The sequence below is a fragment of the Schistocerca gregaria genome, chromosome 8, assembly GCF_023897955.1.
Source record: "Schistocerca gregaria isolate iqSchGreg1 chromosome 8, iqSchGreg1.2, whole genome shotgun sequence".
Lineage (NCBI taxonomy): Eukaryota > Metazoa > Arthropoda > Insecta > Orthoptera > Acrididae > Schistocerca > Schistocerca gregaria.
Window position 1 is genome coordinate 389,085,239 of NC_064927.1, and position 144,179 is coordinate 389,229,417.

A 144,179-nucleotide genomic window follows, 5' to 3' on the forward strand; every position below is an offset into this window, starting at 1 on the left:
CTCGTGCAGTTGGCGAGTCTACTTGGCATTGAGACGGCACCAGCGCTGTTTCTTTCGTCTGTTCCCTCAGTTTGCTGTTGACATTCTACACAGAATTGATGATGATGCCCATTTTTTTAAAAAAATTCTATTTACTAATGAGGCTACATTTCATGTCAGTGTAACAGTTAATCGTCATAACTGCAGAATTCAGCAGGCAGAGCATCCACATGAAGTTATTCAGCATCAAAGTGACTCTTTGATGGAAGATTGTTTGATTGATCCTTTCATTTTTGTAGAAGAAAAATGAAGGGGGACGTTTACTGTGACCTGTTGACAGAGTACGTCTTTCCCTAAACGGACGATATTGAGGCGGAAAATGGGCTTGTGTTTTTCCAACAAGCTGGTACCCCACCTCATTACAGTAACCACGTGCGTGCGGCTCTAGACACACGCTTTCCGGGAAGGTGGACAGGCAAGGCTGGCACAATACCTTTGCCATCACGAAGCCCAGACTTAACCCCACTGGACGTTTCCTTTTGGGGCCGCATAAAAAAATGTTGTTCCCAGTGAAAAGATCAGAGACATCAATCATTTACGGGAAAGAATCGTCGCGGTGGTTGGGACAGTTACTCCTGAAATGTTGGTGAATACGTGGCGACAAGTGGAATATCATCTCGACGTGTGCAGGGCAACAAATGGATCCCACGTTGAAGTCTACTAACATTAAACTAAACTTAGTACTCACTGATGTGATTTTTCATTAATTTCCCCATTAAATTTATACTTAAAACTAGGGAGTTATTTTTCAAACACCCCGTACATAAATGATGTAGTAGAATGAGTCGGAGGCTTGTTACATCTACATGGATACTCTGCAAATCACATTTAATTGCCTGGCAGAAGGTTCATCGAACCACCTTCACAATTCTCTATTATTGCAATCTCGTTTTGCGCGCGGAAAGATGAACACCTATATCTTTACGTACGGGCTCCGATTTCCCTAATTTTATCTTGGTGATCGTTCCTCCCTATGTAGGTCGGTGTCAACAAAATATTTTCGCATTCGGAGGAGAAAGTTGGTGATTGGAATTTAGTCAGAATGTTCCGTCGCAACGAAACGTGCCTTTCTTTTAATGATGTCCAGCCCAAATCCTGCATCATTTCTGTGACACTCTCTCCCATATTTCGCGATAATACAATACGTGCTGCCCTTCTTTGAACGTTTTCGATGTACTCCGTCAGTCCTATCTGGTAAAGATCCCACACAGCGCAGCAGCATTCTAAAAGAGAACGGACAAGCGTAGTGTAGGCAGTCTCCTTAGTAGTCCTGTTACATTTTCTAAGTGCCCTGCCAATAAAACGCAGTCTTTGGTTAGCCTTCCCCAGAACATTTCCTATGTGTTCCTTCCAATTTAAGTTGTTCGTAATTGTAATACCTAGGTATTTAGTTGAATTTACGGCTTTTATATTACACTGATTTATCGTCTAACGAAGTTTAACGAATTCCTTTTAGCACTCATGTGGATGACCTCACACTTTTCGTTTTTTAGGGCCAACTGCCAATTTTTTGCTCCATTCAGATATTTTTTCTAAATCGTTTTGCAGTTTGTTTTGATCGTCAGATAACTTTATTAGTCGATAAACGTCAGCGTCATCTGCAAACAACCGAAGATAGCTGCTGCGATTGTCTCCCAAATCGTTTATATAGGTAATGAACAGCAAAGGGCCCATAACACTACCTTGGGGAACGCCTGAAATCACTTCTGTTTTACTCGATGACTTTCCGTCAATTACTACGAACTGTGACCTCTCTGACAGGAAATCGCAAACCCAGTCACATAACTGAGACGATATTCCATAAGCACGCAATTTCACTATCAGCCGCTTGTGAGGTACAGAGTCAAAAGTCTTCCGGAAATCCAAAAATACGGAATCAATTTGAAATCTCTTGGCGATAGCACTTTAAGGCTGCTCGCAAATGATGCGTTTGCCTATAAGAAGGTAGCAACGCCAGAAGACATTAACGATTTGCACCATGACCTACGCAGAATTGATCAGTGGTGTAGGGTGTTACGGCGTAAAGTCAAGTGCCGAAATGCCAATCGGAAACGATAGTACAGAGAGGGCTGTGAAGAAGACGTCAGCCAAAAGCACGCTGACCGACCCCTCTCTAGGACAACAACGCAACAACACCGGCCTCTAGGCGAAGACAACATAAGCCCACTCCCAATTGGTCGAGCCCAGTTCTACAGAAGCGTCAAGACCAGCGGCCTGGACAGAAGCATCTGCTGTATTACTTACTTCGCTTGTAATGGAATCGTTATCCTGAAGGACATTGATTATATTGCATCTTGCCCTTTGCTTGCGACACAACTACGTATTTCTCGAAGTTAAGTATTGTCATTGATTCCTTTCGTAATAAAGCTCTTTAATACGATTTGCTTGGATTTTTCTCTAGTGATCCGGGAGGCAGGCTACCTAGACACCCCATATTTGACATCTAGGCAGCATACAACTAAGGGATTGGTAGTTAACGCTCAACTTAAATACACTACTGGCCATTACAATTGCTACACCACGAAGAAATGCAGATGATAAACGGGTATTCATTGGACAAATATATTATACTAGAACTGACATGTGATTACATTTTCATGCAATATGAGTGCATAGATCCTGAGCAATCAGTACCCAGAACAACCACCTCTGGCCGAAATAACGGCCTTGATACGCCTGGGCATTGAGTCAAACAGAGCTTGAATGGCGTGTACAGGTACAGCTGCCCATGCAGCTTCAACACGATACCACAGTTCATCAAGAGTAGTGACTGGCGTATTGCGACGAGCCAGTTGCTAGGCCACCATTGACCAGACGTTTTCAATTGGTGAGAAATCTGGAAAATGTGCTCGCCAGGGCAGCAGTCGAACATTTTCTGTGTCCAAAAAGTCCCGTACAGGACCTGCGACATTCGGTCGTGCGTTATGCTGCTGAAATGTAGGGTTTCGCAGGGATCGAATGAAGGGTAGAGCCACGGGTCGTAACACATCTGAAATGTAATGTCCACTGTTCAAAGTGCCGTCAATGCGAACAAGAGGTGATCGAGACGTGTAACCAATGGCACCTCAAACCATCAAGCCGGGTGATACACCAGTATGGCGATGGGAATACACGCTTCCAATGTGCGTTCGCCCCGATGTCGCCAAACACGGATGCGACCATCATGATGCTGGAAACGAACCTGGATTCATCCGAAAAAATGATGTTTCGTGTTTCGTGCACCCAGGTTGGTCGTTGAGTACACCATCGCAGGCGCTCCTGTCTGTGATGCAGCGTTAAGGGTAACCGCAGCCAAGGTCTCCGAGCTGATAGTCCATGCTGCTGCAAACGTCGGCAGACTGCAGATGGTTGTTGTCTTACAAACGTCCCCATCTGTTGACTCAGGGATCGAGACGTGGCTGCACCATCTGTTACAGCCATGCGGATAAGATACCTGTCATCTTGACTGCTACAGATACGAGGCCGTTGGGATCCAGCACGGCGTTCCGTATTACCCTCCTGAACCCAACGATTCCATATTCTGCTAACAGCGATACGATAAACCGCAATCGCGATAGGCTACAATTTGACCTTTATCAAAGTCGGAAACGCGGTGGAATGCATTTCTCCTCCTTATCCGAGGCATCACAACAACGTTTCACCAGGTAACGCCGGTCAACTGCTGTTTGTATATGAGAAATAAGTTGGAAATTTTCCAATGTCAGCACGTTGTAGGAGACGCCACCGGCGCCAATCTTGTGTGAATGCTCTGAAAAGCTAATCATTTGCATATCACATCTTCTTCCTGTCAGTAAAATTTCGCGTCTGTAGCACGTCATCTTCGTGGTGTAGCAATTTTAGTGGCCAGTAGTGTAAATGTAACGTGTTGGTCACAAATATGAAAATAAACCCATTTCTGTGCTGTCCGTAGCTAAGTGACAACGCCAGAAGAGAGTAACGATCTTCAGAAGACCTACAGAGGACTGATGTATGGAGCATGGACAGGTTGCTGACCTTGAACGTAAAAAAATTCAACATATTGCGCAAATACTGTATAGAAAAAGAAAACCCCTATTGTACAACTCTACTATTGATGTGAAACTGCTGGAAAGAGCGTCGACCGTAAAATATATAGGAGTAACTATCCAGCGCGACCTTAAGAAGAATGACAACATAAAACAAATAGTAGGAGAAGGAGATGTCAAACTGAGATTCTTTGGAAGAATCTTGAAGGAATGTAACGCATCCAGGAAGGAAGTAGGATACAAGGAGCTTGTTTTACCGATTCTTGAGTATCGTTTATCAGTCTGGGACCCTTATCAGGTAGGACCGATAAAAGAGATAGATAAGGTCCAACGAAGGGAGTCCCGTTTCGTCATGTGATGGTTTAGTCAGCGCGAGAGGATTACGGTGATGCTCGACAAACTCCGGTGGCAGACGCTACAAGAGAGGTTTTGTGCATCACAGGGAGGTTTACAATTGAAATTTCGAAAGAGTAAATTCCAGGAAGAGTCGAACAATTTATTACATCTTCCCTTACATGCCTACAATGAGAAAACTCGAGGAATTACAGCTAATAAAGAGGTTTACCAAGCATCATCCATTGTATACGCCATTCGTGAAATAACAAGGAAGGGGAATCATTTAGTGGTACCAGATGTCCCTTCGCCACAACCGCCATGTGACTTACGGAGTATTGATGGAGGTTAATGGTAGTCAATCTTTTTATTCTACCTCCCATTTTTGTACCTCTGTAAGCAGTAAAATGTTATAACCACACATCGGTTTCACAGTACTGGTGATTTACAAAGTGGAGAAGTAACTTTAGTTTATAAAATTTATAAAGCAGAATTACAGCACGTTAAGGCATGGTAATAATAACTACACTACTGGCCATTAAAATTGCTACACCACGAAGTGGTCGTGCTACACACGCGAAATTTAACGGACAGGAAGAAGATGCTGTGATATGCAAATGATTAGCTTTTCAGAGCATTGACACAAGGTTGGCGCCGGTGGCGCCACCTACAACGTGCTAACATGAGGAAAGTTTCCAACCGATATCTCATACACAAACAGCAATTGACCGGCGTTGCCTGGTGAAACGTTGTTGTGGTGCCTCGTGTAAGGAGGAGAAATGCGTACCATAACGTTACCGACTTTGATAAACGTCGAATTCTAGTCTACCGCGATTGCGGTTTATCGTATCGCGACATTTGCTGCTCGCGTTGGTCGAGATCCAATGCCTGTTAGCAGAATATGGAATCTGTGGGTTCATGAGGGTAATACGGAACGCCGTGCTGGATCCCAACGACCTCGTATCACTAGCAGTCGAGACGACAGGCATCTTATCCGTATAGCTGTAACGCATCGTGCAGCCACGTCTCGATCCATGAGTCAAGAGATGGGGACGTTTGCAAGACAACAACCATCTGCACAAACAGTTCGACGACGTTTATAGCAGCATGGACAATCAGCTCGGAGGCAGTGGCTGCGGTTACCCTTGATGCTGCATCACAGACAGGAGCGCCTATTATGGTGTCCTCAACTACGAACCTGGCTGCACGAAACGCAAAACGTCATTTTTTAGCATGAATCCAGGTTCTGTTTACAGCATCATGATGGTCGCATCCGTGTTTCGAGACATCGCGGCGAACGCACATTGGAAGAGTGTATTCGCCATCGCCATACTGGCGTATCACCCGGCGTGATGGTTTGAGGTGCCATTGGTTACGCGTCTCGGTGACCTCTTGTTCGCATGGACGGCACTTTGAACAGTGGACGTTACATTTTAGATCTGTTACGACCCGTGGCTCTACTCTTCATTCGATCCCTGCGAAACCCTACATTTCAGCAGCATAACGCACGACCGAATGTCGCAGGTCCTGTACGGGCCTTTTTGGAGGCAGAAAATGTTCGACTGCTGCCCTGGCGATCACATTTTCCAGATTTCTCACCAATTGAAAACGTGTGGTCAATGGTGGCCTAGCAACTGGCTCGTCGCAATACGCCAGTCACTACTCTTGATGAACTGTGGTATTGTTGAAGCTGCATCGGCAGCTGTACCTGTACACGCCATCCAAGCTCTGTTTAACTCAATGCCCAAGCCTATCACGGCCGTCATTACGGCCAGAGGTGGTTGTTCTGGGTACTGATTTCTCAGGATCTATGCACCCAAATTGGGTGAAAATGTAATCACATGTCAGTTCTAGTATAATATATGTGTCCAATGAACACCCGTTTATAATCTTCATTTCTTCTTGGTGTAGCAAATTTAATGGCCGCTTGTTCTGCAAAGAGTCGTGAATGTCCAATAATTTAACATGTAGTGGTAGTTTCACTGTCCTCCTACCTACTTTACGTCAGAATTTCAAGCAGACATAAAGAAAATGTTTTTATAAACCCAACCGGCCACCGTGAAAGCTGGATCGCTGGGCGGTAGGGATCAGGTTGACTGATGTAGAATATGTACACTGAGGAGCCAAAACGTTATGGGCACCTGCCTAATAGCTTGTACGTCCGTCTTTGGACCAAATTGCGTGCCTGATTCCGCGTACCAGGGATCCGACAGTGTGTTGTGAGGTTTGTTGAGGTGTGTGACATCATATGTGTACGCACATATCACGCACTTCGCGTAAATAACGGGCCGCTGATTTGCGTGCGCGGTGATAGCGTGGGATATCGACCCAGATGGGTTCCACAGGATTTTCATCAGGAGAATTTGGTCACCGATACATCAACGTGAGTTCACCATAATGCTCCTCAAACCACTGTAGCACGGTTCTGGGTTCGAGACATGTACTATTATACTGCTGAAAGATGACATCGCCATCGGGAAAGACGTCAAGCAAATAGGGATGCAGGTGGTTTTTATTTTTAAATCTGTATCGAAACGACTTTGATCATTAGTTTCATTCAGTTAAGCGGTTTAGATGTAATTTTTATTTCTACAAAAGACGAAATAATCTATCTGTATCGACTCTACAATGGTGTCCAAAATGTATTTGTCTTTAAAAGATGCGCATTTTTTGGATATTAATACAAACATTTAAAACATAGACTAAATACCTGTTGCACTATAGACAATGTAAGGCAGATGAAAATTTAAACTAAAGAAGAAATTAAATCGAAATTAAAATATAAAATTAATTAAAATTACGTGAACAAAGATTTCAAGCCGAAAAGCATGCTAGAAAAAAAACGAGAGCAAGTTCTAAAAAATGGTTCAAATGGGTCTGAGCACTATAGGAATTAACATCTGAGGTCATCAGTGCCCTAGAACTTTTTTTTTTTCCCCCATCAGTCTACTGACTGGTTTGATGCGGCCCGCCACGAATTCCTTTCCTGTGCTAACCTCTTCATCTCAGAGTAGCACTTGCAACCTACGTCCTCAATTATTTGCTTGACGTATTCTAATCTCTGTTTTCCTCTACAGTTTTTGCCCTCTACAGTTCCCTCTAGTACCATGGAAGTCATTCCCTCATGTCTTAGCAGATGTCCTATCGTCCTGTCCCTTCTCCTTATCAGTGTTTTCCACATATTCCTTTCCTCTCCGATTCTGCATAGAACCTCCTCGTTCCTTACCTTATCAGTCCATCTAATTTTCAACATTCGTCTATAGCACCACATCTCAAATGCTTCGATTCTCTTCTGTTCCGGTTTTCCCACAGTCCATGTTTCACTACCATACAATGCTGTACTCCAGACGTACATCCTCAGAAATTTCTTCCTCAGAATATTAGTAGACTTCTCTTGGCCAGAAATGCCTGTTTTGCCGTAGCGAGTCTGCTTTTGATGTCTTCCTTGCTCCGTCCGTCATTGGTTATTTTACTGCCTAGGTAGCAGAATTCCTTAACTTCATTGACTTCGTGACCATCAATCCTGATGATAAGTTTCTCGCTGTTCTCATTTCTACTACTTCTCATTACCTTCGTCTTCCTCCGATTTACTCTCAAACCATACTGTGTACTCATTAGACTGTTCATTCCGTTCAGCAGATCATTTAATTCTTCTTCACTTTCACTCAGGATAGCAATGTCATCAGCGAATCATATCATTGATATCCTTTCACCTTTTATTTTAATTCCACTCCTGAACTTTCCTTTTATTTTCATCATTGCTTCCTCGATGTACAGATTGAAGAGTAGGGGCGAAAGGCTGCAGCCTTGTCTTACACCCTTCTTAATACGAGCACTTCGTTCTTGATCGTTCCCTCTTGGTTGTTGTACATATTGTATATGACCCGTCTCTCCCTATAGCTTACCCCTACTTTTTTCAGTATCTCGAACAGCTTGCACCATTTCATATTGTCGAACGCTTTTTCCATGTCGACAAATCGTATGAACGTGTCTTGATTTTTCTTTAGCCTTGCTTCCATTATTAGCCGTAACGTCAGAATTGCCTCTCTCATGCCTTTACTTTTCCTAAAGCCAAACTGATCGTCACCTAGCGCATTCTCAATTTTCTTTTCCATTCTTCTGTATATTATTCTCGTAAGCAGCTTCGATGCATGAGCTGTTAAGCTGATTGTGCGATAATTCTCGCACTTGTCAGCTCTTGCCGTCTTCGGAATTGTGTGGATGATGCTTTTCCGAAAGTCAGATGGTATGTCGCCAGACTCATATATTCTACACACCAACGTGAATAGTCGTTTTGTTGCCACTTCCCCTAATGATTTTAGAAATTCTGATGGAATGTTATCTATCCCTTCTATCCCGTAAGTCCTCCAAATCTCTTTTAAATTCCGACTCTAATACTGGATCCCCCATCTCTTCTAAATCGACTCCTGTTTCTTCTTCTATCACATCAGACAAATCTTCGCTCTCATAGAGGCTTTCAATGTATTCTTTCCATCTATCTGCTCTCTCCTCTGCATTTAACAGTGGAATTCCCGTTGCACTCTTATTGTTACCACCGTTGCTTTTAATGTCACCAAAGGTTGTTTTGACTTCCCTGTATGCTCAGTCTGTCCTTCCGACAATCATATCTTTTTAGATGTCTTCACATTTTTTCTGCAGCCATTTCGTCTTAGCTTCCTTGCACTTCCTATTTATTTCATTCCTCAGCGACTTGTATTTATGTATTCCTGATTTTCCCGGAACATGTTTGCACTTCCTCCTTTCATCAATCAACTATAGTATTTCTTCTTTTACCCATGGTTTCTTCACAGCTACCTTCTTTGTACCTATGTTTTCCTTCCCAACTTCTGTGATGGCCCTTTTTAGAGATGTCCATTCCTCTTCAACTGTACTGCTTACTGCGCTATTCCTTATTGCTGTATCTATAGAGTTATAGAACTTCAAACGTATCTCGTCATTCCTTAGAACTTCCGTATCCCACTTCTTTGCGTATTGATTCTTCCTGACTAATGTCTTGAACTTCAGCCTACTCTTCATCACTACTATATTGTGATCTGGGTCTATATCTGCTCCTGGGTACGCCTTACAATCCAGTATCTGATTTCGGAATCTCTATCTGACCATGATGTAATCTAATTGAAATCTTCCCGTATCTCCCGGCCTTTTCCAAGTATACCTCCTCCTCTTGTGATTCTTGAACAGGGTATTCGCTATTACTAGCTGAAACTTGTTACAGAACTCAATTAGTCTTTCTCCTCTTTCATTCCTTGTCCCAAGCCCATATACTCCTGTAACCTTTTCTTCTACTCCTTCCTCTACAACTGCATTCCAGTCGCCCACGACTATTAGATTTTCGTCCCCCTTTACACACTGCATTACCCTTTCAGTATCCTCATGCACTTTCTCTATCTGTTCATCTTCAGCTTGCGACGTCGGCATGTATACCTGAACTATCGTTGTCGGTGTTGGTCTGCTGTCGATTCTGATTAGAACAACCCGGTCACTGAACTGTTCACAGTAACACACCCTCTGCCCTACCTTCCTATTCATAACGAATCCTACACCTGTTATACCATTTCCTGCTGCGGTTGATATTACCCGATACTCATCTGACCAGAAATCCTTGCTTCCTTCCACTTCACTTCACTGACCCCTACTATATCTAGATTGAGCCTTTGCATTTCCCTTTTCAGATGTTCTAGTTTCCCTAGCACGTTCAAGCTTCTGACATTCCACGCCCCGACTCGTAGAACGTTATCCTTTCGTTGATTATTCAATCTTTTTCTCATGGTAACCTCCCCCTTGGTAGTCCCCTCCCAGAGATCCGAATGGGGGACTATTCCAGAATCTTTTGCCAATGGAAAGATCATCATGACACTTCTTCAACTATAGGCCACATGTCCTGTGAACTTAGAACTACTTAAACCTAACTGAACTAAGGACATCACACACATCAATGCCCGAGGCAGCATTCGAACCTGCGACTGTAGCGGTCGCGCTGTTCCAGACTGAAGCTCCTAGAACCACTCGGCCACAGCGGCCGGCGAGAGCAAGTGAAAAAGTTGATATGATGATTAAAATGATGTGGCAAAGGGACAGAAATATAAAATTACCACTTAATTCAAGAGAACTATTGATCAAAGTCATTGCGATAAAGGTTGAAGAATAAAAAAAATTGAAATCGGCGGATAAGGTTTGAACCCACGACCTTCTGTGCATGTATGTAGTACTCCGTCCATTACATTTCGGAAGCAGTCAACACATAACTACTTTTCTTGACACTGTTAAACACCATGCAAACGATTCTTTTTTTTTTTTTTTCAATTACTTGCCGACGAGGTTCCTCCAGGGTAAAACGACTGCAGGGTGCTAAACCTGGGATATTAACCTACAACACCGTATAGATGGTTTAAAAAAGTCGATCGCACCGGTGGTGACCTCCCCTTATAAGTGACAGAGGATGATCCCCCGACCAGACTGAGCATCGCAGGAACACGGTAGTACGTAAACTCACATTGTAGTGCCCAGTTGCGTGTAAGATGTCGGGAATAAGAAATACCGCCAAGTGCGAGCCAAGTGCTGTTACCAGCTCCCTTCTCGCCGAAGGAATAACATCAACCGAAATTTTTTCACGAATCACAACAGTTTACGGTGAAGGTATTATGAACAGAACTAATAAGTTTAAGTGGTGTAGGGAGTATGGTGGAAGCTGAACAAATGTTCATGACCAACAGAGTAGTGTAAGACCTTCCATTCTGATTAATGAGTTGGTGCAAAAAAATCGAGGAAACTGTTCGTGATGACCGCAGTTCTGGGATGTTTCTGCAACGCTGCAGAGCTCTCTTATACGAGACACTCACAGAAACGCTGGGAGAGTGGAAACTGTGAGCAAGATCGGTATTAAAACAGTTGATAGAGCAGCAGAAGAGAAATGAAGTCTGTAGCGCCCGCGAGTTTCTTCAGCGATTTGAATTGGGAGGTGAAGATTTTGTGAGCTCTATTGCGATTGTCGATGCAACGTGGATGGCTCATTGCACTACTGAGACAAAAAGATAATCATCACATTGGTGTTATACCAACCCCTCACACGCCAAAAATGAAAGCCACAATTTCGGGCGAAAAAAAAGCATGGTTTCAGTGCATTTGGACGGAAAACGGATCATCTTCGTCGAATTTCAGCCTCAGAGGGAGACCATCAATGCACAACAATATTGTGAGCCTCGAAAAAACTCAAAATGAGCATTCAACACAAAAGGATAGGAATGTTAACGAGACGCCCGTTCTCATACAGTGTCAACTACCAAGGCGCTCTTGGACTTATTTTGTTGGGATTTTTGAACCATCACCCGTATTCCTCCTTCAGATTATCATATTTTGACCTCCACAAAAGCACACATGAGGGGAATTCAATCGTCAACCGACGAGCAGAAGCAGAAAGACGTTCTGGGGGGAGCGGTGGACATGTAAAAAAGATGTAAAATGAGAAAGAGGTTCAGAAGTGCGCGAAAGAACTGGAGAGAGAGTTCTTTGAGGAGGGCATAAAGCAACTTCTGCCGCGGCTGACCATATGCATCGAATGGGATGGCTATTATGTAGAAAAACAACCAACATGTGTGTCAACAGTATCCTGTAAATTTTTCAAATCCACCTTTTCTAAAAAAAAATATAAAAATCCAGTACACTTACTTACTGAACATACCTCATAAATGGGCAAGGAATTACGTAAAATTTTCAATACTGGAAGGGACAAAAGACAGAGATGGAAAATCTGGCACAAGGTAGGAAGATGTGAAGGAAGACATCGAATGATACCAATACTGATGATAATAAATCATGAAAATGGAATAATGTAATTGACGCTTCTTAAACTTTGCAGCCAAACTTCTCACCAAAAAGGGTTTGAAAATGTTATTAATAAAGGCCATGTTCGCAGGTTTTCCATGGTTTCATCCTTGTTGCCACGTAGCATATCAAAACGAGATTGAAAACCACACACTGAGCGTCTCTTTTAGAACAAATACTGACTATTCTTGCAAGAATTTTACGACAATAATCAACATATCAAATATTACTGTACTCCTTTCTCAAGAGCCAAGAGATAAATATTTTTAAAAATGTCTGTTCTTCCGCTTTGAAGCTTGCGATGTTACACACCTCTCCATAGGAGTGATGTATATCCCTATGTTTTACTTTCGACAATTGATACTCGCAAATGAAAACCTTAAATTAATTTATCATAGAGGAGAGCACAAATCTTGTGCAGATCTTTTATTTTATTTGTACGCCGAAATTTCTGCTGAGGGGCGACACGTGTCTTTAAGATACGACGGCGGCAGCTGTAGCTTCGCGGGGGAGAGTAACTGCACGAGCATCGCCGACCTGCCGGCATTGAACAAATACGAGGGTTGTCCAGAAAGTAAGTTACGATCCGTCGCTAAATGGAAACCACAGTGAAAATCAGAAACACTTTATTTGTAAGAGTTATCTACACTTTGCAGATACTTCTCTAAATTCAGGGTGGCGCACGAAGTGTGTTACCAATTGTTTCTTTCACAATTTACGATGCAAATTAAATATCCCACTGGGATCTCTACAGCAGTACCAGCAGAGCTTGGAAAAACAAATGAGTTACGAAATGACGTGTAATTCACAATACTCCCGCTAGGAGACTAGTAAGCAGCAATGGCTGACAATGGAAGACTGGCGACACAGCAACGGTCGGCAGTTGTGTTACTTTTTCATGTTGTGACTCAGAGGCGTTTTCGACAACAGTTTAACACACGATGGGTCCCTTGCAAGAAGACCATCCACAGGTTGTACGATAAATTTGTACAGGAAGGAATAGTATTGGAAGCGAAGCGACTTCGACCTAAGCCTGTTTGTTCGCCGGGGAATATTGAAGCGGTTCGAGTTGCTGTACAGAGTGTTAGGTGTCAGGCAAATCTAACACATTCCATGAAAACTCTGACATGATAAGCAAATCCAGTAGTATGTCACATAGCCCCGAATAAATCGTGACATTAAATTAACCAAAGTAATACGAGTAACGAGTGAGCAAATGGAATACAACAGCCTAACACAAGAATGCCTAAATGCATGTCCTACCTTCCCACCGTGAGACAGCGCAGTTCCGAGGGGAGAAACGAGAACAGAAGCCGAGAGCAGAACCGTGTTAAGCTAGAAGGCCCTACGATAAGGGACGGACACCCACGTCTCCAGATAACCACCAGGACCACCCCCCAGCCCATGTTAAAAGACAGAGCCCTCCAGAAGAACAGTATAGATTTTACGATAACACTAAAAGGGCCACACCAGCCACAAGTTTCAGCGTGAGACTTTTTCGCGTCTTTGTTACTTTGCAAATTTTAAAAACATTGCCCCACCACGAAAGGTATAACGTTTCTCATTGGATAGACAGAATTTTTGTAGGCGGAGCTTAAGGTTAACATTGAGACCCTGATTGGTCAGATGAAAACACAGCCAGATAGTTTTTTTTTAACCAACTTCGGTAAATTGTAGTAAGGAGAAGTTAGGAGAGAGTTGCTTCAGAGTCGGCGAGGTGCGTGGGGCTGTGCCGACCGACGCTCCCTGACACTGCCTAACCAATGACAACGCAATGAACGCACGCGATGCCGCATAACAGCGCATAAGGCTTCACTCAGAACTGCAGAAGTCTCATCTGTTACACCCCCGTTTTGCGTAATACTAGTGTCGATTGTCAATTAAAGCTCATGGTATTCACATTTTCTACGTAAGTTAAAATCTGAAACGCGATGATTTTTCTGTTATATATTTATTGAGAAGCCACATCAGCCACTGTAATTTACCACAAGCTTGATAAGTAATTAAAGATAATTGAGGGTCACTGTAGACCATTTTGATAGTGTTCTCCTCTGTGAAACTTACTTTAAACCTAGATTATAGATGTGATATGGCATAGGTCATCCTTTGATCCATTGTAGAACTTGAAACCCATTTAGGGAATATTCGTTCACATTTTTGTTGAACGCAGTTGGTTTTTATCATCCTGTATTAAAACATTACCTTTTATCAATAGTGCAATTTATAAACAATGTTTTGTGAGTAGAATAAAATTTCCAGTGGTAAACTTAACTGCTTTTTCGACGTTATTTTACCAGCTAACTAAAAACAGGAAAGCCTTGAACCCCTTCCACTAAATTTAGTTAGTATTAAGATCCTTTTACAGGGAGTGCAGTGGAGCTGACGCTGAGATCATTTAGTATTTGGTTATATCATCGCTAGTCTCACTGAACTCTTCTGAATTCTACATGTCATGTGTGGTCTGGTGTCTCCTTACCATCAACAGGTCCCATGTTCAGACTAGTAAATTCCCCAAAAAACACGCTCAGAGCGTCGTTGCGCGAAAGTGGTAGGGAGACACGACATAGAACAACAGACACCACGCAGAATGTTAGAAGAGAAGTCCCAGGAAATCGTGTAGAAAGGCAGCAGTGCAACTGGGAATATGCAGACGCTTCTTTCAAAAATGGTTAAAATGGCTTTGAGCACTATGGGACTTAACATCTGTGGTCACCAGTCCCCTAGAACTTAGAACTACTTAAACCTAACCAACCTAAGGACATCACACACATCCATGCCCGAGGCAGGATTCGAACCTGCGACCGTATCAGTCGCGCGGTTCCGGACTGCTCGCCTGGAACCGCTTCTTTCAACGCATTCTTAAAAGTGACCTCCATATGTACCCGTACAAGATGACCTGTGCACACAAGCTCACTGAAGAACCCAAGCAGCAGAGACTACTGTTTGCTCAGTGGGCAGAGGATAGGGAAGAAACTCTCAACAACTTTTGGTTTTCAGACGAGGCCCATTTTCATTTAGACGGTGTGGTTAACAAACAAAATGTACGCTTTTGGGCTACTGAAAACCCACAAGTGCTTCATGAACGACAAAATTATGCTCCGAGGATTACAGCGTGGGCAACAATTTCCAGTCACGGACTTATTGGACGCCTTTTTCTTTGAAGAAACTGTGAACAGCGAGCGTTATTTGAGTATGCTTCGCAATAGCTTCATTCCACAGCTTCTTGCTACGGCCTTGCCCTTCAACACGCAGTGGTTCATGCAAGATGGAGCAAGGCCATATACTGCAAACACTGTATTGGAGTTTTTACCCGAGCATTTCGACATGCAGATTATTTCACTCATGTTTCCAGGTCGCTTCAATGACGGACAAAATTGGGCCCCCAATAGTCCAGACCTCAATCCATGTGACTTTTTTCTTTGGGGGTAGCTAAAGGAAAAAATTTTCCCGAAACGTCCACGTGATTTAATGGAGGTCAGAAGATTTATTCTTCAAGCTTGCAGTGAAATTACGAGGACATGTGCCGTAGGGTAATCACTAACTTCAGTGTTCGTTTGAAGGAAGTTAAGAAACGAAATGGTGGACATATTGAGCATGTGCTGAGTTAGAACAAATCTCCATGGACGGCTCTTCATTGTAGTATATGTTCCTTTCAGATTGTATAGACAATAAAGTTTATATTCAGAAACAAAATGGTAACACATTTCGTGCATCACCCTGTAGTCGCCGCTCCGACTTAGGCATTTGTCGGAGCGTTATACCAAATTTCCAACACCATCTTCGTAGAAGGCAGTTGCCTGTGCTTCCTGATAATTATCTGCGCTGGTCTACAGCGTGTAGCCTGCGCCCAAATGTTGTCTTCGCATCCAGCGTTTCATGTGAACAGAGATGATATTCAAGGCGAGCAAATTAGGGCTGTGTTGTGGGTGATCGAACACTTCCCATCGAAAAGGCTGCAGGAGCGTCTTCACTGAACCTGCAGAATGCGGCTAAGAAATGCCACGAAGAAGTAAGTGCGCGGCAGTTGTGTTATGTGAGCTGCATTCATTAAGGCGAAGCCTCTCAGCGGGCTCTCCTACTTGGCGGGAGACATCGTTGTTCTAGGCACCTCTACTCGCTCTCAGCGCGCTCACAACTGAAAAGAGCGTCTAGATGCGATCGACTGTCATACTAGAGACACTGTCCAACACATCTGTGCAAAGCTTCATCAGGTTTTCACTGTGGTGTCCATTTCGCGACCTATCGGAACTTACTTCATGGACAATCCTCATGTATGGAGACATTGCAACAAATGCATTCTTGAAAATAAATCCAGATGCTAGGCAATCCTGAAGGTGGCTATGATGTATCTGACCACGAACAGCACCGGTGTGATGGCCTCAACAGGTTGCACGTGTCATTCATGGTTAGAACAGTGCCCTGTGTAGTTGTGAGTGCGTTACGTTGGATCTACGTGAATTCCAATACGGGCAAATAGTTGGTGCTCGTATGGTCAGTGTTTTTATAACCTATGAAGACGAAGTGTTTGGTGTCTCAAAAGGCAATGCATCGAAGACTTTTACTATAGACAGAGAGAGTGGAAAAACATCATCTGCTAAGTCATGATGCGAACTGTAGTCTGTGGTGAGTGATCGTGTTGGACGGTCATTGAAGAGGACTGTGACGAGAGAAAAAGGGATGACACCTGCAAAGGACGCAGCAGACCTGGAAGTCGCACTCGCGAACCCTGTCAACACCAAAATGACACGAAGGGAGCTCCATAACCAGGGAAGTGCAGGGTGAGTTGGAATTCCAAAACTACCCATCAGTCATGCAAAACGCCCGTAACAGAAAAACGTTGTGCCGAAGCCATCAGAACTAGACTATGGAGCAATGGAAGAAAGCTTTTTGGTCAAGTGAGTCTTGCTTCACCCTGTTTCCACCTTGTGGCCGAGTTTACGTCCCAAAAGTGAAAAACGACGGGGGTTCGGTGATGAAATGGGCACTCATATCGTGATATTCCATGAGCTCCATGGTTACTCTGCATACTCGTATTAGTGCCAAGGAATATGTGATCAAGTCCATACCATGCTGTACTGTTCATTCCCCAGTAGCGATGTTGTGTTTCAAGATGACATAGCACCCGTCCACATAGCTCGCATTGTCCTGTACTGGTTTTGTGAACACGCGGATTAACTGTCATATCTCCCTGGCCACCAGTCACCTGATCGCAATATTATTGAGCCTTTTTGATCTACTATGGCGAGAAGGGTGTCACCATTGTTCGGGAATAATGGTCTCTTGAAAACCGTACAGGACCTGTACTGATCCACTCCGAGACGACTGGAAGCTGTTTTGAATGCCTACACCGTATTAGGCATAGTAACGTGTTTTAGTGTTTCCCCATTTTTGTCTACCCTCTGTATTTTGAAGAAGCGCCAAGTCCTCAGAGAATATGCAATGTGCACAGTAGTTTCAATGTTGATTAAGATAAGTAAATATAATATTCAGATTAATTCGTTTTGTGTAGAGATTTTACTTTTACACTTGATGTTCATAGAAATTTCATATTCTCCAGTTAATAGTGCATATGTTTATGGGCGATATATGGGATATAAAAACACTACTGGTTATTAAAATTGCTACACCACGAAGAAATGCAGATGATAAACCGGTATTCATTGGACAAATATATTCTGCTAAAACTGACATGTGATTACATCTTCACGCAATTTGGGTGCATAGATCCTGAGAAATCAGTACCCAGAACAACCACCTCTGGCCTTAATAACGGCCTTGATGCGCCTGGGCACTGAGTCAAACAGAGCTTGGATGGCGTGTACAGGTACAGCTGCCCATGCAGCTTCAACACGATACCACAGTTCATCAAGAGTAGTGTCTGGTGTATTGTAACGAGCCAGTTGCTCGGCCAACATTGACCAGACGTTTTCAATTGGTGAGAGATCTGGAGAATGTGCTGGCCAGGGCAGCAGTCGAACATTTTCTGTATCCAGAAATGCCCGTACAGGACCTGCAACATGCGGTCCTGAATTATCCTGCTGAAATGTTGGGTTTCGCAGGGATCGAATGAAGGGTAGAGCCACGGGTCGTAATACATCTAAAATGTAACGTCCACGGTTCAAAGTGCCGTCAATACGAACAAGGGGTGAGCGAGACGTGTAACCAGTGGCACTCCATACCATCATGTCAGGTGATACGCCAGTATGGCGATGACGAATGCACGCTTCCAATGTGTGTTCACAGCGATGTCGCCAAACATGGATGCGACCATCATGATGCTGTAAACAGAACCTGGATTCATCCGAAAAAATGACGTTTTGCCATTCGTGCACCCAGGTTCGTCGTTGAGTACACCATCGCAGGCGCTCCTGTCTGTGTGGCAGCCTCAAAAGTAACCGCAGCCATGGTCTCCCAGTTGATAGTCCATGCTGCTGCAAACGTCGTCGTAGTGTTCGTGGAGGTGGTTGTTGTCTTGCAAAAGTACCCATCTGTTGACTCAGGGATCGAGACGTGGCTGCACGATCCGTTACAGCCATGCGGATAAGATGCCTGTCATCTCGACTGCTAGTGATACGAGGCCTTTGGGATCCAGCACTGCGTTCCGTATTACCCTCCTGAACCCACCGAGTCCATATTCTGCTAACAGTCATTGGATCTCGACCAACGCGAGCAGCAGTGTCACGATACGATAAACCGCAACCGCGATAGGCTACAATCTGACCTTTACCAAAGTCCGAAACGTGATGGTACGCATTTCTTCTCCTTGCACGAGGCATCACAGCAACGTTTCCCCAGGCATCGCCGGTCAACTGCTGTTTGTGTATGAGAAATCGGTTGGAAACTTTCCTCATGTCAGAACGTTGTAGGTGGCGCACCCGGCGTCAACCTTGTGTGAATGCTCTGAAAAGCTAATCATTTGCATATCACAGCATCTTCTTCCTGTCGGTTAAATTTCGCGTCTGTAGCACGTCATCTTCGTGGTGTAGCAATTTTAATGGCCAGTAATGTACAAGTGTAAGTCGAAGCAAGGCTGGCAAGCATCTCGTTAAGAGCACTAACGGTAATGGGCAGTCATGTGACACCAGTTACCACACCATCACACCAGAATGGCGGGAGCCGGCCGCGGTGGCCGTGCGGTTCTGGCGCTGCAGTCCGGAACCGCGGAACTGCTACAGTCGCAGGTTCGAATCCTGCCTCGGGCACGGGTGTGTGTGGTGTCCTTAGGTTAGTTAGGTTTAGGTAGTTCTAAGTTCTAGGGGACTTATGACCTAAGATGTTGAGTCCCACAGTGCTCAGAGACATTTGAACCAAGAATGGCGGGACGTGTCATAGGAGACCAACACATCGCTCGTCGAGGCGCTCTACACCTCCAGACAGAGATTCGACAGTTGTTGCCTGCAACATAAAGGCGGGACTCGTCACTAAGGATGACCCACTGCCAGTCTGCAGGCGTCGTAACGGTTGGGTGCGGCGGGTCCTGCTTCATGCAACCTACTGCCAATGGTACTAACAGTTATGGGATGCTTCATAGAAGGCAGAATAGCCCACAATATGGTCAGACACTCTGTGACCAAAATGGCACTGAAACAGAGGATGACAGACTAAGGGCCGAAATACGAAATGTCTTTTTCCGAAGATGTTTCACTGTAGTTCCTTTTCTATATTGTCGCACAGATGACAAAATGGTAGATATCGAAATAGACGACAGAGGGATAGAGAAACAATTAAATCGCTCAAAAGAGCAAAGGCCGCTGGACCTGATGGGATACCAGTTCGATTTTATACAGAGTACGCGCAGGAACTTGCCCCCCCCCCCCCCCCCCCGCCCTTCTTGCAGTGGTATACAGTGGGTCTCCAGAAGAGCGTAGCGTTCCAAACGATTGGAAAAGGGCACATGTCATCCCCGTTTTCAAGAAGGGACGTCGAACAGATGTGCAGAACTATAGACCTATATCTCTAACGTCTACCAGTTATAGAATTTTGGAACACGTATTATGTTCGAGTATAATGACTTTTCTGAAGACTAGAAATCTACTCTGTAGGAATCAGCGTGTGTTTCGAAAATGACGGTCGTCTGAAACCCAGCTCGCGCTATTAGTCCACGAGACTCAGAGGGCCATAGACACTGGTTTCCAGGTAGATGCCGTGTTTCTTGACTTCCGCAAGGCGTTCGATACAGTTCCCCACGGTCGTTTAATGAACAAAGTAAGAGCATATAGACTATCAGACCAATTGTGTGATTGGATCGAAGAGTTCCTAGGTAACAGAACGCACCATGTCATTCTCAATGGAGAGAAGTCTTCCGAAGTAAGAGTGATTTCAAGTGTGCCGCAAGGCAGTGTCATAGGACCGATGCTATTCACAATATACATAAATGACCTGGTGGATAACATCAGAAGTTCACTGAGGCTTTTTCCGGGTGATGCTGTGGTATATCAAGAGGTTGTAACAATGGAAAATTGTAGTGAAATGCAGGAGGATCTGCAACGAATTGACGCATGGTGCAGGGAATGTCAATTGAACCTCAATGTAGACAAGTGTAATGTGCTGCGAATACATAGAAAGAAAGATCCCTAATCATTTAGCTACAATATAGCAGATCAGCAATTGGAAGCAGTTAATTCCATAAACTATCTGGGAGTACGCATTAGAAGTGATTAAAAATGGAATGATCATATAAAGTTGATCGTCGGTAAAGCAGATGCCAGACTGAGATTCATTGGAAGAATCCTAAGGAAATGCAATCCGAAAACAAAGGAAGTAGGTTACAGTACGCTTGTTCGCCCACTGCTCGAATGCTGCTCAGCAGTGTGGGATCCGTACCAGATAGGGTTGATAGAAGAGATAGAGAATATCCAACGGAGAGCAGCGCGCTTCGTTGCAGGATCATTTAGTAATCGCAAAAGTGTTACGGAGATGATAGATAAACTGCAGCGGAAGACTCTGCAGGAGAGACGCTCAGTAGCTCGGTACGGGCTTTTGTTAATGTTTCGAGAACATGTCTTCACCGAGGAGTCAAGCAGTGTATTGCTCCCTCCCACGTATATCTCGGGAAGAGACCATGAGGATAAAATCAGAGAGATTAGAGCCCACACAGAGGCATACCGTCAATCCTTCTTTCCAGGAACAATACGAGACTGGAATAGAAGGGAGAACCGATAGAGGTACTCAAGGTATCCTCCGCCACACACCGTCAGATGGCTTGCGTTGTATGGATGTAGATGTAGATGTAGAATCATTGCCGCTGGATCTGTCCGCGACATATCCTACCTGTTGCGAGTGTTGGTCTTTCTGTATCCACTGCCGCCAAAAATGGGTAGTGTTGGTGTCTGTAAGATCAGTGTGCTGCGTAGTGCGACGACTGGACCATCCACACTCCCGCAGCCCCACGAAATGGCCCTTTTCGAACTCTTCTAGTTGGACAAACTGCTAACGGACGTGGCGCCAGAGCAAAGTACACGTTCAGTTGACGCTCTAGTGACTTTAAAAAGAAAAGGTACTGGTCGGCACGGCGGCCAGAGTCTATTTTACATTAACCGACGAGCGCGACGTCACCGCCCCTCCACCGTTCCCCCAGTACGCGACCTACCATTCAAAGGTATTCATTGACGCAGTTGATGGTGTGCAACATACCCACCCAGTTTGCAGTGGATCGGTCGGATCCTCCTGATTGCAGCTCTTTCTCTGACGATCAGCATGTTTTAAGATTACTGGGCTTGTTGACTTATCATTTTGAGAAAGTTAGTCAGCAAAAATGTGCACACGCCAGTATAGCTAGAAAATAGTGACAAGTTACAAGGGAAGTGTGGAGGATAAGATTTGTAAAGACAGTAAGCAGGTTCAAAAAGTGTGAAGGGTGCAGTGGTTAATCAGAGATGAAGGAGCTTGCATAGGATAGACTAACGTGAAAGACTGCATCAAACCACACGGAGGACTACAACTGAGAGGCATAATCTTCAGTGCATAATATATCCCTTCTATATCGCCCCTACCAGTCAACTTTGTTTGGCAATGTGTAACAGAAAAGTTTCGTGACTGTAACTAGAGAAATTTCATAACTTAGTGTTTCTCACTGACGTGCCAAGTTCATGTCTTAATTTAAGTTAATGTCTTAATAGCCTACATATTCGTCCCGAGAGAATCAGCAACTATATTGATATTTAAAGTAGTTCTCATTTATTCTTATCTCAGCTGTATTTTTTTAAGGAAAGGAAAAAACTGTGCAACTTCACAGAAGAATAATGAGAATTTTTCAAAATCTTATCTTGAGTTTTGCTGATACTGCAGTCAATAACTAGTTTAAAACATTGATCTGACAGAAATTCCCATGGAAGCCACACTCCAGCGTCTACTTCTTCATAGATAAGTCATGTAAAGTACATGTATATCAAGTAGAGACGGGCTGAGGACATCGCCAAGTCGAAGAGAACAAACTAAAAGGAATAGAGCTTTAAATGTGCTGCGAATAAAAGTGGGTTCACTCGCTAAAATAGCATAGTTTATTACACCCTACGCGCAATTCGAAACAAATGCTCTATCAATTCTGATATTAGCTGTCACAGAATATTCTGGGTGATTTTGCAGCTGCTAGAGACAGTATTACTGTGAGATTATTAGGTGAGCACGTATTTATCAAAAGGACAGGGAGTATTTTAATCACGAAAATCCTTCTGGGTGTACAGCCTTGTCATCTTAGAAGACACTTAAAATGTTAAAATTCAAAATACTCAAATAACCAACGTCTCGGCTGTGTTGCAGTGATCTTCCTCCGGGAATAGAGTATGTACTGTGGAATATCTGGGGATTACAATTACAAACAGTTTAAACTGAAATCATCAAACAGAAAATGCGGGGAAGACGAACCAAAGATTGCCTTTTATTGTCAGAATCCGCCCTCGGTAGCTGAGTGTCTGCCGCCACGGTTACTCAGTGTGTTCGGTCAGAGGGTTAGCTGCCCTCTGTAATAATAAAAAAAAAAAAAAAAAACAGAGTTAATGGATCAACGACGAACTGAAACGGATGTCTTGCGACGTCCGCCCCGATCAGATACAACGAACAAAAACGAACAGAATTAGATGAATAAAAAATAAATAGAAAAATAAAAATAAAAAGTAGTCAGCGCAACAGAATGTCAATCCTAAGGGCCCGGGTTCGATTCTCGTCTGGGTCGGAGATTTTCTCCACTCAGGGACTGGGTGTTATGTTGTCCTAATCATCATCATTTCATCCCCATCAACTTGAAACTCGCTGAAATGGCGTCAAATCCAAAGACTTGCACCCGGCGATCGGTCTACCCGACGGGAGGCCCTAGTCACGCGACATTTACATTTTATTTTATTGTCAGAACACTTGGAAGATGTAACAACTGTACAAAAAGAAACTGCTTACACTACGATTGTTCGTTCTCCTCTGAAGTAATTCTTATATCTTTCTCTAGATCTAATTTACGGAAAACGTCAAAAACTTTCAAAGAAGTGCAAATTCATAGATATAACAAGCGAATTGGGGTAGCAATCACTGATAGAAAGACGTTTTTCGTATTGGCGATAACTTTTCACGACTTAAGTCACCATTTTACTCCTCCGAACGTCAAAACATTATCTATATTTACACCTATATAGGAGAAATGACCACCGTGACAAAATAAGAAAAATCAGATTACGCTCGGAAAGACTGGCGTTAAATTTTTCCAACATGCTATTCGGGATTGGGGCGGTGGGAAAGTAGTCGGAAAGTGGTTCAATGAACCCCTTTGCCAAAAATCTTAATTTAAATTGCAGATTAATCATGCAGATGTAGCTGTAGATGACATACAGACATCGAAAAGAGTTTTAATGGGTGACAGTGGCTGCGGAAGTCCACCCAAGACTGTGTTTTCATTTAAATTTCTGTTTTCTTGCTTTATGCAGGTTCTAGTATTTGACGCCTGACATTCCAGTAGGAAGTTCTTCTAAAATAAATAGGCTCCACAATTCAGATGAAATTTCTGTATGCTTTAATATGTTGTCGTATTTTACATTGATAACCGACAAAGGTTAGAGTAAACGTTCAAAAGAAATTCCGATATGGCATTACGAAAAATCCGAACATTAACAACTAACCGAAGTGAACAAAACAAAGGTCTACTTCCGAAATGAAAACGAAGAATAAAGGCGTTCGTTTATACATGAGGTATCGCCGTAGTGTGCACAAAAAAAAATCTCTCACAGCATTCTAAAAAAATCATACTTCCCCAATTGATGTACGACTTTATAATACACCCAAAGACTGCTACAACTCCCAAGGAACTTGTCTTAGTAAAGTGCGTAACGTTTAACAATCGAAAATGCAAGAGATTAAATTACGATTGAGCACGCAACTGGCCCAATTAAACAAAGAAACGAAATTGTAATAAAAAGTTGTACTTACAACATTTGGTGTACTAATAAGTTATTGTGCTTCTTCTGTAATTGTATTGGCATCATACAAGTAATTTACTGCCAAGTTGCCACTAAACTGCATCTTAGGGACCATTTATTCATTCATAGAATGAAACACATCTACACCATAATCTGTTTTTAAACACTTTCAGTGGATCATATAGCGGACGACATTGCAACACTTTGCGCTACACGTTTTGTGTGAATGGAATAAATCACGAGCTCTGAGGGAGTAAACAAAGCTATTTATACAAACTTACTAAACAAAACAAGAATACAAAGGAACTGGGCGGGCAATAGGACCTTGACCAATAATTAAATTTCGGGGACCTGTTCGTTAAGCACTTTCCGGACTTTTAGCAGAAAGCAGAAGCATCCTGTAGGAAAACAACCTGACTGTATTATTCCCCTATTTGTGGAGAAGTAAACAACTACTCTGTTTATAGTTAGATGACACTCGTAACGGTTTTTTTATGCGAACAGAAAGTGTTCCAAACGACGTTTGCATTTTGGGTGAATAACAGATAAAAATCAACTATCTCGATCGGTTACTTCGAACCCAAAACTGCGGCACTTGTGCATATTTTTGTGGACTCTTTCGAAGTGAAAAGCTGCCTTGTATATGAAACTCACATGTCTTACGAACGTTTCATCGTCGTCCCTCTGCTACACATAACACTTGTGTAAATTCGACAGGTGTGGGACGACCAGTCTCTCTGATTCTGTGACGAAGTTGAACTTCAAACGTCCATAACAGTCTCTTTCTCACAAGCTACAGCTATCGAGCATGACGAATTTTTTTCTTCGAATGCGTGACTGATGAATGCTATCAACATAATCTTCACTGATGTGTTTGTTGTCTTTCGCACTATTTACTTCTTTTCAACAAGTCTGTTTTTCATATACTTCCCTAACAATGTTTCGCTAAACGTTTAAAGAGTATCGGCAACATGTAAATTATACAACCCATAAAACATACCAATGTTCTCTCAGCCAGAAAACGGCGTACATCATTGTTACCCTATTGTTCAAAAGTTATGTATTATTGAAAAAAGAGGAAAACGGGAGAAGTAATAACCGTCCTCACTTACCTACAAACAAGTATTGTTATATCTATATGTGAAGAAAATACTCTTTGCTTCAGACAGTACGTTATTCAAATATAATTAACAGAATTACATTAGATGAACATCTAGGTCATGTTTGCACTTTGGTTTAAATGGAAGTAGTGCCTACAACCATAATATTTTGAGCCCGAGTTCCTCAGTTGTTAGTTCAGGGCTGTCTGTCTAGTAGATGAGAATATTAATCGTCTTTTGTGACACAATTTTACTTTTAATTTTTAGCCATACATGTTTTACCCAATGGTATGTAGCATCTTCGGTGGTCTATAAGAGGCGATCAAAAGGTTGGCGTTTAAGGGCGTTTCTGCAGCGTGCTATGCAACATAGAGCGACTCCGGTGTGGGTATATAAGCACCGACGTGTAGGCGAGGGATTAGTGTGGCATTATTGTCTGGCCGACGTGCTTGCTGTAAATGCGGAACCGTTAACTATGGCAACGTTATTACTCAATCCGTCCAAACGGGACCAACTTGCATTTATTGTTTTCTTGGCTACCGAAGGACAAAAGACGATAAGACACACATTGGAGAATGAAGAATGTGTATGAGGCAGCGTGTCGCCTGATAAACAAAATAAGAGCCTATGGAATATCAGACCAGCTGTGTGGCTGGATTGAAGAGTTTTTAGCAAACAGAAAACAGCATGTTGTTCTCAGTGGAAAGACGTCTACAGGCGTTAAAGTAACCTCTGGCGTACCACAGAGGAATGTTATGGGACCATTGCTTTTCACAATATATATAAATGACCTAGTAGGTAGTGTCGGAAGTTCCATGCAGCTTTTCGCGGATGATGCTGTAGTATACAGAGAAGTTGGAGCATTAGAAAATTGCAGCGAAATGCAGGAAGATCTGCAGCGGATAGGCACTTGGTACAGGGAGTGGCAACTAACACTTAACATAGACAAATTTAATGTATTGTGAATACATAGAAAGAAGGATCCTTTATTGTATGATTATATGATAGCGGAACAAACACTGGTAGCAGTTACTTCTGTAAAATATCTGGGAGTATGCGTACGGAACGATTTGAAGTGGAATGATCATATAAAATTAATTGTTGGTAAGGCGGACGCCAGGTTGAGATTCATTGGGAGAGTCCTTAGAAAATGTAGTCCATCAACAAAGGAGGTGGCTTACAAAACACTCGTTCGACCTATACTTGAGTATTGCTCATCAGTGTGGGATCCAGGTCGGGTTGTCAGAGGAGATAGAGAAGGTCCAAAGAAGAGCGGCGCGTTTCGTCACAGGGTTATATGGTAAGCGTGATAGCGTTACGGAGATGTTTAGCAAACTTAACTCTGCAAGAGAGGCGCTCTGCATCGCGGTGTAGCTTGCTGCACAGGTTTCGAGAGAGTGCGTTTCTAGATGAGGTATCGAATATATTGCTTCCCCCTACTTATTTCCCGAGGAGATCACGAATGTAAAATTAAAGAGATTCGAGAGCCCACGGAGGCTTTCCGGCAGTCGTTCTTCCCGCGAATGGTACGCGACTGGAACAGGAAAGGGAGGTAATGATAGTGGCACGTAAAGTGCCCTCCGCCACACACCGTTGGGTGGCTTGCGGAGTGTAAATGTAGATGTAGATGTATATGTAGATGTAAGACCAGCGTATTGGAATGGCAGTCCAAGTCCCGTGCACGGGGCGCTGCTGCTCCATGATAACACACGTCCCCATATCGCAATTGTCGTAGCCCAGAAGATACGTCAACTCATGTTGGAGTCACTCGAACGCTGATCTCTCGCCATACGATTATCACGCTTTTGGTCTCTTAAAACAGGCCCTGAAGGGTCGCCGACTCCTGTGAGACGAGGATCTGCAGTAGGTTACAGACTTCTTCACGCAGCAGGACACGTGTTTTACCAAACGTGTATCTTGAATTTGGTGCTTACGGCGATTTTGCCTGATTGGTATACCGAATTGGACTGCACGGCCTTCCAGCGGAAACTTTTTGATCGCCCCTGATTATTATAATAATTATTTGTTTAACTATAATAAAGACACTCTAAGACAAAGTGACGCACTACGAAGGAATCATCCGAATGGGACGAAAATCGGGAGACCTGATGTTCATGTACGGGCAAACAGATGACTACAATTTCAGAAAAAGTGGATGATTCATTCAAGAGAAAGTGCTTCACAAATCGAATACCTCAATGACGCGTTGGTCCACCTCTGGCCCTCATACACGTAGCTATTCGGCTTGGCAGAACTGTTGGTCGGCCTCCTAAGGAAAATAGTGCCAAATTCTGCCTAACAGGAACGTTAGATAGTGAAAATCAGGATATGGTTGGAATGCTTTGCCCATAATGCTCCACGTGTTCTCAGTTGGGGAGAGATCCGGCGACCTTGCTGGCCGAGGTAGAGTTTATCAAGGACGAAGACAAGCAATAGAAACTCTCACCGTGTGTTGGTGGACATTATCTTGCTGAATTGTAAACCCGGAATGGATTATATACAGTCAACGTACCACTGTGCTATAACGACAGCGCGGATGACAACAAAGGAGTCCTGCTGTGAAAAGAAATGGCTCCCCAGACCTTTACTTCTGGTTGTTTGGTTATATCGCAGGCGATATTCAGATTGGTACGCAACTACTGTCCAAGGCGTCTCCAGACACCTCTTCCACCTGGAATCACATTGATTGAGAAGAATGAACCCCGATGACCATCAAAGAGCTTCTGGAGACGCCCTGGACTGCAGTGGGACACTAACATCACTGTCCCCTACCATATGGCCCAATAACCAGGAGTGATGCTCTGGGGTACCATTTCTTTTCATAGCGGAACCCCCTTTGTTTGTCATCCTCAGCACCCTTGTGAGGTGGCTATAATTTCGCACCTTACAAGCACTCATCCACATACTTTGCCATGGTCTACAAACACAATTAGGTATCATGTGATAAGTTGTACATCGTATATATGAATATATAAAGGAGACTGACATTGTCACGTACGCATTGTAAATAATTGTTAACGCTCATTGCTTGAAAAGTGACAGAGTGTCTATATTATCAGGACGGCGTAATTAAAGATTGCCTATACTATAAGAGGTTGGATCGACAGTGAAAATGAAATGGCAGGTGGAACTCAAGCCATGGATGGAAGGCCCACACAGGTGTGGTGGTCCAGCTCCACACAGGAAGTGCCAAAACGGACAGCCTGGACATCTGAGCGCGGAGACACAATACAGGGGCGGCCGGCCGATATTGTAGTAGGGCCGGAAGGATAACCGGATAATACTTCCGAACTCTGGAGAGCCTGGACGCAGCTGAGAGGAACGAAAAAGTGTCACCACGGAAACCACGGAGGATGGGTTATTTCCAAGGATTTTACTCAGAAGTGTACCATCGTACGAGTATAGGAATTTCCTCGCAAACTTTCCGCGCTGGACGACAAAAGACTAAAATCTGGTTGGTCGGAGTATGGAAGATTCTGTAGAGAGGGAGAATATTCCGTGGTTTCTGGAATATGATTCGTTTTCGGAATTACGAGGGTGGCGAGCCGACCCTTGCTGGGAAGCCAGTGGTGGAGAGACGTGGTCTTCCGTTGTGAGCAGCTGTATCTGACGGTCACTCGGTATCAGCTTTGCTGGTACAGACGGACTTGCTGTCTTTGTTCTCAGGAGATTTTAGTTAGAACAATTAGGCACTGTACTGTTGCGAACCTATACGATTCTGGACTTCACCTCCTGGTTGGAAGTCGTCGTTGAGTAAACAGTGTTCAGTAATTGAGAGCACTTCTTCTGCCCATACTTACATTGAGACGTTATCTGAACTCCGTCCTTGCGGCTGGGAGTTCGCGTTCCTCGTCTGTAGAACACAGAGAGGAGAAGACAGTATTAGAGTATATTAGTCAGAGGACCGCCTTCTGCCGTCCTAATGTTTGAAACAGTTTATTTGTGGCTGGAGTTCTTCCATCGTCGCAGATGAGTACGAGATCCATCACTTCGACGCAGCGGACGCAGTACATACGGTGATGTCGCAGATTGCTTCGTCTTATTAGGGCTGTAAAGCTAAACATCTGTGATCACGTTAGTTTTTCTACTGAGGTTCCACACCACCGTAGATCATCTTTGAAAGTAGTGTCTTTTACTGTTTGGTACGTAGATGATGTCAGTCTTTTCGCGTTATTGATATTCGATCGCGCAGTCATACTAAGGGGCAGATTTGGGCAATTGATTAATAATTTTAGTTAGTAAATGTAGACAATTGTACTTAAAGTGTTGATTTTAATCTATAATAAAAATATATTGAACCAAAACGTTTATCATTTAGTAGTATTACTTGCCTTCATCATACATTTGTGTGTAGATTGTAATTTATATATAAAAAGAGAATGAAGAGATCCTAAGATCTGCTTCAGGGGGTAGACAGAAAGGGCTAAATCATCATTTTAGCGTTTATTATTTTCAGTTGCATACATTCATTTTACACCCGCCTGGAATAGCATCTTGGACCCTTACAGCACAGCGGAACGTCGATGATACTCTACATCCCGTTTTGTTCCATTCCTGTCAAGCCATTCTGGGCTTACATTTCAGCAAGATAATGCCCGAACGCACATGGAAACAGTTTCTACTGCTTTTCTTCGTGCTTGCTAAACCCTACATCGGCCAGCAAGGTTGTCGAATCTCTCCCCAGTTTAGAACGTTTGGACATCATGGACAGGGGCCGCACCCATCTCAGGATTTTAACGATCCAACGCACCTGTTGTTGTTGTGGTCTTCAGTCCTGAGACTGGTTTGATGCAGCTCTCCATGCTACTCTCTCCTGTGCAAGCTTCTTCATCTCCCAGTACCTACTGCAGCCTACGTCCTTCTGAATCTCCTTAGTGTATTCATCTCTTGGTCTCCGTCTACGATTTTTACCCTCCACGCTGCCCTCCAATACTAAATTGGTGATCCCTTGATGCCTCAGAACATGTCCTACCAACCGATCCCTTCTTCTAGTCAAGTTGTGCCACAAACTCCTCTTCTCCTCAATTCTATTCAATACCTCCTCATTAGTTATATGATCTGCCTATCTTCAGCATTCTTCTGTAGCACCACATTTCGAAAGCTTCTATTCTCTTCTTGCCTAAACTATTTATCGTCCATGTTTCACTTCCATACATGGCTACATTCTATACAAATACTTTCAGAAACCACTTCCTGACACTTAAATCAATACTCGATGTTTACAAATTTCTCTTCTTCAGGAACGCTTTCCTTGCCATTGTCAGTCTACATTTTATATCCTCTCTACTCCGACCATCATCAGTTATTTTGCTCCCCAAATAGCAAACTCCTTTACTACTTTTAAGTGTCTCAGTTCCTAATCTAATTCCCTCAGCATCACCAGAGTTAATTCCATTATCCTCGTTTTGCTTTTGTTGATGTTCATCTTATGTCCTCCTTTCAAGACACTGTCCATTCCGTTCAACTGCTCTTCCAAGTCCTTTGCTGTCTCTGACAGAATTACAATGTCATTGGCGAACCTCAAAGTTTTTATTTCTTCTCCATGGATTTTAATACATTCTCCGATCTTTTCTTTTGTTTCCTTTACTGCTTGCTCAATATACAGATTGAATAGCATCGGGGAGAGGCTACAACCCTTTCTCACTCCCTTCCCAACCACTGCTTCCCTTTCATGCCCTTCGACTCTTATAACTGCCATCTGGTTTCTTTACAAATTGTAAATAGCCTTTCGCTCCCTGTATTTTACCCCTCCCACCTTCAGAATTTGAAAGTGAGTATTCCAGTCATCTTTGTCAAAAGTTTTCTCTAAGTCTACGAATGCTAGAAACGTAGGTTTGTCTTTACTTAATCTTTCTTCTAAGATTCAGAAAAGGCAAACCTACGTTTCTAGCACCTATTGGACGGAATTTGGCACGAAATCTCTCAGGACGACACGCGACTCTGTCAGTCAATGCCAACCCGAATAACTGCTTGTATAAGGGCCCGAGGTGAACCAATGCATTACTGACTTGCTCAGTTTGAGAATCTCTTTCTATTGAGTTAATAATCCGACTTTTCCGAAATTGTATGCCTTTGTCTGTCTGTACATATACATAACACTTACCGATTTCCTTCGCATTCGGATAATTCTTTCGTGTTGAGCTTTTATTTTTTTATTTAATTTTTTTGTTAGAGTGTATTTTGCGTGAGTTGTGGATTTATATGTGCATGCAGAGTTTCATAGCAGAACTAGACAGGAAGTTAGTGACTCTCAGTAGACACCACGCTAATAGCATGTAACACAGCCTCTGTTGCTATGCTCTTCAATCCGAAGACTGGTTCGACGCAGCTCTCCATACAACTCTATTTTGTGCTCTCCTCCATCTCCGAATAGCTACTACAACCTACATGAGCCGTGTTGCGGCTCACGTTGGTGCCGTTGTTAGGTTGGCATCGTGCAATATGGATAGTGGCGTCTCGTTTTCTTCTCGTGTTTATTGGCGCTACTACATTTGCTAGCGTTGTCTGTCCGCGAGTGGCAGCAGCAGCGGTTATCGATATCTAGTACGGTGGTACTATCTTTGGAAGGACGTCAAGTGTTTTCCGGGTGAGAGTTTGTCGGGGAGTTCGGTTGGGATGGATCGGCAGTGAGGTTCGGCAGCGCGCCGACATGCCTGGACCGCTGGTGGCACTACCAGATCGAGGGGCTGTAGTTGCGAGGGCCACAACCTCGTTGTCCGCCGGACCCAGGACGTTGGAGTTCAGTGAACATTAACCTAGTGGTGAAACCTCCACTGTTTTGAGATCACGCCGTTTGTTCGTGCGTTGCTGCTCGCAGAGTCGCTGAGACGAAGAGCAACTACCGGAGTGATTTGAGTTGGCGAAATTAATTAGCCGCCCTCCACATATTATTATTCCTTGTGTTATTATTCGTGAAGCTCAACCAGTGGTATTGTTCTGCCTAGTGGCCGCTAACGCCCCAGTTACCTGCCCTGGAGGTTAGCGTATTTTCGCGGCAGTGTACCTTGCCGCTGCTGTCCGGTAAGGCGTGTAGTTCGACAGCCTCCTTGATTGTGGTTCGGATATTTTGTTTCTTTTGGACTACCTTGGTCGTAGTGGTTCCTTCTGCTTCTGGATGTTCTAAACACCGGATGCTGAAGACGCAGTGCTGTCCGCCGGTTCCGCCTTGCCTGGGTTATTCCATCGTTGTATTGGTTATCAGACGTTAGGCAGATGCTGCAGGAGTGTTGGTCTGCGTTTAAACTGCCACTAGTTTGAGTTACCATCCAGTTAAGTGAATACAACTCCTGGCTGTCTGTCTCATCGTTTACGAAGTTGAGCGACTTTCCCAGGTCCTTGGAGTACTGTATGAGGCCCACTTCTCTCTTAATTTGGTCAGATTGCTTTTTTTAAAGAAAATATTTTAATTTTGGATTATTACTGCTTGGGCCTTCAGCCGACAAAGAGTTTGAATTTCTTGTTAATAAGCCCTTCAACCGTGAGTCTAACTTGTCTTAAGAAATTGTAATTAGACAAAATATCTTAACACTGAAATGTTGATGATTGTTCTTTAAATATCTCTCGAAGAAGTTTAATTGCTTCTCAAAAATTTGCTATCCAGGCCTTCAGCTGTCCAACCGTTTTGTTGAGTTATTACGAGGGTGAGTCAAATGAAAACCTTAAATATTTTTTAAAATATTATTTATTGCACAGAAGTGGTAGAAAGCTGTATCACTTTTCAATGTAATCTACGCCACGCTCAATGCAAGTCCTCCAGTGCTTACAAAGTGCATAAATTCCTTTAGAAAAAAATTCTTTTAGTAGTCCGCGCAACCACTCATGCACCGCGTGGCGTACCTCCTCATCAGAACGGAACTTCTTTGCTCCCATTGCGTCTTTGAGTAGTCCAAACATATGAAAATCACTTGGGACAAGATCTGGTGAGTATGGTGGATGAGGAAGACTCTTTGTTTCCGGTTGGTGGAGGTGAACGCAGCCGGCCGCGGTGGTCTAGCGGTTCTAGGCGCGCCGTCCGGAACCGCGCGACTGCTACGGTCGCAGGTTCGAATCCTGCCTCGGACATGGACGTGTGTGATGTCCTTAGGTTAGTTAGGTTTAAGTAGTTCTACGTTCTAGGGGACTGATGACCATAGATGTTAAGTCCCATAGTGCTCAGAGCCATTTGAACCATTTTTTGAGGTGAACGAAGGTTTCGTCCCCCGTGACGATTCTTGCAACCTTCTCGTTCAAAGCGCCGAAGAAGTTCTTCACAAATATCAACACGTCGTTCTCTCATGTCAGGAGTCAGCTGCCATGGCATCCATCCTGCAGACACTTTGTGAAACTGGAGCACATCATGCACAATGTGGTGTGCTGACCCATGACTAATCTGTAAACGTGCTACAATGTCATTCAGTGTCACTCGGCGGTATTCCTTCACTATGGCTTCAACTGTTGCAACGTTCTGTGGAGTCACAAGTCGTTGTGCTTGACCTGGACGAGGAGCATCTTCCACTAAGTCACACCAATTGCGAACTTCCTACTCCATTCGTAGACTTGCTGCTGTGACGAACGTGCATCACCGTACTGAACCTTCATTCGTAGATGAATTTCAGTAGGTTTCGCACCTTCACTACGCAAAAACCGAATAACAGAATGCTGTTCTTCCCTGGTGCAAGTCGCAGGTGGGGCGGCCATCTTTATACTTACAATGCGACGGTATGTGTGAATCTGCACTATACTGCCACCAACAAGCCATTCTGCACGCTATATGTAGTACGCTTACCAACTTACAGGATAACGGAGCGAAATTTCGATTTATTAGAAATTTAAGGTTTTCATTTGACTCACCCTCGTACTATTGGAGCCTTCAGCCGACAAATAATTTGAATTTCTTATCAAGAAGGCCTTCAGCCGTGAACGCAATTGGTCTTAAGAATTTTTAATTAGATGTTGTTGTTGTTGTTGTCCTCAGTCCTGAGACTGGTTTGATGCAGCTCTCCATGCTACTCTATCCTGTGCAAGCTGCTTCATCTCCCAGTACCTACTGCAACCTACATCCTTCTGAATCTGCTTAGTGTACTCATCTCTCGGTCTCCCTCTACGATTTTTACCCTCCACGCTGCCCTCCAATGCTAAATTTGTGATCCCTTGATGCTTCAAAACATGTCCTACCAACCGATCCCTTCTTCTAGTCAAGTTGTGCCACAAACTTCTCTTCTCCCCAATCCTATTCAATACCTCCTCATTAGTTATGTGATCTATCCACCTTATCTTCAGTATTCTTCTGTAGCACCACATTTCGAAAGCTTCTATTCTCTTCTTGTCCAAACTAGTTATCGTCCATGTTTCACTTCCATACATGGCTACACTCCAAACAAATACTTTCAGAAACGACTTCCTGATACATAAATCTATATTCGATGTTAACAAATTTCTCTTCTTCAGAAACGCTTTCCTTGCCATTGCCAGTCTACATTTTATATCCTCTCTACTTCGACCATCATCAGTTATTTTACTTCCTAAATAGCAAAACTCCTTTACTACTTTAAGTGTCTCATTTCCTAATCTAATTCCCTCAGCATCACCCGATTTAATTTGACTACATTCCATTATCCTCGTTTTGCTTTTGTTAATGTTCATCTTATATCCTCCTTTCAAGACACTGTCCATTCCGTTCAACTGCTCTTCCAAGTCCTTTGCCGTCTCTGACAGAATTACAATGTCATCGGCGAACCTCAAAGTTTTTACTTCGTCTCCATGAATTTTAATACCTACTCCAAATTTTTCTTTTGTTTCCTTTACTGCTTGCTCAATATACAGATTGAATAACATCGGGGAGAGGCTACAACCCTGTCTCACTCCTTTCCCAACCACTGCTTCCCTTTCATGCCCCTCGACTCTTATTACTGCCATCTGGTTTCTGTACAAATTATAAATAGCCTTTCGCTCCCTGTATTTTACCCCTGCCACCTTTAGAATTTGAAAAAGAGTATTCCAGTCAACATTGTCAAAAGCTTTCTCTAAGTCTACAAATGCTAGAAACGTAGGTTTGCCTTTTCTTAATCTTTCTTCTAAGATAAGTCGTAAGGTCAGTATTGCCTCACGTGTTCCAACATTTCTACAAAATCCAAACTGATCCTCCCCGAGGTCTGCATCTACCAGTTTTTCCATTCGTCTGTAAAGAATTCGCGTTAGTATTTTGCAGCCGTGGCTTATTAAACTGATAGTTCGGTAATTTTCACATCTGTCAGCACCTGCTTTCTTTGGGATTGGAATTATTATATTCTTCTTGAAGTCTGAGGGTATTTCGCCTGTCTCATACATCTTGCTCACCAGCTGGTAGAGTTTTGTCATGACTGGCTCTCCCAAGGCCGTCAGTAGTTCCAATGGAATGTTGTCTACTCCGGGGGCCTTGTTTCGACTCAGGTCTTTCAGTGCTCTGTCAAACTCTTCACGCAGTATCGTATCTCCCATTTCGTCTTCATCTACATCCTCTTCTATTTCCATAATATTGTCCTCAAGTACATCGCCCTTGTATAAACCTTCTATATACTCCTTCCACCTTTCTGCTTTCCCTTCTTTGCTTAGAACTGGGCTGCCATCTGAGCTCTTGATATTCATACACGTGGTTCTCTTCTCTCCAAAGGTCTCTTTAATTTTCCTGTAGGCAGTATCTATCTTACCCCTAGTGAGATAAGCTTCTACATCCTTACATTTGTCCTCTAGCCATCCCTGTTTAGCCATTTTGCACTTCCTGTCGATCTCATTTTTGAGACGTTTGTATTCCTTTTTGCCTGCTTCATTTACTGCATTTTTATATTTTCTCCTTTCATCAATTAAATGCAATATTTCTTCTGTTACCCAAGGATTTCTAGCAGCCCTCGTCTTTGTACCTACTTTATCCTCTGCTGCCTTCACTACTACATCCCTCAGAGCTACCCATTCTTCTTCTACTGTATTTCTTTCCCCTATTCCTGTCAATTGTTCCCTTATGCTCTCTCTGAAACTCTGTACAACCTCTGGTTCTTTCAGTTTATCCAGGTCCCATCTCCTTAATTTCCCACATTTTTGCAGTTTCTTCAGTTTTAATCTACAGGTCATAACCAATAGATTGTGGTCAGAGTCCACATCTGCCCCTGGAAATGTCTTACAACTTAAAACCTGGTTCCTAAATCTCTGTTTTACCATTATATAATCTATCTGATACCTTTTAGTATCTCCAGGGTTCTTCCACGTATACAACCTTCTTTCATGATTCTTAAACCAAGTGTTAGCTATGATTAAGTTGTGCTCTGTGCAAAATTCTACTAGGCGGCTTCCTCTTTCATTTCTTAGCCCCAATCCATATTCACCTACTATGTTTCCTTCTCTCCCTTTTCCTACACTCGAATTCCAGTCACCCATTACTATTAAATTTTTGTCTCCCTTCACTATCTGAACAATTTCTTTTATTTCATCGTACATTTCTTCAATTTCTTCATCATCTGCAGAGTTAGTTGGCATATAAACTTGTACTACTGTAGTAGGTGTGGGCTTCGTATCTATCTTGGCCACAATAATGCGTTCACTATGCTGTTTGTAGTAGCTTACCCGCATTCCTATTTTCCTATTCATTATTAAACCTACTCCTGCATTACCCCTAGATTAATTAGATATTGCCTCTTAATAGTGAAATTTTGATAATTGTCTTTTTTTAAATATTTTTGTATCTTTTGTAGATGTTTAACTGATTACGGCCCCGTCCACACCATATCCTGCCTTTCCCTAAGAACCAGGTCTCACTACATCTTTCTGAATCTGCTTACTGTATTGATCTCTTGGTCTTCCTCGAGAATTTTTATCGCCCACACTTACCTCTAGTACTAAATTTGTGATCCCTTGATATCTCAGAATTTGTCCTATCAACCGACCCCTTCTCTTGGACAACTTGTGCCGCAGGGTCCATGTCTGCCTAGATCCGTTCAGTACCTCCTCATTAGTTACGTGGTCGAACCATTTAACCTTCAGCGTTCTTCTGTGGCACCGCATTTCAAAAGATTCTAAGTCTTTTTATCTAAACAGTCTGTCGTCCATGTTTCACTTCCATACATGGCTACACTATAGACAAATACCTTCAGAAAAGACTTCCAAACAACTAAGTCTATATTCCATGTTAACTAATTTCTCTTTTTCAGAAAGTCTACATTTTATATTCTCTCTCCTTAAGCCATCATCAGTTATTTTGCTGCACAAATAGAAAACCTCATCTACTACTTTAAGTGTCTCGTTTCCTAATCTAATTCCCTTAGTATCCCCTGATTTAATTCCACTACATTCCATGCTCCTTATTTTGTTTTTCCTGATGTTCCACTTATATTCTCTCCTTTCAAGACATTGTCCATTCCGTTCAACTGCTCTTGCAAGTCCTTTGTTGTCTCTGACAGAATTACAATGTCCTCGGCAAACCTCAAAGTTTTTAATTATACTCCCCGCACTTTAATTCTTACTCCATATTTTTTCTTTTGTTTTCTTTACTGCTTGATTAATGGGCATATTGGATAACATAGAGGATAAGCTGTCATCGTGTCTCGTTCTTTTCTCAACCACTGCTTCCCTTTCATGCCGCTCTACTCTTATAACTGTACAAACTATAAATAGCCTTTCGCTGCCTGTATTTTACCCCTGCTACCTTCAGGATTTCAAAGAGATTATGCCAGTCAACATTGTTAAAAGCTTTCCCTAAGTCTACAAATGCTAGAAACGTTGGTCTGTGATTTGTTAACCTATCTTCTAAGATAAGTTGCACAGTTAGTACGCTTCACATGTTCTTACATTTTTCGGGAATCCAAACTGATCTTTCCCGAGGTCAGCTTTTCCCAGTTGTTCCATTCATCTGTAAAGAATTCGTGTTAATATTTTGCAATCATGACCGATTAAACTAATAGTTCGGTAATTTTCACATCTGCCAGCAATTGCCTTCTTTGGAACTGGAATTATTACGTTCTTCTTGAAGTCTGAGGATATTTCACCTGTCTCATACATCATGCACACTAAATGGAAGAGTTTCGTCATGGCTGGCTCTCCCAAGATTTTCAGTAGTTCTAAATGTTGTCTACTCCCGGGGCCTTGTTTTGACTTAGGTCTTTCAGTGCTTTCTCAAATTTTTCGCGCAGTATCATATCTTCATCTACGTCCTCTTACATTTCCATAATATTGCCCTCAAGTACATCGCCCTTGTATAGACCCTCTATACAATCCTTCCGCCTTTCTGCTTTCGCTTCTCTGCTACCCCACGCGGTTTAAGGCGTCCTGTCATTCGTGAGGCTCCTCCCGTCGGAGGTTTGAGTCCTCCCTCGGGCATGGGTGTGTGTGGTGTCCTAAGCGTAAGTTAGTTTAAGTTCAATTAAGTAGTATGTAAGCTTAGGGACCGATGACCTCAGCAGTTTGGTCCCATAAGCTCTTACCGCAGACTTCCATAAGTTTCCTTCTTTGTATAGGACTGGTTTTCCTTCTCAGCTCTTGATATTCATATAGGTGGTTCTCTCTTCTCAAAAGGTGTCTTTCATTTTCCTGTAAGCTGCATCAGTCTTCCTCCTAGTAAAGTTTTCTTCTGAATTGTTACATTTGTCCTCTAGCCGTTCCTGCTTAGCAATTTTGCACTTCCTGCCAATCTGATTTTTTAAACGTTTGTATTCCCTTTCCCCTGCTTCATTTGCTACTTTTTTATATTTCCTCCTTTCATCAGCTAAATTCAATTCTCTTGTGCTGTCCAAGGAGTCCTACTAGCTTATCTTAAAAAGCTACACTTTCCTTTTCTACTGTATTCCTTTTCCCTGTTCTAGTCAACCGTTGTATAATGGTCCCTCTGAAGCTGTCAACAACCTCTGGTTCTTTCAAGTCATCCCGGTCCCATCTCCTTTTTTCCTACATTTTCCCAATTCCTTCAGTTTTACTCTACAGTTTATAACCAATAAATTGTGATCAGTGTAGACATCTGCCCCCCGAAATATCTGACAATTTAAAATCCGGATCCTAAACCTTTGTTTAACCGTTGTATAATCAATCTGAAACCTTCTGGTGTCTTCAGATCTCTTCCACGTATACAATCTTCTGTCATGATTCTTATACTAAGTGTTAGCGATGGTTAAATTATGCTCTGTGCAAAATTCTACCAGGCCGCTTGTTCTTTCATTCCTTTCCCCCAGTCCATATTCACCTACTATTTTACCTTTTCTTCCTTTTCCTGCTATCAAATTCCAATGCCTCTCCTTCAACTATATGAACTTTTTTTTTTATCTCATCATAAATTTCTACAATCTACTCATCATCTGCGGAGCTAGTTGGCATGTAAACTTGTACTGCTGTGATAAGGTGTGGGCTTCGTGTCTGTCTTGTCTACGATAATGCGTTCACTATGCTGTTCATAGTAGGTTACCCGCATTCCAATTTTCTTATTCATTATCAAGCCTACTTCTGCATTACCCCTATTTTATTTTGTATTTATAACCCTATAATCATTTGACCAGAAGTCCTGTTCCTCCTGCCACCGAACTTCTCTAATTCCCACTATATCTGACATCAACCTATCCAGTTCCCTTTTCAAATTTTCTAATCTACCTGTTCGATTAAGGGCTCTAACATTTCACGCTCCGGCCCGTGAAACGCCAGTTTTATTTCTCCTGATGACAATATCCTCCTGAGTAGTCCTCGCCCGGAGATCGGAATAGGGGACAATTTTACTTCTGGAATATTTTACCCAAGAGGATGCCATCCTCATTTAACCATACAGGAGAGCTGCATGTCCCTGCGCAAAGTTACGGCTGTAGTTTCCCCTTGCTTTCAGCTGTTCTCAGTACCAGCACAGCAAAGCCATTGTAGTTGACGTTACAAGGCCAGATCTGTCAATCATCCAAACCGTTGCCCCTGCAACTACTGACAAGGTTACTGCCACTGTGCAGGAATCACACGTTTGCCTGACCTCTCAGCAAATACTCCTTCGTCGTGGTTGTACGTACAGTTGGCTCATTGTATGGCTGAGGCATGTAGGCCAATCCACCCCACCGACGGTTAGGTCCATGATTGAAGGAGCAGTGGGGGAAGGGGAGGGGGGATGAGGGGGCGAGGAGGGGGCGAAAACACGGCATAACACTTAGCCTTGCTAATGGAGACAAATCAGTGACGAATAGAGTAAATAATTTTTTTTAACTATGATAGAACCAGCTGAAACCACTCATTGATGGATGGATCCTGGAGGGATGCCAAATTGCAGAGATGGCGATTGTGAAGCTTAATCTACTGTTCCAAGTAGTACCAACATTTCATGGCATTAAGATCGAATGTTTTTGTGGACCAGTGAGGTGTAATAATACCTGAATATTCATCAAACCAGAAGCGTGAGCTCACCACTTGCACCACAGTCGACAGGATCGATTGCGGAGCTTTGCTATACAGCCGAGTGGAGGCTCTGAATCAGAGGCTGCAGATGACTCGACTTGCGCCATTGGGTAGTTGCGTTTCGGGTTCCGCTGAAAAGGTCAGGAGTCCACTGGACGCAGGAGGCGGCTACATGAGTAGCAGGGGCTGTGTGGTGTGGACTGGGTTTGGGTTCGAGGGTCTCAGAAAAACACAAAGAGGGCTTCAGACACAAAAGGGTGCAGGCCGAACACAGGAAGAACGTGGATACAGGAACTGTCGGTGCAACAGTAGTAAATTGCCGTAGCTGTGTGGGGAAACTACCAGAGCTCCAAGCGCTAATAGCCAGCGCTGAAGCTCAAATCGTTGTAGGCCCTGAAAGCTGGCTGAAGCCGGAGATAAGTTCAACCGAAATTTTTGCTTAGAATCTAACGGTGTTCCGAAAGGAAACGCTAAACACAGTTGGCAGTGGCTCGTTTGCTGCTGTTAGAAGTGTTGTAGTTTGTCCCGAAATTGAAGTAGTGCGTTAATATTTTATATGAAAAATGTATTTCATTTATAAGATATGAAAATTAACGAACTATCAGTTTAATAAGCCACGGCTGCAAAATACTAACACGAATTCTTTACAGACGAATGGAAAAACTGGTAGAAGCCGACCTCTGGGAAGATCAGTTTGGATTCCGCAGAAGTGTTGGGACACGTGAGGCAATACTGACCCTACGACTTATCTTAGAAAATAGATTAAGGAAAGGCAAACCTACGTTTATAGCATTTGTAGACTTAGAGAAAGCTTTTGACAATGCTGAGTGGAATACTCTCTTTCAAATTCTGAAGGTGGCAGGGGTAAATAACAGGGAGCGAAAGGCTATTTACAATTTGTACAGAAACCAGATGGCAGTTATAAGGGCTAGAGGGGCATGAAAGGGAAGCAGTGGTTGGGACGGAAGTGAGACAGGGCTGTAGCCTATCCCCTATGTTATTCAGTCTGTATATTGAGCAAGCAGTGAAGGAAACAAAAGAAAAATTCGGAGTAGGTATTAAAATCCAGGGAGAAGAAATAAAAACTTTGAGGTTCGCCGATGGCATTGTAATTCTGTCAGAGACAGAAAAGGACTTGAAAGAGCAGTTGAACGGAATGGATAGTGTCTTGAAAGGAGGATATAAGATGAACATCAACAAAAGCAAAACGAGAATAATGGAATGTAGTCGAAATGAGTCGGGTGATGCTGAGGGAATTAGATTAGGAAATGAGACACTTAAAGTAGTAAAGGAGTTTTGCTATTTGGGGAGCAAAATAACTGATAATGGTCGAAGTAGAGAGGATATAAAATGTAGACTGGCAATGGCAAGGAAAGCGTTTCTGAAGAAGAGGAATTTGTTAACATCGAGTATTGATTTAAGTGTCAGGAAGTGGTTTCTGAAAGTATTTGTATGGAGTGTAGCCATGCATGGAAGTGAAACGTGGACGATAAATAGTTTAGATAAGAAGAGAATAGAAGCTTTTGAAAACTGGTGCTACAGAAGAATGATGAAGATTAGATGGTAGATCACATAACTAATGACGAGGTATTGAATATAATTGGAGAAAAGAGAAATTTGTGGCACAACTTGACTAGAAGAAGGGATCGGTTGGTAGGGCATATTCTAAGGCATCAAAGGATCAGCAATTTAGTATTGGAGGGCAGCGTGGAGGGTAAAAATCGTAGAGGGAGACCAAGAGATGAATACACTAAACAGATTCAGAAGGATGTAGATTGCAGTAGGTACTGGGAGATGAAGAAGCTTGCACAGGATAGAGTAGCATGGAGAGCTGCATCAAACCATTCTCTGGACTGAAGACCACAACAACAACAATATAGGCAGAGGTCGTTCTTGACAACCGGAATAAAAGAATAATTGGATCCTTTTACCGACCTCACAATTCAGATGATACAATTGCTGAAAGGTTCAAAGAAAACTTGAGTTTGATTCCAAACACGTACCCGACTCATACAATTATAGTTGATGGTGACTTTAATTTACCCTCGATATATTGGCGAAAATACATGTTTACTTCCGGAGGTGCGCAAAAAACATCATCCGAAACAGTGCTAAACGCATTCTCTGAAAATTATTTCGAGCGGTTAGTTTATAAGCCCACGCAAATGGTAAAAGGTTGTGAAAACACACTTGACCTCTTAGAAGCAAATAATTCTGAGCCATTAACGAGCAGCAAAACGGATACATGCTTTAGTGAACATAGAGGTGTTGTAGCGATGTTGAATATTGTAACACCGACACCTTCACAAAAAAAAAAAAAAATGAAAAATATACCAATTCAAAAAAGCAGATAAAAATTCAATTGACGCCTTCCTAAGAGACAATCGTCACTCCTTCCAGATTAACAATGTAAGTGTAGACTAGATGTGGCTTGAATTCAAAGAAATGGTATCGGCAACAATTGAGGATTTATAGTAAATTAACAAACAACGGAGCTGATCTTGCTTGGCACATATAACGGGTCAAAACACTAATGCAGAAACAACGAAAAACACATACCACATTTAAAAGGACTCAAAATCTCCAAGATTGGTGATCTTTTACAGAAGCTCGAAATTTAGCGCGAACGTCAATGCGAGGCGCTTATAATAGATTCCACAACGAAACTTTAAATACTAAACACAGCCTTCCGAAATTCTTCCACCAAACAAGACGAAGTAAATATTCTAGAATTCGAATCAAGAGCAGCTGCCAAAGTGAATAACGTAAAAGTAGATATCCTCGGAGTAGTGCAGCAACTTAATCACTTAATAAAACCGCCGGCCGGTGTGGCCGAGCGGTTCTAGGCGCTTCAATCTGGAACCGCGCGACCGCTACGGTCGCAGGTTCGAATCCTGCCTCGGGCATGGATGTGTGTGATGCCCTTAGGTTAGTTAGGTTTAAGTAGTTCTAAGTTCTAGGGGACTGATAACCTCAGATGTTCACTCCCATAGTGCTCAGAGCCGTTTTATTCTTCTTCATGTGAGGAAGAAATTTCTGAGATGTATGTTTGCAGTGGAGCATTGTATGGAAGTGAATCGTGGATGATAGGAGAACCGGAAAAGAATCGAAGCATGTAAGATGTGGTGTCAGAACATAGTGAAAATTAGGTGGACTGATACAACATACGAGGAGGTTCTGCACAGGTTCGGCGATTAAACACGTGGAAAAAATTGACAAGAAGAAGGAACAGGACAATCCGACGTGAATTCAGATATCAAGGCATAATTTCCGTGGTACTGTACTTGTGAAAGCTGTATAGGGGAAAAGCTGCAGGGGGGGGGGGGGGGGGATATACACTCCTAGAAATTGAAATAAGAACACCGTGAATTCATTGTCCCAGGAAGGGGAAACTTTATTGACCCATTCCTGGGGTCAGATACATCACATGATCACACTGACAGAACCACAGGCACATAGACACAGGCAACAGAGCATGCACAATGTCGGCACTAGTACAGTGTATATCCACCTTTCGCAGCAATGCAGGCTGCTATTCTCCCATGGAGACGATCGTAGAGATGCTGGATGTAGTCCTGTGGAACGGCTTGCCATGCCATTTCCACCTGGCGCCTCAGTTGGACCAGCGTTCGTGCTGGACGTGCAGAGCGCGTGAGACGACGCTTCATCCAGTCCCAAACATGCTCAATGGGGGACAGATCCGGAGATTTTGCTGGCCAGGGTAGTTGACTTACACCTTCTAGAGCACGTTGGGTGGCATGGGATACATGCGGACGTGCATTGTCCTGTTGGAACAGCAAGTTCCCTTGCCGGTCTAGGAATGGTAGAACGTCGGGTTCGATGACGGTTTGGATGTAGCGTGCACTATTCAGTGTCCCCTCGACGATCGCCAGAGGTGTACGGCCAGTGTAGGAGATCGCTCCCCACACCATGATGACGGGTGTTGGCCCTGTGTGCCTCGGTCGTATGCAGTCCTGTTTGTGGCGCTCACCTGCACGGCGCCAAACACGCATACGACCATCATTGGCACCAAGGCAGAAGCGACTCTCATCGCTGAAGACGACACGTCTCCATTCGTCCCTCCATTCACGCCTGTCGCGACACAACGGGAGGCGAGCTGCACGATGTTGGGGCATGAGCGGAAGACGGCCTAACGGTGTGCGGGACCGTAGCCCAGCTTCATGGAGACGGTTGCGTATGGTCCTCGCCGGTACCCCAGGAGCAACAGTGTCCCTAATTTGCTGGGAAGTGGCGGTGCGGTCCCCTACGGCACTGTGTAGGATCCTACGGTCTTGGCGTGCATCCGTGCATCGCTGCGGTCAGATCCCAGGTCGACGGGCACGTGCACCTTCCGCCGACCACTGGCGACAACATCGATGTACTGTGGAGACCTCACGCCCCACGTGTTGAGCAATTCGGCGGTACGTCCACCCGGCCTCCCGCATGCCCACTATACGCCCTCGATCAAAGTCCGTCAACTGCGCATACGGTTCACGTCCACGCTGTCGCGGCATGCTACCAGTGTTAAAGACTGCGATGGAGCTCCGTATGCCACGGCAAACTGGCTGACACAGACGGCGGCGGTGCACAAATGCTGCGCAGCTAGCGCAATTCGACGGCCAACACCGCGGTTCCTGGTGTGTCCGCTGTGCCGTGCGTGTGATCATTGCTTGTACAGCCCTCTCGCAGTATCCGGAGCAAGTATGGTGGGTCTGACACACCGGTGTCAATGTGTTCTTTTTTCCATTTCCAGGAGTGTAGATTGGAATACATCCAGCAAACAGAAACCTTTGATTGCTAGTACTATTCTGAGAAAGGTTGGCACAGCAGCAGTAGCAGTTCGTGAGTATAAATTTTTGATATTCAGAATTTTTTTTTATTCTTATGAACTCTAAAGTGTGAAACAGCAACTGCTGTATAATGGTTATGATTACGAACAAATTTATAGACAACAGTTGCAGCCACTGCTAATAATACTAATAATAGTACAATGACGTAACAATGATGTCCGACCTAATTTTATAATATAGTGAGTGAACTCACATATCTGACCGAGCGAGGTGGCGCAGTGGTAGCACACTGGACTCGCATTCAGAAGGACGACGGTTCAATCCCGCGTCCGGCCACCCTGATTTAGGTTTTCCGTGATTTCCCTAAATCACTCCAGGCAAATGCCGGGATGGTTCCTCTGAAAGGGCACGACCAGATTCCTTCCCTGATCCGACGAGACCGATAACCTCGCAGTTTGGTCTCTTCCCACAAACAACTCAACCCCAACTCACATATCTGAGGCGTGTGCTGCCATCTAACGGACATTATGCCAACAGCCAAACGAACGAAGATCATCATCTTCCGCAGTGTGCTACCACCTAGCGGCATAGATTTAACTTGTAGTTGAGTAATAAGGCGTAGCTGCACACTACGCAAACGGTTCACATTGTTAATTAAATCCTTATGTATTTGACCCATCACGTCACGCTAGCTGCTCATGCGCGGAAGCTCCTTAAAACGTGTACAACTGAATATGTGCTCGTGATACTATTGCCTAGTTTCACGGAGTCTAGAGAAGCAGTAGTGCGGTAGATTTAAGAGCCGTCTATTTCGGATTACCTCATCTATGTTATAAGTAACATCATTCAAAGAAAAATAACCCATAAATCCGCCAGGTGTCAAAAGTTACGGTGTTCATGTGCTCTGACACAGCAGCCGCCATTGCACAGGAGAAGAATTCGTGCCGGGGACACATCAAACCAATGAGATTACTGATGGGAATTGGGGGGGGGGGGGGGGGGACGGAATGCCAACTGATAATTATTGGGGAAGGGAAGGCGCGCAAACGATGCAACACTTGTGTGGAAATAGCTGGCCCTGGTGCTGCTGAGGCAAGAAACGTGTTACTTACTTGATTTCGTTTGATAACAACAAGGGAAAATTAAAGAAATTTCGGAATATACAAATGGGTACCGATAATTTTTCTTCCCGCGTAACATCTGCGAAGGCAGAAATGATTCTGGTATATCTTGTACCCTCCTTCACACACTCACAGACGCCTGCGGCGTAAAGATGTTTTGTATGACGGGTGAAAAATTATTGTATGCTACCGTGGTGACTACACCTTCGGCACTTCGGTGATTCTTCTTATATCGTTTGAAAGCAGTAAGTTGCACCACAAATCAACACCCTCTGCTCCCCGAGATGGGCTAGATCTGTTTCCAAACGAGATGGAATGCCGCTTGGCGTCATCGGATCAACCGCTTCGGCTGGTACAACGCATCCCCTCCCCACTCCTAGGCGCTAGGCTCGCTTGCCGCAGGACTGAGGCGACGCCAACTGTAGTTGCCTAGCGTCAGTCGGGCGCGGGAGTTCGTCTGCGGCGGAGCACGAGAGCAACTTCGGACAGTAAGAAACATTCCGTATTACGACGAGTTTACGCACTGATCAAATCGCACAACAAGTAGAGCCGGTCGCTTATGAGCTTGTATTAAATCTTGTCGTTTTACTCCTTAATGACAGGACCGTCTTCAAAACAATTGTTGTGATTTTCTGTATAGTTCATTATTTAATGTGTAATATATTTTATATAAGTTCGATAGCTTTTCATCACATTCCCACTGAAATAATTCATCTTGTTTTAGTTCTAAATCTAACATTAACAGAGTCTGTCAACTTTGTAAACAAACTGGTATACTTTCTAGATGATATATATATATATATATATATATATATATATATATATATAGTTTTTTCAGTATGCACTACTCAGTTTGTCTCTGCTTGGTGTGTCAAAACAATTTACTTTTTTGCTTTTGAAAAAGTATCAGTTTAATGATAACTTTCTTGTCTGTAAGGAAGAAATACCTAAACAACATATTTTAACTATGAACCCACGGAACTCATTGTTTTACTTGTATTTTAATTCGAACTTCCATTGTGTGCTACAGTCAAACCACTCTTACTAGAGAGACATCAATGAAAAGCTTCCTTATCTCCATGAAATCTGTACAGTGTAATAAAAATACAAAATAGCTGGTATCTTGAAGTAAGCTCTTGCTTTCCTTTTACGCTGTCTACAGTTTTCCTGCTTGTACCTTATCAGTGTATTACCCACTGGGAACATGGTCTACTATACGCAGAGAACCTTATTTTAGAAAATCATTTCTTGTGGAACTGGCATGATTCTGCATGGGAATTCCCAATCAGCTGCTTTATGTCTGTGGCAGCTTGCAGATGTAGATCTTCACTGTGCACTGTCAGTATCGTACTGATTGTATGTGGTACTTCAAAATTGTTTTCCAGAAGTGGGCTTGAACCCAGATAGCTGAGTTTCATAGGCAGGGCATTACCAATTTGCTATATGAGAGTTCCTCAGAGACCAACTCGAAAGCTCCACCAGGCTTTTTCATACTCCTTCCAAATACAGCAGATGCCCTCCCACAAGCATACAGGCTCACATTAAGCTGGAGCTTTCCCACTCTTTGATGTATGCTCAGGTAGCAGAATGTCTCCAGCTTGTGGTCTACTGGTTCGTAGTACTGCCATTAGGTCATGGGGTCTTGGGTTCCATTTCCAGCCAAGCTAGAGAGGTTTTTCACTTGGGTTCTGAGAGTTTGCATTGTATTAATCATTTCATATCATCTTCATTAACACACTGATTGCCAAAGTGGCGCCAATTGAAAGACTTGCACCAGACAGCCAAACAACCCCAGATAGGGTCTGCCAGCCAATGCTACATATCTGTTTCAGATAGCGTAATACTCTGTAGTGCAGTGGCCATGAATTTCTGAGTTACAACCTGATGTTTAGTGTTCTTAAACAAAGAACAGAACATTAGGAACAGTGTCCTTGGCCTACCAAGCCACCTTGAGACATACTTTTGTGATGAAAGTAAGTTGAAATGGCTTCTTGGCAACTTATCAATGTTTTACATCATTTTCATTTATCCATGTGTGCATAGAAATCCTTCAAGTTTTACTTACTGGGTGCTCGTTGTTATGTAGTTCTGAGATACAGGACTCATTGTCATTTATTTGGCATCACACGATTTTTGTATTATATTCACTCAAATTACTTATGAATGAACTGACTATATGTCCACTATTCTATATTGTGATTGATATCATTTAGTTCTGTCCATTTGTGTGTATTCTCTCCTCATTGGTAAAAATCTCCATTCTTGAAAAACACATCAACACATATAGTGAATCATTTATACAGTGCAACAAGAGGAGGAGGCTACATATTAAAAGTATAGGAACACATAATTACATGTTTTCTTCTTCTTAATTTAGTTTTAAAAACCCAAATGTAGTTTGCAAATGTGGAAAGTTAGAACGAAAGCATCCAACCACAGCAAGATAAGAATTTACTTTCATTTATCTTAACTTTGAAATTGTGATGAGATGCTGTTATTTAACAAAGAAACTATCTTGAAACAATGGAAATTAATAAACATATGTCCATTTGCCCAAGCTTAGTACTGAATAATCAGACACAGGTCCCTTACTCACCACTTTTAATTGCAGATATTACTCATAATCCCAGCCAGACCATGCTCTAAATAGACCATCCTACTCACATGCCCCATTTTTTCTTTATTTCAGCTGCTATATTTTCACTTGCCTTGTTAAAAAGCTTTTTACATTTTATAATCTCAGCTACTTCACTTACCTGCTTAATCTTTTATGTTTGTGATGTTGAACTCATTAAAACAAAATTATTTTGTGCAGCCACCCTTGGAACATGACACCAAAGTTTACTGTCCAATTTATTTTCTTTTCAAAACAATTGTTGTGATTTTCTGTATAGTTCATTATCTAATGTGTAATATATTTTATATAAGTTCGATAGCTTTTCATCACATTCCCACTGAAATAATTCATCTTGTTTTAGTTCTAAATCTAACATTAACAGAGTCTGTCAACTTTTTAAACAAACTGGTATACTTTCTAGATGCACTAGTTTAAAATCTTTGCTCCTACAAAATTACACAGCCACACATTTTTATCATGGTACCTGATGATGGCGTGACAGCCAACAACCAGCCTGCAAAGGGAAAGAACAAATATTGCAGAATATTGCACTAGTGCTGTACATGTTTTTGCTCATAGTCATTTCTGTGCTTTTTACAGGTTGTAAAAATGAGAGCAAAACATTTATTGAATTGAAATTGATACAATTTTTATTTTCAATGCAATATGTATTGAAAGCAATGTACCACATATTTCATAGTAGTATCGATAGGCTGTGAGGGAGAGCCTGCAACAAGCTACAGCTTTGAATCAATCTGTGTTGTGTAACTTTAAAGCAAATTTGGTAGCACACTCCCCTTGTAAGGCAGACATCAGACTTTGAATTCCAGACCAACAAACAGTTTTAATTTGTCACATACAATCAACTTGGAATTTCTTCCTCATCTTCTTCTTTTGTTTTGGCCATCTTAGGGCCACATTAATTTGCTTCTGTTTCATTTCTTCTGATCTTTCTTCTTTCCCAATATTCTTTCCGTCTCTTACTTGGCAACCTTCTTCATTCTTCTTTCCAAGATGATTTTGTTCTGGGTCTTGTTCTGTCCCTGAAAGCTTTGAAGGCCTGGATGTTTGAATTAAAGATCACTCTGTTGTTTATCTCTGGGTCCTGTATTCTTGTTTCTTCCAGCTCTCTTTGTATCTCTTGGATCCATCATACTTTGGTTTTCTTGTTCATCAGAAACTGTGTGATTTGCCATGTTAACCTCCTCATGTCTATTCTGAGGATGTGTCCGAAGAACGTGCTGCTTCTTTTCCTGATGACATCAGAAATTTTTTCTATCTTGGTACACAGTTCCTGGTTCGCTTGGTTTCTAAATTGACAATCTTCTGTTCTTTGATGTCCTAATATTCTCCTGAGAATCTTTCATTCTATCAGTTCTAGCCTCTTGATCACTCTGGTTCTTGCTAACTTGAGAGTTTCTGCTGCATATAGATCTTCATGGTGGATCACTGTTCGGTAATGTTTCAATTTTCCATTTATTGAAATAGTTTTCTTGTTGTAGGTGTTGATAGTTAGTGTATATGCTAAGTTCATTTTGTTTATTCATGCTCCCATTGCTTCTTTTTCAGTCAGTCTAATGTCTATCCATTCTCCAAGGTATTTGAATCTCTCCACCTTCTGAATTTTCTCTCCTTCTATTATCATCCATCTAGGAGCTGTCGTGATGTTTATCATATATTGTGTCTTCTCGATAGAGATCTGTAGGCCTTCTTTAGCTGCCTGTCTCTGCAGTTCTGTGGTTTGGTTAACTGCCTCTTTTAGTGATTCGGACAAGATCACAATGTCATCTGTGAATGCTAGACAATATATCAATACTACTTTGTTCTTACACCCCAGTCATATTCCATCCAGTCCTTTCATTCCTTGTCGCCACTCTCTGATCACCATATTGAGGGCACAATTAAAGAGCAAAGGGGAGAGTCCATCTCCCTGTCTCACCCTGGTTTTAGTCTTAAAGACCTTTACTGTAAAAAAAGTATAATAATAATAATAATGCTTATTCAACATCAGGTAGTGTCACTCAGTCCCTAAAATAAAGTTGAGGACAGTAGACAGATTTTTCTCTTGAATTCTGTTCAGAACTGTAAGCCTACGGGTGACACAAGTATATTAATGTTGTTATTGTTGTTGTTGTTGTTGTTGTTGTTGTTGTCATTGTGGTCTTCAGACTGAAAATTGGATTGATGCAGCTCTCCATACTGCATCCTGTGGAAACCTCTTCATCTCTGAGGAACTATTGCAACCTACACCCTGAGTCTGCTTACTGTATTCATCTCTTGGTCTCCTTCTATGATTTTTACACCCCCCTCCCCCACAAATTTCCCTCCAATACTAAACTAAATAGGTGATCCCTTGATTTCTCAGAGTGTATCCCATCAAGTGACCCCTTCTTCTAGGCAGGCTGTGCTATGGATTTCTTTTCTCCCCAGTTCTGTTCAGTACCTCCTCACTAGTTATTTGATCAACACATTAATATTCAGCATTCTTCTGTAGCACCACATTTCAAAAGCTTTCATTCTCTTCTTATTTAAACTAAAAATCCACGTTTCAGTTCCATACATGGCTGCACTCCGGACAAACACCTTTGGAAAAGACTTCCTAATATGTAAGTCTATATTCATTGTTAACAAATTACTCTTCTTCAGAAATGCTTTTCTGGCCATTGCCATCATCAGTTATTTTGCTGATCAAATAGAAAACTCATCTACTACTTAGAAAGTCTCATTTCCTATGCTCATTCCCTCAACATCACTTGATTTAATTTTGACTACATTCCATTATCCTTGTTTTGCTTTTGTTGATGCTCATCTTATATCCTCCTTTCAAGACACTGTCTATTCCATTCAACTGTTGTTCCAAGTCCTTTGCTGTCTCTGACAGAATTACTATGTCATAGGCAAACTTTGAAGTTTGTATTTCTTCTCCCTGAACTTTAATTCCTATTTCAAATATTTCATTGGTTTCCTTTACTGCTTGTTCGATGTACTGAGACTGAGACTCGAACTTGGGACCTTTGCCTTCCGCGGGCAAGTGCTCTACCAACTGAGCTACCCAAGAACGACTCAAGCCCCGTCCTCACAGCTTTAAGTCCACCAGTACCTCGTCTTCTACCTTCCAGACTTCACAGAAGTTCTCCTGCGAACATTCCAGTCAACATTGTCAAAAGCTTTCTCTAAATCTATTCTAAGATAAGTTGTAGGAGCAGTATTGCCCTGCGTGTTTCTACACTTCTCCAAAATCCAAACTGCTCTTCCCAGAGGTCAGCTTCTACATGTTTTTCCATTCTTCTGCAGAGAATTTGTGTTAGTATTTTGCAACTGTAACTTATTATATTGATAATTCAGTAAATTTCACACCTGTCAGCTACTGCTTTCTTTGGAATTGGAACTATTAACTTCTTGAAGACTGAGGGTATTTCACCTATCTCATAGATCTTGTACATCACATAGAACAGTTTTGTAGTGCCTGGCTCTTGCAAGGCTGTCAGTAGTTCTGATGTACTGTCATCTATTCCTGAGGCTTTGTTTTGACTTAGGTCTTTCAGTGCTCTGTCAAATTCTTTTCGCAGTGTCATGTCTCCCATCTCATCTTCATGCACGTCATCTTCTTATATAGACCCTCTACATATTCATTCCATCCATACAGTAGAGCTGCAGGCCCTGGAAAAAATTGTGGCTGTAGTTTCCCCTCACTTTCAGTCATTCGCAGTACCAGTACAGCAAGGCCGTTTTGGTTGATGTTACAAGGCCAGATCAAACATCCAGACTGTTGCCCTTGCAACTACTGGAATGACTGCTGCCTCTGTTCCAAAACCACATGTTTGTCTGACCTCTCAATGGATACACTCCTCCATTGTGGTCCCACCTACAGTGGGGCTCTCTCTATCACTTAGGAACGCATGCCACCTCACAGATGGCAAAGTTCACAGTTGTTGGGAGGGGGAGGGGGGGGCAGGCATATATTAAATTTACTATATTAATATACTTTTAAATTAATATACATTTTCAACTGTACCAGAAACAACCAAGCTGATACTTGAGCAGGACTACAGTTGGTTTACAGCAAACATTTCATCTTAATCCCACAGAGACTTATATTATACAGTTTTATGTGAATAAATGGGTGACTGGAACTAGGTAGGAGTAAAAGGGAGAGGAGGAAATGAAGTAGGTGAATATCAATTGGGGGTACGAAATGAAAGAGGAAGCCACCGGGTAGAATTTTGCACAGAGCACAACTTAATCATAGCTAACACTTGGTTCAAGAATCATAAAAGAAGGCTGTATACATGGAAGAAGCCTGGAGATACTGACAGGTTTCAGATAGATTATATAATGGTAAGACAGAGATTTAGGAACCAGGTTTTAAATTGTAAGACATTTCCAGGGGCAGATGTGGACTCTGACCACAATCTATTGGTTATGACCTGTAGATTAAAACTGAAGAAACAGCAAAAAGGTGGGAATTTAAGGAGATGGTACCTGGATAAACTGACTAAACCAGAGGTTGTACAGAGTTTCAGGGAGAGCATAAGGGAGCAATTGACAGAAATGGGAGAAAGAAATACAGTAGGAGAAGAATGGGTAGCTTTGAGGGATGAAGTAGCAAAGGCAGCAGAGGGTCAAGTAGGTAAAAAGGCGAGGGCTAGTAGAAATCCTTGGGTAACAGAAGAAATATTGAATTTAATTGATGAAAGGAGAAAATATAAAAAATACAGACATCTCAAAAATGAGATCGACAATGTAAGGATGTAGAGGCTTATCTCACTAGGGGTAAGATAGATACTGCCTACAGGAAAATTAAAGAGACATTTGGAGATAAGAGAACCACTTGTATGAACAGCAAGAGCTCAGATGGAAACCCAGTTGTAAGCAAAGAAGGGAAAGCAGAAAGGTGGAAGGAGTTTTATAGAGGGCCTTTACAAGGGCGATGTACTTGAGGAAAATATTATGGAAATGGAAGAGGATGTAGATGAAGATGAAATGGGAGATACGATACTGCACGAAGAGTTTGACAGAGCACTGAAAGATCTGAGTCGAAACAAGGCCCCCGGAGTAGACAACATTCCATTGGAACTACCGATGGCCTTGGGAGAGCCAGTCCTGACAAAACTCTACCATCTGGCGAGCAAGATGTATGAGACAGGTGAAATACCCTCAGACTTCAAGAAGAATATAATAATTCCAATCCCAAAGAAAGCAGGTGTTGACAGATGTGAAAATTACCGAACTATCAGTTTAATAAGTCACAGCTGCAAAATACTAACGCGAATTCTTTACAGACGAATGGAAAAACTAGTAGAAGCCGACCTCAGGAAAGATCAGTTTGGATTCCGTAGAAATGTTGGAACACGTGAGGCAATACTGACCCTACATCTTATCTTAGAAGCTAGATTAAGGAAGGGCAAACCTACGTTTTTAGCATTTGTAGACTTAGAGAAAGCTTTTGACAGTGTTGACTGGAATACTCTCTTTCAAATTCTGAAGGTGGCAGGGATAAAATACAGGGAGCGAAAGGCTATTTACAATTTGTATAGAAACCAGATGGCAGTTATTAGAGTCGAGGGACATGAAAAGGAGGCAGTGGTTGGGAAGGGAGTGAGACGGGGTTGTAGTCTCTCCCCGATGTTATCCAATCTGTTTATTGAGCAAGCAGTAAAGGAAACAAAAGAAAAATTCGGAGTATGTATTAAAATCCATGAAGAAGAAATAAAAACTTTGAGGTTCGCCGATGATATCGTAATTCTGTCAGAGACAGCAAAGGACTTGGAAGAGCAGTTGAACGGAATGGATAGTGTCTTGAAAGGAGGATATAAGATGAACATCAACAAAAGAAAAACAAGGATAATGGAATGTGATGCTGAGAGAATTAGGTTAGGAAATGAGACACTTAAAGTAGTAAACGAGTTTTGCTATTTGGGGAGCAAAATAACTGATGATGGTCAAAGTAGAGAGGATATAAAATGTAGACTGGCAATGGCAAGGTAAGCGTTTCTGAAGATGAGAAATTTGTTAACTTCGAGTATAGATTTAAGTGTCAGGAAGTTATTTCTGAAAGTATTTGTATGGAGTGTAGCCATGTATGGAAGCGAGACATGGACAATAAATAGTTTGGACAAGAAGAGAATAGAAGCTTTCGAAATGTGGTGCTACAGAAAAATGCTGAAGATTAGATGGGTAGATCACATAACTAATGAGGAAGTATTGAATCAGATTGGGGAGAAAAGAAGCTTGTGGCACAACTTGACCAGAAGAAGGGATCGGCTGGTAGGACATGTTCTGAGGCATCAAGGGATCACCAATTTAGTATTGGAGGGCAGTGTGGAGGGTAAAAATCATAGAGGAAGACCAAGAGATGAATACATTAAGCAGATTCAGAAGGATGTAGGTTGCAGTAGTTACTGGGAGATGAAGAAGCTCGCACAGGATAGAGTAGCATGGAGAGCTGCATCAAACCAGTCTCAGGACTGAAGACCACAACAACAACAACAACAACAACAACATGTGAATAAAGGTTGTGTGTAGATGTCATAGACTGATATTAATGGCCATACACATGACATAACAATGTGTGTTAAATTCCTTGATGCACTGTGAAGTGTACTTTGTTCCACAGCCAATTATCCTCTTTCTGCTCCACTCACTAATGAAATGACAAAAGGAAGACCTCAGACATGACCATGTGATTTGGCTCATATTTGGCAGGTTGTTTGAGCACAACCTTAAATGAAAGACCAAAGACCATAAGATGCTTTGGCTCAATAACCCCTGTTTATGAGAAAACTACCCCTGAAGTTCATGACTCACAATCAATTCAGGATTAATGGGTGCGATAGATAATTGGAAACTGAGCATTTGTCATCTACATACATGAGCTTCACTTATGCATATTTTCTTAGAAATCAAGGGCAGATACTTTTTCAACTGCCACTTATGTACCCATAAGGTAAGAGCTGTTCAACAAAAGTGCCAGTGGTGTGGCAACCAAGGCATCTGTCTGTGGAGCACAGAATCTGTGTTGGACTCCTAGTTATATTCTGCAGTTTTCTCTAATTTTCATTTTTCTGTTTCGAAATTGGTAGGTCGAGGATAATTAAAAGGCAAGTAAATCAATAGGGAAAAATTACAAGGTAGGCAAATAAATTTCTCAAATGACGACAACAATTTTCCAGATACTAGGATGGAATATTGTGCTGTCTAGATATGTGTTATTTTATGTACACTACCTACTGTGACAAGGGTTTTTTCTTCCTTCTGCAATGACAGGCACTGAATGCCTATTTTTGCAGCAATCTTATTTGTAATTGTTTTCATTCAATGAGGCTTAAAAATTTTAATTCTTTGCTAATCCAAGTCATTTGAGAAATTTCTTTTCCTACTTTTTCGTTATTCCTTACTGATGTACTTACCTTATTAGCCTTCCTATTCCTACCAGTTTTGAGGCACAAATAAATGCAAATAAAAAAAGACCTGCAGACTGCATTTGGGAATCGAAGACAGATTCTCTGCTTCCCTTCCAGATGCCTTGGTTGTATACCAGCAGCAATTTTGTATAATAACACCCATCTTATGGGTACATAAACTGGAGGCAAAAAAGTTTCTTCCCTCAATTTCTAAGAAAATTTTCTTTTGTGGACCCCATCTTTGTTGATGAAAAATGCTGTTTTCAGTTATGTATTGATCCCATCAGTTCCGAATTGAATGCACAGCACGGACTTTTGCAGTAGTTTTCTTAAACGAGGGAGGGGGGGGGGGGGGGCAAAGCATCTTACAGAGTATTTCATTTTAGGTTGTGCATGAGCCTAATTGGTTGGCCATGTCTGTGTCTGAGGCCTGAGGGTGAAATTATTGTTTGTGTGGTTCTGTACAAGCCCTAATTATGCTTATATTCATTCATTTGCAGGAGTGTCACTGTCTGACCCTTTTGCCTCTAAAATTTCCTTGTTGATTAATCATATGTGAACTAATCTAGCAAGGTAAAGTAAGCATTCTTATCCTTGTCATACTTTTGTAACCACACTGCATCTAATTAAAGCTGCTTATTTAATCCCAAGGTACAATGGTGAATCAGACAATGGAAGCATTGCAGTTCAACTCCAAAACACAAACACTTTCACTAGTAACAGAGAAAGTACCATCAGTCAAAGAAAATGAAGTACTAGTCAAAGTTGCATATTCAGGTGTTTGTGGAACAGACCTACATATTGTAGAGGTAAGTCTTCAGATTTATTTCTCAGTTTGTTAATGCGCAGAGAGAGAAAGAGATAGTGAGAGAGAGAGAGAGAGGGGGGGGGGGGGGGGGAAGCATACAATAAAGGGTGTCTCAGGAGGAATGGTCAGTGGTCAGTGTTTGGGAATATGACAGGAATGATAATTTGAAGCAAAGAACTTCATATGGACATATGCCCTATTGCAAATGGTTTCCGAGATAGAACACATTTAATGCAAATTGTTATTTATTTTCTGTATTATTCAGTAACATAGTTTTACAAAGTATCTGTTGAAAAATACATATTTTTAACACATTCACCTCTACGCATTATTGTATACATCACATTACAGGTTTTGTACAGTTTGCAATAAATATTTGAATATCCCACTGTCAACTTCACTCTTGGGAGAGCATGTGTTGCTTGCCTGAGAGCCTCTGCACATTCCCTAATGATGGCAACAGCGTCCATGATGTGACCAATCAGTTCATCTCACATATTCACCTTCTGTTTGTACACCTCAAATTTCATCTAACCCCATAAACAAAAATCTAGCAGTGTAAGGTCTGGCAATATTGGTGGCCAGTTAACTGTACTGCTATGACCAATCTAGTTGGTAGAGTAAGTATGGTTGAAATGTTCTCTCACATGTCTGGTAAAATGTGGAGTGGCTCCATCATGCTGTAAGTATATTGCAGTCTGTGGGATAAAGAAACATCCTCAATGCCAATCAACAGACAAATTTTCTAAAAAATGATGAGAAATGAAGTTGGAAATTGGTTTTCACTGTAGCACATGGATTTTCCTGTGACCATCAATGATTATTATGTGTTTTGTTTATTCCACTCCTTGTAAATGTAGCTTCATCAAGGAATAGCATTAATGGAAGCAAATGATGATTGTCATTCAACCAGCAACAATGTGAAGATTTTTGAGATACTGCATGTGAAATGAGTACAAGTTTTCTCCATTTAATATTCACCATACATGTGTTCATTGTACATTGGTACCTGCAGAAAGTCTTCATGTGCAAGTAGTAGGGCTACACTGCATCATTTCAAAAATGTGTTTCTGTTCCTGCACAGGTTACTGAATTACACATTTGGATGAAAAATGGGTACTTGGAAGAATACCTGCTTCATGTGATGTGCTGAGAACTCTAGTAAACATACTACAATCAGTAATTCTTTGACAGCAGCAGGAGCACTACCATCTCATAAGTTGTAAACATTTACCATGTCTGGATATTCTTCATTGGTGTATACATGTGGCATTTTAGACAACTCATGTACAAACACAGTTAACTAATGCTTTTCTTGGATACACTCTCAGTCCCTGTCACTACTTCACTAACAACGCACCATGGACAACTGCAGGTTCAGCAGTCTAGTTTAATGGCAAAAAAGACACTCTGAGCAAAGAGGTTGAAAACAATGAGGTAGGTTGAGCTAGAATAAAATGTGACAGATTTGTGGTGAGAAAGACACATGTGTGTGTGCTATTAGCCTGAAAGTAAATGTACATTAAAAATATTCTACGTCAAAACCCATTTAGAATAGGTCATATGTCCATACCAACTCTTTTGCTTCAAATTAGCATTCCTGTAATATCCCTGAATATTTACTGTTCCTCCTGGGACACACAGTATTAAAATGAAGCATTGAAGGATGGAATCGCCCATATATGGAAAGTGAGCCAGTGCAGCCTACATGTTGAAAAATGTATCAATACCTAATACACAGTTCTCTCACATTTTGACACTTCAAACCTTCCTATTTCAGCCTATAGGACAACAGTTTTGGGTTTTCTTTCTTTCTTATTCCCTCCCCCCCTCTCCACCCATACCACTTCAATGTGTGTGTTGTTATGGGCAAATAAGAACCTCATTTTTTTCTGAAAAGTTGAAGGAATGTCATTGAACCCAAAGGCTAGAGTTGTTCTACTATTCAGCCATTATATTTGTAGAAATCCTGTAACATCTCTGACTCAAGATCCTAATCTTGCTTATTAAGAAATTCTTCATGCTAGTTTCATCTCATCTCATTCAGAGAAACATGCTGGTATCAAACATAGGCTATCATTTGAGGAAGAAACTCTTGAGAATGCACATTTGGAGCACAGCAAGAAGAGCATCAAAACATTTGAGGTGTGGTGCTACAGAAGAATGTTGGAACTTAAGTGGACTTATGAGGTAATGAGTGGGAATGTTCTCTGCAGAATTGGTAAGGAAAGGAATATACAGAAAACACTGACAAGAAAAAGGGACAGGATAAGAGGACATCTGACAAGAAATAGACACAGGATAATAGCAGGTTTGTTAAGACATCAGGGAATAGCTTCTGTGGTACAAGAGGGAGTTGTAGAGGGTAAAAACTGCAGAGGAAGACAGAGATTGGAATACAACCAGCAAATAATAATGATTTAGAATGAGATTTTCACTCTGCAGCGGAGAGTGTGCTGATATGAAACTTCCTGGCAGATTAAAACTGTGTGCCAGACCGAGACTCTAACTCGGTACCTTTGCCTTTTGCCTGGCAAGTGCTCTACCATTCGAGCTACCCAAGCATGACTCACGCCCTGTCCTCACAGCTTCACTTCTGCCAGTATCTCATCTCCTACCATCCAAACTTTACAGAAGCTCTCCTGCGAACCTTGCAGAACTAGCACTCGTGAAAGAAAGGCTATTGCAGAGACATGGCTTAGCCACAGCCTGGAGGATGTTTCCAGAATGAGATTTTCATTGTGCAGTGGAGTGTGCGCTGATATGAAACTTCCTGGCAGATTAAAACTGTGTGCCGGACCGAGACTCGAACTTGGGACCTTTGCCTTTTGCAGGCAAGTGCTCTAGAGCAGAGGAAATGAATTCATGGCAGACTGCATCAAAGTGGTCAAAAGACAGATGATGTAAAAAGAAGTCTTTCAACTGATTGCTCTTGTAGTTGAAGATAAGTAATTAATATTTAAAGTTAGTTGTATGAGATACCTTACAAGGGAACTTCACCAACTTGACACCTTATTTTAAGCAGAGAAAGGCACATTTGCAAGGTTCAAGCCCCAGATATCAGTCCTGTATCAAAATTAGGGGCATGATTCTGACAGGACACAGCTATGATCCTCCAAATATACAGATTTTAAATGTTTGTGATTGTCACTCACTCACTTTCTCACTTTTTCATTCCTGCCTATTGTACCAATGAAGCTGTTCAACAAATATGGTATGGTGAAAGGGCAACCTCATTATCATCATCATCATGTACAGAAACATCAGACATCAGTCCTATATCTTGTTCTATATCAAGCACCTCTTCATTAGTGAAGATGCCTGTGTAATTTCTGCAATGAAATTGAAAGGTACAAATAATAGCAGAAAGAGAGTCCCATACACTTTTGTTTGCCTTTTTACAACAGTTAGTCGAAAACTGCATGTAATGATGGTTACCAGTGGTGACTTATGGGAGATCTCATTCTTTGGCATTTAAATGCTGTAATTTGACCATCATTCCATACCACTCCTAGAAGTGCCACACTATCACTCATTGGTTTGCTGACTTAATGAACACATACTTTGTACTCACTCTTACTCACACATGCACAACCACTGTCTCTGGCCACTGAGTCTGCTCTCAGCAGCCAGAGATAGTCATCATGTGTATGTGATTTGTGTTAGTGTAAATATGTGTGTGTGTCCTACTTTAGAAGAAAGCCTTGTGGCCAAAATCTCAAATGTATAGCAGGTTTTTTGTTGTGCCTGTCTGCAACTCAACATTTCCTCTACATGGTGGGTAGCAATCTATAGTTTCCATAATATTGTTGTGACACCTTTTATCAGTTGATAAGAGACAAAACTGTGGCCCATCGGACCACACTGCTGCCTCCACTTATATAGTTTCCAGTGCTTGTATTCTTTGACCTATTTAAAATGTGTAGATTTATGTGCCTTTCTGAGAAATGGCCTTTTGTGAGATATCTGACTTAAAAGTGTTCTTTGCATATGGTCCTCTTTGTAATCTTCACTCATTGTTGGTTGAGATGAAACTGCAATCACTGACAGCAACAAATCCTGTTGGGTTGGAAACTAATTGTTATTGAAAAGGCATGAGTCTTGTCCCCTGTCCCTGTTCCTGCTAATTGGGATGCTAACAGCCACTGTTCTTATATCATGCAAGTATTCCTTGTAGGTGTAGGCAGTTCATATTTATAAAACAGATCAGCTAACTTTATTCATAGTGTCATCATATGTATGTCCAAACATGGTACCTCCTTTCTGCCATTCTGAAACATCTCCACACCAACCCTTGTTAGAGGCCTGATGGGGTACAGCCATGATTTACACCAGAGTTGGAGGGTCACATGACTGCCTCGTAGCAGCTCTTCTCCAAAGTGGCTATTATGCTCTTTTAAGGGGATGAATAATATTTTGCCTCATTAGCTTAGTTACTTTGAATTTTAGAGAAGACTCCATTAAGTTTGATGTGCCTATTTCAGTACTAATCATTTCACAATTAAAACCATTTACATATCTCTTTCTAATAACAATAAGTAAAGAGACTTTCCTGCATTTTTCTGCTGAACAACCCATATTTTTATTGACAAAGTTGTTTTGAAGATGTACTAGTGTCAGTTAAGATAATACCAAATATATATTTTTAAAACAATTATAAACAATTGTATTCTCCACAGGGTTCCTTCCCATGCACTGATCAACCAGTGATCCTCGGTCATGAGTTTAGTGGAACAGTCACAGCAGTTGGATCTAAAGTAACTAATGTGAAAGTGGGAGACAAAGTAGCTGTTGATCCAAACAGGTAAGATCTACTAATATTAAAACTGAAGTCGCCTTCACATATTCAGCTATCATTAATAACTTTTCTCCATAAACTAACTAAAACACATATGTGTCACTGAGTTTGCATGTTTGCAACACTTTGCAGTTAAAAAGTGAAATCCAAAAGCTACTGTAATTGAGCATAGAAACAAATTATTGTGTTATGTATGGTCTCCCAGGGAAAGATGAAGTAAACAGCCTGCTATTTTTCTCTTTATAGGAAAGTTAATGGAATGATAACAGTAAATTTGTAAATACCTTGAACTCCTAAATAGTCATACAATTATCAGTTATTATTACAGTTATAAATAAATATGTGAGGAGTTCTTGCAAGAAGAGTATAAAAGCAACCAGTATTAGAAGTGATAATAATAGAAGGTCTTGAAAAGTGTATAATATTATATCGTAATTAAGCTATGTCATTTGGAGAAATGGAATCGTATCTGTCAAGAAAGATGCTGAATGCATTCCTGATGGGAAGTCAAATTAGCCAGAATGGTAGCCAAAAGACATCCGATGAATCCAGTGTCCATACAGGTGCTACACGAACTCTGTATGAATTTCCACTCTATTATTTAATTCTCCTTCTTCCTGTGTGTCAAACTCTTCTTTACCAACTCACTTTCTTTGCACTTTTTCTCCATTTATTTCTTTACCTACCCTCTCTCCACCTCTCTTTCTCTTTACCCATAACCTTTTCTCCATCTTTCTCAATCTGTCTCTCTATTATTCCTTCATCTTACCTTTTCAACAGTCCCTAACAATGATATGTTGCTCCCTTCTTCTAATTCTGTTCCTTTCTTTGTACTCCTCCTCCCATCTGTACATATTTCTTTAGTTTATTCCCTGATGTAAAGATGCCTGCCATCCTGCATGACATTGGACATTATACTAAGATGTTTTCTTCATTCTGTCACTCTTGCTTTTCTATAGATAACTTAACCATTATACATCCTGTTTGTGGTCTTATTTTGAATTTTAGTCTAATTTTTGGAAAATTGGGGAATTATATTAGATTTTAAATTGTGCACAATCACATTCTCAAATTTATTCTTGGTTTTAACAACTTAACTCAGTTATATGTTTCGTATTGTTCAAATCTATTACTTGTATTTTATGCATTTATTATCTCTTAAGCTTGTCTTTATACTTTGAACTAGCTTAAAAATTTAAAAAATCATAGCATCTAATAACACAGTAAGCCACATTATTGTAACTGTAAAAATTGTAATATTATCATCACTTTCTGGACTTCCTGTGCTACAGTTTTTAAAGAAACTTTTTTTTCCAGTGGTTGTAACACCTGTGGCCCATGCTCTGGGGGACAGTACCATTACTGCAGCACTGGAGGCATCAACTCAACAATAGGCATATACTGTAATGGTGGATGGGCACAGTACTGTACAGCTCCTGATACACAGGTGTACAAATTGCCAGATAACATTGCCCTAGAACAAGGTGAGAGCATGAATTTGTACGTTATATGGAGAAGAATATGTGCTTGAAGGCAGAAATTGACAACTCGAGCAATAAAGTAAAAACTATCTGGAAATTTGTAAAGAAGGAAACGGGGAAAAATGCAGTTTGTAGTGAAAATATCCAAATCCAAAGTGAGGATAATCTTGTTAGCGATCCAAAAACAGTTGCAGACACATTCAACAACATTTTTTTTAACAGTAACAGAAAAAATAGGTTTAAAAGGGTCCATGAAACAAGCCATCAATCTTTTGAAAGCTAGAGTACCTGGTTCAGTACAACACATGAAGCTAAAAACAGTCACTGTTCAAGAAATTGAAAGAGTTATTAAATCCCTGAAAAGTAAAAACCCTGCTGGAATTGACAACATTTCTAACAAATTATTAAAATACTGCTCCAGCCATGTAAGTAAAGTCCTTTGCCACATTTTTTATGTGTCACTTAAGCAAGGAATAGTTCCTGAGAGGCTTAAGTATGCAGTTGTAAAACCGCTGTATAAGAAGGGGGATAAGACGGATACTGCTAACTATAGGCCAATATCACTACTGACAAGCTTTTCAGAGGTTTTAGGGAAACTAATGCATGCTAGGATAGTTAAGCATCTCAGTGAACACGATAGTTTCAGCAAAAGTCAGTTTGGATTTCAGAAAGGTTTGTCAACAGAAGATGCAACATTTACATTTACTGGCAAAATCTTGGAATCTATCAACAAAAAACTGAAAGTGATTGGCATATTTTGTGACTTAACAAAAGCATTTGACTGTGTAAATCACCAAATTCTTTTACAAAAAGCTGCACATCTCGGTATAAGTGGTGCAGCTGGGAAATGGCTCGACTCATAGCTGTCAAACAGGAAACAAGAAGTGCCCCAGTATCTTCAGAATGGGGTACCATCACATGTGGAGTGCCACTGGGCTCAGTTCTGGGCCCCCTTCTTATTATTATATTTATAAATGATCTTCCTCTCTCTACAGAACATTGTAGATTCACCATTTTTGTGGATGACACTACACTACTTATTGATAATTCAGTAGATAAGCTTGAGGTAACGGCAAATAAGGTTTTAAATGAAACGGTGAACTGGTTCAACACTAATGGTCTTATTTTTATTACTGTGAAACAAACTACATTCAGTTCCGCAAAACATCCAAAGATGAGGAAATATTTGTAAAGGTAGGTGAGCAGACAATAACCAGGGTAGATTCCTCAAAATACCTAGGCTTGCATATTGATAGCAAACTGAATTGGTCAAACCACATTGTGGATCTGTGCAAAAGACTAAGTTCAGTGACATACGCATTGTTTCTTCTTATAGAAATATGGAAACCATGAAGTCAGCGTATTATGGTTACTTTCATGCAATTGTGACATTTGGAATTATATTTTGGGGAAATCAGCCACTGGCTAAAAAAGTACTGTGTGTACAAAAAAGAGCTGTAAGGATCATGTGTGGAGTCCATCCTAGAGCCACATGCAAGAATCTTTTTAAGAAGCTTGAAATACTTACATCCACTGCGCAATATATATTCTCGTTGATGTGCTTCATAAGAAAAGAAAAATCCATCTTTAAGCTGAATAGTGCATATCACAGTCACAATACTAGAAGGAAACATGATATCCACTATGAACAGCCAAATCTAAGTATGGTGCAGAAAGGAGTCCATTTCAGTGGCTGTAAGATTTTTAATGCCCTCCCTTCAAGAGTTAAGTGCTTAGTAGATGATGATCTCTTGTTTAAAATAACCTTAAGGCAGTTCCTATTGCAAGGATCATTTTATACATTAGAAGAGTTCCTGAACTACAGTGTTTAACATCTCTTGTATTGTAAATTGCAAATGTATGCCCAAATTTGTAGTTGTAATACCGAATATTTTGATTGTAAACATATATTTTGCAATATTTATTTCTCTGTAACACTTATTATTTTGTAATCTTTATCTCTCTCTAAAATGTATTTTTATAGTGGGACCTAAGTTACTGTTTACTGTTTTTAGGTTTGTAATCTCTATCTATATCTAAAATGTATTTTTTGTAGTGGGACCTAAGTTACTGTTTACTGTTTTTGTTTTGTTTTATGTATTACCATAAATTCTGGCCAAAAGCTTGTAAAATTGACACGTTCCATATCCTGTGATAGTGTCACAACATGGATCACTGGAACAAAAGATAAATAAATAAATAAAGAAGAGTGGATTTAACAAATTTAAGCTGAGGGTGAGCAGTGAAAAGCAAATAGTGAATAAGTTAAAAGGTTTTGCTGCAGTGACATTCTAATATTGCATCTGTTGTGTACAACTTTTGTTGTCACAGTGGAATTGTTGCAACTACAATCACTATTTGTGTCTTGCTGATTTTTTTAGAGTTATGGTCAAGCATTATAAAATCATACAAGCAACCCTCATTGGTCAGTATTTTCAGCCGGTTGCTGTCCACCATCAATAAACCTGGAGCTCTAAGTTATTTATAATGGTTCAGGCATGATCACAGATTTTCTTCCCAGACTACAGTGATATGATTTTCTCTCCAGGAAACTACAATTAAATTGTCTTAAGAAAATTAATCTAAAGTCTATTTTTCTCACAACTTTGATCTTTCTTGATGAAGCTATTGTAATTTTTGTTACTTTTCTGACTACAAAGAAATGTCAATTCCTCATCAAAGTGAGAAATTGTGTCTTGAAAAATTTTACTCTGTGGCTTAAGCTGTTCAGTTAAAACTCAGTTACAGCCTATTAATGCATTTCTCACAACCTGCAAATATATTTGCTCTATGATCTTGAAGTAGATCTTTTATTTGTTTTGAGAGAAACCATTACACAGTCTGCACAAGAAATTGTGTAATATATTGATTTGAATAAATCTCATTTGCATTTGATTGATCCGAGCTGTTCACAGACAGTGCCAACCTGTGTGTAATTTTTTTCCATATTGCACTTTCATAATACATAACAAACTCTATCTATCATCCTAGGAACATATGCCACAAAATTCAACCAGTGTATTATGGTTGTACGTACTATTCTATGAAATAGAAGGCTCTGCAGTGGTTTAGTGAACTTTGTGTAGTACTCATTCATTCTAAGAAAAGAGGCAATTTGTTGAATATTATATTTTAAATGTATCTTGCATATTTTTGTTATGTGTGTTGTGAGAAACCCATCTGTGCATTGCACCCCTCTTCTCCCTTCTTTCTCACTTGTTCATTCCACCCAGACAGCAGATATCAATCTGTGTGGATCAGTTTTCAATATGTCCATAAAAAGGTGTTTTTATTGCCATACCTCATGACCAGATCATCCAGAGAGGTATTAATAATTATCTATCTACAATGGAAGTTTCAAAATTTCTCAGAATGCAACAGAAGGAAATGACTTACGTCTATGAAAATTTTCTGTTTTTGAGTGTTGTCACTATGCAGTCTCATGTGCTTGGTGTAGCAGTGTTCCAATGCCTTGATCCCAGCTCAAAAATTAGATTCCTCTGGCCTGCTGCTAAAGCTATAGGGAAGTCCTCTAAATGGGAATGTCACACACTAAAAGTGGAATTGAATATGAGAAAATCATCTGCTAGGTGGCTACAGTGATTATTAATACAAGATCAAAAATGAATCGGAATGGAAATGCCCAAACAATCTTTAACCCTTTTTCAGAGCAACAAACAAGATCTTTTTGCACTGGTATGTGAACACAGATGAAACTTTGGCCCACTACTATACCCCATAGACAAAACAACAGTCAAATGAGTGGAAACATATTGATTCACAACCACCAAAGAAACCAAAGGCAATATGGTTGGCTGGATGTGTCAAGTCGCCAGTTTTCTGGGTGTGAAAAGGATTGTGCTGATATATTATCTTCCAATTGGCCATAAAATTGCTGGATGATACTGTGCTAACCTGTTGGACCAACTACAGCAAAAGATACATGAAGAAAGGCCAGGTCTGGCAAGGAAGAAAACTGTCTTTCATGAAGATAATGTGAGCAACACATATATATTGTTGCCATTGCAAAAAATACATGAACTGTGTGTGTGTTGAAATTATTCACCTGATTTGGCTCCATGAGACTTCCATCTCTTCCCAAAATTCAAAATTTTCATCAGTGGATGGATAATCTTTTCAAAGAAATAACTGACAGCTGAAGTTGTGGCGTCCCTCCATGACTGTTTTATACACTGTTTCAATAATTTGTGAAATAATGGGACATCTTGGCAAGCCTCTATACAGATTATCAAAGTGATTCCATCCAAATTTCAACATAGTTTCCCATTTGGCAACAACTGAATATGAAGGAGCACCAGCCTCCACTGTGTTTTGAAAATCAGAATTAATTTTTTGTGTATTCATACCTTTCTTTACAAAGTACTTAATCACTGCTCTAATCTTGATTTTTTTTCCTTTCTTTTTTCCCCCATCTTCAGAGATCACTACACAGGCAGAACAACAGAGATGTCTACATTACAGATCTCTATCCAGAACACTGACACATCACATGTTCAAACTATCTCGTATCAACATCATGTATTGTTACCATTTTTGAAACTTTTTATGCATTTCTTTGCATCCAAGGTCTTAATTGCCATGATTCCACATAATGAAGGCATCACCCTTATTTTCATACCATACAATGATCCCAATTACAGTGCCATGTTTCCTGAAGTGTACATTAAGGGATTGAAGCATTAGAATAAGTAGATTTACAAAAGGGATAACTATCAACGGCTCATGGAAGCACCTTACTTCGCTAACTTATTTACTTGCAGTTGTTTGAACATTCCAGGTCTCTTAAAACCATTTATTACATTAAGTGGTGGTTATCCACTACACTATTATACAGAGACAGTTGAAAACATGTACATCACTCTGTTACTGTTTGTTAGTACTGTGGATGTTTTTCTCTACAAACTGCATGTACCCATGAGAAGGCAGGGGTGTGGGGATTTTATATATTTTATGAAATGGCACTGTCTGCATTGTCTGCAGGTGTCAGCTGTGAAATAGACCTCCCTTTATTCCAATATCTTGCATAGTGCTTCATTAATAATATAGAAAGAAACTGTCATTTTCTGGGTGATGAATGGCTAAACTCTTTAAATGTGTAGTAGAATAATAATGAAACTCCTATGGCACTCTGAGGAGTATTAACTGTCACTTAACATACTACAATACTAAGTGCTTTGTCACCTGTTGCTTCACACAGAATATAAAAGGAGTCTCACATGATTTTCTGTGATAAACACAAAAAGCTATTCATAGGAAAGGCATACACCAGACTGTGATTCATTGAAAGAATCCTTGTGAAGTGTAGTCCATCCACCAAGGAGGTGAAACTCTTATTTGGCTGATACTTGATTTGGATCTGTACCATATGGGACTGATAGAGGAAATGGAGAAGATCAAAAGAAGAGCAGCATATTTCACTACAGGTTCATTTAGTAAGCATGAAAGTGTTACAGAGATGCTCACCCTGTAGCAGCCCTACCACAGTAATGTGTGAATAACAGAACTGCAGCACAATCTCTTACCGTTTGTCCAAAAATTTTGCCAACAGTGTGAGGCAGATTGGCTTGAGGCAGACAATAGATTGCAAGCTGGGATCAATACTGCGCAGACAGGGTTCCTCAATCTGATTATGCTAACCATGGGGCACATGCATAGAGCTACCTTGAGCTCCCCACCAAAAGTGTACAGGAAGCTTATTTGACACCATTCATTTTGTTTTGTTTTCTCACATCCTCAAAGATCACAATGGCATGTGGAATGAGCAGGTAGCAGTTTGTTTTTGAGTAGGCCATGAGTCCATTGTTTTCCTATGGTCATGCAATCAGGTGACATGCTTACAACACTGGGGAGTATACACACTCCAGAACCAGTGCTCAAGACCTGTGACATGTGAAAAGAGTGAACTATTTGTGCTAATGACAATTATCATGAGCACATTATCATGAATGCAATGACATTTACATACAGAACTTATATGTCAGTTGCATACTCATTTGTGATGAATAAATGTATTTTTAGCAAACCAAATCTTTTTCAGCTCCTGTCAAAATTGCATCCTCCCTAAACAAAGTGCATGGGTGCAGCAAAAAAGCCATGTCATCACATGGCTGAGTTGTAAGTAGTTATGTTCACATATTCCCATTTCAATCTAATTCCAATGGCAGACACTGCAAGAAAAGCATTCTTCACGGAGTGTTTAGTGTTAAAATTCTGAGAGCATAAATTGCTAGAATATTCAGCTAATATATTGCTTACTTGCACATACACTGAAGCACCAAAAAAATCTGGTATAGGCAATACCAGATATGTAAACAGGCAGTATATGGCACTGAGGTCAGCAACGCCTATATAAAACAACAAGTGTCTGGTGCAGTTGTTAGAGCAGTCACGGCTGCTACAATGGCAGATTATCAAGATTTAAGTCAGTTCAAATGTGCTATTTAGTCAGTGCATGAGCAATTGGACACAGCCTCTCTGAGGTAGTGATTAAGTGGGGATTTTCCCATACGACCATTTCATGAGTGTACCATGAATATCAGGAATCCGGTAAAACATCAAATCTCTGACTTCACTGGGGATGGAAAAAGATCCTGCAAGAATGGAACCAATGGTGACTGAAGAGAATTGTTCAACATGACAGAAGTGCAACCCTTCTGCAAATTGCTGCAGATTTCAATGATAGCTCATCAACAAGTGTCAGTGTGTGAACCATTCAATGAAACATCATTGATATGGGCTTTCGGAGCCCAAGGCCCACTCATGTACCCTTGATGACTGCATGACACAAAGCTTTATGGCTTGCCTGGGCCCATCAAAACTGACATTGGACCGTTGATGACTGGAAACGTGTTGCCTGGTCGGACAAGTCTCATTTCAAGTTGTATCGAGTGGATGGATGTGTATGGGTATGGAAACAACCTCATAAATTCATGGAATCTGAATGCCAGCAGGGGACTCTTAAGGCCAGTGGAGGCTCTGTAATTGTGTGAGGCATGTGCAATTGGAGTGATATGGGGCCCCTGATATGTCTAGATATGACTCTGACAGATTACATGTATGCAAGCATCCTGTCTGATCACCTGCATCCATTCATGTCCATCGTGTATTCTGACAAAATTGGGCAGTTGCAGCCAGACAGTGTGACACCTCACACATCGAGAATTTCTACAGAATGTCTTCAGGAACACTTTTCTGAGTTTAAACGCTTCTGCTGGCCACCAAACTCGCCAGACATGAACATTAGTGAGCTTATCTGGGATGCCTTGGAGTGTGCTCTTCAGAAGAGATCTCCACCTCCTTGTACTCTTATGGATTTATGGACAGCCCTGCAGGGTTCATGGTGTAAGTTGCCTCCAGCACTACTTCAGCCATTAGTAGAGTCCATGCCGTGTTGTGTTGGAGCACTTCTGTGTGCTTGTCAGGGCCCTACATGATATTAGCCTGGTGTACGAGTTTCTTTGGCTTTTCAGTCTATCATGAAGATAAAATTAGAGAGATTCAAGCACACGGAAACTTATCAACAACTGTTCTTCCCATATGTCATTTATATCTGGAATGGAAAGAAGGGAAAGGGGAGGGGGGGGGGGGGGAGGGAGAAGGGGCAGGGTGAGTATGATACACAGAGTACTTTTCATGACACACCATGAGGTGCTTTTGGAATGTAGATTTAGATATAAAATAAAGAAAGGAAAACGGAGAGAGGACAAACATCTGCTAAAAAAAAGTGCTGCTAATGGTTCTAATTGGTGCCACAATTGCTTTGATAAACTGTAATGGAAAATGTAGAAATTTTAGACAGATAGTCACAGTGAGCAACATCTACAGTAGAAATATACTGTAACATTTTCACACTATTTAATTAAATGATTATTGGAAAACATATTATGTACTGTTACAAAACAAGAAAAAAAATGGTGTAATTTCAGAATACTACAGTAAATGACAGTGACAGTAGCAGCCTCTAAAAGAAGAAGAAGAAGTAGAAGGGGGAGGAGGAGAGCAGAGTAGTGTAAATACTGAATTTCTAGCACCCAGGAGCAAGGAAAGATTCCAGTGGTATGGACATGTCATGTGAAGAGACCAAAGTCACCTTGAAAAGAGATTGATGGAGATGGCAGATGAAGGATGCATGGAAAGAGAAGGACCTAAAATGATGTGAGCAGACTGCATTTGAGAGGGAAAAACAACTGACAGAGGAGAACACGCAGGACCAAGAAGAGTAATGGTGGGAGAAACTTGCCATAAACATTTACCCTGTGAAGATATGGAAAGACGAAGACAAAGAAGAATATGAAACACAGATTTGTTTCTTTTGTGTAGCGTCTCTCTTATAACACATATGGTATTAACTGACTCCCTTCAGTCATATGGATCAGATCTATTTGAGTGTTATATTCTCTTATTCATCACACTCCTCAGAAGGAAAAACTTGAAACTGATATTTCCATTTGCATTTTTTAAACATGTGTATATGGCATTCCATCATAATTGTTTTACTCAGCTTAATTTAGACATAATAGTACCATAAATTTATGTAATGACTACATATAATCACTCAGAATTGATACTGAGTTGTAGATAAGTGTAAATATGGTAGCTCAGCTAACAAACACAGTTTGTTTTGTGTGTGTGTGTGTGTGTGTGTGTGTGTGTGTGTGTGTGTGTGTGTGTGTCCTATTGTATCCACACATCTACCATTCTGTGCCACCACCATATGGTGAATGATTAATTTATTATTCCATTTCTCATATTCTACACGATTTCCAGTATTGTATTAATAAATAATTATGGTAATTACTTTTTCAGGTGCATTAACAGAACCCATATCATGTCTGTCCCATGGCTGGGACAGAGTTCAGCCCATCCCTGTCGGCTCTAGTATCCTTATCACAGGAGCTGGCATTATAGGCAACTTATGGGCATGCCTACTCCACGTTCAAGGACATCGAAAGGTTACAATAAGTGAGCCCCTAGAGGACAGGCGCAAAATTGCTGAAAAACTTGGTTAGTAATACCCGGTAATTTATTTCACAGTATCAAAGTTCAACATAATTTTTCTATTCAGTTTTGTGGCCAGAGACTGCTGTTTTAACAGAGTACTTGACAGAATGCATATGCATAGATAAATGTCAGAGAACCCCTAGAAACAACACATGATGGCTGGTGTACTTGATCAATGGTTATTAATCCAAGTTGTGGATTGTAATGTTTCAGGATATTTGTAAACATTCCAACACACTATTGAAAAGCTGTAGACAGGAGATGCTCATGAATAAATTGAATAACGATAAATGTAGTGGGAAAGGGAAACTGTGTGTTTTCCTTTCTTGTATCCAGTGAATGTGGCATCAGTGGTGGAGCCAGCAAGAAGGGGACCATTAAAAATGGTATTTGTCCCATGGTGTAGCAAGTGCCTGTATCTGAGAGCCATGGACTAAACGATGCATCAACATGATGTAATGAACAATTGCAGAGTGGTAGTTGTTTTCCTGGTTTTTCTCTCAGGTCCTACAGTATGCATGTACAGACGTTTGAATGTACTCAAGAGAGTGGTATTACCATAGAAATTGTTAGTTGTGTTGTGAAAAATAATAACGAAAATGTTGGGCAAAATATACCCCTGTTTGTGAAAAGTGTGGCTATTTATTTAGTAGTGCAATAGAGAGAACTGGTGTAAGCATTCCAAGGATTTGCATCGCACTTGGATTGACAGGGAGGTGGCATGGGAGGACCCGGACCACCAAAAAAGAAAAGCTATTGTGAAAAAGAGAGGATAAAGGTAATACTATTTTCATATGGTGGTGTATCGGGGTCAGCACAATATTGCCCTGTTATATCAGCCAGGGACACAACTTCCCTCTGGTGCTGGTATAAGATCCACCACAAATCTTACAAAATAAGCAACAGCAGGAAAAGAAGGAAAAATACACCCCAGAGTCCATTCATTTTTTAGTCACCACCTTGTCTCAAGGGATATGTAATAAGCAGTAAGTTACACATGCAGATCAATTTAAATGTTTTTTATACCCATCACAATTTTGTAGAGTCTACATGAACATGGCTCTTTACAAAGTGGTGTATATATGACTGAATGTGATGGACAAGTCTGGTAGAGTTCTGGAACTTATCTTCTGGTGTTTGCTTCAATACCCATCTTAATTATCTCCAGAGCAGCCTAAGATGATCCAACATGTTAACAATATAACTCTAATTTCAGATGAGTGAAAATAATGACGTTAAATAAGGCTAGCTTTGAGATTTGTGTTACCTACATTCAGTATTGCTTTTGGCCAACTTACTGTGAGAGGTGCATTTTGTAGTACTAAGCATCTGCAGGGAGTTTTTGATGGACATGTTCAAGCAGGATCTACAAAAATGAAATGTAATAGATACTAATACAGTATTAAGAGAGGTGGACCAGATGTTAATATACTATTCAATGCTAGTGGCAGGAAAATATTTCTATTGTATTGCCACAAAACAATCAGCCTAACTTCATGAACTGGATGGTTTCTAAACTGTATATGATTCTTTACTTTTGGGATTATGAGTGAGCTAGAATTCATTGCAAAAAATGATGAAACCTAGATAAGGCTTGCCATACTCCACTAAAGAAATTATTTCCTAACAGTTTAATAAAAAATGTAAATGCATGATCTAGTGATGAAAAAATACATAGGAAACATTGTCTACAATTCTGATCTCCCATAAAATAAACTCAATAATACAATAAAAGATTTCAATCAAACTTTAATAATGAATATGTCCACTGTGCACAAGAATACAAAACTCCTCAGAGTTTTTGCTGGCTTGATATGCTCTGTTTGGATGAGCATTATAATTCTCAAGAATGTTTTCCTGATTTTTCCTCAGCAAGCATAACCGTCAAAATACGTTGTTCTGTACCTCTGAGTTGTCATGGCCTTGTATAGCACTTTATTAAACATTGTTTGTCCTGCAAGAGAAAGATCCATGTCTGAATCACTCAAATTACACATTTCTAGAGATCATTGTCATCTCCTCTTTGACCAGACCATAGTAATGGTCTGCATGGAGTGGTAAACCCAGTTCGGCAGCCATGCATGTTAAAGTACCCACTTCCAGGATGGGAGAGACATGCTGGTGCCAGTTCAAAACTGCCCAGCATATTGACAAAAAGGGCTAGTGTGCTGGTTAGTCTGGATGTGGTTTTGAAGCAGCTTCCCACATCTCATTAGGTGAATACCAGTCTGATACCAATGTGCCACCTCAGATACAAGCTGCAAAACACATTTAGAAATTTTTTACAAATTGCACATGAATTTCCTCTAGATGTAGATAGATTGGGTACACTGATTTGATCATGGGGTGTGAGGATGAGACTGATGATCTTAGATGTTTAATCTCCTTAAACCTATAACTGGGAGCCTTTTGGAGCAGTGAAGTTCATGTAGTTCGGATGAACCAGAATTCTTTGAATAGCTTTATATTTTCTCTAATATTACATTCTCTTAACGTTTATCAAATCAGGAGATCATACAATCATCCTGAGTGGTCTCCCCATTTCTAAGGCCTTTTCATAATTATCTTACATTGCATGGACTATCAGATAGAAATATATACTTTTAGACAGGTCTAAAACTTTCCATGTCATATTTCCCTTCTTTAGGTCATAAATGCTCAGAAGTATGGAGTGTGTCCATGGAATCTATGTAAGTATGTCATAAAAAGAATTCCTTCACTAATCCAGTGCTCATAATTATTGCCAGTGTAATTTTTATCTGTGTAATAAGAAGATAACAACAAAGCATTTGACTGTGTAATTGTTTCAAACATGTTTCAAATACTAGGCTTTATGCAAATACCAGAGCATTATACATAAAGGTAATCAGAAATCAGTACAAAAACTAAGAAGCAACAGCAAAAATACAACAAGGATATGAAAAAACTTTTAGGAAAGGTAAAGGCATCAGACAGGAATGTACAGGGTGATTATAATTAAAGTCAAACTATCAAACAACTGTAGAAATAACACCACTGGTTAGAATGACATCAAATTGCAATGGAATATTATCAGAGAAGGGGAAAAATGTATGGCAGAAGAAAACTAAATAGTTACAAAATGTAGCAGTAGATGGTGCTGTAAGCATCATAATTTAATAGTGGCTGACTGCAAATGACTAATGAATCATACAACAATACCTAATGTGTAGATCTGACATTAAACAAACTGTACTACTCAGTGTGCATGGGTGTACAGGTGTGACACTTTTAGTTATGTAAGCCCATCCACCACGAAAGGTCATATCGCATCAGATGGGAAAATTCGATTTTTAATTGTCCTGAGGTCAAAAAATCCATAAAAAGCATCACTTACATCAGTCTTTAATTGTCCTGAGACCAAAAACCACATAAAAAAGCATCAATCACATAGGTTTTTAATTGTCCTGAGGCCAAAAACCGCATAAAAAGCATCAATCAAAATCAAATCGGATTATTAATTCCATCTGACAGGTACAAAACATGTTCAATATGGTGTCCACCATTTTCTGCAACAATGTGAAATCGAGAAACAGCATGTTCCACAACTGATCAAAGTGTTTCCAGAGTCATGTTCAGAATGTGTTGCACAATGCATGCCTCCAATGCAGCTAAGTTTGCAATCAGGACACTGAACACAACATCTTTCAGATAGCCCCACAGCCAGAAGTCACACGGGTTAAGATCAGGTGATCGGGACAGCCAGACTGTAGGGAAATGGCACCTGATAATTCTAGCATTTCTGAAGTGGTGCTTCAGCAGCTGCTTAACTGGATTTGCAATGTGCAGAGGGGCACCATCTCACATAAAAATGATCCCATTCACACATCCATGCTGTTGGAGAGCTGGAATGACAAGGGTGCACAAGACACTCAAAGCGCTTACCAGTGATGACACAGGTAACAGGACAGGAAGCACCTGTATCTTCGAAAAAATATGGCCCTATGATAAATGGTGCCATAAACCCACACCACACAGTGAACTTTTCAGGATGAATTGGTACTGGTTGAGTTGTGTGTGGATTTTCTATTGCCCATATTCAACAATTCTGTATATTGACATATCCTGTCAGATGGAAGGGGGCTTAGTCTGTTCACAAAATCTTTCACAGCCAATCATTGTCCACTTCCATGTGAGCAAGAAATTCTAAAGCAAAGGTCTCTTTTGCTGGCAGGTCAACAGGAAGCAACTCATGCACATGGGCAATGTTGAATGGGTAACAAAGAAGGATGATTCGTAGGATTTTATGCACCGTGCTCACGGGTGTGTCCAACATTTGGGCAATTCTCCATGCACTATATGTTTGCACACCACCACTCATCTCCTCCTGCATTTCTGTGGCCACTGCTTCCACTGACGCCAAATCAATTCATTTCCTCCATCTATCAGGTTGTACACCAAAAGAACCCGTCTTTTCGAGTTTCCGAATAATTTTCTCCAGACCCACAGCAGTCATCAGACCAATGCCTTTTTTCAAACCCTTCAAAGTCCACAACTTCTGCACAGCAATGTGTGCACAGCCATAAGTATTATTATACAGCTTTACAAGCAGAGTGTGATCCTATATTGAGACAGTCATGTCGAATGTAGCAGACTCAAAAGGAGGAAAAGCTGTGTATCCAGTGTGTTTATACCAACTTCAATGGGTCATGCACGTGACAGGTGTTTTCATTTATGTATTTTGACACATACAGTGCCATATATTGATCAATTTTAACATTATCTTTTCCCCCTTCTCCGATGATACTCATTGCAATTTGACGTCATTCTGATCAGTTTTGAAAGATTATCTTTAATTATAATCACCCTGTATATTATCTCCATTTCTGTTATAGTAAGAACAAACATGATTTATGGAACAGCTCATCAGAGCGTGCCAAGAGGCTGACCCAGGTGGGCTTTATAAGAGAGCCTGTGAACTGTATGGATGTGCGATCTCTGAAATCATGCACATCATGAGTGAAGGTACATCATTCCTCTCTTCTAGTTGGTGGTAAAACTACATACATACATGAAAACACTAGCCACAGAAAAATAAATGGTACAGAAATTTGTATGGTACAGAGAAAACAACTGGTACCAGAAAAGCACTGGTACTGGAAAAAAAGCACTGGTACTGAAAGAAAACTTGGTACCATAGATAAAAGGCACTAATCTCACAAGGAATGGAGATTATCAGTCATGGAAAATACCAGTGATGGGGCTGACATCCATTTGATCACCCAATGACAGCAGCTGCTGCAGCATGTGGCAGGCAGGCACCAGTGAACAGGAAGAGAAGTGATGAGGGAGCAGTTTGGTGCATCATCCCCCCTCTCATGAGAGGCCACAGGGCAGGACTGGGGATTGTGTCTCAACAGCGATGTCCTCATCAAGGTCAGTAGTCAGTGCCGGAGGCATTGGGGGGAGGGGGGGTCAAGACAATGGCCACACAGGAACCAGCAATGGAGGCAGCGGCAGCTGCAGAACTAGGTGCGGTGGGGGCTGCACTGACAACGACAGTTGAGGAGTGGGGGTGGAGGCAGAGACCCCAGACAGCACTCCACAAGGCAGCAACCTCCCTGTGATGCAAACTGGACCATCTGTGACACAGGAACAGGCACCAGCAGCTGGGAGAGGGGGGGGGGGGGGGGGGGCAGGCAATGCACCAGAACAGACCCTGCTATGTATGGGATGTCCACCCATCAGGAGGAATGTGGAGGTGCTCGATGATGGCAGGAACCCAGTTTAGCCTGCAGCCAAACCCACGAGCCCAGACAGGTGCACTCAGCCAGAACGTGGCAACGCCAGAGGATACAGCATCATATGCAGCAGGTGAAGGAGAGTCCATGGTTTGCATCCACATACCAGCTCCACCATGCTCTTGTACCCCACTAGTATGAAACAGTACGTACTCAAAAAATGCTCTAAAGAAGCTTTAGACAGCCTGCCAGAATACATTCTGCTGCAAATGAGTTTTAAATGTCCAAACCATACGTTTGACCTCACTGTTAGATTGAAGATGAAATGAAGGAGCTGTGACATGGCAAACACCACCTGCCTGACAGAAAGATGAAAAGTCGTAAGAAACAAACTGGGGGCTGTTATCAGTAACCATGATAGATGGAAGTCTCTCATTTGCAAAAATCTTAAGCAGGACCAAAATAGTGGCCGCCATGGACATGGTCGGACATAATGCCGTATAGGGGAACTTGGAATAGGCATCCATTAAAATGAGCCAATACTGATTTAGGAAGAGCCCATCAAACTCGACGTGTAGATGCATCCACAGATGCTGCAGCATCGGCCAGAGGGAGGAAGATGCCCACATTGCCCCCTGTTGCTGAACACAATGAGTGCATGTGGTGATAAGCAATGTTGCCATCTATGCCTGGCCAGCACACATGCTGGCGGGCCAAAGCTTCGGTGCGAGAGATCCCCCAATGACAGACATGCAGAAGCTGCAGTACATTATGGTGTAAGGAAATGGGAATCATAGCCTGGGGAGCAGCGTCCTCCTTAGCTAGCAAAAGAACCCTATCAAACACAGAAAGATGATGTTGAAGGGAGAAGTAATTATGCAAGGGATCCAAGGCACAACTGAGGGCTTTTCTGGCCACCCATGTTACATAAAAGATAGGACCCAACTAAGTATAGGATCCACAATGACGGCCAATACTATTGTGGCACTAGTGAAGGGAAAACCAACAACCATGTTCTGGTTCACAGTATCTAAATAGAAAAAAAAAGTAACTTGTCCTGATTGAATGCTGGGTCTGACTGGATCAGAAGGTGAGATAAGTCATTGGCGTTAGTGTGTTGCACTGTTAGCTGGTTAATGGATCTGATCATGATAATGAGAGAGGAAGAGAGCCCACCACTACAAACAATGTGTCCAGAACGGTAGCCAAAGGGTTATAAAGAGCAACCAACGATGTGTGATCCATGATTAAATGGAACTTAGAACCATACAAGAAGATGTGGAACTTCTTGAGGGTGAATACAATCGCTAAAGCCTCCTTTGCAGTCTGAGAATACCACTTCTGAGTGGTATTTAAAGTCTTAGAAGTGTAAGCAATGGGTCATTGAGGCCCATCCATGTATTTGTGCACCAACACCACACCAAGACCATGTTGAGGCCAACACGAGATGCTGACACAGCTGAAAAGTTACCAGGCATGGGGAAAACTGGAGCTTAGATTTAAGCAAAGCGAATGTTCAGTCACAAGAGGGACCAGAAAAAAGGCTCATTCTTACACAAAAGTGTGTGCAGGGTCTGAGAAACAGTGGGTGCATCCAGTAAAACTTACGATAGTATGAAATTTTACCTAGAAGTGCTTGCAGTTCCTTAACAGAAGTGAGCCACAGCAAAACTGCAATTGTGTCAGCATGATGACTGATCGGCTTGACCCATGAGTGAGAGACCTCAATACCTAGGTACTAAATTGACAGCTGAAAAAATTAAGGTTTTGCAAGATTGCACTTGACACCTGCAGACTGCAAAACAGAAAACAATGATTGGAGTTTGGTATGGTGGTCTTCAGTGGAAGAATCTGAAACAACAATATAGTCCAGGTAATTGCAGCAGCCAAGCACAGAGGCTGTCAGCTGTTCTAAGAAATGTTGAAAACTTGCAGGTGTGCTAGCGACACCCAAAAGCAACCATTGATATTGGTATAGGCTGAAAGGTGTACTGACAATGACGAAGTTCCCAGTGGCCTCATCCAAGTGGAGCTGTAGTTATGCTTCTAACAAATAAGCCTTGTAAAAGTAGTGGCCATCTGCCAATTTTGTGAAGAACTCATCATGGCAGAGCAAATGGTATGTATCTGTCAGAGACTGTGCATTAATCTCGACACTGAAGTTACTGCAGGGGTGAAGCTTACCCATCAGCTTCTTAACAATGACCTTTGGTGTGGCCTATTCACTTGAAGAAACAGGCTAAATGACATTGAGAAAATTACAAATGGTCTAATTCGGCCTTGACAGAGTCACGCAACATGACTGGCATCTGCCACACCCAAAAAACATTAGAAAAACCTGCTGTTTATTGTAGCTAACCTGTGTGAGGGGAGGGGAGACCAAGTCCATGTATGTTTGTGGGTTTACTAAAATCACTGCAGCTCCTGTGTCCACTTGCATTTTTAGCATTTTATTAAACACACACATGTCAATAAACATTTTTTTTGGGGAGATGTCATTGTAGAGATACAGTTTATGTCCATCAGTACTACTGTGTCCGTCACATTTGAAGAGGAGCTACACTCTGATGTAATGTGGCCTTTCTTTTGACATTGCAAACAACCCAACACTAAGGGCACACGGCATGCTCATTTTGGAAGAAGCAATATGGGCAAGACAGAAGGGGAGCACATGGCCACTGTTGTGACAAGGCCTATTGCTGCTGTGGCCATAACCGATGCTGCCTCATCCAAGGCTGAGTCAAAGGTTGTACTACTGCAGCAGCTTCCCCATCATCCTGAACACTTACAGCATGCTTAACAGGTGTTGACTGAGCAACTTCCAACACATCCACCCAGGCTGTAATCTGATTGCCTGCGGCACGTGACACTTCAAAGGACTGTGCTGTATGAGCAAATTTGTAAGTGCTGGATACGCACATTGAAGTGCTTTTCCACAGTCTTCCCTATTCAGGGCCAGACAAATAATAACATCACACTCCATATGATCAGTATAAGATTCGTGATGGGTACTAGTGACAAATTTATGATGACAGCTCAACCCATGTAATTCTGCAGCATAGGCTTTGTAAATTGACTTGGGTGTTTCTCACAACATTAAAATTCCACACATGTTGCAATGCCATGGGTTCTGTCACAGTAATAGATTGAGAATAGCTTGCACATTTCATCAAATGATAAGCTGGCCATATCATGCTAAGGGCAGGTTGGCACAACAAGTGATACATGCACAGGAAATATCAGGAAAGAAAGAAAGCCCCACATAGGTTTATATTGCCCATACAAAAAGACCTGGAAATGTTGGTGTAATCATGTCTTGTAGGAGTCCCAATCATCACATGCCAGAAAGGCCAATGGTTGCATTGACAGAAGAGTAACCTGCTGTGAACATGCAGACGCCACTTGGCTGAGAGTGGTGGCCAGAGCCTGCTGTTGTTCTGTGAAAGCTCGCTGCTGGGCGTTGATATGTTGGAGTATTTCTTCTATCAAGATGTTTGTTGGGTTACTTAGCACAGCCACTAATTTGCTATGGAAATGTAACCCTCACTAGTCGCCAAGCTTGTTACAGTAACAACAAATGTGATTTATGGAACATAGTATTTTATAGAGCCATCGTAAGATACAATTAAGTACAGGTTGGACATAGCACTGAACACATTGAATGGACAACAGCAATACTGGCCAAGCACTAATTTGTGAATGCTTAAATAATACTGTTTCTTTGGCAGCTCACCAGAGTGCACCAGAGAGGTGACCCAGGTGGCCTCTATAAGTCAGCCTGTGAACTGTATGGACGCATTATCTCTGAAATTGCCCGCATCATGAATGGAGGTACATCAGTTTCTTTTCATTAGTATGGTGATTAAGTAATGAACAGGCATGGAAACTGGAATTAAACTTGTCAGGACTGGGGAGGAGGGGGGGGGGGGGGGGGGGTTTGTGCACAACTTAAGATGTGTAGATTCCACAATGCGTACAGCAGACAGAAAAGGAGACACTAAAAGAAAGTATGCTGAAAGTGAAAAAGTTGGCCTAGGGCTAAATTTGAAGAATTTGTTGTCAAAAATTTTGTTTTCTTTACGTTTAGCCCTAATTTGTTGTCAAAATTTACATATATGTGAGTGTGACAAAAAAATAGTTTCCACAATGAGGAATAAGAAGAAGAGTCAGCTTAATAACTGGTCACAATTAAATTCAGCAAGCTGCTAAAGGAATGGAAATCATCACTATCAACCAAAATAAAAATGACTAAATCACTGAAGTTTTGATCTTTCCTGTAGTCTTGTACAGATGTGAATCATGGACAATAAAAAGAAATGGATTCCAAGAAAATCTATTCTTTTAAAATATGGGTTTGAAGAAGAATCCTGAGGACTTTGTGAGCTGAAAAAAGAAACAACTATTATGAAAAAAAAAATAAAACCAAAAATCTTAAGAGGCAAAATACTGAAGATGAAATTACATTGCATTGGTCATATGATGAGAGCAGTAGACTCACTAGAAAGAGCTGTAATGCTCTGAAGAACCGAAGGTCAAAGAAACAGAGGAAAACCAAGGAGAAGGTGGACAGAAGGCATCAAAGAAATCATCAGAATGATACTGGAAGAACTTAAGATTAAAACACCATCCAGGAGGAAATGGGAAGAGATAGTTCATCATGTGATGAAGAGTTGGAGGATACTTGATGATTCTAACAACAATAAGAAAAATGTGTTTTTATAATTGACTGCCAGAACAGTGATGTTATTGCACCTGCATTGTATCTTCATTTGCAATAGAGCAAGAGATGTATTTAGAGCAGTCACTAGTTGTTTGACATGCCACATAAAGACCTGATTAATGAGTTATTTACAATAAGAGACAAATAGTCAAAAATCCAAGAACTCTCTGGGAATTCAATAAATTCACAGAATTCTGGGAGACTCTATGGGAAATTGAACTGTTTTTTTGGCGGAAATAAATGTTCTGAGTTTCTTATTACAAATATTTCTGAGATTCTGCTTTAGAAAGAATGTGGAACTGAGTAAGAAAAATTGAAATGCATTGAATTGTCATAATGTTTGTTGCTTGATCACATCTGCATGTCACATCCTCACTGCCTGTGGGAATCCTCATTATTTTCTGTGGGCCCTTACGCTTCCGGTCCATCTCCCATTGCATCACCAAGTTGGTTCATGAGATTTTGTCATATAGCCATGAACTCACTGTTTGCACAAAATCAAAGATGCTACTTTAAACTGGAAAAAAATGTATGTCCATATTTAAACATAATATTTGCAGACTGGTATTGAATACTCAGGCTTTATTTCTTTTTTACTAATTTCAGTGCACTCTAGTACTTTGCCAACTTACAGTATTGTGCATTAATTTAATACTGATCATAGTGCGAAGAACATGTTGCTTGATACAAGATAAGTCATTGCTATCAGAGTCTATTCATATTACATTCCAGTGAGAACAGATCAGATCATGTTCCTGTCAGAATTTCTCATATGCTTTAGGTTACTGCACAGTGACATGACCTCACATGACACAGAATTGTGGCAGATGGCAGTAACAGTGGAATTTACAGAGGTGGCAAGAGCTTATAATTTACAGAATTGTTGATGAAACTGTAAATCCCAGGTGAACTTGAAATAATCACTAAAAGGTGAAGTGACAATTCAAAAACTTTCAGTTGTTGCCATAAAAAACTAGTAATTGCAAACTTGTTCTCACATACACTAAAATATCGTTCAGGGGAATCTGGATAGGGAAGCTGGTAAAACCTGGTAATCTCAGGGAATTTGTTGATGAAACAAAGTCATTACCTGTATATTTCATCAAAATTTTTCAATTGTACTCTCTTTTTCAGGAACTGGATTTCAAGTTGTTAGCCCAGCTGAACTGAAAAAGCAAAAAGAGAAAGATCCAGAATTTGGTTTTGATGTTGCTATTGAGTGCAGTGGTAATGGCAGGGCAATGGAAGATGCTCTCTGGATGCTCAACTGTGGAGGAAAACTGTGTGTCTTTGGTGTTGCCTCTCCAGACACAAGAGTAAGGTAAAAAGCTGCATGCAAATTTCTTGCTCTTTACTACAAATTAAACAGTTATTTTTCTAAATATACTGTGATCAGCAAATTGGAAGATTTCTGAATTCTGCTTCCATTGAAAGACTTATGAGCTATGCACACACTACCTTCATAGGCTGACTACCATCTCTGTTTCCTATCTTTCTCCTCCTTCAGCCTTGGAAATTTAAAACAATAACATATTTTAAGGGAGGAAGCTCTGTGTTATAAAAGTCTGAATAATTTGAACCCTGTCCATCAAGTCACTGTAATAAGTAGCATTACTGGTTCTATAGTACTACAAGAAATCTACCTTAAAGAGCCCATTGTAGAAAAAAATCTGTTTCCAGAACTTTTCTGTTTGATGTACAAAATCTTAACACCTCTCTACACTTCTCGATTCACCTATGATCTCTTGTGTGATGGTATATCTTGGTCCCGTCACAGGCTAATACACATAGAGATACCTCAAAGGAATGTAACATCTTTTGTTTCATAATTTACTAATAGAAACTAATAAAATGCAGTCCCATCTCATCAGTCAGTGTTAAATCTTTTAAAAAATTCCGATATGTTTGATACTTGTTTTTTTGATAACACCAATTGTAGAAATTTTGTATGGAATCAAATTTTTTCTCTTGGTACAACTATTTTATATGTGTGGTTAATAACATCACTGCTCCATATTTCTCACATAATCTATACCATATATAGTTATCTTTACAGGGCGTTACAAAAAGGTACAGCCAAACTTTCAGGAAACATTCCTCACGCACAAAGAAAGAAAATATGTTATGTGGACATGTGTCTGGAAACGCTTATGTTTTGTAACACCCTGTATATCCATGGCATGCTTCATAATGATTTACTGTGCAGTGTCCCAACGGGTTTCACTCTTCTCAACACTATAAATAATTGAGAAAGAATGATATTCAAGATGACTGCATGGTGGAGAACTTCAATGATGACCATCCACAGAGATGCCCCTTCTCACCTGTGTGTCATTGTTGGAGTCAGGGAACAAACACTGATGAACCAACACACCATATTCCAGTCAATGATGATAAGAAAAGGCCAAATGCAAGAAATAAATTGTGTAGTCACAAATTTTCATGCAGTAGTAGGTAGGAGTGCCATGAACAACATACTAAAAGTCCCAACCCCTGGGGGAGGGATGTGCATATGAAAAAGAAAAGTCAATTATTGATAATATTATTTAACTGGATAAATAAAAAATCTACTCACCAAGCAGCAGCAGAACACACACATAAAAGACTGTTGTGATTGGCAAGCTTTCAGAGCCAGTGGCTCCTCCTTCAGGCAGAGGGGTTGAGGGGGAAGGAAGAAGGGCAAAGGAAAAGGACTGGAGAGTTCTAGGACAAGGGGTAAATTTTGGGAAAGTCACCCAGAACTGAGAGTCAGGGGAGACTTACTGTATGGAACAAGAAGGAAAGACTGACCCATGGTTCTGGGTGACTTTCCTGAAATCTACCCCTTGTCCTAGACCTCTCCAGTCCTATTTCTTTTCCCTTCTTCTTCCCCTCCACCATCCTCCCTGAAGAAGGAGCCACTGGCTATGAAAGCTTGCCAATCACAACAGTCTTATGTGTGTGTTCTGCCACCACATGGTGAGTAGATTTTTTATCTATCCAATTAAATAATTTTATGAAAAAGAGAAGTGCATGACCACACTCCAATGACCTAAGTTTCCTCATGATGATAGAATCCACCCCTTCCCTCCCCCTGCTGTCACCCTGCTATACCCCCCCCCCCCCCCCCCCCAGAATATAACTTATCCCTTAATACAGCTCTACTGCACTTAGATGTGGTGCGTACATTTAATATTTGTTTTTAACCATTTCACTTAGCAACAAAATTAATATTATACCATTGAAACACTATTTTTAATAATTTGTGATTTTTTTACCCCTGCATTACGCAAACTGTTACTTCGGAGAAAAAAATTAATAGGACCTTTTTGTGATAAATTTATTATAGTTTTATTTTTCACTGGTATAAAGCAACAATTCTACATCTTATGGATGCAATAAATCCTTTGTAAGTTGCCAGAGGTATGTGATGCCAGACACCTACTCAATGTTCACAGTTTCCCTAAATTAAGGTCCGTTGTTTGCGGGTGAAGCTCTGTTGCTAGATATCCTCCCAGATATGTTCCATTGGGTCCACATACGGCGAATTTGGTGGCCAAGAAATCAACAGAGTTCACTATTGTGCTTCTAAAAACCACAAGCAAACAGTTTTGGACTTGCAACGTGGGTAGTTACCTTAGTGGAAGATGCCATTGCCGTTGAGGAAGACATCAAGATGCAGGTGGTCCACAATAATGTTCACATAGTCCACAGCTACACAGTGCCTTCAATTACTGCCACAGGTCCCATGGAACCCCAGAGAAATTCCCTCATAGCATAATACTGCCTCCCGCCTCCCACCTCCCCCCCCCCCCCCCCCCCCAAATCCACCCACCCAAATTTATCAGCATCCATGGTGCAATGGGTGCTCCAAGTGGCTGTTCATCTGGATGACAGCATATCCTAACATGACCATCAACCTGCTGTAAAATAAATGTGATTCATCTCACCAGGTGACATGTTTCCATTGTTCCATAGTCCAATCTTAGTGATCCCATGCCCCCTGCAATCATAATTGATAATCTCATTGAGTCAACATAGGAAAACATGGGGGTTGTCTGCTGTGGAGCCCCATTTTCAACAAAACATGTGTGCCTATACCAACATTCTACTCTGTCATTAGATCTGCCACAGATTGCCAACTGCCCTGCTTTGCAGAGCAGACAAACCTCCAACCTCCATGTTCTATGATGAGGCATAGGGATTCAACATCTTGTCACCTGCTTGTGTGTTTACTATGCTTTAATCTCTTTTCAGAAATGTTTATGACAGTAATTTATAAACAAGCTACCAGCTTTGCCGTTTCTGATATGCTCATCCCCAGCCACCAGTTACAACACTCTGCCCTTTGTCGAAGTCCCTTAAGTCAATGGATTTCCTCATTTGTGGACCATATTGCAAGAGCAATTTTCCATTTGTCTCTGCTGCACTTGTATGCTTCCCTTACCATGTCACATGTCCCAAATGCCAGCGGATGTCACTTAATCTCACAGTAATCACTGGTCATAGTATTTAGGCTCACAAGTGTGTTTGATATATTGATATACTGCTCAATTTGAATATAAATTGTTGCACAACCTAATGTCCTGAGGTACTGGTGCCATTTTGTTCCTCTGATAAGTGCAAAAAAATGTATATTAAAGCATTTGAATAATTGTCTAAATGTTATAAAGTATTCTTTTGAAACTACAGCAATATACAGCTATAGAAAATAAATTTACTGCTAGGTGGCAGCATATAAATGTACTCAAAAGCTGAAAAATCAACAAGTGTTTTGCATTTCTTCCCCTTCATACAGAATGTATAAAGGGCTGGAGGCAGTCGGGCATTTTTGAAAGATTGAATATGAAAGTCACATAGGGTTCTGAATGAAGGAGACACTGATGTTGTCTGAGGTGAAAACTGGTAACATCATCATTGATCTATTATTCCTAATGGAAGACTCAAGTATCATCATGCAGGTCTTTTCATTGGTGACTCAGGAATATGATGTGAGAGCACACTTGGTGGCCACAAGTAGGTCAAGTGTAATCACCCCAAAAGTTAAGTTTGTGTTCTGCCTTACGGCAGGTCTTGTCATGGGGGAAACCTCTTCAGAGAGGTCCACTGCATGAGCGTCTAGGGACGTGATTCCAGTGGTGGTTTCCCATTTCCTTCCACTGATGATGATGAAATGATAATGAGGACAACACAACACCCAGTCCCTGAGCGGAGAAAATCTCTGACCCAGCCGGGAATCGAATCCGTGCCCCTTGGCATGACAGACCACCACGCTGACCACACAGCTATTGGAATCAACCAAAAAGAGGGGTTTGTCATAAGTGCTTATATTCAAGCTCATTTTACAACTAACTTGTTGAGTCAGAGTCCATAATAGAATTTGCTGCTGTCCTTGATGTCTGGGCATCCAATGTAGTGTTTGGTGAGCTCCATTTATTTATGCTTGGCACAATCTTTAAAGTGCAATGCTGGTGGTCTCTTGGCAAGTGCCATCCCACAAAGTAGTTTGTGTTGCGGAAGATGGGAATGACCTATATGATGTAAGTGTTCTGTAAATTGAAGACAATGTTCCTTGAGAGTGGCAGTGATAGTCCATAGCTTCACAGTATTGATGACTGTCTCGTTTCTCACATGATCCACGTAATGCCTAGATCATTCTGTAAGTACTGCAGATGACAGGTGTTGAACTTATGTTCTCATTTAGCATATGATGTCCATGTCTTGTGGTACCATACACAAAGGTGCTCAGCATACATGCCTGATAGACGACTGTTTTTTGGCCTCTGTGAAGTGTTTGTTGTCTCACACTCTTCTGTGAGACTTCCCGAAAGTAGTCACCTCTTTGTCAATTCTCACATACATTTTGTCATCCAGAGAGAAATTTTCTGACACTAGAAAGCTGATGTGGCATAATTTCTCAGATGTTTTTTAAAAAGGAGCCATTCAGTCTTATGACAGATATATCTGTGTATCATTATGCCATAATTCATAGACATAGAGAAAATCTTGTACACAGTAGCAAATTTATCCATAAACCTTTGGGAGGGGGGGGGGGGGGGGCTTGTTGAGAAAATGCTGCATCATCAGTGAATGAAACATTGCTTACAATTAAATCCTTATAATAACACTTGGATATGAATAGCAAAATGATGTAAGGTTTCTCACCAGTTCTAGTATCCAGATGGATGCCCAAGTTGTTTCACTGAAAGCAACTATGAGAAGTAGTGAGAAGATTATACCAAACATGGTAGGAAGCAGTACACAGCCTTGATAAACTCTTCTATGTAAACAGGGCTTTGTCAAGGCTGTGTACTGGCTCCTGTCTTATTTGGTATATTCTTCAAAATACTTCTCAAAGAGACTTTTTTGCAAAACAAATCTGGGCATCCATCCACATTCCAGGGCTGATAGGGAACTTCATAACATCTCACTACTCATATACAAGTGCTATTTTTAGGACTTATTTGCAAACAAGCTTTATTCACTGACAATGCAGCATTCATAGCATATACTCAAGACAATTATAGACAAATTTGCAACTGCATGCAAGCTCTTCTCTATGTCTGGGAATGTGAAGACTGTGATTATGGTGCAAGGAGACATGGATATGGCTGCCATAAGATTAGATGGTTCCTTGTTGAATGTAGTTGACAAATTCTGCTGCCTTGCCTCACAGGTGTTGGAAGATCTCTCTCTAGACAATGAAATAAACATGAAAATTGGCAAAGCACCGAGTACTTTCAGGAAGCTTTCTACAAGTCTATGTGACAACAGACACTAAAAGTGACTAAAAAATACTTGTCTATCAAGTGCAGAGCAACTTGTAACAACAAATTATCAGCAAAGTTGAGATCAGTAACTCAGGAAGCTATAAATGGCAGTGATTGAAAATCCACCAGTGTGACATAAGAAGAGGTGTAGGAAGTGAATATATTCAAAACAGTTTTAATATAGATGTAAAATATAGAAAGAGGAGCCACCAAGAACAAAAGGTGTGTGTGTGTGTGTGTGTGTGTGTGTGTGTGTGTAAGTAACTGTTCACCAGCATATTATTTGATAACTACTCTTTTTCTTCCAGTGTATCACCATACCATCTCTACAAGCAAGAAATCACTATTATTGCAGTGAACATTAATCCATTCAGCTTTCCAAAAGCTTTGGGTTTTATCGACTCCATGGGTACAAGGTAAAATGTTTATTTACTTGCACATTTATTTCTAAATGTTTTATAAATCTGAGTTATTTTCTGTCCCCTTGCTTATTTTTGTGATGTTTAAGTTGTTCAAAGGTATAAAACATTTCTGATAACCCAGTCCTAATGATAAGAGATGTTTATGAAGTAGACAGTGTAGATGAAAAAATTAAATCTTGCTACAAAGTATCCTTGGAGCATTCTGAATCTCATTTTCATCTTCAAAAGAGAAAAGTGAGATGGATAACACATGGATTAAAGTACCTTTTACAAGGATGAGAGACTTCTGTCTAATTCAGAGGACAGCCTGAAGCCCATGGCTTTTCAACAGTTTCTCTGGTTTTGACACATTGATATTTCAGAATGACAATTATTGTACTGTATGAAAACAATGTTAATTAGTTACAAACTACAGCATCACACTTTATTCAGCATGTAAACATCACTACAGATCTTCAGATTTAGGTTATAACATGTTCAATATGCCTGCCATCATTAGCAACAATGTGGCACAGACAAATAGCAAAATTCTGCATGACCCACTGATGTGTTAGAACATTGATGAGTCAGAATCCAAACCTCAATATGCTCCTCCAGTACATAAACACTCTCCTGCTTCGACAGGGTCAAGATTCATCTAGCATGAACCACATGTTGTTGAAATCCATCTCACTTTAGATAACGGAGATTAAATCATCTTCCAAAACTTCATGTACTGTTCGGTAGTCATCATGCCATAAAAGAATAAAACACAGATTATTCAAAGACTGGACATTGCACACCACAGAGTCACCCATTGAGAGTGAAGAGACTTCTTGATCATGAAGTGCGGATTCTCAGTTCCACAAATTTTGCTTATTGATGAACCCATCCAAATAAAAGTGGGCTTCATCACCAAACCAAAATTTGCACATGTGCATACTAATTCCCATCATACCACATGGCCAACCATACATTTTGTACATCCTAAGGCAAACTGTTCAAAAGTTATGATGATTTTATTTCATATAGCTCAATAATTGTCACCCTGTATCTTCACTAATTGGATTCATGATGAGTTTCAACTCCCTGAATTTCCTAGAACATATCAATTAATTTTTCATAGATAAGATTCATTTGATTATTTTTGGAATGGCCTTTCACCAGCTCACATGGTTTTGATACATTGATAATATCTTCACTAACTTGATTCATGATGAATTTCAAGTCTCTGAATTCTATAGTATATATTATTTTCATAGATAAGATTCATTTGATGATTTTTGGATTTTTTCACCCCTTTCTTTGACTCTGATTTCCACCTCACAGATGAGCATTTTCATATGTGAGTAAATGTTGAAACCACCAACAGCAGCACATTTTGCACATGAAACACTTTTTTCCCTAAAATACTGAAAACTAGGAGACAAACTTTCCTCACAGCACTACCTTCATTTGTTACAGTTACACTACTGATCCAGTAGCAGGCGTTTCATATCATCTCAGACTCCCCCAGAAAGACTGTTGAATATCTGAAGAATAATCAATAAGCATGTTGCACACTGGTAGCATAATTCCGCCTTGATCTGTAATCTATTCAAGAAATTTCTTCACCACAGTTATGGTTTTTACTGTTTTATATGAAAACACTACAGTCTGCTGAAGTTGCTCTTATATTCTTGATTTACACTTATTTCCTTCTGTTCTTTTAATATGCCTCACATCTGTGTAAAAATATACACTGAAAATGTGTCATATGTACCATTCTGCCACCAGCATGTCAAGTTCCATCATTGGTGACTTTATTTCATGAGATAGACATTTCATTAAATATACATTTAAGTGGTAGGAAACCTTTTCTGAAAGTATTTGCCTGGAGTGTAGCCTTGTATGGAAATGAAACATGAATGATAAACAGTTTAGATGAGAAGAGAATATAAGATTTTGAAAAGTGGTGGTACCAAAGAGTGCTGAAGATTAGGGGGGTTGATCATGTAACTAATGAGGAGACACTGAATAGGAGTGGAGAGAAAAGAAATTTGTGGCACATCTGACTAGAAGAAGGGATCAATTGCCAGGACAAATTCTGAGACTTCATGAAACCACCAATTTAATACTGGAAGGAAAACTTAGAGTATGATCAAGGAATGAGTACATTGAGCCAATTCAGAAAAAGGTAGGTTGCAGTTGCTATACCAAGACGAAGAGATTTACGTGTGATAGAGTAGCATGGAGAGCTGCATCAAACCAGGCTTTGGATGGAAGACTACAACAACAGACATTCACATGTGAGATGATCATAGTCACATATCTGCTGATGGGTGACCATTGTTCAGCCTTCATTGTTTTCCAGACAACTATACAACTGTCAGTGATTAAGGCAGGACATTCTAATTCAGATAATTCACAATGTCATGTTGCAGAACAATAATTATATCCTTATAATGTAATCAGATAGATAAAAAATCTATTCACCAAATGGCAACAGGAGAAAATAGATACACATATATTGAAATTTGCAAGCTTTTGGAGCCATGGCTACTTCCAGCAAAAGGGTTGAAGGGGAAGGAAGAGGGGTGTCATTAGTATCATTTTCCACCAAAATATTCCCATAGAGATCTCAAGAAGATCAAAAGTGAATCCTCATTTTAAATTATGTGACAAGTATGACATAAAAAATTACAGACAACTGTCATTATTATATGGATTCTCAAAAATTGTTGAAAGAGTAATATAAAGACCATCAGATTTCCTGAATAGAAATTAAATTCTGTCCTATGTACAGAATGTCTTCATTCATTTATTCATTCATCATGCTTTGTAGATCTTATCAATGACGAACTTGTTTTTTACAAATGTTATTTTCTGAACTGTGAAACCAGAGATGTAATTTGTTGCAGGTATCTGGAATATGAAAAACTGGGAATAAAGACATTCCCACTTAAGCAGCACAAAGAAGCCTTGGAAGAGTTGAAAAAAGGCTCAATTGCAAAAGCAATCTTCAAGGTGGAACATTAGGCAAGAATTTAAGCCTGTCTCTTCAGAGGAGAAAAACAATAATGCTTGCTGAAGGCTCATATTGGCACCCAGTTTTAAATCGCCACTACAGTTTTGCATTTAATGTGATGGCTGTGTCTAAAACAATAAATCAAATTTATTAGCATAGTATTTTTTAACCCAATAAAACATGCATATTTACCTTTAAGGACTCTTTGAATTGTACTGTCACAATTGTGATTTTATTACAGCTACCACCAAATTTTTCAAATTCAACAACAGAACACAAAAAAGATAAAGCTAAAAACTGCCAGCAAAATACAAATGAATCGAAAATATTCACATACTGTCTGATCAAATGTATCCACATACTCATTAATAGACATTAACATATAGCGTGTCCACCCTTCCCCTATAATATGATGGCTGAACTTTGCTCTGAGCACCTTCAACAAGGTGTGACTATCTGTGGAGAAATGGCAGATGATTCTTCCACAAAAACTGAACCCAGAGAAAGTAGTGGTGTTGGATGCTGGGGCCTGTAGTGAAGTCAATGTTCCAACTCATCTTAAGTGTTCTGTTAGGTTCAGGTTGGGACTGTGGGCAGGTCAGTCCATTTCAGTAATGTTCTTATCCACAAATGATTGCCTCACACACACTGCTTTATGACAGGATGTATCGTCATACTGATACCAACAATCATCATCTCCAAATTGTTCCTGTACTGTACATAGAGCATAATGCTGTCAAATGTGTTCATATCCTTCCACATTTAGTGTTTCCTTAAGTGCAATAAGATTATCACAGCCTAACCACAAGAAACAACCCATACCATAACACTACCTCTCTGTACTTCACTGATGACAGTACACATGATGGCAGGTAACATTCTCCAGGAATTCACCAAACCTAAATCCTTCTGTTGGGTATAGTGTGATTTGTCAATCCAAATAACTAATTTTGAGTCATCCACTGTCCGGTGACCTCACTCTTTATATCACCTCAAGTGCCACATAGCATTGACAGTAGAAATGTGTGACTTATGAGGAGCTGCATGGTCACTGTACTCTATTCTTTATAACTCCCTAATCGCAGTATTGTGTTAGCTGGACTGCTGGTAGCACTTTAGAATTCACAAGTTATTCCTTTTGATGATTTCATGCAATTTTTTATGACCATCCTATGCAATACTTAAAAGTCACTGTCTGTCAGTACACGAGGTCTGCCTAAATTTGGTTTAGCTGTGTTATTACTTCACTGCACAGTAACATCACCAACAGTCAGCTTGGGGAGCTTTGGAAGGTTTAAATGTTCTATATGGATTTGTTACTCAGCTTACGTTCAGAGTCACTGAGCTCTCCTTGCCAACTCATTTTGTTGTTACTGCTTCATTACTGACACCTTTATATACTTTTACACTGGCAAGTCCAACTCTCATAACATTAAGTGATCAATTCCACATTACACAGAAGTGTTGATATTTTAGATCAGACAGAGTATCATTATTCCTGTAAAGTAATGACATATATCACATACAGAATATATTGATTACTATTGGAACTGAAAATAGGTTGTCTGTTTTGAGTGTTCCAGCAACCTTTGAACTGATTTACACAGACAGTTATATGAATACCTACAATTTAAAACAGACCACAAACCACTGTGTGGCTTGGCATTTTTCACATTAACAAATCACTGAAAGAGATGATAAGCACAACTGCAGATTGAACTCTGGACCTTTGCAATTATATTCTGATGTTCATCCGGTATTCCACCAAGCCCTTTAAGTTGAGGTGATACATTCTAGTTTTTTTCCTTAAAAATACCTGCATGATACTTGGTATTCTAGGATGAAAACAATAAACAAATACAAGGGAGAAGAATCACTCATGTGCAGCTGACTGATGTGTGGTGCAGACAGGGATGGGATAGGGAGGAGTTGGGAGGGAGACAGATGTTTCTCAGCAACAACGATAAAACGAGAACTAAATAGAGTAAGTGATTGGTTGGAGGAGTGGGAAAGAGATACAGAGAGGGAGAGGGAGAGGGAGAGGGAGAGGGAGAGGGAGAGGGGGGAGGGAGGGAGAGAGAGAGACAGACAGAGACAGAGAGAGAGAGATGAAGGGAAATGGGAGTATAATAAGAGAGAGATTTGAAGGAATATCCTACACAAACCACAATGGCGGTCAAAAAATAAAGCTTCGTATTTTTTCTCCTTAAATAAAGATCATTAAATGCAAAAATCTGAATTTGGCAGTATTCCACAATGTCTCTTCTCCAGGCCACTGCAGCAGTAACTTTCTGTGTCACCTGCAAAATGGCCAACATTGATGTTCATATTAGATAGAGCTCTGTGAGATAATTCTTGAATGCAGAAGGTGAAACACCCCATTCACATTCATGAAGAACTGAAAAATGCACACAATGACACTACAGTGGATATCAGCACTGTTGGATGATGGGTTCATGGCTGTAACAGAACTGAATGACGAACACCACAGGCTGACAGAACACACAGTGGCAGCTGGTGACTGCAGTGACTCCACACAAAATTTAGCGAGTTGATCATTCACGGTGATTGATGGGTGACTAGATGATTTGTGTAAAGGTAGTGTGATAACAATTATTCAACAACTGGTAAACTCAGAGGTTTGTGCAACTTGGGTACCAAGAATGTTAATCAACCAGAACAAAGAGACAAGAAAAGCAATTGCCTCCCAACTCTTGCAATGCTTCTGTTTGGAGGGAGAGGAATTTCTGCAGGAATCTGTAACAGGAGATAAGGGTTCATTTTTGAACCAGAATCAAGGAGATAGTCAGTGGAATGGCATCACGGAATCTCACCGAAGAAGAAAAAGATCAAAACTGTGTGATCGGCAGAGAAAGCATGGCTACAGTATTCTGAGATGCAGAGGGTGTGATTATGGTTGATTTTTTGGAGCAGGGATGCACAATAAATTCTATCCAATATGTCAGAACCCTCAAACAGCTTCAAGCACATCTTGAGCAAGTTAGTGCTGGAGCTTTACCACTGATAGTTGGTTGTGGAGTTACACTCTATGTATGATCTGTCACCCAGATGCGTTTATGTCAACCTCACCTCTTTAATAATTTTTGGCTGCAATTCTCAAAATTAATTCCTTTGTGGTTCTGATATGCAGTGCCATGGAGCTGCAACTTTAGACATCTTATTGTGATACGTGAGTGCTGGAAGAGAGCTCCAGTCCCATCAAACTACTAAGTGACATAACAGTTTTGTGTTAACTCTTATGTATTTTACATACATTGTTTTTCTTGTAGAGGCTCAGTTACAATAATGGGTGAACAGATCTACCTTACTTCATAGCTCATGGCAGATCATAACAATTTGTGTGCTGCTTTGACATTATCCATCAAGTCAATGGCAGTTCTTATAATGATTTCTCAGTTGTTTATGACTGTTTACATTCTTGTGAATGTTTTTTTGCTCCTTGACCTTGTAATCTCCCCCTCCCTTCTTTGTTGTTGTTGTCACTACTGTTGTTGATGGTAAAATCTTTTCAAAATATATGAGAGGAGTAATATTTACAATAAATGTTTTTTTCTTATCTTCTTTCTCATAGTTTGTTCCAGTTCTTAATATCTTGGGGTTTGAAACTTCCTGGCAGATTAAAACTGTGTTCCCGACCGAGACTCTAACTCGGTTCGAGTCTCGGTCGGGCACACAGTTTTAATCTGCCAGGAAGTTTCATATCAGCGCACACTCCGCTGCAGAGTGAAAATCTCATTCTGGATCTTGGGGTTTGATTCTCAAAGCTGAAATTTTCACATTTTAGGTTTTCATGTTCCAATTGACATAAATCAATTTGATGAATGCCAGTTGAGATTTTTTGTTTTTTATGTTTATTGGTTTCACATTTTAATGTATCACACTGTCTTTTGAATTTTCACATTAACAAAGCCAAAAAAATACAAAAACATGTCTGACCACATCAGAGGCATGCCCACTACTACCCCCACACTCTGTGGTAATAACAATATTCCAATGAGTTTACAAATTTTCTTGACAAATGAATTTCTATTAATTTATAAAAGAATCAATAAATAAACAAAATAAACAGTGCCAGATTTCAGAATTAATAATAGAAATTTTAAGTGTGCTAAATATTTCACAATTTCAAATGTTCCTTTTAAAAAAAAATTGTACGTACAGAGCTAGTACATGTTGACTGTAACAACAGAAATAAAGTAATTCAGTTCATAGTTTTTAGCTTGAAATATAACATATTGTGTCTAAAATTATATGAAATTTTTCAGATAAACAGTTGAGATAATCCTGACATCTACATCTACATCCATACTCCGCAAGCCACCTGACGGTGTGTGGCAGAGGGTACCCTGACTACCTCTATCAGTTCTCCCTTCTATTCCAGTCTCATATTGTTCATGGAAAGAAGGATTGTCAGTATGCTTCTGTGTGGGCTCTAATCTCTCTGATTTTATCCTCATGGTCTCTTCGCGAGATATACGTAGGAGGGAGCAATATACTGCTTGACTCTTCGGTGAAGGTATGTTCTCGGAACTTTAACAAAAGCCCGTACCGAGCTACTGAGCGTCTCTCCTGCAGAGTCTTCCGCTGCAGTTTATCTATCATCTCCGTAACGCTTTTGCGATTACTACATGATCCTGTAACGAAGCGCGCTGCTCTCCGTTGGATATTCTCTATCTCTTCTATCAACCCTATCTGTTACGGATCCCACACTGCTGAGCAGTATTCGAGCAGTGGGCGAACAAACGTACTGTAAACTACTTCCTTTGTTTTTGGATTGCATTTCCTTAGGTTTCTTCCAATGAATCTCAGTCTGGCAGCTGCTTTACCGATGATCAACTTTATAAGATCATTACATTTTAAATCACTCCTAATGCATACTCCCAGATAATTTATGGAATTAACTGCTTCCAGTTGCTGACCTGCTATTTTGTAGCTAAATGATAAGGGATCTATCTTTCTATGTATTTGCAGCACATTACACTTGTCTACATTGAGATTCAATTGCCATTCCCTGCACCATGCATCAATTCGCTGCAGATCCTCCTGCATTTCAGTACAATTTTACATTGTTACAACCTCTTGATACACCACAGCATCATCTGCAAAAAGCCTCAGTGAACTTCCAATGTCATCCACCAGGTCAATTATGTATATTGTGAATAGCAACGGTCCTATGACACTCCCCTGTGGCACACCTGAAATCACTCTTACTTCAGAAGACTTCTCTCCATTGAGAATGACATGCTGTGTACTGTTATCTAGGAACTCCTCAATCCAATCACGCAATCAGTCTGATAGTCCATATGCTCTTACTTTGTTCATTAAACTACTGTGGGGAACTGTATTGAACACCTTGCGGAAGTCAAGAAACATGGCATCTACCTGTGAACCCGTGTCTATGGCCCTCTGAGTCTCGTGGACGAATAGTGCCAGCTGGGTTTCACACGACCGTCTTATTCAAAACCCATGTTGATTCCTACAGAGTAAATTTCTAGTCTCCAGAAAAGTCATTATACTCAAACATAATACGTGTTCCAAAATTCTACAACTGATCGACGTTAGAGATATAGGTCTATAGTTCTGCACATCTGTTCGACAACCCTTCTTGAAAACGGGGATGACCTGTGCCCTTTTCCAATCCTTTGGAACGCTACGCTCTTCTAGAGACCTACGGTACACAGCTGCAAGAAGGGGGGCAAGTTCCTTCGTGTACTCTGTGTAAAATCAAACTGGTATCCCATCAGGTCCAGTGGCCTGCCCTCTTTTGAGCAATTTTAATTGTTTCTCTATCCCTCTGTCATCTATTTCGATATCTACAGTTTTGTCACCTGTGCGACAATCTAGAGAAGGAACTACAGTGCAGTCTTCCTCTGTGAAACAGCTCTGGAAAAAGACATTTAGTATTTCGGCCTTTAGTCTGTCATCCTCTGTTTCAGTATCATTTTGATAATTAATGGAAAATCTCATATAAAGATGTGAAACAATTACTAACAAAGAGATAGAGGGGCTGGCCAGTACTTACCTCAGCTCAGTACAGCCGATAGAGACACAAAAAACAACCGAAAATTTAAGCTCCTAGCTTTCGGAATAAATTTTCCTTCATCAGGGAGGAGAGAGGGGAAAGAAAGGGAAGAAGGGAAAGTGGATTTAGTTACTCACAACCCAGGTTATGAAGCAACAGGGAAAGGAAAACAGGGAAGGTAGCAAGGATGGAGGCATGGTTGTCAGAGGGAAGCCAAAGATATTCTACTGCAGGTACTGTGCCAGCTTCAAGCCAAAGAGGATGCATACAGAAGTAAAGAGGTGTATAGTATAAAGATGTAGGATGGAAAGATGCATGAATGGCTAAAGAGGAAAGGGAAAGAGGAGAAGACTGAAAAGTAAATGGGAGTGAGGTTGTTTAACGTAGGTTTAGTCCAGGGGGATGGCGGGATGAAAGGATGTGCTGGAGTGCAAGTTCCCATCTCCGCAGTTCAGAGGGACTGGTGTTGGGTGGGAGAAGCCAAATGGCACGTACAGTGTAGCAGGTTCCTAGGTCCCTAGAATTATGCTGGAGGGCATGCTCCGCTACTGGGTATTGGACATCTCCTAGGCGGACAGTTCGTCTGTGTCCGTTCATGCGCTCAGCCAGTTTAGTTGTTGTCATACCGATGTAAAAGGCTGTGCAGTGCAGGCATGTCAGCTGATAAATGACATGTGTAGTCTCACACGTGGCCCTTCCTTGAATTGTGTATGTTTTCCTAGTAGCGGGGCTGGAGTAGGTGGTTGTGGGGGGATGCATGGGGCAGGTTTTGCAGCGGGGTCGGTTACAGGGGTAGGAACCGCTGGGTAGAGAAGGTAGTCTGGGAATATTGCAGGGTTTAACAAGGATGTTACGGAGGTTAGGGGGACGACGAAAGGCAACTCTGGGTGGTGTGGGGAGAATTTTGTCAAGGGATGATCTCATTTCAGGGGTTGACTTGAGAAAGTCATATCCCTGGCGGAGTAATTTATTGATGTATTCGAGGCCAGGATAATATTGGGTGACAAGGGGGATGCTTCTGTGTGGTCTGAGGCTAGGAATATTGTTGTTGGACGGGGAGGAATGTATTGCTCGGGAGATCTGTTTGTGGACAAGGTCTGCAGGATAGTTGCGGGAGAGGAAAGCACTGGTCAGGTTATTGGTGTAATTGTTGAGGGATTCGTCACTGGAGCAGATACGTTTGCCACGAATACCTAGGCTGTAGGGAAGGGAGCGTTTGATGTGGAATGGATGGCAGCTATCAAAGTGAAGGTACTGTTGTTTGTTGGTGGGTTTGATATGGACAGAGGTGTGGATGTGAGCTTCAACAAGATGAAGGTCAACATCCAGGAAGGTGGCTTTGGTTTTGGAGAAGGACCAGGTGAAATTCAGATTCGAAAAGGAGTTGAGGTTATGGAGAAAATTAAGGAGTGTTTCTTCACCATGAGTCCAGACCACAAAGATGTCATCTATAAACCTATACCAGGCCAGGGGAAGCAGCTGTTGGGTCTTCAGGAAAGCCTCCTCCATGCGGCCCATGAAGAGGTTGGCATAGGATGGAGCCATCCTGGTTCCCATGGCAGTTCCCCTGATTTGTTTGTAGGTCTGGCCTTCAAAAGTGAAGTAATTATGGGTGAGGATGAAGTTGGTAAGTGTGATAAGGAACGAGGTTTTTGGAAGATCTTCGGGTGGGCGTTGGGAGAGGTAGTGCTCAAGGGCAGAGAGACCATGGGTGTGTGGGATGTTTGTGTAAAGGGATGTAGCATCTATGGTGACAAGAAAGGTTTCAGGTGGGAGAGGAGTGGGAATGGATTTGAGGCGTTCTAGGAAGTGGTTTGTGTCCTTGATGTAGGATGGGAGCCTGCAGGTGATAGGTTGGAGGTGTTGGTCTACCAGAGCTGAGATACGTTCTGTTGGGGCTTTGAAGCCTGCTACAATGGGACGGCCAGGATGGTTCTCTTTGTGGATTTTGGGTAATAGGTAGAAGGTAGGGGTACGTGGCTCAGGTGGAGTGAGTAAGTCTATGGAAGCCATTGTGAGGCCTTGTGAGGGACCTTGGATTTTTAGGATTTTCTGCAGCTCAGTCTGAATGGAGGGAATGGGATCCAGGGTAACAGCTTTGTAGGTTGAGGTGTCAGAGAGTTGACGCAGTCCTTCTGCCACATACTCCACACGGTCAAGTACCACAGTTGTGGAGCCTTTATCCGCCGGAAGGATTACAATAGAGCGGTCTGTTTTCAGCTGTTTAATGGCACGGGATTCAGCTGGGGTGATGTTGGGGGTTGTCGGAATGTTCTTCAAGAAGGACTGGGAGGCAACACTGGATGTGAGGAATTCCTGAAACGTCTGCAAGGGATGGTTTTGGGGGAGGGGAGGAGGATCCCTTTGAGAAGGCGGTCGGAACTGTTCTAAACAAGGTTCAACACTGGGTCTAGTATTTGGGGGCTGTGTTTGGGTGGTGAAGTGATATTTCCAGTTGAGGTTCCGGGTGAAAGAGAGGAGATCTTTAACCAGGGCAGTGTGGTTGAATTTAGGTGTGGGGCTAAAGGTTAAGCCTTTTGATAGAACAGATGTCTCTTGAGGAGAGAGGGATCTGGATGAGAGGTTTAGAACTGAATTGGAGTTGGTGATATGTGGCATTTGACTGTGGTTATAGTTGAGATTTGGTCTGTGTGGGGTATGTGCTGGGATGGGGAGATTGAGTAGGGTGGCTAGGCTAGGTTTGTTGGCTATGAGGGGGGTTTGTTGACGGTTCTGTTGTGGTTGGTGTTTGTGAGGGATAGGGAGAGGGACCCCACTTCTTAGGTGTTGCACTAGCACGGTGGATAGTTTTTTCAGGTGGTGTGTGGCATGGGACTCAAGTTTGCGGCTGGCTTCTAGGATGATGTTCCTGAGTGTGTTCTCCAAGCAAGGGTTTGAGAGGTGGAGGACTTTGAAGAGAGATAGGAGCTGTTGGGAGTGGTGGTTACATGAAGTAGTGTAGAGGTTCAGGACAAGTTGGGTAAGGGCTAAGGATTGAAGGTTCTGGAAGTCCAGGAGAGATTGGTGGAAGGAGGAATTGCACCCAGAGATGGGAACTTTTAAGGTACGTCCTATAGGGGTAATTCCAAAGGTTAAGCAGGAACGGAGGAAAAGTATGTGGGATTGCAGTTTGGCTACGGTAAATGCATGTTTCCGGAATGAATGTAAATAATGTGGTATAGGATTAGGGTACATAGTGGGTAACTGGTGGGTAGGGAAATTAAATAACTAAAGTTAGAATAGTAATCATAAGAAGGAATAAAACACGGAAGGAAGGGCGAGAAAGAAAGAAATTGTGTTGGTAACGTTAAATACCAAAGAAAGACCACCGAATAAGAAAAATACGGAAAAAGTTGACCAGACCAAGCAGGTATGTCCAGATCAGGGGAAAAAGAACACACGCTGCTCAAAAACAGAGATAGCGAGTAGCGAAAAAAAGATCGCGCGTGACGCAAAAAAGATCGCGCGTGACGCAAAAAAGATCGCGCGTGACGCAAAAAAGATCGCGCGTGACGCAAAAAGGTTCGCGGGTGGCGCAGAAATGTTCCAAAAAATGTTTCCTGTGGCAGAGAAAGATAGGCAATGGCACGAAAATATCACCAGCAACACGAAATCGACGGAATTGGATGATACTGATAGGTGTGGAAGAGATTGTTGGCAGTGATTGTTGGCTGGAAAACAGCTAATAACGAACGTTAAAACTATGGAATGTTAAATAATGGAATGTTAAATAAATAAATAAATCAATAAATAGAAAAAGAGAAGTGGACTATAAACCGAACAAGACAATAGGAGGCAAATGAAACTAGCACAGTTGGTGACGAAAATAAAACACTGAAGAAGAGAAAGTGTTTAGATGACAGATGTAAGTGATAGCTAACAAAAGGGACAAAACAATGAAGAATGTGGACCATATAGGTGATATAAATAATTAATGGAAAATCTCATATAAAGATGTGAAACAATTACTAACAAAGAGATAGAGGGGCTGGCCAGTACTTACCTCAGCTCAGTACAGCCGATAGAGACACAAAAAACAACCGAAAATTTAAGCTCCTAGCTTTCGGAATAAATGTTCCTTCATCAGGGAGGAGAGAGGGGAAAGAAAGGGAAGAAGGGAAAGTGGATTTAGTTACTCACAACCCAGGTTATGAAGCAACAGGGAAAGGAAAACAGGGAAGGTAGCAAGGATGGAGGCATGGTTGTCAGAGGGAAGCCAAAGATATTCTACTGCAGGTACTGTGCCAGCTTCAAGCCAAAGAGGATGCATACAGAAGTAAAGAGGTGTATAGTATAAAGATGTAGGATGGAAAGATGCATGAATGGCTAAAGAGGAAAGGGAAAGAGGAGAAGACTGAAAAGTAAATGGGAGTGAGGTTGTTTAACGTAGGTTTAGTCCAGGGGGATGGCGGGATGAAAGGATGTGCTGGAGTGCAAGTTCCCATCTCCGCAGTTCAGAGGGACTGGTGTTGGGTGGGAGAAGCCAAATGGCACGTACAGTGTAGCAGGTTCCTAGGTCCCTAGAATTATGCTGGAGGGCATGCTCCGCTACTGGGTATTGGACATCTCCTAGGCGGACAGTTCGTCTGTGTCCGTTCATGCGCTCAGCCAGTTTAGTTGTTGTCATACCGATGTAAAAGGCTGTGCAGTGCAGGCATGTCAGCTGATAAATGACATGTGTAGTCTCACACGTGGCCCTTCCTTGAATTGTGTATGTTTTCCTAGTAGCGGGGCTGGAGTAGGTGGTTGTGGGGGGATGCATGGGGCAGGTTTTGCAGCGGGGTCGGTTACAGGGGTAGGAACCGCTGGGTAGAGAAGGTAGTCTGGGAATATTGCAGGGTTTAACAAGGATGTTACGGAGGTTAGGGGGACGACGAAAGGCAACTCTGGGTGGTGTGGGGAGAATTTTGTCAAGGGATGATCTCATTTACCCCTAAAGGACTTACCTTAAAAGTTCCCATCTCTGGGTGCAATTCCTCCTTCCACCAATCTCTCCTGGACTTCCAGAACCTTCAATCCTTAGCCCTTACCCAACTTGTCCTGAACCTCTACACTACTTCATGTAACCACCACTCCCAACAGCTCCTATCTCTCTTCAAAGTCCTCCACCTCTCAAACCCTTGCTTGGAGAACACACTCAGGAACATCATCCTAGAAGCCAGCCGCAAACTTGAGTCCCATGCCACACACCACCTGAAAAAACTATCCACCGTGCTAGTGCAACACCTAAGAAGTGGGGTCCCTCTCCCTATCCCTCACAAACACCAACCACAACAGAACCGTCAACAAACCCCCCTCATAGCCAACAAACCTAGCCTAGCCACCCTACTCAATCTCCCCATCCCAGCACATACCCCACACAGACCAAATCTCAACTATAACCACAGTCAAATGCCACATATCACCAACTCCAATTCAGTTCTAAACCTCTCATCCAGATCCCTCTCTCCTCAAGAGACATCTGTTCTATCAAAAGGCTTAACCTTTAGCCCCACACCTAAATTCAACCACACTGCCCTGGTTAAAGATCTCCTCTCTTTCACCCGGAACCTCAACTGGAAATATCACTTCACCACCCAAACACAGCCCCCAAATACTAGACCCAGTGTTGAACCTTGTTTAGAACAGTTCCGACCGCCTTCTCAAAGGGATCCTCCTCCCCTCCCCCAAAACCATCCCTTGCAGACGTTTCAGGAATTCCTCACATCCAGTGTTGCCTCCCAGTCCTTCTTGAAGAACATTCCGACAACCCCCAACATCACCCCAGCTGAATCCCGTGCCATTAAACAGCTGAAAACAGACCGCTCTATTGTAATCCTTCCGGCGGATAAAGGCTCCACAACTGTGGTACTTGACCGTGTGGAGTATGTGGCAGAAGGACTGCGTCAACTCTCCGACACCTCAACCTACAAAGCTGTTACCCTGGATCCCATTCCCTCCATTCAGACTGAGCTGCAGAAAATCCTAAAAATCCAAGGTCCCTCACAAGGCCTCACAATGGCTTCCATAGACTTACTCACTCCACCTGAGCCACGTACCCCTACCTTCTACCTATTACCCAAAATCCACAAAGAGAACCATCCTGGCCGTCCCATTGTAGCAGGCTTCAAAGCCCCAACAGAACGTATCTCAGCTCTGGTAGACCAACACCTCCAACCTATCACCTGCAGGCTCCCATCCTACATCAAGGACACAAACCACTTCCTAGAACGCCTCAAATCCATTCCCACTCCTCTCCCACCTGAAACCTTTCTTGTCACCATAGATGCTACATCCCTTTACACAAACATCCCACACACCCATGGTCTCTCTGCCCTTGAGCACTACCTCTCCCAACGCCCACCCGAAGATCTTCCAAAAACCTCGTTCCTTATCACACTTACCAACTTCATCCTCACCCATAATTACTTCACTTTTGAAGGCCAGACCTACAAACAAATCAGGGGAACTGCCATGGGAACCAGGATGGCTCCATCCTATGCCAACCTCTTCATGGGCCGCATGGAGGAGGCTTTCCTGAAGACCCAACAGCTGCTTCCCCTGGCCTGGTATAGGTTTATAGATGACATCTTTGTGGTCTGGACTCATGGTGAAGAAACACTCCTTAATTTTCTCCATAACCTCAACTCCTTTTCGAATCTGAATTTCACCTGGTCCTTCTCCAAAACCAAAGCCACCTTCCTGGATGTTGACCTTCATCTTGTTGAAGCTCACATCCACACCTCTGTCCATATCAAACCCACCAACAAACAACAGTACCTTCACTTTGATAGCTGCCATCCATTCCACATCAAACGCTCCCTTCCCTACAGCCTAGGTATTCGTGGCAAACGTATCTGCTCCAGTGACGAATCCCTCAACAATTACACCAATAACCTGACCAGTGCTTTCCTCTCCCGCAACTATCCTGCAGACCTTGTCCACAAACAGATCTCCCGAGCAATACATTCCTCCCCGTCCAACAACAATATTCCTAGCCTCAGACCACACAGAAGCATCCCCCTTGTCACCCAATATTATCCTGGCCTCGAATACATCAATAAATTACTCCGCCAGGGATATGACTTTCTCAAGTCAACCCCTGAAATGAGATCATCCCTTGACAAAATTCTCCCCACACCACCCAGAGTTGCCTTTCGTCGTCCCCCTAACCTCCGTAACATCCTTGTTAAACCCTGCAATATTCCCAGACTACCTTCTCTACCCAGCGGTTCCTACCCCTGTAACCGACCCCGCTGCAAAACCTGCCCCATGCATCCCCCCACAACCACCTACTCCAGCCCCGCTACTAGGAAAACATACACAATTCAAGGAAGGGCCACGTGTGAGACTACACATGTCATTTATCAGCTGACATGCCTGCACTGCACAGCCTTTTACATCGGTATGACAACAACTAAACTGGCTGAGCGCATGAACGGACACAGACGAACTGTCCGCCTAGGAGATGTCCAATACCCAGTAGCGGAGCATGCCCTCCAGCATAATTCTAGGGACCTAGGAACCTGCTACACTGTACGTGCCATTTGGCTTCTCCCACCCAACACCAGTCCCTCTGAACTGCGGAGATGGGAACTTGCACTCCAGCACATCCTTTCATCCCGCCATCCCCCTGGACTAAACCTACGTTAAACAACCTCACTCCCATTTACTTTTCAGTCTTCTCCTCTTTCCCTTTCCTCTTTAGCCATTCATGCATCTTTCCATCCTACATCTTTATACTATACACCTCTTTACTTCTGTATGCATCCTCTTTGGCTTGAAGCTGGCACAGTACCTGCAGTAGAATATCTTTGGCTTCCCTCTGACAACCATGCCTCCATCCTTGCTACCTTCCCTGTTTTCCTTTCCCTGTTGCTTCATAACCTGGGTTGTGAGTAACTAAATCCACTTTCCCTTCTTCCCTTTCTTTCCCCTCTCTCCTCCCTGATGAAGGAACATTTATTCCGAAAGCTAGGAGCTTAAATTTTCGGTTGTTTTTTGTGTCTCTATCGGCTGTACTGAGCTGAGGTAAGTACTGGCCAGCCCCTCTATCTCTTTGTTAGTAATTGTTTCAGTATCATTTTGGTCACAGAGTGTCTGGATATTTTGTTTTGATCCACCTACCACTTTGACATAAGACCAAAATTTCTCAGGATTTTTCTGCCAATTCAGTACATAGAACTTTACTTTCAAATTCATTGAACGCGTCTCGCATAGCCTTCCTCACACAACATTTCGCTATCTGTACTTGAGAAAAAACTTTTGTGTTGAGCCATCAGGTACTCTGTAATCTGCTTTTTGTCACTTTTGCTAAAACAGAAAAACCTTCCTACCATTTTTAATATTTCCATTTACGGCTGAAATCATCGATGCAGTAACTGCTTTATGATCACTGATTCCCTGTTCTGCATTAACTGTTTAAATAGTTTGGGTCTGTTTGTCACCAGAAGGTCTAATATGTTATCGCCACGAGTCGGTTCTCTGTTTAACTGCTCAAGGTAGTTTTGAGATAAAGCACTTTAAAAAATTTCACTGGATTCTTCATCCCTGCCACCCGTTATGAATGTTTGAGTCTCCCAGTCTATATCCGGCAAACTAAAATCTCCACCCAGAACTATTACATGGTGGGGAAATCTACTCGAAATATTTTCCAAATTATCCTTCAGGTGCTCGGCCACAACAGCTGCTGAGCCCAGAGGCCTATAGAGGCATCCAGTTACCATGTCTGAGCCTGCTTTAACCGTGACCTTCACCCAAATCATTTCACATTTCGGATCTCCGTCAATTTCCTTCGATACTATTGCACTTCTTATTGCTATAAACACGCCTCCCCCTTCACTGTCCAGTCTGTCTGTGCAGTATACATTTCAATCTGAGTTTAGGATTTCATTACTGTTTACGTCTGGTTTCAGCCAACTTTCTGTCCCTAGTACTATATGGGCGTTGTGACCGTTTATTAATGAGAGCAGTTCTGGGACCTTTCTATAGATGCTCCTGCAGTTTACTATTAGCACATTAATATTGTTATTCCCTGTTGCATTTTGCCTACTCCTACCTTGCTATGTCTCAGGAGGCATCTTGTCGGGCCTAGGGAGGGAATTCTCTAACCTAAAAAAACCCATGTGCACTCCACACGTACTCCGCTACCCTTGTAGCCGCTTCCGGCATGTAGTGCACACCTGACCTATTCAGGGGGACCCTACATTTGTCCACCCGATAGCGGAGGTCGAGAAATTTTCACCCCAGATCTCCGCAGAATTGTCTGAGCCTCTGGTTTAAGCCTTCCACTCGGCTCCAAACCAGAGGACCGTGATCGGTTCTGGGAATGATACTGCAAATAGTTAGCTTTGATTCCACCCCACGAGCGAGGCCTTCTGCCTTCACCAATTCCGCCAACCGCCTGTACTAACTGAGGATGACCTCTGAACCCAGACGGCAGGAGTCATTGGTGCCGACATGAGCAACAATTTGCAGTTGGGTGCACCCAGTGCTCTCTATCGCCACCGGTAGGGCCTCCTCCACATCTCGGATGAGACCCCCGGCAAGTAGACAGAGTGAACACTGGCCTTCTTCCCTGATCTTTCCACTATTTCCCTAAGGGGCTCCATCACCCGCCTAACTTAAGGAAATGTGGATGCAAAGAATCATCAGCACCCAGATAAGTCTATTAGCATCTAACTATTTTGGAGAACAGTTCAACAGTGTGAGTAGCCATCACTGTAGAACTTCCTGCCTCTGTAAGAACTGCACTTATACCTTATTCTGTGGGCAGATAATATGTACATATATTGTTATCTTTGCAATGTGAGTATCCATTTCTTTCATCCTTCCATGCAAAAATGGTTCACGTCATTCCTTTTGTGGATTTACCTGACAAGGACTAGAACATCTCTTCTCTGCATTTGCCTATCCTTTCTCTCTGCAATACTTACATAAAATCAGATCCATCCCATCTTAAAAATTTTAACTGTATGCCAAGCTTCTGACCCTAACCTTTACAACTTCCAATGACAAAGTTTCTCCACAGCCTATTAACTCTACCCTATTATTCCAAACATATGTTTCCTAGCTCCTTCCTTTATAATTTCAACTTATTCTCCATGCAGTGTTATAAGTTACTTATGCATAAATATCACTTGATTATATGATTTATTTTCTTTATTATCTCAGAGGACACATTCTTCTCATACTAAAAATCCTGCAAAAGTGTAATTTGCAATGACAGGCAACATAATCTTTTCTTACTTCTTTCAGTTGCATACTCACACTATATATTAAAAGCATCTTCCCAACTCCTGTTGAGAATAATTCTACAACTGATCCTAAGTTGTATTTGCTCTTCTCTATAGTTATAAGATATGACACTTGTACTTAATGACTTGAAATCTGCAAAATCCTTTCATCTTAGCAAATCATAATTGATTTCACCTAGGGAATGATTTCCTTTCCTGACCATTTCCCACTTATTCATGATGTGACTAATGTGTATTATCACCAGACAACACATCTGTGACTATTTACTGTGCAGTTGTGTCAGGGTGAATGTGTGTTACTGGCCCATGCTATTCTACATTAGTAGGTTGTGATCACCACAATGTGATCTACAGGAAAGAAGGATTTCTGTATCACTTTCCTGTATAACTGTGTCATTGGTGAATGTGTTACTGCCTCAAGGTATCCTATGATAGTAGGTTGTGATCACCATGATGTGGTGTGCAGGAAAGAAGGGTTTCAGTAATAGAAAAACATGAATGTGGAAAGAGGGAGGATAGAATTGGTACTCCTCTTAATGAAGAATGAAAATGAAAATTAAGATTGGGCTTGCTAGGAGCAAAGAAAGAAAGAAGATAGAACCCCTAACGCAGAACTCCATATCACTCTCCACCCCAGAATCCCTTCCTGTTGGGTTCTTCACCAAGAGGCTGTGGTCAGCCTACCCTACAGAATGGACTTGTCTTGGCTTACCCTGTAAAGGCCTCAGAAATTGATACTAACATACCTCTTTTGCAATCATGAATGTATGGAGTAACAACACATTTGTTAGTCATTGAGCAGTCATAATTACAAGTCAATCAGTCAGTCTATTATCACTATCTTCATGAGCTGCTACTAGCTTATGGTATGTAATCTCCCATGTAAAAAGTGTTAAAGATCATAGGTTAATAAGAGTGGAAGAAACTGCTCCAGGGAAAATGAAATTGAAGGAGCTAACTCAGAACCTGGCGGTTGTCATTCTGTCTAATCTGCAAAGGTAGCAGATTTTCCTGAGGGTTTGAATTTCCTTAGCATATCAGTTCTGTATAATATAGAGTATTTACTCCATGACATATTGCATCTTTTCTACTACAGATTACATAATACTATGGCATTACCGCCATTGCTCCAGTGATAATGTTTAATCCCCTTACACTTATAATATTTCAGTTTTACTAAATTGGATTTCATATTTGGTAAATATAAATGCCTTAGCTTCTGTGATTAATTTGTCAAACTTTGAGCGTATGCTCTGCTGCTGTAACAATGATTATATGTAAAATTAGACTTTCTGCTGCAGCAGACGAAAGTAGATGAACACTTAACAACATTCCCCATGTTATGTAAATACATAAACTTTTTCAATTAAATCTGTTTTTATTCATGAATCAGTAAACAATAAAGTCACTAGCTTTGCCTCAGGTAAGTAACTAAAGTTAATATAATGTGTAACTAAAATAGAAAAGTCCTTTTTCAAGCTCTGTGACAGTTAACATGAGGTATATTGTGTCTGTTCTGGTTAGTAACATCATCTAAATTAACTATTATATCTTCTTCCCGGATCAGGTTAGAAAATGTATTGTAAATCTTTCCCACCTACATATCTGTTAATTAGTACACTTCTTCCGAGTAAGTACAGGACACCTACTTAATGCAGAATGTCTCATACAGCACAAATTTCACTACTAATGAGCTTTCCTCCTTCAGTTAACAATAAATAACATGACAGTTTACATACTAGATAATTATAATATAAAACTTCCTTCAGGTAATCCATAAGGCACACAAATTTATAGCCATAAACCTTAAAACACAAACACACATTAGTGTCACTATATGGACTATCTCCAGATACGCTACTTTCACACATAAAAGAGTCATCATCATACTCATTATATCTTAAATGTATCTCAAAATTAGGCTGACAACATCATAGACTTTAGTATATTCACTAGAACATGTGAACTCTTGCTTAAATGCTACTTCAAACTGATCAAAGTCTGAAACTTATTTCTGCATTTGGAATTCCAATTTACAACTTCCAATTGTAAATGTTTTAACAGTAAAGTGATTTTTCATGGTATCTGCCCAATCCTTGGATAACATTTTCTTAAATTTCTCCAAAAATACCATTGAGTGTACAATTTAATGACCTCCTTTGTTACACACAATTGGAAGACCGTTGATTGTAATAAATGTTCATGGAGTTAAAAATATTGTTGACCAGTTCTAGTGGCAGTATTAAAGAAAAAATACTCATCTTGTTTTTTAAGAGTCTCCTTCAATCCGACTGCAGGGACTGCCCTGTCGGCAGCTGAGGCTTTCAGTTAGTCATCATTTATTCCAGGGAAAAGCTGCATGGTCATCAACAGTAACTGTTCTTTCGAGGACAAGTTACTGTCCTCGTATATATAGTTAAAAGGCTACCCAGCCATTGACCTTTGTCTGTGCAAATGTGCACAGGTTGCCCAAACTCTTATATGAATTGCCAAAGCGTGTGCGAGTAATGAGTGGGTGGGCAAATGTCTATAAGGTACAATACATATGTGGAATTGTGGACAGTTGGGAATGTGAGTCACATGGGAAGCATGCAAGGGATAGTCCCTGCAGTCACGCTATTCATCTGTGTCCTCGGTGGCTCAGATGGATAGAGTGTCTGCCATGTAAACAGGAGATCCCGGGTTCGAGTCCCGGTCGGGGCACACATTTTCAGCTGTCCAAATCGAGGTATATCAACAACACCAGTTAGTCATCATTGACTTCTTAACTGATTTGAAGCTAAGTGAAAAGAATACTTTGCAAACTCTTAGGTAAAAGTAAATACTAACACATCTTGAAAAAAAACCTGACTTCTCACTAAAACATTTATAGAGTTTGTCAGATGTAATTATGCTGTTGAATTTTGTACAAATACTAATTAGCAATATTAAAGAAAAAATACTCATAGCAAGACAAAATTGTACAGCAAATATTAATGTATTAGGGGTAACAAGACTAAAACTAGCACTCAACAATCAGTAAATTTTATGTTGGATGCAGAAAATAATAGGATAAATGATTTCTTATCTTATACAATTATCTTCCTATAGTTACTCAATTTTTGAAAATTTAATATTATTTTGAAAACAGTCTTTTCTGTTACGTTCATCATAACTGTAAAATATGATATCACTTGCAATATTTTAGTTTACGATACCAATTTCACTACCGAAAAATGCGATACCATATCTCAGAAGCAAGTCCTCTGTGCCTTTTCGGCACTACCATGGCTTGCAATACCACTTTACACTGTCAAATAGTTCATGAAGTACTGTGTGCAGCATAGACACTACTAAAATGTCAAGGCATCTGATGAATTCTGTGTGCTACATAAGCGCTACTCAGTTCCAGGATACTAGATTATGTGTACAGTACTTCAAATATACATCAGGTGTGCTAACATGGCACAGCTCCAATTGGGTATACCATACGGTAAAATCTATCATATAACTAAAAGTTCTTTGTGACAATTTAAGTTCAAGTCCAGTTGGGGATACTATGTAGCATGTTTAAACACACAGCTAAGTTCACTATCAATTTGGTTCAACTCATCATTGAGGATACTGTACAACATCAATGAAATAACTTATATTTATAAGCACTATTGTGAATGTCCATAGAAGCATGTCCTGTAACTAACAAAGCACAAAAACGAAAACGTCCTCTCCAGTTCATGGGGTTGTCTGAAATATCATTTCTGGTTGAACATTCACTTAAAACTAGATATAATTGGAAAATGTCCACTTAGGTAATACACAAAATTATATGCTGTAAAACATTCTCCAGTTTACTTCCTATTTTCAAGTGTCATGTTCTTCATATTAATTACTAACAAGATGCTTAATCGCTTTTCAGCATACAGATTACTGACATGATGCCTAGTTACAAAAGATGTCACACTTCACATAGAATCAATATTTCTGCATAAATATAACTGAGTATTTACATGCATCTGTTACTTCAAACCAAAAACAACTTACATTAGAAACCTTGTTGACTATGAGAGTCTTTCATAAACTTTCTCCATAGTAAGAAAAAATAGGTTTCCTAACCAGATCCTACCTAACCTCATTCTCCTCATTACATCAGTAATATATCAATACTTCATTAAATACATCAAATATCTCCTCATTGCATTAACATAATAGCTTCACCTCATTCCTCATAATATCACCTCATTACTCCACTGTGTACTCCATAATAATAATCATCTAAGAAAAATCACCTGCTTCATATTACACAATAGATGCACCTCAAAAAATGACATCACATAGCAGCAGCCCTCAAAACTGGTATGGATTTTCCTCTAGAAGCACGTTATACCATTTACATGTTGTATTACTTTACTTTATGTAATCATTGCATTGCTTGCACAACTCATTACTGTATACAATCATATCGCCTCAACTTAAGGTTCAGAAAGGTAACACTCCCTACAATCACTTCATTACTTTCAAATACACTTCACTAGGCAACTGTACTTTCACTTGTTACATTGTACAAACACTTTGAAAACTAGAGCATGACAGCAAACATCTCAAGTGTACCCTTCTACTAATATATTATGTATACCATATACTTCCTCAACAATTTACCAAAAATTGTATATACGCTGTGCACTAATCTCATGACTCCTGTGATTATACAACCTTTTGCACTTTCATTTTACTGGTTACTCGGAATGTTCAACATAATTTGATATACATATACATTTTGTAAAATTCCATTACCTTACCTTTTTGGTACAATTGAAAAACTTTTTCCCCGTACTAATAATTTCTAAAGTTATTTGGATTTCTGTCATTCCTCCCCATTGTGGTGTTGTTATGTCCTTGGTTAAAATTGCCATTATTCTTAGTATTTCTATTATGATTGTGATTACTCCAGTTTGGCCTTCTGAAATCAGTACGATGTTGCCAAACCTGTTATATGCGCTGTCCAACTTCTCTACATATTTTAGGAACTGGTCTACAGAATCATCTGGCCCATAAACTAACCCCATTTGAAATCTTTCACGTAGCCTTCTCTTAAGTGCATCTATTTGAGTTAATTCATCAAAGGTTGGTCTAAGTGTTCAGGTTTCATGATATGGTCTTTGCAAAACTCTTTCATACCCCCTCTCTGCTCCCTGTACATCGGACCATTTAAAATCTCATTCTTTATCCTTGCCTGTTCAGTGTTAGATCTTAACTTTTTCGAGAAACACTTTTCAAATTCATCTATGGATAAATTGCTACAGTCAAGTTTGTTGGCCCATGACAAGGCTTCCCCTTCTAATGATCTTTTAATAACTTCATATTTAATTCATCACCCACACCAGCGAGAAAACTATCATGGCAATGTTATATAAAATCAACTGGATGAAAATGCTTTTCACTGGGGAAACAATTTAGTGGCATAGTAGGAAAGCTTGGGCGTCTTACATTACAGAATGTTTATAGATAAGCCCCATATTGTAACTGTTTTTTCCCCCTATTTTTGTCTCTAAAGATTGTATTTTGGACTCTGAAGTCTCTGCCATCCCCTCTACTTTTTTCACACATTCATCTATAGTTCTCACACAGCAACTAAGCCTTTTTGAATATTTGAAATTTGTGCATTAAGCTCTGTTCTAATGAGATTACATTCTGAAACTATTGACTTTTCAAGTTTTTTTTTAAAAATTTTTATTCATTAATGTTAGTTTTTCTACTTTTTGCGTATTTTTTCCATTGATGTCATTAATACAGCAAACATGTCTCATAAATTTAACTGTTTGGTTTTTTCACTATACATTGTTTCACTTACATGTGACGGTACTTGTTTCTCATGGTCTGGACTCAAGTCTAACACACTACTGTCTAAAAATCCCAAGTCTGCACTAATTTTGTTTAACTGTTTTGGTTGACTGTTGTCCAATACGTCCTGAAACATGTCTTTATCGGCTATGTCCTGTTTAAAGTCACTAGTTGAAGCTGATAGGTTCGGCATATTTATTTCATTGTTCTGGTCATGATCCATTTTCTGTAAATTTGTTCCTAAATTATCAATGCCAAAAATGTCCACACAACACTGCACTGTGAAAATACAAAAATAAATGTTTTAATTGGTACTTGGCTTATTATTCTCATGGATTGGGTAGGTAGTGTCAACTTCAGTGATAATGCTTCAACTTTTACAACCATGAATGACCATAGTGTTTCGTCATTCCAAAACCTCACCACATGTACTACGTCAAATTATATTTGGTTTAAAATCATTCCACTATGCAACACAAATATATGCTCTTTGGTCACTTGAAACATAAACACTGTCAAAAATCCAAACATACAAGTATGCTGGTCGCAATGGCACCACTTTAACGACCTCCTTTGCTATGCACAACTGGAAGACTGTTAATTGTAATAAATGTTCATGGAGTTAAAAATATTGTTGACCAGGTCTAGTGGTAGTTTTAAAGAAAAAAAAACTCATCTTGTTTTTTAAGGATCTCCTTCAATCCGTTGTTTGAATTTCTTCTGTCTGGAAGCCAGCTTCCCTTGTAGATCTGGAAAACCCATAGGTTGATGTGTTTCTTGAAATAAGATAGATAACAAACTGATTCATACATAATTTTCATGTTTTAGTAGTCCTAGATACCTTGCTGCCATCAATTACAATGTTACAATGAAATGAACACCCTTAGCTGCTTACAGGCATTGACATACGTCAACGGGGACAGATGAAAATGTGTGGCCCGACCGGGACTCAAACCCAGGATCTCCTGCTTACATGGCAGATGCTCTATCCATCTGAGCCACCAAACACACAGAGGATAGTGTGACTGCAGGGATTTATCTCTGGCACGCCTCCCATGAAACCCACATTCTCAACATATTGTCCCACACTACATTCGTAGTGCCCCCGCCCATTATACTCATTACTCGCGGAGCGTTGCCGATACCCGTAAGAGTTCGGGCACTGTTTGTGCATTTGCACAGAAGAAGAAAATGGTCAAGTGGCTGGTGAGCCTTAACTATATATTTACTAAGATGGTATTTGTTCTTTCGGACATGTCCGAAAGATGTCCGAAAGAACAGCTACCATCGGTGACCAAGTAGCTCATTAGAATGAAATGAACACCCTTAACCGCTTACAGGCATTGATGAAAATGTGTGCCCCGACCGGGACTCGAACCCGGGATCTGTCCGAAAGAACAGATACCATCTTAGTAAATATATAGTTAAGGCTCACCGGCCACTTGACCATCTTCTTCTTCTGTGCAAATGCACAAACAGTGCCCAAACTCTTATGGGAATTGGCAACGCGCTGCAAGTAATAAGTATAATGGATGGGGGCACTACAAATGTAATGCAGGACAATACGTTGAGAATGTGGGTTTCATGGGAGGCGTGCCAGAGATAAATCCCTGCAGTCACACTATCCTCTGTGTCCTTGGTGGCTCAGATGGAAAGAGCATCTGCCATGTAAGCAGGAGATCCCGGGTTCGAGTCCCGGTCGGGGCACACATTTTCATCTGTCCCCGTTGATGTATGTCAACGCCTATAAGCAGCTAAGGGTGTTCATTTCATTGTAACTTCATTCTAATGAGCTGCTTGGTCACTGACGGTATCTGTTCTTTTGGACATGTCCGAAAGAACAGATACCATCTTCGTAAATATATAATTACAATTTTCACTGAGTGAAACACAATCCATTTGCACGCAACTCCAGAAAACTTTACATCTCTCCTTTCTTCCTTCCTTCCCACCAGACAACATCCAACCAACTCATTCCTCGTTAACATCGTTCCAAAGTACATTAGTAAATACGTAGTCATACTAACATCGAAACATAGAACACAGAAGACTAAATCAAAAATAATTTACAGAAAATGAAATTCACTCAACAGCACAATAGAACAACTATGATAACAAATGGCTCTGAGCACTATGGGACTTAACTGCTGTGGTCATCAGTCCCCTAGAACTTAGAACTATTTAAACCTAACGACATCACACACATCCATGCCCGAGGCAGGATTCGAACCTGCGACCGTAGCAGTCGCACGGTTCCGGACTGCGCACCTAGAACCGCGAGACCACCGCGGCCGGCTATGATAACATATATTCACATAAACAAAAATATATTTTTTTGTAGTACAGTTTTTTTTTTTTTTTTTTTTTGCCCCCACTGTGGTTAATTGTGCTAGCACAACATATTATACAGTTGGAGTTTGAAACATTTCAAATAAGATTGGAAAAAGGATACGATCATAAGTAACGGCTTCTTGCATGTTACAACATAGTCATCTGGTTGATGACAGCACTGGTAGCTCTAACATTCTTTTGTATTTTTGGTTCAGTTAGTTCCATTAGTTCAATTAGCTCCAAGCTAGTTGAAGTATCTGAGGCACTAGCTACTTCACCAAAATCTCTACTTTCTTCTAATATCTTTACCCAACTTTGCATATCAAAGATTTGATTATGAATATCTTTGAATTCCTGGGTGGATAATTCCTTTATATGTTCCATCTTATCATCTACCTCTTTAAACTACTCTACAACCTCCTGCCTGACTAAATCATATTATTTTCTATTTCCAGCTGTAACTCCTTAGCTAATTTTACTAATGTCATAGCCACCTCTTTTCCTTGTGTTTTTGAAATCCATAATACTATATGACAACTCCTCTTTATTGGCTTTCAGACTATCAGATAATTCATGTTTAGTGTCTCTAAGATTTTTTTTTTCAGTCCCTCCACTTAAACTTTCATGAGAGCTATTAACCCTTCTGTTATACATGTGGTGACAGGCATACAGTGTAGACCACAATACATTCTCTTAGTAGCACTTCTATAATATTACACTGTTTGAACATCACAGTCCCCAACCACTGAAATGTGTTTCAAGAACTTTTTTACACAATATACTAAGTAACTAAATAACTAACTTATTAACTAACTCCGTCTGAACAGGACCTGAAGGTCCAATGGTACTGACCGACTGCCAAGTGATTCTCAGTCCACAGGCATCATTGGATACTGAATGGAGGGACATGTGGTCAGCATACCACACTCCTGCATGTTGTCAGTTTATGAGACCAGAGCCACTACCTCTCAATCAAACAGCTCCTCAATTTGCCTCACAAGACCTGGGTGCACCCCACTTGCTAACAGCACTTGACAGATCCAGACGGTCACCCATCCAAGTGTTATCCAAGCCTCACAGTGTTTAATTGTGTTGATATGACAGGAATCATTGTCACCACTGTGGCAAGGCTGTTAGCTTTGCATGATATTCCACTAAGCTAAATTCTGAAGTCGGTGCTAGATACATCTCAACTAATTAGTTGTACAGGTAGGTGCATCATGCTTCTGATGCATTGTTTGTGGGTGAAGTGATGTAGCAATGCACCACTGTGTGGTTGTGTAGTTAGCTAAACCAGCCACTGAACTGCAAATAAAAGCGGCACTGCCATCATGTTGGTTGGCCACTGCCAAGATGCTGTCTGAAGCCACTGCTGCACTCATAGCCTTGTGAATTGTGAATTATTAGTCTCATAACATACACTTACAAATCATGTGATTATGGTACAGGAGACACATCAAAAATTACAAACTAGAATCTAATATTAATTTTTAAAACTACACTCCTGGAAATTGAAATAAGAACACCGTGAATTCATTGTCCCAGGAAGGGGAAACTTTATTGACACATTCCTGGGGTCAGATACATCCCATGATCACACTGACAGAACCACAGGCACATAGACACAGGCAACAGAGCATGCACAATGTCGGCACTAGTACAGTGTATATCCACCTTTCGCAGCAATGCAGGCTGCTATTCTCCCATGGAGACAATCATAGAGATGCTGGATGTATTCCTGTGGAACGGCTTGCCATGCCATTTCCACCTGGCGCCTCAGTTGGACCAGCGTTCGTGCTGGACGTGCAGACCGCGTGAGACGACGCTTCATCCAATCCTAAACATGCTCAATGGGGGACAGATCCGGAGATCTTGCTGGCCGGGGTAGTTGACTTACACCTTCTAGAGCACGTTGGGTGGCACGGGATACATGCAGACGTGCATTGTCCTGTTGGAACAGCAAGTTCCCTTGCTGGTCTAGGAATGGTAGAACGATGGGTTCGATGACGGTTTGGATGTAACGTGCACTATTCAGTGTCCCCTCAACGATCAACAGAGGTGTACGGCCAGTGTAGGAGATCGTTCCCCACACCATGATGCCGGTTGTTGGCCCTGTGTGCCTCGGTCGTATGCAGTCCTGATCGTGGCGCTCACCTGCACGGTGCCAAACACGCATACGACCATCATTGGTACCAAGGCAGAAGCGACTCTCATCGCTGAAGACGACACGTCTCCATTCGTCCCTCCATTCACGCCTGTCGCGACACCACTGGAGGCGGGCTGCACGATGTTGGGGCGTGAACGGAAGACAGCCTAACGGTGTGGGGGACCGTAGCCCAGCTTCATGGAGACAGTTGCGAATGGTCCTCGCCGATAACCCAGGAGCAACAGTGTCCCTAATTTGCTGGGAAGTGGCAGTGTGGTCCCCTACGGCACTGCGTAGGATCCTACGGTCTTGGCGTGCATCCATGCGTCGCTGCGGTCCGGTCCCAGGTCGACGGGCATGTGCACCTTCCGCTGACCACTGGCAACAACATCGATGTACTGTGGAGACCTCATGCCCCACGTGTTGAGCAATTCGGCGGTACGTCCACCCGGCCTCCCGCATGCCCACTATATGCCCTCGCTCAGAGTCCGTCAACTGCACATAAGGTTCACGTCCACGCTGTCGCGGCATGCTACCAGTGTTAAAGACTGCGATGGAGCTCCGTATGCCACGGCAAACTGGCTGACACTGACGGCGGCAGTGCACAAATGCTGCGCAGCTAGCGCCATTCGACGGCCAACACCACGGTTCCTGGTGTGTCCGCTGTGCCGTGCATGTGATCATTGCTTGTACAGCCCTCTCGCAGTGTCCGGAGCAAGTATGGTGGGTCTGACACACCGGTGTCAATGTGTTCTTTTTTCCATTTCCAGGAGTGTATGTTTAGTCTATGTAGCAGTATCTATATTTTCTTATTTTCCAGCATAGGTAAATATCTTTCTTGATAATGGACAATTTGGTTTTTTTTTACAATATAATGCTAATTTGTGGTTGGATTCTGCTCAAATTAATCAGTTCATCTTCCATGAACTCTTCTAATGAGTAATAACATTTGTGCATAAGAATTTCATGTAACTTCTTTTTTAGTATCCCTAGTTCCATGTTTAGAATGTTTTTGCCTTTAAGATTTTGTAGACTTTCATGCCCATATATTGTGGGGACTGAGCATATAATTTCAATCTATGGACAGAAAGCATAAAATTATCTTTATTTGTTGCACTGTGTGGATAATCAAATTGGTTTTTAATGAACAATTCCGGTTTGTTGTGTAAAAATATCATTATATGTATAGTGAGAGGACAGTCAAAATTTTTGGTTTCTGTAATAATGGATGACATGATTCTCTTTGGTGTGCAGTGCACATATTTCGGATAAATTTCTTCTGGAGCTTCAGTACACCAGATTGGAGCTCCCCCAGAAAATAATGCCATATCTTATCACTGATTCAAAGTAACTTAGATATGCTACTTTGCGAGTGGACATGTTAGTAGCACGTGGCATATGCAAAGCTACCCAGTTTGTTGCACAGGTACTCAATATGTGTGTTCCAGTTTAAATTCTTATTGAGGTGTAGACCTAGACATTTAGCAGGACACACTTCTGTTAATTCTTCACTTTTATGATTTATACTAATTTCCTGGTCACTTGACTGTTTGGTTCCGAATTGAATCAAGTTTATTTTTGATATATTAAGCTTGAGACCATTTAACTGGAACCATGACTCTAGCTTGTCTAATGTACCAGCGACTCTATCAGGAATCGTTTCTGTTTCTTCACTTTCTATCAAGACAGATGTGTCATCAGCAATCAGAACTTATGGTGAATTCATGTTTAATGGTAAGTCATTGACATACAATAGAAAGAGAGTTGGACCAAGGATCAAACCTTACGGGACACCTTGTGTCATTGTTTTCCAGTCTGAATGGTAGTTTACACCATTTAAAGAGATGATTGTTCTTTGTTTTCTATTAGATATAATTAAGACATTGAAGTACTGTGTCCTTAATTCCATATTTTTTTCTAGTTTGTGGATTAGCAAGGAATGATTTACAGAATCGAAAGCCTTTGTCAGGTCGCAGAAAATTCCGGTTACTTTACTGTTTTTGTCTAGAGCTATACTAATTTTTAATGAAATTATTTATGGCATCTGTTGTATTTTTCACTTGCTGGAATCCAAACTGATTGCACAAAATAATCCCCTGTGATGGACAACGAACTTGACTGTAGCAATTTATCCATAGATGAATTTGAAAAGTGTTTCTTGAAAAAGTTTTGATCTGACACTGAACAGGCAAGGATAAAGAATGAGATTTTAAATGGTCCAATGTACAGGGAGCAGAGAGGGGGTATGAAAAGTTTTTCAAAGACCATATCATGAAACCTGAACACTTAGACCAGCCTTTCGATGAATTAACTCAAATAGATGCACTTAATAGAAGGCTAACTGAAAGAATTCAAATGGGGTTAGTTTATGGGCCAGATGTGTGAGTGGTAAAGGGAGCACCAGCCTGTCCAAGTTACTAAATGATGTAAACAGTTTTGTATCAACTCTTCTGCATTTTATGCACAATGTCTTTTTTATATAGATTCAGCTACAGTAATGCGCAGACAGATCTATCTTACTTCATAGCTCAAGACAGATTACAACATACACTGTTCAGTCAGAACATTATGACCACTGTCTTACAATCAATATAAACCCATCCAGGCAATAGGAGCATCACCTGGCAAGGAATGACTGCTGGTCACACCCATGCATAGTGCATGTAGCATCAATGAGCATGCTATCCATGTATAGAAGGGGGATGGCACATGATCTATCTGAGTCTGACTGAGGTCAGATTTTGATGGCCCAGATGCTCGGCACAAGCATTTCAGAAATTGCATAACTTGTTGGGTGTTTGAGAAGCACTGTGTTGAAGTCTTCAAAACGTGACAAAATCAAGGTGAAACTGTGTCCAGACATCGTGGGGTTGGGAGGCCACCCCTCATTGCAAATGTCAGATGTCATAGGCTGGGCAGACTGGTAAAACAAGACAGGCAGTGAACTGTGGTAGAACTAACATCAGATTTTAATCCTGGGCAGAGTACAAGTGTTTCTGTACACACAGTGCATCAAATACTTCTAATGATGGGCCTCCACAGCCAAAGACTTATGCATGTGCCAGTGTCGAAACCATCACATCAGCAACTATGACTGAAATGGATATACAGCCATCGGCGCAGCATGGTCTGATGAATCCTGCCTGATACCTTCTTCATCATGCCAATGGGAGGGCACAAAACTGTTGTCTTCCAGGAGAATAGCTCCTTGACACCTGTACTACAGGACGGATATAAGCTGGTGGCAGCTACAATATGCTCTGGGGAACATCCAGTGGGCATCCATGGGTCCAGTGGAGCTTGTGTAAGGCACAAACATGGTCAAGAAGTATCGTGTATTGGTTGCAGACCACATACACCCTTTCACGACAATCGTTTCTTGGTGGTAGTGGCATTTTTCACCGAGATAATGTGCCATGTCACACAGCCAGGAGTCTGATAGTGTGGTTTAAGGAACACAGTGGTGAGTTCCAGTTGACTTCCTGACCCCCCCCCAACTTTCCAGATCTGAACCCAATCGAACACATGTGGGATGTGACTGAACATGGCGTCAGAGCTCATCCATCCCCTCTCCAAATTTATGGGAATTAGGTGATGTGTGTGTGTGTGTGTGCAGTGTTCTGTGTGAATATAACTAAGCAGATGTTCCACTGCATGAATGGATATTGCCTTACAATGGCTGACAGCATACTCAACCACCCATTTGCCCAACATGCTGCTCACCTCAATAATGACTCATATAGCCACTTAGACTTGCCCTGCCCTCTTCCCCAATGCAGAGTGGTAATGGTATTTGTACAATATTGAGGACAAAGTGCAAAATCAGTGCAGAAGGTGATGTATGAGAAGACAATGCTGCTGGAAACAGTGATGAATGATTCTCAGATACCTTGGTTTATACAATATTTTTGAATCTTTGTAGTATTGGCTGGGTTTTGTGAAAAGTTTGTCTCTCTTAGCACAATGTTTCCTCTACATTCTCAAACTTATTGGCTCATGTGGTAGTGGGACAATCATCTACAGATACAATATGCTCAAATGTGCCCAGTATACGATCATGATAGGTAAAGACTCCGAATAATCATGAGCTAGTACACTTCCATGAAATCAATGTTCTTCTCTTTTCTCCATTCATTCTGAGGATCATCTCAGTTTAGGAATTGTCACTGTATTACAGTACAAATCAATAGTTCAAAACACACAACACACATAATAAATAACATGCTTTATGAGAACAGGACAATTGGTAGGCCATGGCTACCTGTCCCAGTGCCACATCTGAAAATGGTTCAAATGGCTCTGAGCACTGTGGGACTTAACATCTGAGGTCATCAGTCCTCTAGACTTAGAACTACTTAAACCTAACTAATGTAACGTTCACAATGACTTCCACAGCATGGACAATGGCTTTGTTCCCCACAACAAAGCTTGATTTTAGGAAGGCAACACAACTGTTAAAAAATAAGAAGTCAGAAGGCATAGACTGAGATTCCCATCTCTGTTCTGAAGGCAAGCCTCATTAAGAGACATAATAAATGAGTTGTTTAGTTCAGGTATTTTTTCCAGAGTATCTAAAAAGCATGCATGAACTTTGCCTTTACTAAATAAATGTAATGAAGAAAGCATTGCTGACTATAGACCATTTTTTCTACTGTATTTATTATCAGAAATAATGAAACAGAAACTAATGAGTTACATGAATAAATACAACCTTTTTAATTAAGCACAACAGTTTGGTTATCAAAGTGCTGCAACATTGGCCTTTAAAGAGTTCACAAATGTGACACTTGAAGCTCTTGACAAGGATAATTGTATCACAGACATATTCTTAGAATTGGTCAAGGATTTTGACATTGTTAACCATAAAATACTATTAAGCAAGAACATGCTAGGTACAAGAGGAATAGTGAACAAGTGGTTCCAGTCTTACCTGGAAAACAGGTAACAAAAGGTAGAGATAACACACACACATCTGATGATAATAAATTTTTAGTAAAACTACCATCAGACAAGATTATTTGAAGTGCTCCTGAGAGTTTGTGAAGGTACATGGTGCAAGACCCCCAGCATATGGTAAGGCTAAAATTTATATATAAATAAAATAGAAAGAAACTTCCACATGGGAAAAATATATTAAAAACAAAGATTCCAAGACTTACCAAGCGGGAAAGTGCCGGCAGACAGGCACAATGAACAAAACACACAAACACACACACAGAATTACTAGCTATCGCAACCGATGGTTGCTTCTTCAGGAAGGAGAGGGAAAGACGAAAGGATGTGGGTTTTAAGGGAGAGGGTAAGGAGGCATTCCAATCCCGGGAGCAGAAAGACTTCCCTTAGGGGGAAAAAAAGGACAGGCGTACACTCGCGCGCGCACACACACACACACACACACACACACACACACACACACACACACACACACACACACACACATATCCATCCGCACATACACAGACACAAGCAGACATCGCGAAAATTTTCTTTTCTCATATTCATACAACATGACAGAAAAATACACACCTGGAAATTGAAATAAGAACACCATGAATTCATTGTCCCAGGAAGGGAAAACTTTTTTGACATATTCCTGGGGTCAGATACATCCCATGATCACACTGACAGAACCACAGGCACATAGACACAGGCAACAGAGCATGCACAATGTCAGCACTATAACAGTGTATATCCACCTTTCGCAGCAATGCAGGCTGCTATTCTCCCATGGAGACGATGGTAGAGATGCTGGATGTAGTCCTGTGTAACGGCTTGCCATGCCATTTCCACCTGGCGCCTCAGTTGGACCAGCGTTCGTGCTGGACGTGCAGACCGTGTGAGACGACACTTCATCCAGTCCCAAACATGCTCAATGGGGGACAGATCCGGAGATCTTGCTGGCCAGGGTAGTTGACTTACACCTTCTAGAGCACGTTGGGTGGCACGGTATCCATGCGGATGTGCATTGTCCTGTTGGAACAGCAAGTTCCCTTGCCGGTCTAGGAATGGTAGAACGATGGGTTCGATGACGGTTTGGATGTACCGTGCACTATTCAGTGTCCCCTCGACGATCACCAGAGGTGTACGGACAGTGTAGGAGATCGCTCCCCACACCATGATGCCGGGTGTTGGCCCTGTGTGCCTCAGACGTATGCAGTCCTGATTGAGGCGCTCACCTGCACGGCGCCAAACACGCATACGACCATCATTGGCACCAAGGCAGAAGCGACTCTCATCGCTGAAGACGACACGTCTCCATTCGTCCCTCCATTCAAGCCTGCCGCGACACCACTGGAGGCGGGCTGCACGATGTTGGGGTGTGAGAGGAATACGGCATAACGGTGTGCGGGACCGTAGCCCAGCTCCATGGAGACGGTTGCAAATGGTCCTCGCCGATACCCCAGGAGCAACAGTGTCCCTAATTTGCTGGGAAGTGGCGGTGCGGTCCCCTACGGCACTGCGTAGGATCCTACGGTCTTGGCGTGCATCCGTGCGTCGCTGCGGTCCGGTCCCAGGTCTACGGGCACGTGCACCTTCCGCCGACCACTGGCGACAACATCGATGTACTGTGGAGACCTCACGCCCCACGTGTTGAGCAATTCGGCGGTACGTCCACCCGGCCTCCCGCATGCCCACTATACGCCCTCGCTCTAAGTCCGTCAACTGCACATACGGTTCACGTCCACGCTGTCGCGGCATGCTACCAGTGTTAAAGACTGCGATGGAGCTCCATATGCCACGGTAAACTGGCTGACAGTGATGGCGGCGGTGCACAAATGCTGCGCAGCTAGCGCCATTTGACGGCCAACGCCGCGGTTCCTGGTGTGTCCGCTGTGCCGTGCGTGTGATCATTGCTTGTACAGCCCTCTCGCAGTGTCCGGAGCAAGTATGGTGGGTCTGACACACTGGTGTCAATGTGTTCTTTTTTCCATTTCCAGGAGTGTATATGCCCATTGTTGATAGCAACAGCGAAAATGCAATCAGCCAAGATGCTTAGAATTGTGTGATCGAACAATTGAACCACAGGCATCATGCATGCCTACTGCAGAAAGTTTAAGTATGTCAGAGATGAGTGTCACAGGTGTGACAAATGATAGCAATGCTCCACAGCATAATAATCTTGATGACAGAATGTTTACAATTGACAACACAATGTCATGCATCTCCCAAAGCAGTGTACCGCTCATGAACGAAACATGGGAAAGCGATACAAATATGAATCTTGACAATATGTTACAAACACCATTTGTTCACAGCACAAACATTAACTTGGAAGGTATAGCTGACAGAAACTACAGTAGTACAACTGACGCAACTACTATGGCAGTTATTATCTAATATAACCATGAAATTAGGTAATATCAACACAAATTTCAGTGATGAAACATGATATGAATACCAAAATTGTCAATTTGACATAGAATCTGAACACCATCACACAAGATCTAAATATAATGAAACAAGAAGAAAAACAAGTATCCAAGAAGTTTCAAGGCACTGTCTCACAGAAATTCAATGACTTAGCCCAAAATTTTTGCACTGAAATCAGTGCAAAATTGAATGATATGAAAAAATTAGTAAAACATGAAGTACTTTCTGAAGTTAATAGTAACATTATGGAGTTAAAACAGAAGGTAGATTCTTTTAATGTCTGTCATGATCGACTAGTGCAACAGAAAAATCACAGACACAAACACAATATTGAAGCCACACAAAACCAGTTGTGTCCGACAGCAAAAAAGGTAACCACTGTCATTAACAAACTAAATAAAGACTACTAAGGTGTACCTCTAGTTGTAGAAGAGCTTACTTTAAGGGTAGCAACATTGGAAGTTGACTCGGCATGTGCTAAGAAGGAGAGAGAGAAGATCAATTAAAATCTAAGTGATGATATTAGTCAAGCTGAAGTAGGTACGTTAGATAAGGGTAGTACCATTGCAGAGAAGTTAGAAACAGATTGTAAGTTATACACAGATGTAGTAAAAAGGCTATTCAGAGAAAAGAAAATGAAACTGTGAACAAGATAAACATTAACCTACAAGCTGCAGAATATAGGATCTGCAATCTTTTTGTAGAAAATATTACTGGATCTCGAAATACACACAAATAATACACAGGCTACAGTGAACAAAACACAACCTATTGGTATTTATCCACAAATTGTCATGTGTCCTATAGCAGGCATCAGTGACAGTTGTAGAGTGCAAAATGTAAAAAAGTGTAATTTTGGTAAGGAGCAAGTCAAATTTTTAGGACATGTTGTGCCAGAACAAGGTATAATACCTGATCAAAAAAACTTGCTGCCATATGCAATTGTCCAGCTCCAAAGAATAAAAAACAACTAAAACCTTTTTTAGAACTAGCATCCTTTTTCCGTTAATTTGTATCACAGCAACTGATGAACAGTGATGCATTACTCAACTTGTTACAAAAAAATAGGTTTTGGTTATGGAATGACGAGTGTCAGCAGCACTTTAATACCATTAAGCAGGCAATAGTCAATGCAAACATTCTTAGCCACACTGACACGTCCAAGAATTTTTGTCTATGCACAGATGCCTCCACCGTTCAATCTTTCGACCAACTTTATTGCGTGGGAGCGAAAGCTGGGTGGATTCAGATTACCTTATCAACAAGGTTGAGGTTACGGATATGAAAGCAGCTAGGATGATTGCAGGTACTAGTAGATGAGAACAATGGCAGGGGGGTGTCCACAATGAGGAAATCAAAGAAAAACTGGGAATGAACTCTATAGATGTAGCAGTCAGGGCGAACAGGCTTAGATGGTGGGGTCATGTTACATGCATGGGAGAAGCAAGGTTACCCAATAGACTCATGGGTTCAGCAGTAGAGGGTACGAGGAGTCGGGGTAGACCAAGGAGAAGGTACCTGGATTCAGTTAAGAATGATTTTGAAGTAATAGGCTTAACATCAGAAGAGGCACCAATGTTAGCACGGAATAGGGGATCATGGAGGAATTTTATAAGGGGGACTATGCTCTAGACTGAACGCTGAAAGGCATAATCAGTCTTAAATGATGATGATGGTGATGACAGGTGCCTCATCTCAGAACCTGGAGACATGTTTGTTCCAGATGCGAGAAGAAAGTAAAGAAGTACTCGATGTCATCAGTTTTGCTAGTTGCACATTATCAGAAACAGAAAGATGTTACTCTGTGTCAGAATTGGAAAGTTTTGCTGTATTGAACATTTTTTGTGGGGTAAGAATACCAAGGTTTACTGTGACCATCAGTCACTTTCATTCTCTTTACATGTAAACTTTTGCAATATAGATTAGCTAGATGGTGTCTCTATTTACAAGAATTCAATTTTGAGATCATTTATATTAAAGGAAGTCAGAATGTTATTGGAGATGACCAGACAAGGTTACCACAAGGTTTAGAGGAATTTGCTGAATTAACAGAGCAAGATGCAGAAATCAAAACGTTATTAATGCAAGATACAACACAACAGTCTGATTAACATAAGTTTTGTAAGCAAATGAAAGTCATACAACAGCAAGATTTCAGATGGAGTAACGTCATGCAAAACCTTAAGCTAGATGAAGGTGGAAAGGTAAGTAAATTGTATCAGGAGTACAAGGGTGTTTTGTTTCATAGGAAACATTAAAAATCTGATCAGTGGTGTGAGTATATTCCTGAAGATTATATTGATGAATTTATGAGACACACATATGAAGTATGGGGACATTATGAAGTAGGTAAATGTACTGAAAAAATTGCAACACTTTGTTATTTTCCAAATTTGAGAAGGTGAGTCCCACAGGTATTAACAAAATGTGCAATATGTCTAAAATCAAAAGAGTCCAATGTGTCAAAATATACTGAGGTACACCTAATATTCACAAAAAACCCTCTAGATATAGTATCTCTGGCCATAGCTGGTCCATATCCAAGAAGTAAAGGAGGAGGAGGAGATTAGTGTTTAACATCCTGTCGACAACGAGGTCATTAGAGACGGAGCACAAGCTCGGATTAGGGAAGGATGGGGAAGGAAATCGGCCGTGCCCTTTCGAAGGAACCATCCCGGCATTTTCCTGAAGTGATCTAGGGAAATCACGGAAAACCTAAATCAAGATGGCCAGATGCGGGATTGAACCGTTGTCCTCCCGAATGCGAGTCCAGTGTGCTAACCACTGCGCCACCTCGCTCAGTCAAGAAGTAAAGGAGTTGTAAGATACGTAGTAGCACTACACAATATTTTCTTGAAACATATCAAAGTGTATGCCATTAAAGACCCAACAGCCACAAATATCAGGAAAATAATTGAGGGAGACTGTTTGAGAAGAGTAGGTAAACCAAAGGTACTAGTAACTGATAATGCTTCATATTTTGTTGGGCAAAAGTGGAAACAATTTATGACCTCACAGGGTATAAAAATGTATTGGTAAGCTTTTTTCACCCAGAAGCAAGCCAAGTAGAATGAGTCTTTAAGGAATTTGACTGGTTTATTAGGACATACACATCTCACAAACACACCCGATGGATAGAATACGTAATGCATGACTTCCACATTCTTCAACAGGTTTCACACCTAACAAATTGATGTTCCAGACAAAACAAACATATGAGTGGAAGTCATCCATACCAAAGGTACCCACTTCAGAAATGACACTACAAGACAAAATCAAAGAAGCCATGGTTACACTAGTAAACAGGGCCAAGTATAGAAAGAAAATGTGTTACACAATTCTCTTACTGGCACGCCTAAATTGACAAAATTTGACAACTGAATAAGAAGTGGCAATTACTCTATTCAGGACCATATATAATTTCCAAAATACCATACTCCGGGGCGTACAGATTAGCCCATGAGAAAATGGAGAGACAAGGGTCTCCACCCTCACAAAGACATGAAAGTTTTATAGAATGATAAAGCTGGATAGCACTTTTCTTTTCTTTCAATCACAATATAATTGTACATAACTTTAAGTGTAATTTTTTCTTCTGGATTGTATTTTAAGATAAAGTTATGTGTATAGGCATAAGTAATTCTTTTGATTTGTACATGTTAACATACAATCAACAGCAATGAGAAGTAATACACCACTTCATGTGAAGCAAAAGCATAAACAAAATTAGCTTATGGCTCAGCTGTCCGTGCTCAACAATACATGCTGATGTTAGTAGTAGAAGAGGAGGCATTGACCTGTGCACATTCATGACAGACTGGCAGAAGGTGTAACCAAATAGCAATTCAATATGTACAAGTACCTAACTTAAATACAAAGTAAATGGAAATATTAAGCAATTACATTTACTGTCTAAGAACTAAGGAACCTATTGATATACTGTATGTACACAAAGATTTAATTTTCTTTGGAGGTTAAATGTTCAAAATGGGTAACAAAATAAATGAATGTCTATGAATTTAAACAAAGTATGGAAATATCTGCAGACAGATGTAATGACCAAATGTATCAGTGGTCACCAAGCTAATTAATGCAATTAGTTTTAAGTTAGTTTTAAGTTTTTTTCTTCAGTGACCAGTGCATCATTATGACACAGAAGAAGAGAATTGCTTCAACAAATAAAAAAATGGGATGCACCTCGAGTAAACAATTTAGTTATAAGAATATTTATATGAAGGTCATAAGGCAAATGAAAAATAAAATATGCATTATTGCTGTATATCTCTGTGACATTCATCAGTACCTAATCACTGCAGAGTACATACAAACATTTAAGCATGTGCTTTTACAAAAACCAATTAATTTTTATCGTGTCACATGAAAGCTTAAATAATGACATTTCCACATGTTTGAGAAAGATAAGTCTATGATCGTTGAATCTTCTTTATATTTTTCTTTATACTTTATATAAGCTACATGCAAATTGAAGTAAACAGTACTAGCACATGAAGAAACAACATGATACTAGGTGAATGATTCGTCAGTACACATTATTTCCATGAAATAAAAGTTCCTTCACAACTAGTCCATGATTGTATGAGTAACATTTCCTCATAAATCCTTGAACCAGTAGATGAGTATTTCCTTTCTTCCTTTCCACACAAAGGAGGCAGCGCCAAATGTAGTTAGGCCAGCAATAGGTAATGTTTTAGTCATATTTCAAATGTTTTTCTCACTCCTGTACCTAAGGAAAAAATGAACTCCCATAAGTGATAAAAGCCTATCTACAAAATGAAGTATAAATATATCATATGCTCGTATTGTACCCTAAAAATGTGTTATGTAATTAATTTTTATATGTGATGAGAATGAAGATAAGTTAAAACTAACAAATAACTGAAGTAACAGAACCCAGTTAATGAAGAATTTATGACGTTTAAAAATGTAAGAAATTCATGTTCATAATATAAGCGATGGATGGAATGTCAGCCATAGGTATAAGCTATCATGTTATGTATATTGTTGCAACTCAATACTTACATGATTTTTCATTGGAAATCAAACTCCATCTGGAGGAATGAACTTCAAAGACAAGCAATTTATACAATGTTTTGGTCGGCTATATGTCTCTTTCAACAAATAGATGGTCAAGTATGGTGACATTAACATATGTGTGCAACAAAATAATTTCTAAGTATCGTGGCTCGCAATGCCTGATTGCGAGCTAACATCCTAAAGATGTTCGGGCTCACATGTGGTTCCTCTTCATCAAAATGTCTTGGCGCAAACTCGTCTAGGGGTTGAACCGCATGTGTCGCATTACGCACCCTAAATTAGACACTTGTGAGTCGATGGCAAGTTTGCAAAATTGTATGAAACATACAAAGTTAATATAACATATGATAACAGTAATAATAATATCAGGAGCTAAGTTAACAACCCATAAATGATGTAGGCCACACAGTTGGGATTTGGTTCGAACCGTGTTTATTCAGAAAGAAAAGTAATAGCGAAAGTGGTTGTAATTAGAGTTACATTTGGGCGCATATACATTTGACACAGTTCCATCATTTATAATTTCATCATGAAATAAAAGTCCAATACTCCACCTTGTTATCAAAGCAAAAAGTTCACACCAGGCACACGGCTGCTCATTGCTCAGAGACTAAATCCCATGACACAACACAACGCATAATTTACTGAGTCATTTCACTTCCTAGGTACCTAAAGGCTGACTATCCACTTTCAAATCTCAATCCGAACTGTGCCCTTTGGTGTCTAGACCAGAACTGTCCACTTTGGTGTCTCCAGCTGAACTGTCTGCTTTCAAGTCTGCATCAGCACTGTACCTCTGCACATCTTTGGCCACGTCTCCTGCATGCTGAACCTCATTGCTCAAATGACTAATGCAGTTCCCTTCCCTGAAGCCATCCATCTGATTGGCTACAGTTTATTCTACATTATTTTACATTTTATCGTATTTAAATAATCAAAGCTTCACCACTTTCACATTCTAAATAAAGTAACAATCATATCCATTACATAATAAATGTAAAATTCTTTTACATAAAACCCATACAATTTCCTTCCTAACTTTGAATGTCAGTGCCGGTAGCATTCCACCAATGTGCTTTCTGATAGATAAATAAAGAACAAAAGTAACTATTATGCACTAAACTTTACAACAAATATTCTATTGCCTAATGATTCAATAAGGTGTCATTCTGTCATCGTTCAATGTATTGTGTGTGGAGGAAATGATGATCTGTTGCTTAACTGAAAATACTGATAATTTAAATTTACTATATCTTTTAAACAGATAAAGTTACAGAGTTGATATTTACAACATTTGCCATTTTAATGATGCGCTTTTATATGAAATGTTGATTGTTAAGATTGATCAGTGTTCAGATTTTAGCATTCAGATCTTTGTTACAAAACTTATTAATTTCACTTTAACAGCAAACCTTAAACTATTATAGATATGATCAATATTCAAGTTTCATTGGGATCACCATGAAAATTTAAGAAAGGTGGAAAATTAAAATTTCTGTGGCTTCATTCCCTGAATTACTACAGAATTAAAGTTTTCATAAATGTTTCCCTTTATGACTGATCTTAGGTCCACCATATTAACACTGCTACATCTCCTTGGGCACAAAAAGCTCCTACGGGGTTTCCCTATGACGTACGTTCACATCTGTCTCCACTTGTACACTACAGAACTTAGGCCTGATCAGCCTGGCCTCATTTAGCACAATAGATGCCTGTGAATTTCCCCATCTCGTGGCAAATCTATGTTCTTTGTGCCACACGCTCCTGGATGACAGGATTCATTTCACAATTCATGGACAGCTCTCTCTTTTGGCCATATACTTAAATGAGAGCGAAATACTCATTAACTCACCTGATACATTAATAACTGAATTATAGTTGTTCAGGCCAGTACTCACCTCATCGACGGATGCTGTTGGCCAGGGTTCTCTCCGTTGAAAATGTGAGTATGACAGGTAATAAGACACACAGGATGTAAAAATGGAGATCTTCTGCCACAGTATTGGATTTTGAACAATAAACACACACTCACTGCACCCAGAATGAAGATAAACGCCACAGCAATTCTTTAATATGTGATACTCAGATGAAAGTGTGACACTCAATGTGAAATCAACACCAAGAAAATGAGCACAATCACGTGTGACAGTAGCAACTAGCATGTTGACCACTAGCAACTAGCGCTTAGCCACCACATCTGCTAGTGTGCAAGCACAAAACCCAGCAGCAAGGCCAAAGCAAACTGAACATTATTGTCAGCATGCTAAATTCAAATATGTAATGAACTATCATACTATGTTTACAATATTTCAATTTCTTGTAGAACTTTAACATACATAGGATAAGCTGGCATATCCATTGCATTAAATGAAAGACAAGCTGACAAAAAGTGGGCATCAACCTCTATCGGGAAATTTAAATCTAAATATGTCAATGTACAGTGTGGGGGCAATTATGTAGGCACATGGTGCAAGACCCCCAGGATATAGAAAGGTTAAAGTTTATTTTTAAAAAAATGAAACAGCAATCGACCATAAGTGTCAGCAAAGATGTTAATTATGAATGCGTGGTTAGGTGCAAACAAATGAAGAAAATAAAAACATCATTCATTTTTTATTTGTGCATGATTATGTTTTCACTCTCTCATATGTAGAAGGATGGACAAGACGTATTGTTTAAAATATGAAGTATTACATCTGTTATGTATTATATGTGTGTATGAATAAGAGAATACTTAGCAACAGTGTTAAGTATTTTTATTGACATGAAGTGGAGTCAAGTAAGGAAGATTTTCTTCATTTTTTGTTGCACTGGGGTCCTTGAAGTCAGCTGCCTACATCTACAATTGAAATGTAAGAAAGGAAGTCTGAATACCCTAAATACATACAAGCAGAAAATTTCTAATAATGCAATTATATTAGCCTTTAAATTTTTTGCACTCATATATGTGTACGTAATTTTTTTATTCCTATAACACAAGTTGTGTACCTGTAATACTGGTACCAGAGGTTCCTCAAGTACTATCATCTCCTTTGGGTACTGTCTCCTCTGCAGAACATACAAGATCTGTCATTACTCATCCCTTTAACTGCGAGTAGCACGTCAATGGTCCTTGAAGTCGGCTGCCTACATCTACAATTGAAATGTAAGAAAGGAAGTCCGAATACCCTAAATTCATACAAGCAGAATATTTCTAATAATGCAATTATATTAGCCTTTAAATTTTTTTCACTCATATATGTGTACGTAATTTTTTTATTCCTATAACACAAGTTGTGTACCTGTAATACTGGTACCAGAGGTTCCTCAAGTACTATCATCTCCTTTGGATACTGTCTCCTCTGCAGAACATACAAGATTTGTCATTACTCATCCCTTTAACTGCGAGTAGCACGTCAATGGTAGATCTAGGCATCCTTTACAATGTGGACAGGGACCAGAGAGGAAGCAGGGTGTTGTACAAATCCCCTTAACCAACAAGTTTGAGGTGCTTTCACTGAGGCTGAAACTGAGCCACTGGGACCCACTTCACCTCTTTTCGGGAAACCTGTTCCATCTGGTGCCAAGAGGATACAAACAAAAAAAGATATGGGTTTATTAATCATTGGCATTTCAAACATATGGCAAATGATGGTGCCCCTTAGGGAAATGGCACAAAAGGACACCAGGTGCAGTCATTGTGTATGCCTAGAGACCCCATTCAACACATTGAAGAGGCTATTTTAGCAGCCATTGGGGGAACAGGGTATAACCAACAGCAGATTGTGGTGTACATTGGAACAAATGATGCCTGCCATCTGGCTCGGATGTCAAGCTTGGTCCATTCCAGAGACTGATAGAGAAGGTTGAGAAGACCAATGTTTTGCATTGAGTTTCAACAAATCTCACAATTTGCACCACTGTCCCCAGAACTGATAGCCCCCTTTGGTTCCAAGTCAAGTGAAAGGACTGAACCAGAGGCTTCAAAGGTTCTGTGACAAGCTAGGCTGCGACTTCCTGGACTTGTGCCATAGGGATGAGAACTGTAGGATCCTCCTAAATGGGTCATGTGTGCACTACACATCATCAGAGGCTGCTACTCAGGTAGCTGAATGTGTGTGGGGTTTTTTAGATTACGTGATTCTCCATCCAATCCCGATAATGACAGCTGTAGAAAATCTGGAAGTGTCAGTGTAAGATTGAAAGAAATGCCCCTCACAGGTGAGAGTATTAAAACCCTAATGGTAAACTGCCTAATCATTTACAACAAAGTGCCAAAGTTTGAAGCACTCATGAAAAACAGTAAAGATCACATAACACTAGGTACAGAAAGCTGGTTGAAACCTAACATTGGTAGCAGTGAAATCTTTGGGAAAAATTTAAATATGCATCAAAAGGATGGACAAATGGGAAATAGGTGGTGTATTTGTTACAGCAGACAAGAAACTTAAATCCACCAAGATAGAAACTGAAGCTGCATGTGAGATTGTTTGGGCAAGAATCAGTATCAGGGATGGGCATAAAATGATAATTGGATCCTTCTATCAGCCATCAGACTCATCTCCTGATGTAATCAGAAACTTTAGAGAAGAACTCAGTTCTCTTGTACATAGTTCCCACTCATACTTAATCATCAGTTGAGACTTTAATAATGCAACAATTAACTGAGAAAATTACAGTTTTTTTAGTGGTGTACATGAAAAGTCATCCTGTGAAACATTACCGAATGCCTTCTCTAATAACTTCCTAGAACAGATAGTTCAGAACCCCACTCATGATGGAAATATATTGGATCTAATGACAACAAAAAGACCTGACCTCTTTGAGGATGTCCACATCAAAACTGGTATCAGTGATCATGGCACTGCTGTGGTAACAATGATTACCAAAGTACAGAGGACAACTGAAACAAGCAGAAAGGTACGTATGTTCAGTAAACTAGATTAAAATTCAGTAGCGTCATATCTCAGTGAGGAATATGAAACTTTCAGTACAGGACAGGTGCATGCTGGGGAATTATGTCTCAAGTTTAAAAGAATGCTTGACTATGCACTGGACAGATATGTACCCAGCAGAACAGTTCATAATGGGAGGGAACCTCCATCATATATAGTCACTTTAAAGAAACTTCTAAAGCAACAGAGATTACTACATAATAGGTGTAAAACAAAGAGTAGGGTTATAGATAGAGAAATGCTGAATGAAATGCGTTTGACTGTTGAGGGAAATGCATGATGCCTACTGTAGTAGCATATTGTCAAATGATATTTCACAAAATTCAATGAAATTCTAGGCTGTTAGTGGCATCAAAGTTACTGACTAGACCCTAGTGAATGTGACGGGAATTGAAAATGAGGGTAGCAAAGCAGAAGCAAAATGCTTAACTTCATTTTCAATCATTCCTTTACAAAGGAAATCCCAGGAGAATTTCCCGAGTTTAATTCTCACACCACTGAAAAGTTGAATGAAAGAAGTATTAGTGTCAGTGGTGTTAAAAAAACAGCTGACAGTTAAAATTGAACAAAGCTCCAGGACCCGACGGAATGCCTGTCAGATTCTACAATGAATTTGTGGCCAAGTTAGCCCCTCTTCTAACTATAATCTAAAAAAGCCATGACCTATTCTCGGAAAAAAGCACAGGTCACACCCATCTACAAGAAGGGTAGTAGAAGTGATCCATGGTACTACCATCCAAGATCCCTGATGCTGATTTGTTGTAGAATCTTAGAGCATATCCTGAGCTCAAACGTAATGAGGTAGCTCAAACAGAATGACCTCCTCAATGCTAAGCAGCATGGATTCCAAAAATCTCAATCACGTGAAACTCAGCTCACACTTTTCTCAAATGACATGGTGAAAGCTTTGGATCAAGGCAGGCAGGTAGATGCAGTATTTCTGGATTTCCAAAAAGCAATTGACTCAGTTCTACACCTACACTTATTGCCAAAAGTATGATCATATGGGGTATCAAGGGAAATCTGTGACTGGATTGAGGATTTTTTGGTAGGGAGGACACAGAATGTTATCTTGGATGGAGAAGCATCATCTGATGTAGAAGTAACTTCAATAGTGCCCTTGCTGTTGATTTTGTATGTTAATGACCTTGCAGAAAATATTAATAGTAACCTCAGACTTTTTGCATACGATGCAGTTATCTAAAATGAAGTACTATCTGAAAAAAAGCTGCATAAATATTAAGCCAGAACTTAATAAGAATTCAAATCGGCATGAATATTGGCAGCTTGCTTTAAATGTTCAGATATGTAAAACTGTGCACTTCACAAAATGAGAAAATGTAGTATCCTATATTAGTGAGTCACTGATGGAATCATCCAACACAGACAAAAACAAATATCTGGGTGAGACACTGTTAGGGGTATGAAATGGAATGATCACATAGGCTCAGCCATGGGTAAAGCATGTCCTAGACTTCAGTTTATTGATAGAATACTGGGGAAGTGCAGTCAGTCTACAAAAGAGAGTGCTTACAAATCACTAACGTGACCAGTTCTAGAATACTGCTGAAGTGTGTGCGACCCTTACCAAATAGGACTGACAGGTGACATTGAATGCATACAAAGAAGGGCAGAATAAATGGTCACAGGTTTGTTTCATCCATGGGAGAGTGTCACAAATACACTGAAGGAACTGAACTCAAAGACTCTTGAAGATAGATGTAAACTATCACGAGAAAGCCTATTGACAAAGTACCAAGAACTGGCTTGAAATGATGATTCTAGGACTATATTACAATCCCCTACATATCAGTATCACTCACATAGGGATCATGAGTATAAGATTGCAATAATTACTGTAAGCACAGAGGTATTTGAACAATCATTCTTCTCATGCTCCATATGTGAATGGAACAGGAAGAAACACAAATAACTGGTACAGTTGTGCATACCCTCTGCCATGCACCTCAAGGTGGTTTGCAGAGTATAGATGTAGATGTGGATACATATAAATGTACGTGTTCCTTGGGGTAGTTTATTAGGCCCAGTTCTGTTCTTTATACATATCTATGACTTTTAAGACAGTATAAGACATGGAGGAAAAGTTCTGTTTGAAGATGACTGCAACATCATAGTCGATTGATATAACACCAGAAGCCCTGTTAGAGAAAGCAAATGAAAAGCTCAAGGATGTTTACAACTGAGCAGTGTGTAGTAAATTAACACTGAACATGAAAAAATGAACAGTATACACTTCACTATAAAGAGGGGAAGCAACTCTCACACTAAGCATAGATGATAAATCTATAGATTTTATAAGAAACCCAGAGCTTTTAGGGATGAAAATTGGGTCAGCTAACATGGAATGGACACACAAAGATACCAGCTAAAAGAATGTCATCAGCATGCAGTGCTCCAGTGTTTAAACATCAGTTTGTAATAGCCAGTGTCTTGTGGTGACATACTATGCCTATGTGCAATTATTTCTTGGCTATGAGATTCTTTTCTGGGAATCAAAGGCACAAAACATTGACACCATTTTTACGAGGGTTGTTTTTTAAGTAAAGGCCATTTTTATTTTTTTAAAAAGATACAAATACTTTAAGATACAAATACTTTCATAAAAAAACTTTTATTTTCTGATTCTACACACTTTTACCTATTTTTCTACATAGTTGCCTTGTTTATTTAAGCACTTGTCACACCATACAACAAAGTTTTTAATTTCCTCTTCAAAGAATTCGGCCGCCTGCTCCAACAGCCAAGAGTTCACGGCCGCTTTCACTTCATCGTCGTCATTGAAGCGCTGCCTGCCGAGATGGTGTTTCAGGTACCGGAAAAGGTGAAAATCACTAGAAGCAAGGTCAGGGCTGTATGGTGCATGGTCCAAAACTTCCCAGCCAAAAGAATCTATCAAATCCCGAGTCTTTTGAGAGGTGTGAGGCCTAGCGTTATCATGCAGGAGCAAAACTCCTTTTGTCAGCATGCCGCGCCTTTTGTTTTGAATTGCTCTGCGGAGCTTCTTTAGAGTTGCACAGTAGGCAGAGAACACAGTTTCTTAAAGTTTAGGTTTTCAGACACAATTTTGTACAAAACCAATCTTGAAACTTGTGGAAATTCCAAAGAAAGAGTGAAAATTGTGAATCTTATGTCCTCACGAATCTTTGTTTCGACTGCAGCCACCATATCATCAGTGATCACAGAGGGCTGGCCTGAGCGTTCTTCGTCATGGACATTTTGATGGCCATTTTTAATCTCTCTAACACATTGATACACTTTACCTTCACTCATTGCATTCAAGCCGTAAACTTCTGTTAACTGACGATGAATTTCTGCTGCTGGTAGGTTTCTCGCGGTCAAAAAACTTATCACTGACCGTATCTCACATGCGGCGGGCAATTCAATAATCGTAAACATTGTTAAGTAGCACAGCGATGCGTACATGTCAGCTACAGAGCTGTAACTTGCATCAGTGTGAACGGTAAGGATGCCAGTAAGTGGCACAGTGGCTTGTTGCGGTGGCCGCGCGAACTACGGGACTATACGCGCAAACGGCCCTTACTTAAAAAACAACCCTCGTAAATTGCAGAAAAATGCCTTAAGGATAATAGCTAGAAGCTGTGATGTAGATTATTGTAAAGAGCTACTTATGTAAATGGTTATCCATACTGCACCAAGTGAGTATACCTACCAATCACTGGTGCATATCAGGGAAAACATTACCAAGTATTTCACTAATAGTTCTATATATAATCATGGAACAAGAGCCAGTTCGGAATTTGATGAAGGAAAAACAAACAAAAATCCAAAACAAAATTTTCTTATCAGGGAAATGCCAAAGGAAACATGACTGCACATGACACAATTAAAGATTACTTAAGAGGCCTCAGAGTAGTGGGTAGTAATGAAAGAGGATAACTACAACACCTTATCACATTTCACAACATGATCACGATTTACTTCTTTTACAAGGAAATTATCTATCAAGAAGTAAAATGCACGATAGCAATGTCTTGTCATTTTCCTGAGTTCGACATCTCATTCATCATGGGGGCTACTGACTCAGTTTTTCAGGTGGACTAAGAAGCATATTTGAATATTTGCAAGCATTAGACCTGATTTTTCAAGAGATTAAAGTTGGTGAGAGGGGCACAGAAGCACCTTCACAGTCCAGGTGTCTTCAGCAAGTGTCCTTAATGTGTGCAGTGATAAAAAAACTGTTTTACACTATGTTTTACCTAAAACAAGTTGCATGTAAATTTAGGATCACTGTACAAATAGGAACCAACTGAATGAGGCAGTGCAGCTGTTAAAGACACTGACTGACTTCATACTCTGGAGGATGAAGTTGCTCTCTCCAGTCATCCTGATTTGGGTTTTCTGTGGTTTTCCTAAAGCACTAAGGTAAACGTTGTGATGGTTTCTTAAAAAAGACCATGGCTGACCAACTGTCCTGTTCCCATAGACCATCTGTCCTATCCTCAAAGGGGATGTTACTTATTCTGTGTGTTGTACTTTTGAGCTATTGATTTGTATTGTATCCTATTGTATTGACAGCTCTTATACTATGAGATGATCTTAGGATGAATAGAGATAATAATAATAATAATAAATTCCTACAGGTGCTAGGTTTGATTCTTTCGGAGAAACTAACCTAATTACAAATGTGCCAACTGCAAAAACAATAGAGATAATTTCTAAAAACCTAGTAAAACATGAAAAATTGTCAATTTCTGAAATATCTGAAACCACGGACATTGCCTCATAACTTCTTTATCTTTAATGGGAAATATCATCTATCAGAAGGGGGCTTGCCATGGGCAGTGGTATATCAAGTTTCCTGGCAGATATGTTTGTCAATAATTCGGAAAGTAATTTTTTAAAAGAAACTATTAGGCATAAACGAAAAATAGTATATTAATGGAGGTATGCTCATGATACATTGCTGCAACATGATGGCACAAAAGAGGAGATTGAATAGCTACTTACATTACTCAGTTCTTCCCAGAAAAATATGAATTCCACAGTTGTGCATAGGGTCAACAAAAGCTTAAATTTCCTGGCTCTTCCAGTCACCAACATCCAACACAAACATAAGTTCAGCACACACACACACACACACACACATAACAATAGACAAATTATCATGCCATCCTCCTAAACACAAAACAGGTAGCATTTAGGACAATGAAACACAGAGCACATTTGCATAATTTAGAAGAAAACAACCCTACGAAAGAATCTGAAACAATAATTACACACAAAAATATGGCAAAAAATTGCCACACTAAGGAAGAAGGGAAAATATTTTCCAGCATCCCATACCTAGGTCCCACTTTACAAAAGCTGCTAATTTATTAAAAAACAATATAACAATTGCATTCTCGACTAATAATAAATTAGGACACTTCTAGTTCACAGTGCAGAAACAGATAGTATATGTATTCCCCTATGGTTGAATTTTGGGTGTCAAGTCCCAGTTGTCCTACCTAATATGTAGGGAAAACAGGTTCCAAAACTCATTTCCAAGATCACATGAATTCCAACATCAGCTGGTTCATCACACTTTCCCTCATTTAATGATATGAATATAATAGAGAGAAACATTCCACATGGGAAAAATGTATCGAAAAACAAAGATGATGTGACTTACCCAATGAAAGCGCTGGCAGGTCGATAGACACACAAACAAACACAAACATACACACAAAATTCATGCTTTCGCAACCAACGGTTGCTTCATCAGGAAAGAGGGAAACACGAAAGGATGTGGGTTTTAAGGGAGAGGGTAAGGAGTCATTCCAATCCTGGGAGCAGAAAGACTTACCTTAGGGGGAAAAAAGGATAGGTATACACTCACACACACACACACACACACACACACACACACACACACACACACACACACATATATATACACCCACACATACACAGACACAAGCAGCCTGTGAAAGCTTTAATTTTGTGTGTATGTTTGTGCGTCTGTCGACCTGCCAGCGCTTTCGTTGGGTAAGTCACATCATCTTTGTTTTTAGATATATTTTTCCATCATTTAATACGCAAATTACAAACCTAACCTCTAACCTTCTCACAACAAGTATAAATAGTTTGTATCGCCTCATTCAAGGACAGGACTAAAGAATGTACTGAAATGACTTGCCCCTGACAATGGACCAACAGGGTCTGAAATGGATCATGTGATTCAATAATACATGAAAAAATTGTGACTGGCAGTTTTATTATTCACATTTCCTATGCATTCAATGCAGACACATCCATAACTTAAAAATACGGATAAAACTCAAATAAAAAATAAGTCCAGAAATGGACGTGGCATAGTGTTGTACCTGTTCAAGACATTTTACAGAAAATTGGATCTTCCGCTTCTAGTAACTACTACATGTTGTGGCACCACACTGTGTGAACACCCTTGGCAGTGCCTTGAGCCACTTCAGCATAGTGCAGCCTCGCACACATTGCGTATACAGCCTCAAAATAGCTGGAAATTTAGGCAAGTGTCGTACTCTCGCCTGAAGATAGTGGATCTTAAAATTCATCAAAA

The 144,179-nt window shown here is 40.9% G+C and overlaps 1 protein-coding gene and 1 non-coding gene across 2 annotated transcripts; both read left to right on the forward strand.

Annotated features, from left to right (window-relative positions):
* Positions 1–47,367: 47,367 nt before the first annotated feature.
* Positions 47,368–93,883, forward strand: LOC126284318 (uncharacterized). The gene is made up of 8 exons (XM_049983155.1): positions 47,368–47,469; positions 57,653–57,810; positions 62,489–62,613; positions 63,925–64,091; positions 72,915–73,112; positions 84,663–84,849; positions 90,586–90,693; positions 93,579–93,883. Exons 2-8 carry the CDS (start codon positions 57,658–57,660, stop codon positions 93,694–93,696), a joined length of 1,056 nt encoding a protein of 351 aa, XP_049839112.1. The 5' UTR covers positions 47,368–47,469; positions 57,653–57,657; the 3' UTR covers positions 93,697–93,883.
* Positions 93,884–117,413: 23,530 nt separating this feature from the next.
* On the forward strand, positions 117,414–117,487 carry Trnat-ugu (transfer RNA threonine (anticodon UGU)). Its single transcript has one exon. It is a non-coding gene; the product is annotated as a tRNA-Thr (tRNA).
* Positions 117,488–144,179: the final 26,692 nt, after the last annotated feature.

Excerpts from the sequence above, each read along its gene's own strand:
- LOC126284318 (XM_049983155.1), top strand. The coding sequence starts at position 57,658 with ATGGTGAATCAGACAATGGAAGCATTGCAGTTCAACTCCAAAACACAA. Across the intron at positions 64,092-72,914 it reads TAACATTGCCCTAGAACAAG|GTGCATTAACAGAACCCATA; the intron begins GTGAGAGCATGA and ends TTACTTTTTCAG. Across the intron at positions 90,694-93,578 it reads ATCGACTCCATGGGTACAAG|GTATCTGGAATATGAAAAAC; the intron begins GTAAAATGTTTA and ends AATTTGTTGCAG.